Consider the following 144179-nt stretch of genomic DNA (forward strand, 5'->3'; position numbering starts at 1 on the left):
TTTGCTGTTGTATTGGAGAACTTTTGAAGTAAATCGTGGCTTAAAGCTCCCTCTAGTGGTTTCAGAAGCTCTCGTTTTATTTCCAACACACTGCTGTTGGATGATTGGCTCTTTTGAAAGAGTTGAATGCCACAGGAGAAAGAGAGATATCCTGCTTCGTGCCAGTCAGGTGCATTAATTACCTCGTAATGAGAGATTAATTTCAAGCATCTGCTCGTCCTGCGTGGCTGACTGAGCAGCTCAACCACTTTGCGTTGCATTCCTCGTGATCGGGTGCGCTGAAAAGATGAATTTTCATAACAGTGAGGCGGAGAATGGAGAGACGTCCAACTGTCAGTACCCGCTGACCCTTTCTGCTTCATCTATTCACGGTGTGCAGAATTTAAAAACAGACCACTGAGAGGACATTTTAAGTTTTTTCCTTCTCTTCTTTATTTTTATGTGACGTGATAAAGTGTGTCTCTTGGTTTGAATTCAGTGTTTTCTACCGACAAAGCAAAGCCACTTATGTTTTTTTCAATGTGAGTTACAGACACAACACATACTGGATGTAAGGGCTATCTGACTTACTTTGTTTTATATCAACAATATACATCCTCCTCATCCTCGTTGGTGACTTTGAAAGCTGTGTGTTTGTGTAAAAGAGTACAGGAAGTGACATGAGAACATGAACTTTAAATTCCAGTCAATTCAGTATAAATCCAATATTGCCAGAAATATTTAATTAATTATAAAATTAACTAACTAATACATTAAATATATTTTTTTGTGCCGTAGCTTCTTTTTTCAAACCTTCACCTTCGTCAGGTATGAGAGCAGAAGACCAACCTGAACTATTTCGTATATACAGTCAACTGAGTGTGACTTTCAGGTCAGGTGAGCGTCTGTTCACACACACAACCTGGAGTGACGTGAGCGCGTGTGTGTGTGTGTGTGTGTGCGTGTGTGTGTGTGTCGGTGGTCGCGTCCCACACGGCGCACGAGGCCCCTTCGGTTCCAATGTCTTCATCGAGGTGAACCACTAGAGGGAGCGACGCGCTGCGATCGGTCCCCTGGATCCAGAAATCCTCTCAGTACACTCACACGGTGTGATTCTGCACTTACGTCAGCGTGTGATTTCACAGATTTAAAAGCAATAAAGAGCTACGTGGATGTTGCTTCTCGCTGCGTTCAGCTCGAGCCGTGACAGCGGAGGATTCACGCTCTCCAGCTGAATGAGGAATGGTTTCATTTCACGCAGCCTCCCCCTCAAGAGATTAGCACAGGAACAATGTAGGTCTACCCTCCATATTATTATTCTCAACACTCATTTGTCTTCGTAAATGAGAATCCTTCAGGCCAAATCGTGCCACTCGGGGGTTGGAGGGCCGCTCGTGTCGAATATCTGGGGTTTCTCGGCGTAAACACAGAAGCTTTAGCAAAAAAAATTGACAAATAGGCTTCAACTTTATTGCCAAATGTGGTCAAATATTTTTTTTCATGTACTGTATTTTGGTGTTTTGGACTCAACAGTGTCTATAATCTACTGGAGGTACCGCCATCTACCAATATACATTACGGTGTATTATGAATATACATTTTGCTATATTTCTACTAACGCCACTTTTTGTGTCCGATGCCAGATGTGTCACTTTTTCTTTTGCCCAATTCCCCATGACTTTTTTGGAGATATTTGTGTTTTTTTCACACCGCGTGTGTATGTGCAATAAGACGTCACTTAACTCAGTTCATGGGAATGCCACGGGGTAGTTAATAGGATAATACATTATAATTTGAATTACAATCACCTCCTTATTTCTGCATGTTTGCACCGGCGACGTGGAACAAGGACTTCTGGAGTCACGATCGTGGCGGAAACCCTCAACAATGACGCTCGATAGTAGGAGCACGAGTTACAGCAATATTTAGAGGATTGGATAAGCCACACAAAGACAGCAATAATGTAAACAAAAGCAAAGGACACGATATACAGTGTTCACACAACCTTAAATAGCTTCCTGACATAACCCTAAAGCGGCACCAAAGGACTCATCACAATGCTTTTCCATGATGTGAAGGTTTAAGATCAACACTTTAATTAAATTCCACTCACAATCAAACACTGACACTCGAGTTGTGCTAATATTTGAACAACAGTGCCGAGCTTTAAACGCATTGCTTTGCAGGTGATTGCCTGCAACATCGCCTGAAACAAATGGACTTGTGGAAATGAAAACGGTGTGAATATTGTGTACTCTGTATGGATGCCATGTTGAATTTATCTAAAGAGTATACAAACCATGGTACTAACACTGCGTCGTTTCGACTTGATTTCTTTTCATGTCTTCACAGTCGATATGCAGATTTTTCTTTTTATTAACTATTGTTCCATCTATTAGTCATTATCCGATGCACTGTTTTGAAGAAACACAATTAAACATGTTAGACAAATCCTGGCTTCACGTTGTAACTTCATTGTGCGCTGAATTCTCGACACAGGTCGCATGTTGAAGTCCTTCTCTTGTGTTGGTCCGAGCTGGTGATTAGCTAACCGCACAAATACACTGGAGGACATTTAACTTGTGTTCCACGATCTCTTTTGCTCTGATGAGCAAAGCGCGTCACCGGAAAAAGTTGCTTTTGCACGCAGACGCGTAGCAACTTTAGCATTTGTTTGTCAATCTGTCGACTGTGTGTCTACTGTTCCTTCTCACTCCATCTGTCTCTTTCTCCACCGATGCTAACGGTAAATCCGTTATGTCCACAAGCTAGTCGCTAACTTTGACTTTGTTGCTGGACAGCTAGCGAACAGTTAGCTTGTTTACAGCGCTTCAAATTACTGCTAGCATGTACTGGTTTGCTCAACGAATAAGGGTTTGAACAAAATAAAAATTCTTATACTTAAAGTAGCATACTGTTGTTATAAACAGCTGAGGGAAACTGCAGTGTCAGGACGTTTCATTACTTGTTAACTATTGTTTTTAAAGTCTCATTGGTCGGTCTGTTGCGCTATTGTGCCACTTCTGATCGATGGAAAACGTGTGATTTTACCTGGAAATGTTGTTTTGGACTTTCATTAGGGGGGCATAAAGTGGTGCAGTTAGCAGTTAGCATCGCACTGGGTGGGATTTTTTCCATTGGGTTTTTTGGATTAATGCAGAAAATTAGCTCACTGGCAAAGTGGCTCTTTTGTAGCCTCGCGATAGCTTCTTACTTCTGCTGATTGCATACCCGCTTCAAAAATTACATTGAGTGTTTTTTTCTTTGTGAAGATCATCTTGGTGTCACAAACTTAATTTCCAGAGTATATTTTCTGCTAAAATCCAATTTTTTGGTCGAAGCAAACCAGTGTGATGCTAAGTCGACACCAGATTGTATCATGTCATATCAACATATAAATCATCATTAACATGAATTAGCTTGACAGAAATACAGCGCCGTAATATCCGCCGTATAAATCTCCAGCGAGCCTCGGCAGAAAAACGAGCCGCACCGTCTTCAAATGTGCCAGCGATGTCACTGAGACAGCTGGAAGCTCCGCGCCATGATATAGTGATTACATTAAACTGTTTGCTGGCCAAGAACAATCGTCAGATAAGCCGCTTGCTGCGTTTAGCTAAAAGCATTGGGTCTAGAAACTGTCACGGCCCAATCTGATAAGCGTGCATTGGGAAGAACGAGTGCAGATGTTAATAAGAAATGCATTCATTGTCTCACTCAACCTGAACCTGTGAGCGAGAGATATATGCCATCATTAGCGGCCCCTTTCCCTACAGCTGACATGTTTTATTTTTGCCTGTTGCTCAGCATGAGAGATTTCTTCAGGGTGTAAAGATAAAGAGCATGAAATATAGATTTAAAAAAATGTCACTACAAAGCACAAGAGTGGATAACAGGCCCAGCAGACGAGACAGAGCTGAAGGCATCTCCTTCCCCCCTTCTCTTTCCCCGTGAGCATGGAAAACAGCATCTGCTGCGGCGAGCTCGCCAGTTTTGTGTCCCGGCTCATCACGTGTGATGCCGGCGTCTATACTGCTGGCATCCTGCCGGCAAAAAACTGAGAAATAAACGGCATAATGAGTAACCTGGCTTTAATAGTTGTGTCTTGACAAATGGTTATGTTATTTATGGATCCACTTAAAGGGCCAGTACGTGTCGTGGACTCCACAAGCAGATCACGCTTGAGAACTATCACGTGAGCCTGAAGTTCCCCTTCAGCGCTAAAGAGCGATTTAGCGTCTTTCAGTTATTGTTTTGGTTGACTCTGGTTGCTCTGTGTTAACTTTTGCTAGATATTTCTCTCAGGAGGCCTAAAACAAAGCTAAAAGAACGTTTTGAACACACAATGCCATTGTTTTTTTTTCTGTATCTCCAAATGTGCAACTATTTGTCAACACATTATTCATCAATAACAACTTTACAAGGTTAAAATATGTACATTGTTTAAAGCTTATTCAAGAAGCTAAAACAATCGTTATTTCTGCTGTAAGCGTGCGCTTCTCATTGCAGCTGTAATGTTTTAATTTGTCTAAATCAAAAGCCAGTAGTTTGAATTAATTTGGTTTTAATTGATGCACTTTTAAATTGTCTATTTAATGAATAAAAAGTAGAACATTTCAGGTTTTATTTGTATTAAATGGCTATTTTTGTTCATAGTTACTGTTGCATAGTGTCACGTGTGAGCATTTTTGTATTTTTAAATAATAAAGTGATTTTCACAGACGCTCATATGCATAATGAGATACAGATGCAGATGGTTTCTCTTCCAGCGCAGGTGTTTAGAGACTCAACAGGTAGAAACTGTCCTCGCCTGACTGATCGACCTTCACACTGTTTTCTCAACAACAGAATGAATCGACGCAAATAGAAATGTGATTTGTTTTCAAGAGAAATGAATGCAGCTGCTCAAAAAGCAGTAATTACAGTCACATAAATAATAATTAAGCCCCAAAATATGTGATCCTTAAATAACGGAAGTATCACTCGCTGACAAAATCTTGACTAATGCTTTCATTTTGTACCGGTTTGCTTTTATTTATTATATTTCATGATGAGGGAACGAGAAACACAAAGTTATATTTCTCTTTTAATTACATATGAAAGGTCAACAGGTCAACCAGGATAATGTGTCACTGTCAGGTTTTAACCGCTGCTCTATCACTGGAAAAGCATTATAACTGATCTCCCTCAGCAAGTATCAATAGATAGATTGAGAGTAAACTTTATTAATCCCCAGTGGGGAAGCTCATTTGTCACCACAGACAACAACAGACAAGGTTCCTAGTACACAACAGACAAAAAACAAAACAAACACCAGAAAAAAGCCACATGAAACAAGGCAACGAGACATAACCGACACGGAAAGATCTGAAAACTAAAGGTGTTCATTAAAAAAATCAAACTGCTGCCGGGACAAAAGATCCTGATGCCGAGTGAAGTCAGAGATGGACGATGACCACAAAGGAAAAAAGACATTGAAGATGTTCTTCATCAAAACAGACGCTGGAAGCTCAGAACGTGAAGAAAGAGTGTTAAACCTTCTGTGCCATCTGGTGGCTGCATTGAACAGTAAACTGTGAACAGCTATAAATGAGCCAGATTCCCCAAAAATGCCTCCTGGAGCGGTCAATAAGACACCTTTTTGGAAAGATTAGGAACTAAAGAATCATAATATGCAACAAAAATCACAATAAAACAAAGTCTTGGCCAGTTAAGAAGGAGTTTCAGTCCAAAAACTGTGTCGTTCGGTTCATAAATGGAAAAAAATGACTTATTTCATGGCAAAAGATTGTCTGACCGGGGCATGCTGGGACTTAAAATGGGCGCGGGAGGATTTTCGCACACGGTTTCCAAAAGGTTAAAATGCATTAAAGCCTAATAGTGACTTGTAGGGTCCAGTTACGGTTTGTCGTCATTGAATCACACAAAGCAGTGGTCGTTGCAGACACCTGTCTACCTGCTGGTGCTTCTATTCGTATTACGTCACCACAGCCACCATCTTAAGCTTTTTAATCAGCTTATTGAAGTTGGTCTCATGCTTTGGTGTCATAATTTCCCCCATAAAATGACAACATTACCTACAACATGTAAATACTTCTATCACTTTGGTCCATTGAAAGATGTGTTGGCACATTAATAGAATTCAAAAGAAATTCTGGGTCTTTCGGTTCATATACGATGCGAGTATTCCCGCCAAACAATATGAGCTTTGTACTATTTTAATGACACTATATGAAGCCTCCAGGTTCCATTGTCTCTCTCTCTCTCTCTCTCTCTCTCTCTCTCTCTCTCTCTCTCTCTCTCTCTCTCTTCTGCATCGTGATGCTGAGCTGTGGGCTCCAGGTGTGGGAGCCCACGGTTTACCTCTCTGCTGTCTGTGTCCACCGGCTCGCCAGTTAAATTTAGCCGTGGATATATATATATATATATATATATATATATATATATAAAGGGGAATATTACTGTAGAAAACTCCGCAGCCGAAGACGCCACACACAACGCGAGCGGCTAAACGCGGAGGGCCGTCAACTCGCACTGGCTTTAGTTTCCTTGGTAACCTGAAGGGAAATTAGCAACAGCGGGTGCAGAATATACTTCCGCGGCATAAATAGCATCAGCAAGGTCAGGAAAGCGACCTTTTTAATTTTCATGAGCTAAATGTGCCGGTGATTCATCTGTAGAGTTATATAAGATAGAAGAAGGGTAGAGGGAGGTGTGTGTGTGTGTGTGTGTGTGTGTGTGTGTGTGTGTGTGTGTGTGTGTGTGTGTGTGGAGGAGGGGGGGGGGGGGGGGAAGAGACGTGGCCTCAGCATTTTGTAGCGGTGAGATCATCTGGCAGCCGAAGACGTGAACTCTCGGTGAACTTTAATTTGTCTCCGTCTGTGGCTCTCGGGGTGCAGAGCTGAGGCGTTTCTGCTCTGCACCTGTCAATCAGACGCTTTTTGGTATGTAGTCTTTAACAGGACATATATTAACAAGTACTAATATATCATATACTCATATTCAGTGTGCTCGTTCAACTCTCAGGTGTAATTTCCCAAATAGCAAAGGAAGAGGAAATCCAGCCGTTAAGCAGCTCTTACATTTACAAAACTAACTTCATGCTAATTGAGGAAGACTTGAAACTAAACGGAGAGCATAAACTCATGTTTACAATATTTACTGATGGAATAAATCACGAGAGAAGTAGAGTCATTTATATAGACAACCAGAGGAGTCGCCCCCTGCTGACCATTACAGAGAATGCAAGTAAGAAAGAAACACTTGCGAGCACATTGTTTGCAAAGGTGAACACAAAGGCAACGCTGCATGTCAGCTGGTTCAATATAGCTGTTGTGTGTGTGTGTGTGTGTGTGTGTGTGTGTGTGTGTGTGTGTGTGTGTGTGTGTGTGTGTGTGTGTGTGTGTGTGTGTGTGTGTTTGGCTGCGCTGTGTATATTGCAGAAGGATATTTTGCAGGGTGACCTATCACTTTAAGAGTGTCATAGCTTTCTCGACGAGCTCTTCATCATCTTCTTCTCTTTTTTTCTTCTTCTCTCTCTCACAACATCGTTCTTTGGCCATGCATAGCTTGTTGCCGAGGTAACCGGCCTGAGACTGACTGGTTTAGCGTTTCCAGCAGCGCCCGGTGAACCGACTCACGCTGACATGCAGCTGACAACAACACGCCGCATGAGCGGCTCAGGTACTCCACCAATAGACGGAGAATCCATCCAACCAGCGGCGACGGAGACGACTTTGTGAGCCACATCTGTTTCCAGATGAGGAGTTATAGATACTGTGTTAAGTGAGTGTGTGTGTGTGTGTGTGTGTGTGTGTGTGTGTGTGTGTGTGTGTGTGTGTGTGTGTGTGTGTGTGTGTGTGTATTTCTGCGAGTCATATCACCCCACATGGCCGTGAAGCATGTCATTCTATTGTTTTTCATTCTCTAACGAGCAATCGTTTTTTGGGGTGCACAGACAGCTGCCTTTGACTATATTTAGATGCACATGTTTCATAGCTACTCTGCCGAGGAAGAGGATGCAATCAGTGTATTTAAATGCAGCAGCAGCACACTTTTCTGTCACCTGCTTCCTCTCCTCCTCCTTCTTCTTCTTCTTCTTTTTTTTTTTTGATCGACCTGATCGTTATCGAGCGGGTCTCCCCTCCCCACCGGCTGAAAGCACATCAGTCACTTCCTGGCCCGTCTGCATCTGCATTTGTAATCGCTCCCCTGGTATTCTCACCATTTACAGGTAATCCGTCGCTTTTTAAAAGAACAAACAAGCGCTTCTGTGGACGAGTCTGCCGCCGCCGGAGGGACAGATTGGAATCACTCAGCCCTCCATTATTTACGCTCGCCATGAAACACTCTGCACACTTGGACTGCACTATTCATATTTACTGCCATCAAAGTGACATAAATCACAGTAGCGTGAGTACCGCGGTAACTCCAGGAGGACTTTCCCTTCCACACATCATTGCAACACACACAACCAGAGGCGACAGGGATAAAAACATTTTTTTTAAAAAGAAGCGTTCCATTTTTGGTTTTGATGAAATATTCACAGCCACACTGAATCATTCGGTTCCCTTCCTCGAGACGTGGACCTGATCAATATGCATTGTCACTCGTTGTGCCCAGCTGGGGACTCACTCAGGCCCTGCGTGGCCGGGTGTGATGCAACATCTGGCAACAAACAACGTGCTGTAAGAGCGTGCAACGCGGCTCGGCCAGCGGCTGGAACCCGTCCAGTTTTCAATTCAGTTTATTTTGTCGAGCCCAAAATCACAAATACAAGATTTGCATCACATCGGATCAGGAAACCCCCCCTAAATAAAGACAGTAAAAACCCTCTCACAGGGGAAAGAAAAGGGGAGAAACCTTCAGGAGAGCAACAGAGGAGGATCCTCTATCAGGATGGACACAAGCAACAGATGTCATGTGACCAGAAGGAGCAACGTAACAGAGTTACAGCAAATTACATGAACACGACAGAAACTATTCATATAACGAGTAGTATACGTATGGTACACGGTCAAAATAACCACAATCCATGTCCAGGTATAAAATACTATATGTATGTATAAAAAGGAAAGGATTTGTTAGTTGTGTTTTTGTCCTTGGTGCCGTTGTTCATTCCTCAGCCGGCTGTTTCCCGCCTGCCTTGTCGGACTTGACGGCCTGAGGGTCACCGTTATGAGGCCACCTGCCTCATCGATCACCTGTCACAGGTATGGATTAGAGGAGAGATCGATGAGACAAGCCTTCCAGTCTGAAGTGCAGCATGTGGAAAGCATGCGACTGCTTGATAATGGTCCGACCCCCGAGGTCCAGCGCTGTGTTTTGATCTATGTGTGTGTGTGTGTGTGTGTGAGTACTCCCTTCGCTGCCTCTTAAATCTGGGTGTTATCAGTCACCAGGCCTCCCTTAAAGCTCTGTTGTCCTGTTCCCAAACTGTCTGAGCATCTGCTACAGATACTTGCCACACAGCACAACCCTGCTTTATTTATTCAACACGGCAGCAGATTTATAGACTCAGAGAATCGGAGGCTGCAGTGACCTATTGAGAGGCTGCGGGGCAAAGATTGGCTGTCAGGTTCCTACTGATCTCCCATGACAGTAATATGAGCTAGTGCATGATCTGAGCACAATGTAAACTGGGAAATAATGAATGTAATAAAAGCATTGACAACACATGAGCCATATGCAAATTACACAAATGCAAGTCAATTTTTACCAACTTAACTTTCTCAAATCCACAGACCAAATATATTCAGATGCTGCAGGAACACGACGAAATGCATCCGTCATCTGAACGCTTATCCTGTTTAGGGCGATGCCAGCGGTCCTTGGGCGAAGGCAGAGTTCACCCTGGACAAGTCTCCAGTGTATTGCAGGGCACATATAGAGACAGACGACCATTCACCTCAATTTAGAGTCCAATTAACCTGAGCTGCATGTCTTTGGGAGGAAGCCGGAGAACCCGGAGGGAACCCACGCTGACACGGGGAGAACATGCAAACTTGTTATGAACAGAAAAAGTAGTTGGCGCGACGGACGTAGAGTTTTTTACTTCTCCAATGAAAGACTTTTCCCATGTGAGTCCACGTGGAGCTGAAGGAACAGCTCCAAAAGCTCCACATGGGAAAGCAAAGAAAATAGTTTGAATTGCAATGATTTACTTTCAGTTTATTTATTTTGTTTAATGCCACACACACACACACACACACACACACACACACACACACACACACACACACACACACACACACACACACACACACACACACACACACATATTTAAAAGGAGAAAAACAAACAGAAATCAAGGCTCTGGAGAGTATTGACACACACATGCAACCACAAGGCAGGGCTAAAGTTGCACTGACAGCCCATTTGTCAATTTGGTTGCTAAAGTTAGCCCAAATTAAATCTCCATCTTGTCTAAACTTTTATCGCTGGGTTTTTTTTTTGTGAGCTCTGAGCAGCAGCAGCACCTCAAACACATCTGTCTCCCCAAAATGGTTGAACCCATGAAAACCGACGTTTTTCCATCACAGCTAAACGCCACCAAGTCAAACTGTTTTGCATCATCGATACGGATCCAGTGTGTGTGACCAGTGAGTGGAAGTAACACTAATTTCCACCCTCACACACCAAGGAGAGGAGAGGAAGGAAGGAAGGGAGCAAGGGAGGAAGAGAGGGAGGGAGGGAGGGAGGAAGGAAGGAAGGAAGAAAGGGAGGGAGGGAGGATGCTCGGTGTATGAAAAACTGTCTCTAGGACCCAGTGTTCCTGCTGCTCAGCCTTTGTAGTTTTTGTGTGAGTGTGTGTGTGTGTGTGTGTGTGTGTGTGTGTGTGTGTGTGTGTGTGTGTGTGTGTGTGTGTGTGTGTGTGTGTGTGTGTGAGATGAGGGAGACTGAGATGTGCTTCTTGCTTATCACGAATCACATCGAGCTTTTCAGCAGCTGAGGGGGGATTGCTGAACAGGGCAATTTGACGCTGGGATCTGCTGCTTTTCCATTTATTTATTTTTTTTTAAAGAAAAAGAAAGAGAGAGAGAGAGAGAGGAAAAAAAGGAGCATTTACTCCATTTTTTTTTTGTCCATCTCCATTGATATCATTTTTTGGTGTTTCTGTTTTGTTGGTTCATTTCCAGGACACTATGCTAGCCGGTGCATTGGGGCTGCATTCCTGCTGCTGTCCGGGAACATGATCTATCAGCTGGCAGCTTTGTTCTCATGACACATCGCACTCATTCAGTCTCCTCACAGCAGCAGCCAGCGGTGATTCCTCTGCAACTTTCTTGCATCTTCGACGATTCCAGCTGCAGCAGGTACTTTGTGCACTTGAGGTGAGTCTTTTTATTTTGTATGTTGTATATATATATATATATATATATATATATATATATATATATATATATATATATATATATATATATATATATATATATGAAAACCACCTCCTCTCTCCTTAATCAGACACAAAGAAAAACGATTATTGTGTTTATTATTTATCACGCTAGAAATTGTAGGAACGCAGCTTGATCCCACATTTTGTATTATTGCTAATTTTCTGCATTTCATTAAAAAAAAACATGCTTTTTGTATCGTCTAAATTGGTGGACTGACCTGATCCTGTATTTTTTGGAAAAATGTTCCGCGAGTGGAGGCGTGGGACGTGAATACTAATTGCTGCCAGTTGCTTCTTCTTCTCCTTCTTCTTCGTCTATTTTATTTATTTATTTAATATTTCGCTCGCGTGCTGAAGGGAATCCCCATGAAACAAGTGATGATGGATGCAATGGCTGCACGAGTCGACATATGAGTCCCGTGGCCGTGTCACGGCGTGTCTAAAAAGCTGAGTCCTTTTCCTTCCTTCCTTCCTTCCTTCCTTCCTTCCTCCTCCTCCTCCTCCTCCTCTCTCTTGCAGCGGCTGTCCTGCTGCGTGTCGGTGTGGAAGCAGCCATGTGGAGCAGAGAGAGCGCTCCTCCGCTCCTCGTCTGCCTGCTGGCGCTCACAGCTCTCTGGAAAACCAGGTGAGTCCTCCTGAACGGGGGGGAGACGGGACGGCTCGAGGGCGCACGGGAGCGCGCACCGGACACGCTATCAGCGGACACTTAATGCGCACGAGGAGAGGCGGGCATACACAAATAATGACCCGCGGGTGTAGTGCCAATATCTAATATAGGCCATGAGCAATCCATACTGGGTTTGGGTTATTTGATATTACACATTCCATCCACTAAGCTTGAGTTTTCATTATCTGAAACGGGGTATTAATCTGGTTTAATAGCCTATTCTAATTAAGGGTAATAGCCACAGCCGATATATCACCCTGGAAGATTGACCTGTGTTTCAAGGAGAATGCATCCATCAATACACGGTATTGACACACATATATTTAGGAGGTCTAATTATTTTAAATTGACATATATATATATATATATATATATAAATATATATATATATATATATATATATATATATATATATATATATATATATATATATATATATATATATATATAGAAATGTGTCAAACCTGCTTTGCACTGCCCTTTTTTGCTTCACCCACTATTTCATCAGAGGACATCTCACGTTATCGCACGAGGTGTAAAGGTGTCTTTCCAGAGACAATTGGGAGTGACAGTGTCGGTCGCTCCGGAGCTCGGGCTTGATGACAGTTGACAAAAGGAAGGAAACAGCTGATGTCAGAGGCATGAGCGGCAACGCACAAAAAAATATAAAGGCCCACTGAATCCATAAAGCTATCATTTGTACAATGCCCCTCCATTGTTCTGAAACCCCCCCGTCCATCCAGAGGCCCTTCTCTTCCCAGAATACATTTTCACGTGTCACAGTAGTAAAAGCGCAGCTGTAAATAACACAAGTAATTACGTTGGGATTCTGCCTGGCGGCTCGTACTTTACAGTATTACAGACGCACACACACACACATACGGGGGGTTGTGCAGCCATTTTCACCCCGAGTTATTGAAACTTCCGAAGAAGTATAAAAGTATTGTATATGTATGAGCCGAGACAGTTGTGAAATGTCTCCTCTGTGATATTAACATAAAGCAAAGCTGCTCGCTTTTATTTTTGTTAGCTAACGCTGCTTTCCGAGCGAGCCTCGAAGGACGGTTAGCGAGTCGGACGGCTAACGTTAGCATGCTGATGTTAAGACGTAGCGATGATAATTAGCTGGATCGGTGCGTGAACCGATGATATTAGCATTTGCTCACACATGCTAATGCAGGTTGGATGCTAATGCAGGTTGAATGCTAACTGCGCCACAAAAAAAACAGCTAGCCGCTATAGTTCCCTATAACTTCCACTGTGGCATAGCTGTTGCTATATAAGAGAACATAATGTACTACAAAACACATTAAATATTTATATCCTAGTAGGTTATAACCAACGACTCTGCATAAGAAGGTTAAATCATTGTAAGTCGGCTACGTTCATTCAACACTCTGACTAATTGGAAGAATGTGGTCCAAACAGAAAATACCCAGATGTGCGGGAATGATTAATATTATATGGACATTCTCTGCTTCAAGTGAAATATGACCATATAACCTCTGGCTTTTTTTTCACTTTCAACAGTGGCGAAGATGTGGAGCGTTAATGTAGCATCTGATCTGAGCGTATAGTCACCGTGAATCTGTAGCTCTGATTGCATTTGCATATTCAGTTGTGTTTTGGCTCCGAGATCAGATGGCTCACAAACGTTCTGCCTTGAACTGGGTCATCCACGTGGATGAGGAACACTGTGTGTGTGTGTGTGTGTGTGTGTGTGTGTGCGTCTCTGTGTGGGCACGTATGAAGTTCCTGCCAGATAATGACGACCCCCTTTTTTTTGTTTTGTGCCCATAAATCAGGCCTCAGTGGAAAACACAGTCATGAGTCCAAACCCATTTTCACAATTTAATCAAACACATTCCTGTGTGAGTGTTCCCCTTTTGGTGGTCACGGTGCTTTTGTGTGTCCGTCCACCAGGTCAGTGAACGCCGATGCCACATCTGATGCCTTCAAAACCAACATCACCCTGTTCACGCGCATCCTGGACAGCCTGCTGGACGGATACGACAACCGTCTCCGACCGGGCCTTGGGGGTAAGGCCACAACTTCATCGTTTAATATCTGTACTTTTTCACATGACGCTGTCTAAACTTTTGCGCTGCCATTTATTACGAAACAGCTCTTTTTTTGTAAAACGGTTGATTGCTCATGTGGAGGGAGAACACTTCATTTAACATTCATTTTGTAGCCCCGATGACCTTTTGGCAACAATCCCCTAAGAACAAAACTGACAAACACACTCTGTGCACAAAACATTCGGGTTATATGTTATATAACACTCGCTCCACTTCCTGGAAAGTCGCAGCAGCCAAACTGGCCGCGTTTAACCCCGTAAAAGGGCGAGCTTCTCGCTGTGTGGGTGCAGCTTCAGTTGGGTTGAAGCTGCACGGCTGTATTGCTGGTTTGGCTTCGGGGACACGGCTGAAGTGAAACATTGGAAACTTTGGACCATGCGGATCTTCATCTATATTTGTGTTGGCACTTCTTTTGGTTGTGCGGCCTGAAAGCCTCAGATTGTCTGTCGTTATTGACACAACGGCTTTTGTGTTAATTCGATGAGGATCATGTCTCTCCTCTTGTGCTCCCTCCTCTCCGTCCTCACCTCTCACATCATCCTTCCATGTTTGGCATCTCATTTCTTGGCCCTTCCTTCGCCCCCCAAAGCTGAGCTCCTCCCTCAGGATTTGGTGCCATTTGAAATTCAAATTCCCGGGGCCATCGGCCCAGTCCAGGAGCCGCCATATGGGGAGCAGACCTCCTTTGGCTTGGCAGCGCTCAGCCCGTACAGCTGGACCACCAGTCATGGTGCTGCTATGGCGCATCCACCGAGGAGGAGAAGCAGACATGTTTGGCCGATTGCGACACAATCGGACCTTCACGGGATTTTCCATCAAATGGGGCTATTGCACCAACATATATACTGGATGCTTTCCTAGAAAATGTGAACACCAGTAGGTTTTCTTGCCAATTTCAAGTTGGCACCCGGCACTTTCCATAATGAATGCAGTGGATTGTAGATCCATGCGATTTGAATCAATGCGACGACATTAACTAACGACTCCTCCAACAGGCAGCTCTGGAGGAGTGGTCGCGTTAAAGGCTAAGGGAGCTCTGAAATAAAACATGGACATAAAACATTAAATGGAACGCTTTCCTACCAAGTGTCCTACAGTACCACAAGTACATCCTCTTTTTTTTTTACCAGCTTGGGCCCAGCGGGAGCAAAACCTCCCAACACTCAAGCTGTGGCAGCTTTAAAGGCATTAATGTACACGGGGCGACATGGAGGAGCAGGACTCCATCCAGGAAGAGGGAAGTGGCTTCACACATTGTAGACACATTAGATCTTCATGTCTCATCTGTGGGCAACACGTTGACGCTCCACTGAGCCTCAGTCCATCACACGTTCACCACAGCGGCACGAGGGTGTTCACTCACACATACACTGGATTCTGGGACAGAGGGAGGCAGTTTGTATGGTTCAAGTACTGTGTCTCTCAAAATTAAAAAAAATATATATATTAGCTATGTATATATATATTTTTACATATATATATATTTATATATATATATATATATATATATATATATATATGTATATATATATATACATATATATATATATATATGCTTATATATAGAAAGAGAGGTATCAATCAAATCAATGTATACTTTGTAAAAAGAAATTATACATGAAAATATATTTATATATATAAAATATATAGAGAGAGAAATCAATGTAGCATATATATATAAGCTATATATAAGCTATATATGTATATATATACATTTATATATAAATATAAAATATATGTAAAAGAAATATATATATATATATATATTATATATATGCTATGTATATTTTTGAAATATTTATATATATATATATATATATCAGAGAGAGAGAGAGAGAGAGAGAGCGAGAGAGAAAGAGAGAGAGAGAGAGAGAGAGAGAGAGAGAGAGAGAGAGAGAGAGAGAGAGAGCACTATGTATATACTGTATGTAATCTTACTGTATGAATCTATAAATATGTGATCATTTATTTACAGCATCATTACACATTACCTTCATACATACAGAACGTATTAATGTTATTATAAATGTATTTTGCCTCATAGTCCTTTGATTCAGTGTGTTTGTTGTCCTGTGTGTCTGGACAGAATAACAGGAACACCTGTGCGACGTGATGACTCCTCGATAACAAAACCACAAACTTGAGCACCCTGAGAAAAACCCTCACACTCCTCAGAACACCGTTTCAGGCCCAAAGAAACCGTCCCCACAGACTGCGTTATGTTGTCCACAGGAGGCGGCGTTAGCGTTTGGGCGTGTTGTCTCAGACGTGAGACATCTACACCTCTCCCCTCCCCTCTGCCGGCTCTCGTCGCAGCGAGCGGCGGAGAGATGCGAGCGGAAAAAACATTTCACGGCTCCCCGCTGATAATCAAATGATGATGAAGATGGAGAAGAGGAATCTAGGGCAGAGGTTTTCAAGACGAACCCACGTGTCCCCCTGGGGCTCCGGGAGGGTTTCAGGGGAGAGAGAGAGAGAGAGAGAGAGAGAGAGAGAGAGAGACAACAACTGTAATCGTTTCAACAATGAGGGAATCTCTTTGTGGGTTAAGGCCGCACATTTCTCTTGAATGTATTTATAGAAAACACAACACACCCACAGCCAGCTGATGGCTAACCAGGTCTGGTGCCCATAGCGGAGTTACTGTGGACCGCATCCGGTCCGTAACCGGTTTAATCCAGCATTTATTGTTCATACTTGTCGTCTGTTTCACGCGTTGAAGCTCAATACCAAGCTCTTTTAAAATGCGGCAATTTCTGTCACTTTCACTGAAATGGAGCCCGGCTGCAGAGAGCGAACGCAGAAAGCTCGGTTTGCTCCCGCGTCATCGTTAGCGTGACTGCGAGGCCGCTCACTTCTGTTCACGTTCACATTCCTGCTACTAACTTGTTTTGTGTCGTCTAAACATGACTTGACGCTCACAGCGTAAATACGTTATGTCTCGGCTTTTAAAGCAAGATTTCTTTTGTCAAAAACCAACGGACCAAAATGAAATGTGGTTCGGTTGGTTTGCGGTTACGTCTCCAACCGAAGAAAAATACAAACCTCAAAGCACAGATGTCTGCCATGTAAAGCCTCGCAGACTATCTCGGTCGTCTGTTTTAACAGTTGCATTCTTAACAAGGAACATTTGAAGCCGCGCTAATCGATGTTTCCATATACGCATCGGGTCGAATGTGACCATGTCTCTCTGTGTGTTATGGGAACGGTTGTCGCTCGACAAGCCCGCAGATAGTCATCACGCATCTCTGCAGTTCCACCGCGGCATTTTAGCATCTTTCAGGTCAGCGATTTGATTCGAAGGCGCCGGAAACTTTGTGTTTTCAGCTCGATCTCACAGCTCTCTACTAAAAGTAGCTGTCCAACCTCAACATCATTTGTTTAGTGTGTCCTTTGGCTTAGTTGTAAATGAAGAAAATAGCTGTCATGTCTGTTAAGTGTGTATGGATGTGCACTGCGTGGAAGTAGTGATTGCAATAGCATTTAGCACTTAGCTCGATCTCGCAACCTTTTTGTACTGCAAAGAGCTGAAAGAACAGAGAATATCCGGCTAACGTTCCTCAAACTAAGCAAAATGGACGCTCATGTTGCTTCGTGTTGACAAACAGGCAATAGTTTGCCCGTAGCCGTGGATAAAGTCACACATCTCTGATCCTCACTGTGGTCCGAGTTCCTGCTAACTGGCCTTGTTCAGTTGGGTTTGGTGGAACAGCTATGTTGTGGTATTGTGATACCTAATCTGGACTCTACTGATACCAACTCAGCGGTGTATTATTTAGTTTTTTCGCTGATGCTTTCTCTCTGTCCACACTGGCGAGAGTTAAGTTGGCGTTTTGAGGCGGATGCACGGCGGGACGCGCACAGCCAGGGTTTTGCCTGACCCACAAAACATGGTTCAGCAGGTCCGTCTGATTCAGAAGATATTAAAAAAAGCACATGTTTATGACTGTTGTTGCTGAATAAATGAACTTTCGGTATTGTCCTTGTTCCTCTAAATAAGCGGCCCGACGTCCTGCAGCATTAAATGCACTCTGGATGTTTCTAAACAGTAAACAGAGATTGTTCCCCCCAGGGTGGGGGCCTGTGCTTTTAGGAGTTTGCTACCGTGAGGATGCAGCATTTGCACAATCTGCCTCCACTCATGCAACGCAAATGGACTGGAGCTGTCGTGTGTGGTGGTGGATTTGTTTGTTCTCTCCAGACCTCTTTTTATTCTCGTTGGGCTTCTTTGCGTCTCTGCACCGGCCACAGCTGCGGCCCCCGAGGCAGGAAGTGTTCAGGATGTCCCTTCGTACCCGCTCCTCCTGAACTTAATATCTCCGGATGGCTCCAGAGGAATTTTTCTTCAGACGTCCACTCGGTCTCAAGGATGAACATGATTAGAATTTCGGTGGTGGAAGGTCCACCATGACCTCGTAAAACATGACAAAACGCACACGATTGATTTATAGGGTGATTAAATGATGAGTTGGTGACATTTTGGACGATGGACGTTTACTGGAACTTGGCTCGTAGGCGGAGGCATCAAACCAAGGTGACCCGCTGCGATATAACACAAAGAATTAACTATTGAATATACAACAACCCGCCTGCATATAAGCCTGAAATATACTGTACGTAAGCCCATTTACAACGAACAACGACCAATCCAGACCAAGAAACGGCTTTTCAGAGGAAATCCATATAATCCATACAGAACATCATGTAAAGAAAATGTATAAATGATTACGTGGTAATGGCAACAAAACCCCAAACATGAACAAATGAGGCTCAGCAACAAACAATACATGTTTCATAAGAGAAAACCAGCGCTTCATAAAAGTAAAAGAGGTCAGACCTCACTTGGATATGCAGCATAGCTAGAAAACAACATAAATATACAAGAATTACATCAACAACCTCTGGAAGGCACAATGTAGATAAAGGAAACATAACTTCTCAAAATGACACAGGGTGATAATTGGGTGAAATAAGAGAAGAAAAAAAGGAATAAATGTAAATGAAAACGCCCCGGGTGGAACGAAGCAAACCGCAAGACAAAACAAATGATATTATTTATTCAAAAGGCACGATAACTAGACTCCTATTGAATACTAACACGTAATTAATATGAGTATTTTTGCTCCTGTGCACTCAGTCAAGCAACAAATTTGGACTCATGTATATTTAAAAAAAGAAAAAAAAATCTCCGAGATCGAGAGAGATGTTTAAAAAAAACGATGACTGATCACAATTATGGCACTCGGCATCGGCTGAGCCTGTCACTGCTGCCTGAGCTGTTAATCTATATGCTAAACAGCGTGTCAAATGGCCCGCATGTCACTGGAGCTCATATAATGTGGTCTAAATGTACTTTTCTCTTCCTGATTTCTCAGTCGCGGTCTGTCGCATTAGTGACCGGGGGAGGTTCAATGCTTCTTGTGGGACAACTCGAGTCACACAGAAACATGGCCGACACACACACACACGATATGTAAAGCATCGCAACGTTGAACAATCCCACACTGCGGCCACCGAGACCAATAAATAAAAATGCAAACTCCCATCGTTCATGTTTACGAGCGGAAGACGCAGTGCAGCACAACAACCGCCGTTACTGTCCAACCTGGTTTTCACGGAGATGCCGTTTCCACGTGTGTCTCCACACAAAGAGCCTCCCCAAAAAATATAAATCCAACTAATGGAAGCCTACGCGAGCCACAGGAGGAACCCAATCATTTTGAATCAGCCTGACGCACACACAACGGGCTGGTTTACATAAATAAACGCACCCTCCCGCCCGCCCTTACGTCCCGCTAAATGGATCGCACCTATTACCCGGCAACCTGCCTGCTTCCATTTGAATTACATTACCTTATAAATAAGAAAGTATTTTCATAATACGTCCTGTTCGGGCGGCGCGCCTCTACCGCGCACGAGGGCACTTTGCCGGGGGAAGTAATGATCCCTTTAGCTTGTGTGTGAGACTCCGTTAGCCGTGTAGTACGGGGTGTAGAGTGAAAACGTGAAAGCTTTTTTTGAATTGACCGAGCGCGAGAGATGGAGCTTCAGTAATTATTGAAGAGAGCGTGGAGACAGCGAGTGGACCGGCGTTCGCCGCTGGAGTAGGAAGCGTACGAGAGCTCTGCTCGTCCGGTCTGTCGCGTCAACGCCAGCGTTTAGGACACGTTTTGTACGCCGGAAAAAAATCGTAGCTCGGGCCCTGCAGCTCACCACGTCCGATCCCACAAGAGCTGTGATGGGATCCACTGTGACACACCGGTCACATATATACGATAACACACCAATAACATACAACATAGAGCTGAACTGTAACTCTTCTGATGGGTGAACAAAAGGCATTGGAAGAAAGATGCCAGGGATTTAACAAAAACAGATTTTTTTAAAATTGCCATTGATCGTGAAAAGCCAAATTAAATAATGACATCTTTAACTACTGAACTGCAGTAAAATTGAGATATTCACGATGGATTCACTAACATTCATCAATTCTGTCTCCCTTGCACAATGAGTAGTGTTTGTCGGGGTTGTGGTTGGTAAACGACATCCAAAAGGAGTCGGTGCTCATCGGCGGCGAGGGGGTCAAAGAACAAACTCTCCCGATTCTCTCCTGTCCTGCAACAATCTTTGTCCGCAGTGTTTGTCGCTCTATTTCTGGGAGCAGCGATACTGCAGCGGAGGATCAGCGGGTGTCCATGTTGTTCCCAAAGTTCTGCTGTTTTTGATGAAGAATAAAGTCGATAACTTCTGTACATCAGTGACGTCATTGAGGAGTTGGGGATGTGCGGCTTCTTGCTGCAACATCCGTCCCTGAAATGACCGCGAACAATAGCCGCCGGCGCTAATCATGGCAAATATAAATGCATTGTCTTTTCCCTGTGACCTCTTCACCATGAAAAGCCTCTTTGATGTGAAGCAGCAGCATTATGAAATGCAACATACATCATACGTCTCTAATAAGGTTGCAGGAGAGGGAAGTCAGTCGTGCGTTGGTAGCTATGTTAAAAGGAATATCATATTCTCCACTCTAATGCATTTTAACTGTCTTTCATCAGTATTTTAATGTTGTTTTTTAACCCTTTTGGTGTGTTGATGCCTCTCGTTGTTGTCTATTATCCAGACAGGATTACTGAGGTGAAGACAAACATCTACGTCACCAGCTTTGGACCAGTTTCAGACACAGACATGGTGAGAGCAGCTATTGGACATTTATTTATTGTTGTTTAATCATTCACCCACATCTTTGCTGCTGAAAAAAACAAACAAAAAAAACACAACGCAAGACAACAACACGCCTCCAGACGACGGCCTTATACTCCCTGTTCATGCTTTAAAGACGAAAAGAGGCCTCTTTTGCTTTATTTTTAGTACCATTACGGCTTTCCCCTCCTTTCATATTTACATCATCTCCTTCTGCCTCTCTGCACACACACACGCACACACACACACACACACACACACAATGCTGAAGTGGGACGAGTTGTCCACACGACGGCACGATGTCTATTCATCTGACAATTTTCATCTTATAAATTATTGAATGTTATTCAAGTCACTCCTTTGTTTATCCTGGGCTTTCCTGTTTATCATTCGGAAACACGCCCGCCCCTCGCTTCGTATTATCAGCGTCCTTTCTGTTGTCGAAGACACATTTTCCGAGTGATTGATCCATTGATTTAGCAGTTATGACGTTGGAGTTCAATGCTGTGGCCTCTGAAAGATATGCAAACCAGGAGGCACTCGGTTGAACATAAAAACAGCACTTATGCGGAGCAGGTCTCGGACGCAATTTAATACATTATTGAAAAATGTAAATGAGCTCTCGGAGTAAATCCCAGATCCAAGTCACCTGATGTCTTGTTTTAAAACCTCTCGCAAACAAGCAAACGGACAGAAGTCATGAGGGAGTTAGCTACGGGAACAGCAAAACCTGGAAAAGTCATGGATTTTAAAATGGTTATTTCAAGACCCTGGAAAAGTCATTGAAAAGAATGAAACCCCAAAAGTTCAGGAAAAGTGACGCAAATGTGTTTATATTCATACGTTCAAGTCAAATTAATATGCCTTTAAAAGAAAGACGCTCAGAATATAATCAGGCACACGCTCTCATTCCCATTGTTAGTTCTACGTTTTCTCACTTTTTCATGTTTACACCGAGAATGTTTGATTGTGAAAATCACTACACATGTGCCCAGTGAATATGGCAGCACAGCGTCGTGTGTGGGATGGAGTCAAAACAAACGCCATGGCTCATGTTGACCTTTTGATGTTGCGCGGTGCATTGCTGCGGCTGATGAATGAGTGTTTAGCATTTTCTGGACTAAATTAGACGCAGAAAATACACACAGGACACGTGAAATGTTGGTTTTGGTCATTTTATCGAATGTGTTGACAATAATACAACATATAAAACATCACCAAATGTAGCCAAAATTGTGAAAAGACAGTGAGATTATATCCAAACTACACTGAGGGGTTATCTGTGACACTTCAAGTGCATTCATTTTCCATTCAGATGAAATTTACATTTGACTTGTTTAGGCTGGTCTGATCAGCTGACTGCTCATGTTTCCTCTCTTTTTTTTAACAGCAATGTTTCCCACATCTCAAGTTCTTTTAAGGGTACAATGTTATGAGCCCTTTGCACTAAAGATGGCCCCAAAAAATAGACCCAAATAGTAAAAATGCGCCCTAAAAGAAAGGCTTTAGTTTTGGTTCCAGTGTCCCTCGATCTTAACCGTCAGAGGCCTTTCAACTGTGACAAGAAAAACACTCTGGAGGAATTTATCTCCCTCTCAGCGCTCTCTTGCTGCGCGTGAACCACACAAACACACACAAACACACACACATTTCACAGTGCAGCGCTTTCTGCCCGAAACCTTTCTCTTTTCCTTCTCTGTGGCTCCTTTTGACAGCAGAGGATTGTAGGTCAAGGGGGTTGTCTTTGGCCTCGGAGCCAGCTATATATATATATATATATATATATATATATATATATATATATATATATATATATATATATATATATATATATATATAGGAACACAGCGGCTCAGAGAGCTGAGAGGAAACACGACGAGTCCGGACCTCACCTTGATGGAGCGTTGACAAACAGAGGGAGGGAGAGAGAGAGAGAGAGAGAGAGAGAGAGAGAGAGAGAGAGAGAGAGAGAGAGAGAGAGAGAGAGAGAGAGAGAGACATCCGGTGCACAGGTTTTGGAAAAGTGGCAGGTGAAGTCAGTCGTGAAGAGCCGCTGCTTGTCGGCTCCGATGGAACAGGGCAGCAGAAAGTGCCCTGTTTTATTTAGCATTTAGCATTTTCAGCAGGAACAGGACTCATTTTCATACAGTGCAAAGTTGAAGCATGAAAATAAAGTAATAATACAGTTTTGGTTATTATTTATTCATGTCCTCTGCCCTCAGGAGTACACCATAGACGTTTTCTTCCGGCAGAGCTGGAAGGATGAGAGGTTGAAATTTCACGGGCCGATGAATATTCTGCCGCTCAACAACCTGATGGCCAGTAAGATCTGGACTCCGGACACCTTCTTCCACAACGGGAAGAAGTCCGTGGCTCACAACATGACCATGCCCAACAAGCTGCTGAGGATCCAAGATGACGGGACTCTGCTGTACACCATGAGGTAATTCGAGTCCGCGTGGTGCGTGGCCGAAAAAAAGAGTCGCAAAGTCGTACACATAGTTAGATAAGAAGCCAACCTCATGCCTGCACGCTAAATATGGAGCTAACGTTAGCTTAAAAGTCTGGCCCTTAACCCTCTACGTAAAAATCATGTGACCTCTGGTGAGGACATAGCCAGGCTACAGCTGTTTACCCCTGGTTGTGTTAAGCTAAGCTAACAGGCTGCTAGCTGTAGCGTCATATTCATCGTGGAGGCGTGAAGGCGCGGTCGATCCTCGTAGCTAACGACGTCTCGCCTTCCTGAATGCTAACGCTCACACACAAGCGATACACTATGAAATACATTCTTCACACATCACAACTTACCTTTTGGTCAACTTACCTTTTTATTAAGAAAAGTCCATGTGAATGCTAAGCTATCGGAGGTATTTTTTACGGCGGTTGAACGATGTAGCATCGTCGCATCCGATGCAGGTTTCTCATCAATGCGCTAAACTTACATTCCCACCTGGACACACACACACACACACACACACACACACACACACACACACACACACACCTCCCTTTGTTTTCTGCGGGCCTCTGCGGCGCCGTGTTTACTTTGCTCTGCTGATTACAGTCAAGATGAATCCTGTTTTGTCTGACGGCATCGCAGATGGGGAGCGTCTTGAATAGTGCATGAGGCTTGCGAAGGCATTTATTATTTTCCTTTCTTCCTTCTTTCATTTTTTTTTTTCGAGACCGTGCCTAATCTGTGCTGTTTTATTTTCCATGCATTCGCAAAGTCTCCTTAATTTTCTGTGAATTGGATGCAGGTTAACTGTGCATGCAGAGTGCCCAATGCATCTGGAGGATTTCCCCATGGACTTTCATTCCTGTCCACTAAAATTTGGCAGCTGTGAGTAACTCTGATGATGATAGCGCCTGAGGGGCATTTAAGTAAAATGCTATTTTCTTTATTTCTTGTTGTTTTTTTTGCTTACTACGAGAGCCTAAGAACCAACCCGCTGGAGTTCATGGTCACTTTTTTAGCAAGGACGCACTTCAAATTTTAACAAAGTGCAGCAATTAAATAAATGTATATAGATTAACAGACTAATAAAGGACTGATTGGAAATGTCACTGGGAAATATGGGGACTCTAAACTCATCCAAATGTTTTATTTTGTAAATTTTAATCGGTTGTAAATCCTATTTTATTGCTGTGGCTTCTTTACATTTGGATGAAGAATTTTTGCTTCATGCTTCTTTTAAGATCTTGATTTTTTTTTTAAAAACAACAAAGGATAGTTGAGTATCAGAGCCCCCAGTACATGGTGGGTCATGTCTGAAATGCCTTGACTTCTCACATTAATTCAATGTACTGTCAATGCATTTATATGTGGCGGCTTATAGAATTTCCCAAGAAGCTCATTTATTGCGACAATGCAGCAATCTGTAGCATGACATGATTGGCAGGATGTTTTTTTTTTTTTTTTTAATGAGTTTTCTCTGTTTCATCAGACATTCATAGGCTAGCAGACGAGCTTTGAAACGTCCTATTCAGTGGATGCTGTGACTGAAAAGGGCAAATGTCACTGTGCATCAATTGCTTGTTGGCGTTTTATGAATTTCATCGTCAGCCACTGAGAGATTTTTTTTCTCTCCACAGCATTTATTATTTTTTTCTTCTTCTTCTTCTAGAAACCCAGCTTCAAACACAATATAGTCAGGGCTTTTTCATTTGGGTCACTGAAGTAATTTCTTGAAAAAATCATCAATAGCTGCCCCAGATGTATCCCCTATGGGTTTATCCTCTTCTGCTTCTTTTTTATTACTTTTTTTTTTTTTTATAGATGCGTACACAATCTCAGAAGTGACTTATGTTTGGACTCTGAACGCCTCCGACTCTGTGGTGGTGGAAGAAGAAAGCTCCCGCCTGAACCAGTACGACCTGCTGGGACAAACGGTCGGACAGGAAACCATCAAGTCCAGTACAGGTAAGCTACAGAGGAAGTCTTCATGCTCATCACTCACGCCTAAACCGACCGCCGTCCTGTGAGGTAAATGTTCTTTAGACGTCAGAGAACGTGTCAGGGATGGCAAAGAAACTGGATTTGGTCTTTTTGAATACTTAAGAAATGATATATGGATATGTAATAGCTTCTTATCATACACCCGCGTATGGAAGCCCGTTTCCACCACAATTTTTATTTTAAAGTCATAATTAAGACTTTATTATCTCATAATAATGACTTTTTATCTGATGATTTCCACTTCATTATCTCATAATTGGGACATTTTATCTCATAATTATGACATTTAATCTCTTTATATTTTTTTAAGTCATAACAATAAGATAACAAGTCATTAATATGAGATAATAAAGTAGTTATTATGACTTTTTATCTCATAATTTAGATTTATTATCTGATAATTATGACTTTTTGTGGCGGGAACGGGCTTCCATATGCTTTAGCACAAAACTGTGACTTGAAAACTCATAATTATGTCTTTATTACCTCATAATTATGACTTTTCATCTCATGAATTTTAAGTTTATTATCTCATGAATTTTCACTTTATTACCTCCTAATTTTTTAATTAAAAAAAAATAATTGTGGCGGAAACGGGCGTCCATATCCTTTGGCACAAAACTGTGACCTGAAAACCGCGATGACGTCTCTTCTCTCGACGTGCTTCATGTTTGCAGATAAGAACGCAGATATCTACACGACTTCAGTCCGTGTGCAGATCAAACTGAGGATCTGGTGCTTGTTCGGGTAAATGTTGAACTCCTCCGATGTTGCAGGAGGCGGCCCAACGCTGAGAAACGCTTGCCACGTTGTTGTTTTTTTTGTTGCCTTTTTTTTGTTACTCACTTTATTTGGCTTGTAAAAAATGCAGAGAGACATTTGCTGGGGCTTCCTCTGCATGACAGAGCTTCAGCAAAACAGGGATTTGGCAGTCATGCATCTTGAAGTCCCTACTTTGTTCCATATTTTGTTAATCTGCATTTCGCATGGCCTGGAGACCCAAAATAAAAAAAAGCAGCACGACAGGTGAGCTGCTTGTTACAAGCCTTTCCACTTTATAACCCCGGCCCCCTCCCTCCCTTCTGTGGAGAACAAAGACGAGCACACGTTCCAAAGCAACGCAGTTTCTACGGATGGATTTTAAATGAATAATACATTTTTTTTTTAAAAGGACAGATGCTGTTGCAGAATTAGACATGAGGGAGCGCGTCTGTCTGTCAGAGTCGCTAACAGCGGAGAAAAGATAAGTTGCTCTTGTGTTCATCGGTGATTTAAGTGTCTCTTACGTGAATGGCTCACAAAGGTGCAGCGATGCGGGAAACGACAAAAGGAAAATCTACGTCCCGGGCCCGGAAAGTGAATATTACTCGGCAGTGCGTTGGGAAACGTGGCCGTCGTCCACTCAGACGGACCAGACGTTGGCCAGTGGATCCACCAGTGGATCCACCAGTGAGACGCTCATTAGTGGGCCGGGATGACGAACTCCGAGTCCAGAGTTGTGTAACAAATTTTATAACAGCTAGCCGAAAAGAAAAATGACATAATTGACCATTAGCTGAATTCCCCACACGTGGGGCGCTCTAGTAATGCTGCATTCACAGCGAATCAGACAGACGCTGGACGGGAAATCAGATATAAGTTTAGCGGACAAGAGCAGGACGTCAAAATTTGGTGAAGCTGACTGAGAATACTGTCAACAACCGGATGTTGTAAGAAAGTAGTTTACGTTTGCGATGGAATAACAACATCATGCTGCATTTTAGAGCTATGTGCATTACTAGGATAATTACCAAAGGATAGGAGGAAAAGATTCGCAACCGAGGCTGTTCCTGGAACGATAACCACAAGAGTTTATGGGAGATTTAGAGCATGAAAATGCCAGTTTCTATGAACAGTCTTTTTTCATAGATTTTTTACAATAGCTACTACTTGGAGGAGGGTTCCCAATTAATGGGACACAACTTTTCACTTGGAGGAACGGCCCAAGTTGCACGAAAAGTAACCCAAACTATCACAAGCTCTCTGTTTTTAATGGCCAATTTAATTAAAATTTGCCCAATTAGTTGGGAAACCTAACCCTATTGACGCCATTAGACTGTAAATGTATTTTATATATATATATATATATATATATATATATATATATATATATATATATATATATATATATATATTGTATTCTATCTCTAAAGCAACATATGGTCGTGCGTTTTGTCGTCCTGCCGTTCCGTCTGACTATTTGCTTATTTTTTCCCCCGTTGCATCCAGAAGGTGTTGTCCATCTGCCGTCTACCGTCTGCCTGTTTCCCTGTGAAAGCAGCACTAAAGAGAGCGTGGCGTCTTCTTCTTCTTCTTCTTCTTCTTCTTCTTCTTCTTCTTCTTCTTCTTCTTCTTCTTCTTCTTCTTCTTCTTCTTCTTCCTCGTCTTCTTCTTCTTCTCCTTCTTCTCCTTCTTCTTCTTCTTCGCCTTTACAAAAAAAGACAAATGGATTTAACCGTGTGTGTGTCCGCTCCCACGAGAGCCGCGAGCATTAGCACGCACGGCTAACTAGCTTTATTTGACTACTTTTCTTTTTTTTTTTGTGTGAATTTTCCAACGAGGGGAACATTACGAAGGTTTTCTAAAGGTTATTTACAGGTTTTTACATCCTATCTAGGTTAAAAGCTGTATGATAGCGAGGGGCAGAACGCCTGCCAGGCATAGAAACAGTGACTAAAGGGAAAGGGCTTAGCGAAGCGGTCAATTCTTCCTCCTTCAAGTCTCCTTGTTACAGTTCTTCCCAGACGTTGTGTGTAGAAACATGTTCAGACTTGTTTTAATGCACTTAGAAGTATCGCAGTAGACAAACCTCCGGCTCGTGTTGTCTTCACTTCGGCACAGAAATAGATCAAATACAAAACACTTTCAACGAGCATATTGTTCACCGAGTGGATACAGAAAACAACAAACACATTTACATGGAGTAATATGCTGTTGTGTTAGAACAAAAAGAGATGATTAGGGATACAAATAGAAACTAACACATTTCATGCAAACACACTGACACCAAAAGCCAGGAAACGGGGCCAGAACCACGAGTCTCCGGGGAGGACGGGTCCTTCCAAGTCCTCGCGCGTGTTAGCCGAACTCTTGCAGCACTTTGCACGGCCTGGAACAATGGCGCCGTTTAAGTAGAGTAGTGAGACGCTGTTCATGGGCGAGGAGTGAAGGTTAGGAGGAGAAGTACAGTTGTCTGTCACTGAGCAACAGATCTAATATTAGAAATACTACTGATAAGAAAGCGTGATGAAGGAAGCTTCTGAGACAGTTCTTGCAGTGACGGTGATAGCAGTATAATCATAATGATGGTGAGAAATGTGGAGGCGTGCTGTAATTACCAGGAAGGAGACCAGTGCTTTCCTGCATATTTTAGTCCTTCTTTCAAATACACTTTTATGAGCTTGCATGAGCTTAAAAACCTGCTTTGGAAAATGGTCACTGATACACAAACCTACAGGTGTGGGAGGGCGACTGCTCTGTCGAGGGAAACGGGAACACTGAGTATCATGAGGGAGAGCGTAATGAATTTACACCCATTTTAATACTCAGCATGCCCCATTCAGACAACCTTTTGGCATAAAATACGTAATTTTTCAATTTTTGAACCGAACAACACAGTTTTTTTGACTGAACCTCCTTCCTAACAGGCCAAGGCTTTGTTTAATTGTGATTCTTGTTTTATATTCCGATTCTTTAGGTCCTAATCTTTCCAAAAAGGTGTCTTATTGACTGTTTTCGGGGAATCTGGCTCATGTAATGCCGGACGTTCATAGTCAGGAGCAAAATATCTTTTGAAAGTGACTTTTTTTTCACAGATATACGTTTTTTGCTGGACAAAAACATACAATAAACACAAAGTATTGGAATCAATTTGGGGATCCGACAACGACTCAAACACAAAAGAAAAGGAGGTCGAGAGCCAAAATTGGTTCCACAGTTTTCAACATGTTGTACCTTATGTGTGCGTAAAATGCTTCGATCAAAAGGGACGATGGACTTCATCCCATGTGCCACTACCCCCCCAACAGGTTTCAATTACCGGTATGTTGTATTTCCCCGGTGACTGCGTCCCCCATCAGGGGAATCCCTGCTTCACTTTCATTGAGTACGAGTATCCCTCCATGCTCTAAATGCTCCTATCTGGGTTAAGTGGTGTACGCTGCCTTCAGTAAGGAGGCAGAACGCCTGCCAGTGACTCTTTCTCCTGTTTAACGAGTCACTCCACATTATCTGATTGGCTGCCTTTAAATTAATTATTCATCACTAGTGTGTCAGTGTTTGGTGTAGCGTACTTGCAAACTAGGTCATTTGGCACGAACGAATGTGCTCTCGGGCTTTGCAGGGGACGGACATCTTGCGTAAGCCCCTGAACATACCGTACCAGCGCGCCGTTGCAAAAAGTCCTCGGCACTCAGCGGCACGTTCATGTGCCGCACACACAGTCGCTGTACTTTAAAAAGCACTCACTGTTCCAGTTTTCCTCGAGGCTCGCATGTTTTGTTTGAAAACGTCTTTTGTGTGACCGCATACATTATACATGAAAACAAACGAAACACAACTGGAAGTGGGTAATATTTCACTTTGTATGTTGTCGGGGATATCTACTGTAACGAGCATGCTAACCAGTTAGCCCGGCTCATCCTGAAATGTAATACCACTCGTACTCTGACAGGCGACAGTAGTTTTCTGGTTTCAAACCAGTAATCAAAGTGTTATTTTTGATGAGCACAACAGTTTTGCGTATTCTTGCCCTGCCGTCAGTTTGGATCTGTTGTTTTTTTATGACTACAACCTAATTTACAATCATCAAAGTCATACAAAACTAACAAATACTAACTGACGGCACACACTTCAAGTGCTCATACTGAGGTAGTGTACGTCAGTTATTAAAAAAACCCTCAAATCACAGATTTTTCAGCCTCTTGGGGGCAGCAGAAACAAGCTGTAAACACAACACTGTCATATTATAATCTTTTAAGGTGCAATGACAGCCAACAGTTCCTTTTTTTGCCTGATATTCAGCACCATTAGCTCTCGTTTTGCGACGGGTTTTTTGTCCGCCCAGCGAAAAAATCTGACTCTTTAGCAGCTGAATGCGTAATTTAGTTCACCAGCTAATCGCTAGGCTAACTTTCTCTATTTTTTACATTACATTACATGTCATTTTTATAAGTGGGTGCTAACCTCCTGTGCTCGTAAGTGGGTGCTAACTTTCTTTGCTCGTAAGTGGGTGCTAACTTTCTCTGCGTATAAGTGGGTGCTAACTTTCTCTGCTCGTAAGTGGGTGCTAACTTTCTCTGCGTATAAGTGGGTGCTAACCTCCTCTGCTCGTAAGTGGGTGCTAACTTTCTCTGCTCGTAAGTGGGTGCTAACTTTCTCTGCGTATAAGTGGGTGCTAACCTCCTCTGCTCGTAAGTGGGTGCTAACTTTCTCTGCGTATAAGTGGGTGCTGTGCTGCTGCTGAAAACCAGAGAAGCTGAATCAAAAACAGTGAATCTACGAAAGGAAAACCAAAACAAGCGGATAAAGAGATGCTAAAAATCTTGAGACCCCCCACAGCACGGGCGTCATAGCTGGCATGCAAATTAAATTACAGAAGATACTGAGATCAAAACTGCATTCCAGTACCTTGGTGGAGTGTGTGTGTGTGCGTGTGTGTGTGTGTGTGTGTGTGCGTGTGTATGTGCGTGTGTGTCTGTGCGTGCGTGCCTGTGAAAGAGAATTGGTCCTCACGTAACTGCTAGAAAATGCAGGCAGTCCAACTATAGAGCTTCACAATGAAAGAAAGGAATAATAATTCAAATCTTTTGGGATTAATCTTTGTAATTGACGCCCCACCACACACACTCACGCACACACACACCTTCTCTCCACCGCTGAAAGGGGCTTTCCTCCTGCCAGGCGGCAGCGTGTTTGGAGGCCTTCATTTCTGAATCGCAGCAAATGACGTGTCTCTATTCAGTTGCCATGGAGAACACATCTTTCCCTCCTCATGTCTAATCTTGGCCTCTCTTTGAGATATCTCCCGTTTGGAAAGCCCGCCCGCCCGCCCGCCGCCGCTGCACCGGCGCTGTGTTTTTTTTTCTCGCGGCCTTGTCAGCTATTAGGCTTTTCACTCGGCGGCGAGGAGAAAATCTCACCGGCTGCTTTTCTACAGACGGACGGATCGTCTGATCAAACGTGAACCGCCGACAGCGGGAAGTCGGCTGCGTGATCTGCGTCCGCTTCGGTCGTCTTGAAGCCGCCTTCTCACGCGAACATGTGACGTCACCGCCGTCTGACGCACAAAGGGAGCTGGAGGGTCGCGCAGCATTACGTCTGACTGGTCGACAGAAATCATGAAAGACTTCCTGCGCAGCGGGAATTAAAACACTTCCTACCATCCCACCTGTAGTCTGGACCTCAAACTACTGCTTATGTGTTGTGATTAATCACTTTTAAATGATCTGAGCAGTATTCAGGCGTTTTGCCGCGTCTTTGGTTTGAAGAGTTGCAGCTTCTTTACTGACGAATGAGAACTTACGGCTTTCATTTTGAAGAAATTTGCACTTTTGCTCTTCTTGTGATGAAATATTATTTGTGGCAGCAGTGGAGGTAACTATCAGGACTGGGAGTCACCAAAGGTCCCACACTTCAATTTTATCACGATACTTGAGTCCCGATTTGATACTATCGTGATACTGCGATATATTACATATTGCGATTTATGCTGTATTGATTTTTTCCCTCAACCCTAATATATGTGTGTGTGCATCGCTTTATTTTTCTAGTAGTGTTGTTGATGGAGCTTTCTTAGTCAATTGTTGCAAGGGATTTGAAATACTTTACCAAAATGCCAACTGCCATAATATATATATATATATATATATATATATATATATATATATACATATATATATATATATATATATATATATATATATATATATATATATATATGTATATATATATATATATATATATATATATATATATATATATATATATATATATATATATATATATATATATATATATATATATATGTACATGTATATATATATACATATATATATATATATACATATATATATATACATATATATATATATATATATATATTTAGTAGTACATCTATTATGATTATAGTGACGCCTTAATGTTATAGTGACCTTAATATCATCCAAAACAACCAAAAATATGTAATATGTTGATATTTCTTATGTCTTACACAGTAAAAAAAAAAAAGCCTGAGGGTCAAATTGACCCCAAGAACACCGATGTGTAAACATTTAAAAACTTATCATCATGTTAATGTTACGTTTACCCAGTTGTCCCCATGAAATGAGGAAAAGTCATGAAATATGAAGCAAAAAAAAGATGTTAAACATTGAATTACCCCAAAGAATGGAATAGAAGGTTCAAAAAAAGAAAGAAAAGCAGATTTAGAGAAACAGGTTTCGATGACGTCCTCCACAGGAGGACATTAAAACCATGAAGTGATTAAAATGCTCAAATATCATATACAGAAATGGTGGCTGGTGGAGAGCATTAAAGGGGCCCTGATTCTTGTCCCCACAGGTGAATACACGGTGATGACGGCTCATTTCCACCTGAAGAGGAAGATTGGCTACTTTGTCATCCAGACGTACCTCCCCTGCATCATGACAGTCATTCTCTCCCAAGTGTCTTTCTGGTTGAATAGAGAATCAGTGCCGGCGAGGACCGTGTTCGGTAAGTGTCCGCCTTTGTCAGCGACCACACACACACACACACACACAAACACAGGCACATACATACACACACCGAACGGCCAGCAAAACCTCACCAAGCAACCTGGCATCGATGCAATTACAGGGGACTGGAAGTTGCTGACGAATGGGTTTGAGAGTAGGAGAAAACAGGATGAAAAGAGGACAGGGGAGAGCGTTCTGAGAGCGCTTCAGTGTTTTAATATTTCAATCCAGTTGGACAAGCTACTGTTGGACTTGTCCGTAAGCCAAGTGGAACTAATCACAGTGACCTAAGACCGGTTTAGCTCCGAGACAGAAAGATACAGAAGTCCAGGATGAAGTGTGTCCCCCGGCCAAAGAGAGCAAAGCTGCTGAGCAGTTAAAGCATTACTGAAGGTCAGTGGTTTGCAGGCTGACCTTATACTGTAAAGACACAAAGCACTGTGAGGACTTACTCTTATTCTGAAAAGGGCAGAACACGAGACACCGCAGTGTCACCTATATACACACTACCGCTCTAAAGTTTGGGGTCACTTAGAAATGTCCTTATTTTTCAAAGAAAAGCACAGGTTTTTTTCAATGAAGATGACATTAAATGAATCAGAAATACACTCTATACGTTGTTGATGTGGTAAATGGCTATTCCAGGTGGAAATGTCTGGTTTTTAATGAAATATCTACATAGAGGTGTATAGAGGCTCATTTCCAGCAGCTACGTTGTGTTTGCTAATCGCCTTAAAAGATGGATGAGTAGAAAACCCTTGAAAACCATTAAAACATTGAAAATCCTAAAAAATAAACGTAAAGAAAACATAAAACCCATTGAAACACCTTGAAAACCCGTAAAGAAACTTAAAAACCCTTGAAAAAAACTTTTTTTAAAACTTTAAAAACCCTTAAAATCCCTTGAAAACCATTGAAACCCCTTAAAAACCTTGGAAATAATTGAAAACCCTTGTGCAGTGATGTCACACAGCTGAAAACAGCTCTGCTGGTGAGAGAAGCTATGAAACTGTCCTTCCTTTAAGCTCGTTGAGGATCTGGAGCATCACATTTGTGGGTTCATTAAGCTCTCAAAAAAGCTCTTCAGTCTGTTCTTGTTCTTAGAAATGAAGGATAATCTATGAGAGAACTTGCGAAGAAACTGAAAATGTACAAGTACTTTTGAACGGTAGTGTTTGTATATTTTCCGACGGTCGAAGAGGAATGTGATTTTCCTTTCCCGCCCATCTCCAGGTGTGACCACTGTCCTCACCATGACCACGCTGAGCATAAGTGCGAGGAACTCCCTCCCCAAGGTCGCCTACGCCACCGCCATGGACTGGTTCATCGCCGTCTGCTACGCCTTCGTCTTCTCCGCCCTCATCGAGTTCGCCACCGTCAACTACTTCACGAAGCGCGGCTGGGCCTGGGACGGAAAGAGCATCGTGACCGAGAAGGTAATGAGGAGCGCCTGCGTCGACCGGCCACAGGGGGCGCCAGAGAGCTGCAGCTAACTATAAGAGCTCTTTAGCTGAGCAATGGACATAAATACAAGTTTTAATGATGCTTATGAGCTACTTAATGCTGCTGTTAAGAAGTTAAACAGCTCGTAATACTCCTTGAATATCTTTCTAATATTCTAACATTTATAATAAATACACAATATTTAGCATTAGTAAAGCATGAGTCTGGTAACAACCTGAATTAATGAGTTGCAGTGTTAAAACCTGTTAGTGCATCTTCTGTAAGTCCTTAATACTTGGTTTACAATATATTTTACTTAATTTACAAATGGGGAATCCATCATTTGTAAAGTATGAAAACCGAATCCTGAAACGCATAATAGTCAAGAATATTATGAGTTACTGATGAGTGTTCATGTTGGAACAATGCTTTATAAATAATGAACTAAGTGTTTACTTGCGCTTTACTGATGCTAAGTGTGAAGATATAAAGTGCTAAGCTAATATCTATCCATCTATTTTATGTTATTGTGAAAATATCTTTAAACAACTGGATTTAATCAAAACTACATTTTACAAGATTAAATGTGAACGTTATAATTCAACTTTTGCCCGATACAAATGTTCACTAAACGGAGCCTGAACGCATCGTAAACCCAACGGGTTCATTCTCCTCAATTTAACACAAGGATTGGTTGTTTACAGTGTAAAATTGTCAGAGATCAGCGACTAGAAGAGCATAAAAATGCTGAAGTCATTGTCTTTTTTCTAAATATTAGTGGCTCCGAGGGGCCGTTGCACCGCTACTTGGATGTAATGGGGACTGAAAAACACAAAACAGTGCATCCTTATCAAATTGTTGATATATTTGTCCCCGGTGCCGATCCGTTACCACACTGCCACCGCCCTGCTTCATTCACATGTGTTTTTAAAGACACAGCTCGATGGCGGTGCCTTCAGGGTCGCCTCTGTCCTCGAAAGCTTTTTTTTTTTTTTTGCATCTGATCCTTGTTGTGTTTTTCAACAGAAAAAAGAGAGGGCGTCCGTCATGAAGAAGAACAACGCCTACGCCGTAGCGGTGGCCAACTACGCGCCAAACATCAACAAGGACTCCGGCGCACTTCCAACCATCGCCAAAGGGGGCGCTTCGGATCCTAACAAGCCCCGAGCGGACGGCAAAGTCCCCGACAGCAAGAAGACGTTCAACAGCGTGAGCAAAATCGACCGGATGTCGAGGGTTTTGTTCCCAGTTCTCTTTAGCAGCTTCAACCTGGTTTACTGGGCCACGTACCTAAACAGAGAACCCATTATAAAGGACATGGTCCCCTCTAATTAGAGACCGGCTTTTGGCGGGTTCTGGTCTGGAGGACTAGAGAGACGAACCAAATACCTCCAGCAACTGTGTACACATACCTTTGCAGAGTGAAGTCCTGGATTGCAGCGTGATCCTCTATCTCCTGCCTGTTTTCTACACCGTCTGCAGCACTTTTGAAAAGGCCGGCTTTTGTAAATGTGTATGTATATTTATATTCATGGTGACATGTCGTGTGATTTAGAGTTCATATTTCCTCGACAGCGTGTTTTCCAGTTACAGTACGTGGCCACTGTACATACAAATCAAATGAAGAGTAAACACATAAACATGAACACGGACGTTTTGATTTCAGATTACATCTTGATGTGTTGAATTGTTCCGGTAACGCCCACTCTTGATATTACAGTATTTATTTTTCTTTGGCGTGAAAGGGACTGATTTTTTTCATATTTCTTACTTTATTTTGCCACAGAAAGTGGCCCGATGTTTTCTTTTTCTGTCCAAGCCGATGCAAAAAACACACATGTATGATATTGTTGCAGTGTAAACGTTGTTTTTCTTGTCTGTGACTGCAGGCATGGGGCTGCAATCACACTGACCTCGAGAATTATTGACACACTCCAAGCCAAAAAAAACAAGAAACGTAGGAAGCTGCCGGTGTGCTTGTGCATGAAACACCGTTCAGTGCTGATATAAGTTATTAACATCACATTGAGACGGAATTACAGAAGATGCACACAGTGTGTGTCGTAAAAGTCACGAATGCTTCATTTATTTACACATTATTGTTTTTATTCATCAATCATGACATATGGGAAAAGCTGATATTCAGTCAAAAAGGTGCCGTTACTGAATCGGACAAAGCTTGTGTAGTAAAATGGTGTGTTTGTATACGTGTGGGCTGTCAGGTTTTGATGGCACGGGCAGAGTTCAATCTAAACTCAGATACTACGATATATTGTCCATAGAAACGTCATTAACTTAAATTTAACATATTTGAAAAATGGATTTCTCGCGTTTGACCCGTAGAGGAAAACCCCGTACAAAGCTGACAGCCCCACGGCCCGACCAAGTATTGTCTGAAAAGGTTTTTTGGCCAATGTATTAGCAAACAAAGTGCCTATTTACGCATTCCAACCGACAGTAGCAACATTATCATCACCATTGGAGGTTTTTTTTGTTCACCTCCTTAGAAATACTCGCTCTTCCTTCAACTCTGTTTTGGTCTCCACCAACTCCTGAGTTCAGACTTTTAGATGTTTGATTTTCTTCAGCAGCCAGCTCAATTGCTAACTTAGCTTAGACTCAGTCTGCCATTTGGTACAGTACAGCATTGTGCATTACAGTGCAGTACAATACAATGCAGTACAGTACAGTGCAGTATAGTGCAGTACAATACAATGCAGTACAGTATAGTGCATTACAGTGCAGTACAATACAATGCAGTACAGTATAGTGCAGTATAGTGCAGTACAATACAATGCAGTACATTATAGTGCATTACAGTGCAGTACAATACAATGCAGTACAGTATAGTGCATTACAGTGCAGTACAATACAGTACAGTGCAATACAGTACAGTATAGTGCAGTTAAAATACAGTGCAGTACATTATAGTGCATTACAGTGCAGTGCAATACAGTGCAGTATAGTACAGTGCAGTACAATACAGTGCAGTATAGTACAAAACAGTGCAGTACAATACAGAACAGTGCAGTATAGAACAGTACGGTCGGTTTGAGGCATGCAGTCGATGTAGCACTGTACCGCTTAAAACCAAAACAATGAGCCACGAGCATTCGCACATAAGGATTTGGGATTTTTTTTTTTTTAAATGATCTACGGCGTATCAATAATAACAGCACAGTAAACTGAATATATCGTTCACGGTACAAAATTCAGACTTGAACATTTTGTTGCACAAGCACACTGATACGCATTCTTTTTAAAAATTATTTTGTATGTTCCTTTTGTATATTTATTCATCACAGCAAGATTAAACAGTGCACAAAGAATTCATCATATGCCAATTACTGGTTTAAATGTCTTCAGATACACACACACAGCTTTCTATTGGCTTGCCCATGACGGTGGGGGTAACTCTAGAGGACAGTGTGGATTTGCTGGTGCATGCTGGAGCAGGACTAATCAGCATGTCTGCCACTACACATTTTAGGTGATTATTCATGTGTGTCTGGCTCCTCACAACACATTTCATGATCCCACAAGCTATTGTGAAGTAATTACAGATATTAGAGGGATGGGCCTGTAAACACAAGGCTGCTCTGCGCTAGCAGTGAATCATGTTGTGGATGATATTGTCACATTTCTCTGCCAGCAATTCTTCTGTGAAACGGAGCCTAAAAGTGAGCCGGCACCGCCAGGATTTGGGACGAAATTATTGTTTGTTTTTTTATGATGATGACATTTTTGTCTGCAGATTGATTGCTGTTTACACTAAAACTTTGGACCAGCTCAGAAGCCATACACAGTCGTCATGTAATCCACGTCCATCAGCGTCAGTATAACAGGGACAACTAATGATTGTACTTCATGAGCATAAGTAGTATTTTGTACACCTATTTTGAAGTTGCTCCATCAGTCTCATGTTCAGCCCCATATGAGTAGCCAATCACAGTGCTGCACTCTGCCGTGTCACCTTTTTATTCATAGAGTGATTTGAGTTTGCTTCACATTCATATTTGGACTTAATTTCACTGTTGAATCAAACTCTGCATGAAAATGAATCATTTCTTTTTCCTTTTTTTCTCCACAAATTATAGGTTGTCTGGTATAAATGAGTTTTCAATTCAAATTTTCTCCAACATCCTGATAGAAATCTTAAACATTCCAGATAAAAAATGATTGTTCACCAGGTGGATGCTTGATTCAGTGCACAGTTTCTAATAAAAAAAACACATATCATTTCAATTATTTAGATCTAGTTTGTGCCATGATTTTCAATCAGAGCCTGACTGACCCCGACGTTCCTCAAGGTGATTCTGACGTTTGAGACTTTTTCAGTACGCAATATCGACCAAAATCTGTTTATGTTCAAAAAGTTCTGTATTCTCCCTTGAAGTAAAGTACCTCTGTCATCACAAGCGCGTTGATCAAACTCCACGGGAAGCCCCGCGGCGGCCCTGCGCCGTGATGCGAGGCGCGCTGAAGTCTCTCCGGCTCTTCGGGCCCCGGCGCCAGGGCCCCTCGTCTCTGCGCTCCAGCTCGCCCCGAGGGGCCGCTGCTTCCTGGCAGAAATCAATACTGATGGATGGGAGGTGTCTGGCAGCGCCGCTTACATGCATGTCTGGAAATCTTCGTAATTGAAGACCCTTTTTTTTTTTTTTATCTTCTTCTCTTCACAAGTTTCTCAACGCGTCGGGATCAGAGAAGTTAAATCAAATGAGCCAGACGCAGAGTCAAAGATCGTAGAGGTCAACTCCTCCCGGGTCTGAATTTGCAGAGGGAACACGACGTGACGGTCCCAAGCGACCGCTTCAATTGGACGGTGACTAAAGGTCTGACTTCTAAATTACATTCACCGATCAATACCCATGATCTGGACCGCACAACCTCTGTCAGGGACGCTTCATCTAATGCTGTTGTTTGGCAAATAGTTCACAGCGCAAAGGACAGGTGAGAAAAACCTTCCATAAACCCATGGACGGCACAACAGGGTATGTGTGTATGTAAGTGTGTGAGTGTGAAAGAAGACAGGCTGATTGGAAAATCAGGCGCTCGTTAATATTATTGGATTTGTCGAAACGTCTGATGTGAAAGGAAGTCGCGTGTCCTGTGGTGGATCTATGAAGCCGGATTGATTGATCGTGTGGATTCCACTTAGAAAAGGCCCACGGACCTCAAAGTCTGTGTTTTTCATCTCAACATAATGATGATCAGATGAACAATCCCCTGGTCAGCTGGTTGATGATGCTCCAGTGTGACTCGTATGTCTTTGCATTGGAGTTGTCTCCTGGATACTAAGTCACTGGACTGTAAGAAGTCAAAGTAACCAGAATAATATTGTTCAATACATTATACATTATTATAGTATTATGCACTAAGTACACACATTCATTGCAAGTTCACACTTTGTAAAGTGTGCACAGCCTTCAGTCTGTCTTGATGAGTGATATGATGAAGCTGTGTTTTCTACTGATGCCATGACATGAAGACAGATGATCAACTGTCATACAGCTGAATACAAACAGAGAAGACACAGGAGCCATCAAGATGTCTTTATGATGCTGAATATTTATTGAAGTACATGTGAAAGCTTGAAGTGGTCACAGTTGAAGAAGACTCGTCCAACTGCAGCTCTTCATGTTCACTCTGAACTACTAGAGTCTCACTTGACACACAAAGGGTCTCTTCAGGCCACACTTTGCATCGTTCCAGCGTCCCCAGCCTGTAAAACAGAAAACAGTCATGTGATGAACAGGATTTCAGGGTTGGTGGTACTGAAGTGTCTTATTGTCATGTTGTCTTTACACAGTGTGAACGTGCTATGAATGTGTGTACTTAGTGCATTATACTATAATAATGTATGCTCCTGATAGGCCTCGTCCTTCATGTAAACCCTCTCTTCACGTTGAGGAAACCCAGGACTCTGAATATATTCATGTATTGTGTGAAACAGTTGTGTTAACGTCTGTATGAAGTCAACAACTGACTGTCAAATCAAATGAAGTTCAATTGAAGGTCTCAACAATATTTAATGTCACTTTTCTAATCATAAAATCAATTACAAAATAAAATATGGGATGTATTCATGAAAATAGTGAAAGAGCAGAATGCTTTTCAAGAACGTGACTCTTAAAATAAAGTAATTCATTTTAGAAATATGAATTGAAACGTGTAATATTGATCTCATCTTCTAAAAAGTGACTTCATCTGAGGTTATTAAAGCACTTGTTTCAGCTCTATTCCTCTCCGTTTACATCATTAGTGGACAGTAAATGAAGGCGTTAGCATTCTGATCATATTGAGCTCTCAGGTTTATTCTCTGGTTTATTCATCTCAGATGTGAGTGGGTACGTTTGCTCAAAGGTTCAGTGCTTTGTCTCGTAGTGGAGCTTCACATTGCTGCTTTAAATAATCATCTCGGTCTCTGAACATATCAGTCTTTATGGTTTTGAACTGTCCATTGGAAGAATGAAGACATGAGAGTCCATTCTTGGTTCAAGTCTCTGGTCTCTCTGACCACTTTTCTCTTTCACGAGAACGACATGTGAAATAACTTCTGACTCACGTTTTATTCTCAGACTACTCTCCTGGGTTCAGATACAACAGATCTAGGACCGGATCCAGACCTCCTATTAGTGAGTCCTGCTTTGTTGCAGACATACAGACATTAAATACTCTGGTATCAGAGATACAGGATGGACTTCCCAATCTGACTCAGTATTTTAAATCAGTGTGACATGAAGAGGTTCAGTGAGGTTTAAATGCAGCACCTTCCTTCATACTCATCTGGACTGTTTTCTTGAGCTACTTTAATCATCATCCACCAGGGGTCATGAAAGTGTCTTTCCTTGAGGTTCAGAAGTCTACATTCATCTCTGTTAAGTTATAACCTCTCCTCCTGAGTCTGTAGTTTACTTACCCCCATAGTTCATCTCAGTGCAGTGCTCTACTTTGAAAAACCAGCTGTCGGGTTGGCCACGAGCCCAATAGGAGTAGTTATGTTTACTCCCATCGGTCCAAACTCGTCTTTTACCATTCTGAAAAAACAAACAAGAAACAATGATCACCTGAGGATGACTACTGCACTAACATTCATAAGGTCTGTGTTTTTCATCTCAACATAATGATGATCAGATTAACAATCCCCTGGTCAGCTGGTTGATGATGCTCCAGTGTGACTCGTATGTCTTTGCATTGGAGTTGTCTCCTGGATACTAAGTCACTGGACTTTAAGAAGTCAAAGTAACCAGAATAATATTGTTCAATAGTATATTTACTGTATCAGTACTACACTAGTGCAACAGCACAGCTATGTTACTATTACAGTATTACATTTTGTTTTTGCATTTCACACCATGTGATTAAAAAAAGTTATCAGACATAAATATTGTTCTTTGTACTTCATTTTCACTTTTCACTTTTGGTCATCACTGTTGTAAGTTAGTATATTAGTTATTATAAAATGAATATACATTATAATAATACAACAGTGCAGTGAAATATATTCATAACCCTGCAGAAAACTATTAATAGTAGTTATTAGGCATCAAATATAATTATTACATTGAGTCAAATGTGAATCAGCAACATAACAGTAACATGTGTCAGCCAGGTTAATGCAGTACTACAACATGTTACTCTGAGGTAGAAGTACACAGTAAGTAGTAAACAGCTCAGTAGGATGTTTCCATGTGCTTCAGGGGCCTTTTGGTGGATTTCTTTGGTGGGCGATTTGTGTGAGTAGTAACATAATTTATTAATTCAATAACATGTTTTCCTCTGTGATTTCATTGTAAACACATGAGAGGCACAAACTGAACAGAAACATTAATTTCTTACCCAATGCAGTCCGATCCAGTATTGATGTTTTGTAGTCGTAGTCCTGTACATGGCACATTCCACTAGTTCCAGCTCTTTAAGGTTGTGGATTGATACCAGATCTCCATTTCTGACGCTGCTACATTTACCCTGTAAACAAAATAGATAATAAGGATTATTCTTCATCCAAACTCCCTGATGTGAACTTTCTTCTCTTGACCCTGAAGTCATGAAGAACGTTTAAGTTTCCTTCTGCTCTGAGCAGAATAAACCCTCAACCCTAGAACACTAACGTGACAAATGGGAACACCATCACTAACATTGGGTACATTTCACCCGATATAATGTATATGATGAAAATATTTCTCATCAAAATATATTATGATACAACAATTTAAGATAAACTGAAGTACTCTTCTTGTATTTTACCCTGTAGAACTTTTCAAACCAAAAACAGGTATGATTGGGGGACCATGAAAAAAGATTTAACATCTCGTGAAAAATTAGGGAATTGTCACTATAATATGATTAAAATATATATAAATATAAATAAATGAACTTCTTCTTTGGTCCACTTGTTCCTGGAACATATGAATCTTGTTTTGTGAAGGAAAAGTCTCCTTCAATGTTAAACCCGTTCTTTTAGTATCGTCTGGTGAAAAGCACCTAAACACGTGAAGGTTGAAAATAAACAGGAATTGGAGCAGAGAGACACGCCCACCTTCAATAAGATACACCTACCTTTAATAAGACACTTCTACCTTTAATAAGAGATGCCTACCTTTGATAAGACACGCCTACCTTCAAACAATGTGTCCACCTTCAATAAGACACGCCCATCTTCAAAAGACATGCCCACCTTCATTAAGACATGCATACCTTCAATAAGACACAAGTACCTTTAGTAAGACACGCCCTCCTTCAATAAGACACGCCCACTACCAATAAGGTCAGTGAGCAGCATGTAGCTCCACAAGGACCAACACAACTCGGAAAAAGGCAACACAATAAAAAATATGTAACCACAATCTCTCGGGTGAAAATCACACAACGCTATTGTTCGAGGGTTAAGATGATAAAGATGAAAATTCTTTATGATTCATTTTGTCTTCAAAGTTTTTCTTCAAATTAAATTTTCTTTTTCAGTTTTACATTTGAATTTAAATGTTTGAATTCAAGTTTTTAATGTAAAAAATTACCAATAAGATCATTCATTATGTTCAAAAATGCCAAAGTTACAAGAATGTATCTGTCATTTCTTCCCTGGGTAATTGACCCTCAATAGCTGTACCTGCTTCATCAAAACACTGGATTATACTAGAGAGTAACTGGACTTCTCCTTTACATAAATTCCGCTTCCTCCTCTTTCTCACTTCTTCTAATGAAGTGATGAGACTGTTTGAACAGGATGAGGTCAAATGTGCTGTCTGTAGTCTGATGTGTGTTTGTTTTTATTACCTTTGCATAACGAAATCCCCTTTTACCGTTAATCAACACCTTCACACAGCGGTCATTACCGAACTGGTACCAGCCTGGACCCAAATTTCTCCTACAATATTTGACCGGATATTTGGTTCGACACATTTCTTCAGGATTCCCTGTTTCACAGAAAAAAAGACGTGCTGTTAGTTTAGTGTTCCTGGTGTCTGTGTAGAAAGATATTTAGTGATAGTTTGGTTCTTACATGCTGCAGAGACCGACATGGATATCAGCACCACCAGAAGAAGGACAGCAGTCACCACAACAGGACGCATGGTTCAGGACTCACTGACTCTCAGAACTCTACAACTGGAATATCACCTGGAAATGCCACACCGTTCAACCCCATCACAACAACCACTTCAGTTCATATCAGTTTTTAAAGCCACAGATCAGATTAAAGTTATTTCTGTTCTCTAAAACCTCCACCAAGAGACCAAAAGGACTCCCCACAAGTGTCTTCTCCCTCATTGCATCTCAGTCTAGAGGTCTGTTTAAATACCTTTCACAGCCATGCCTGTGGACTTGAATATTAAAACATTTAACTACTTCAACAACACGCCTGTTTATCTTCCACGTCATCCCAGAAGTAGGATCCACCTCTATTCAGTTACAACATTAGAATATCAAGCATCTGTGCACAAACAAAGCATTTCTTCAATACTAGGTTGAGTAGTGACCAGTTCATGAGTTGCAGCTCTATGAATGTTTTCGAAATGTTGATATTTTAGTCGTGTGCATTAGTGGGACAATAATTCATTACAGGTGGAAAATGCGGTGAGAGGCGATCAGGGTTGAGGAATGAAGACGTTAAGTGGGGTCAAGGGATGTAGGATAAGAGATGGAGTTGAGGGATGAAGGGTATATGAGCAGTGATGGACCACTGACGTCCAGTCGGGACTGTGAGAGTGGTGACTCTACTAAACTAAACTCATGTTTCATGAAGTCGGGTGTGAGTGGACATTTCCCAATATTGTCAGGGATAAAATGCATGTACATGAGGTATGCAGGGGAAGACCAAGAAACCCTGATGAGAAGATCAGGCTTTACTGAAGGCCGTGGACCTTGTGTGACAGGGGTCGGAGGCTGGTGCCACAGGGCTTAAATCTCTTACACGGTGGTCATGTTTTGTAAACTGGGATGAGAGGCTGGAATGCTGAACTGGTGCTCAGCTGAAACCCAATTGGGCCTTCAGGTGAACTGTGTTATGTCGAGGCGATGGGACCGTCCTGTGTTCAGGAAGTCTGCGACGAAGCTGTTTTCTTCACAGATTGCGAAGATCTTGGAGCGTTTGTGCCCCGTGAAGAATGGTGGAGGGGTTGCGTCTGCGATAGTGTTTTTAATGCATTTCATTGCTTGTTTATTTATTCATTTGATGGAGGAACGCCGGCTTCTTGCAGTGCAGAATTCAGAGTGTGTGATTTGAGTGCTGTGTTGAGGAAGGCCGCGTTGACGGTAAGGAAGTCATCTGAGAGATGGATGACGTACCAGAGTTTATGGATGTTTGTCAGGGTCCGGCTTTGGATAAGTGACCAAAAATGTTCCTAAACATAATCAAATTCAAGTATTGCTGGTAGGTTGGTTCAAGGTTGCTCAAGGTTGGACTGAATGGGGAGACGACCCATCAGCTGTGGGTTTGTTTTAATTAATCAACAAATAATGTTAAACTAAAACCTCAAAAGGGGAAAGTCATATGACAGAAAGACCAGAGTCAGTACAGGTGAGCTGACATGCTGACTCCACCCTCCACCCACCTGCAAGGAGAGGGCAGTTCAGGTATTATTATTCATTTCTCCCTCAGGGGTGTTTAAGACCTGCTAAAGACAAACACAGTTTGAAAAGGTGTCTTTCTGTTTGCTGTGAAAGCCCTTCAGGGTGAGGAGTAAACCTTCAGTAAACTTATTAATGATGAGAGCCTAAAGAGAGATCAACAATGAAGACGACGCCGCCAACTCCACGTATCTAAGCAAACTCAAGGAAACAGTTTTCTCATCCTTATTGGCCCACTTGGCTTATGAAACACAGCATCTCCAGTGCCCTGAGCATAACTCCTTCATGGAGTTATACTTAGGGCATGGTTATACCCCCCAACCCCCCCCCCCCCCCCCACACACACACACACACATTCAAGTAAAAAGACCCGAAGTTCTTTGTCACTGGCTAACATTTTTTTTTTCTTCAACTTATCGCAATACAACTCATATAATATCTTACACAAGTTATTACCCAAATTGTATGTATTATATTTTCCACTTATTATGACTACAGAATGACTGCTGTTTTTCAAGACTTTCTGTTTCCTCAGAGTCTAAATCGTCTTCTATTTTTTTAAGAAAAAAACAATTATTGTCAGGTTTATTGACCTAATATTAGGTTATTATCTAATCCTATTTGATATGTATGTTAGAACACATTCATTTTCTCATGCACCAGCAAGAAACAGTGTTTTAATGGCTGCCATCTTTGTTTGGTTTAAGACAAAGACGGGAGAGATGGGGGGCATAATAACAAATCTTCTCGATCGTGCAGGAAAAACTATTGAGCAATCTGGAGACGTATCGGGAACAAGGGGGGCTCGTGTGTAGGTGGTGTTGTTGTGCAGTGATCTGTGATGTTATTCATCATCTTTGCAATCTTTATAATCTTTTAAGAGAAACAGAATGCAATCCTCAGTGTAAAGATCTCAAATGGGAAAGAAGGAGAAAAAAAGCTAGGAAAGATGATTACATGACAGGCAGAAACTGAAGGGTAATACAAGCTTATTATCATCTCTGGCTGCACAGAGAGGAGAGAAGGAGTAATCTATTCCTGTGCGAGAGGTAGCTTCGTTGTCACGGCAACTGATATCCATTTTTATCCTTCATCTGACAGGTTCGAGTGGGCGGGACTTCCGAATGTCTCAGCGCGTTCAAAGAGTACAGTGCGTCGAGATGCTCATCCTCTTTCAAGCGTCGTTTCCAGGGGGACGTTCCGGACGACGTCGCTTCGTCTAATAACTCCTAAAAAAGCCTACTCCACTGTAAGCAGACACAGTATTAAAAACACGTTTATTTAGGATATATTTTGGAAGAAAAGCTATTTATTTGCTTTCTCTCAACACAAAGGAAGTATTGGCATGACTCATCTTGTTTTGTTCTACCATCTCTGGTGAGAAAAATCAACAACATTTCCCAGACGTCTTTGCGCGGGTGAACCGTCACCTAATATGTCAGCGCCCTAAGAACTCATGGACCGGGGTTACAATCCTGTTTGCTTTAAGAACAGGTTCGCTTTTATCGTCGTGACAGTCCACTAACGGTCCAGCAATGTACCAACAGCCTGCGTTTTATTGAGGCCAATGCAGAAGTATTCCACACACCGCTGCTAGCTAGCTAACCGCTAGCTAACGAGCTATGTCTCCTTCATACTCGGCTTAGATAAAACATGTCGTTTTCTCTCGCGAAGCGGTGGTGTGACGCGCCGCTGCTGAGGCGCGTGTTGCAGTTTAAGGGGTACAGGAGGAAGATACAGAGTTACAACAACATGACCTACACGCTGTTCAGACACCGCTGGATGAAAAGGATGCCCGTGTTCTCCAGCGGCTTGAAGATGGCCAGCACACAGGCGGACAAGGTGACAAACGTCACCAGCTAACAATGAACTGTACTGATGGTTTCCTTCACAGGAAACAGATATATAAGATATGTAATATATACAGTGTTTCAATGCTTTCTGCAGAAACAGTTTTGATACCTTTTAACTAGAATTTGCTGAAAGTACTTAAGAACTATTAATTACTTACATCAGATTTTAAATGCAGGCTTTTGCTTGCATTTAATTGAAGTAAAGGATCTTAACACTTCTTCTAACTCTAAAGTAAAGGCTGAAGAAGTGCTGAGAAACTCAAATTTAATAAGCTGGTGCTTCTTCATGTGGCCCATTCAGAAATAGATATGATTGATCCGTCTGAATATTGCTATTTCTACTCAGCAGCTGTTTTGTGACTGTCTCAGTAATCTGCAGGCTTCTCTCCTTGTGCCTTAAGGATACGATTGACCTGTCCAAGTTCCCTGTGGACAGAATCAGGAACTTTTGCATCATTGCTCATGTTGACCATGGAAAGAGCACTTTGGCTGATAGATTGTTGGAGATGACCGGTATGTTTCCTTATCACATTGCATATCAGCCTTTTACCCTTTTACTTCTTCGAAAACAGACAATTTCTAGTTTGTGCAAGATAATATGTATGGGTTTAGGTCTGAAGACATATTGATAGCATGAAAATGTAATTGACTGTGTGCTCCCATCATAAATCAGCATGATCATCATTGTGATTTCTCTCTCTCTTAAATTAATTCCTGTTCAGACAGCGCGTCACTAATGGGTGTCATTGACAAACAGGTGCCATCGCGAAGACGGAGAAGAACAAACAGGTGTTGGACAAGCTTCAGGTGGAGCGGGAGAGAGGCATAACGGTGAAGGCCCAGACGGCCTCGCTGATTTACAGCCACCAGGGACAGCAGTACCTCCTGAACCTCATCGACACGCCGGTGAGTGAAGAAGCGGCGCTGCTTTTCCTCATCCTACATGGAGAATTTCCACATAAAAACAAAAACATGGATTTTAGCTATAAGATTTAAAATGTTAAATATCATTTGTCAATATTTCATGGATCGGTTGCCCATGAAGTAGAGATTTTAAAATAGCTTCACGCCTCGTTTGCAGGGTCACGTTGACTTCAGTTATGAAGTGTCTCGCTCCATTTCCGCGTGCCAAGGTGTCCTGTTGATCGTCGACGCCAATCAGGTAGGAAACCAGACCCATCTCAACCCCAGTTTTCTCCATGAATCATTCTGGGCGTTACCGCCGCCTGTAACGCATGTTTTTGCTGTCACGCCAAAAGGGGATCCAAGCGCAGACGATGGCCAACTTCTACCTGGCCTTCGAAGCTCAGCTGGCGATCATCCCCGTCATCAACAAGGTACACCGAGGCCAACTTGTGGTTTGGTTTAATCGCGTTCTCTTTCTACTCGGCTGCTGTTCAGCACGCCGCTCGAGTTTGACATTTCTCTCTCTTCAGATTGATTTGAAAAACGCTGAACCAGAGAGGGTGGAGTCACAGATGGAAAAGGTGTTTGATATCCCCTGTAACGAATGCATTAGGGTGAGTCGGCGCACATTGTTTAGTTTTCTCTATTGCTTATCTGACAAAAAAACGTCTCTTAGGTTATTTATTTCCTCTTTTTCAGATTTCAGCTAAGCTAGGAACAAACGTTGAGGCAGTTCTTGAAGCCATTGTGGAGCGAGTCCCACCGTAAGAAGCTTAATGTGGTTTCTTTCTCTCGCATGAAGCATGTTCTGACACGTCAACGTGAAGCCTTTTTTCTTCTTCTCCTTTTTTTTCCTCCTACCTTGTATTTTCAGGCCGGCGGCGAGCACCGGTGACCCGTTTAAAGCCCTCGTGTTTGACTCCAATTTCGACCACTACAGAGGAGTGGTGGCCAACATCGCCGTGCTGGGAGGTCGGGTCAGGAAGGGCGACAGGATCGTGTCAGCTCATCTCGGCAAAAGCTACGAGGTCAACGAGCTGGGGCTCCTCCGGCCAGATGAGCACCCGACACAGCAGCTGTAGGCGGCATCCTCCCCCCTCTCGCCGGTTGTCTCATCCATCACAGCGGATGTAGTAGTTGTGCAGGAAAAACAAGCTGCAGCTGTTTTAATCGTTAAGTTTAGTTATTGAAGTAATTTTGCAAAAACATGGTCTTTTTTTTGCTGTTTTTGTTAGTATTATTTAATAAAAGACTAGATTAATTAAGGCTCCAGAAAATTGTGATTGGCATTCGGACATCTTCTAAAATGGGAGGCTATTGCTTGCTGACTTAATTACCGGGCGTTTTATTTGATTCGGTGGTCCTCTGATTGGATCATCTTCGTAGCATCTATGTCGAGTAAAGGAATCGGCTGATGCTCGTTCGTTTGTCTGCCAAACGCCGTTCAGAACAAAAGACACCGCATGAGCTGAACCAACAGTGATCTAGTCCTTTTAGCTTGATCTAAATTCTGTCTTTTGCAATAGACGTTTACAAACTTTGTATTTGTTTGTGTAACTCTCCTCGACTGCTGTGTAGGTTTGCGGGCCAAGTGGGCTACATGGTATCCGGGATGAAGGATGTGAAGGAGGCCCAGATTGGTGACACACTCTACCTCCAGTCGCAGCCGGTGGAAGCTCTTCCAGGCTTTAAACCAGCCAAAGCCATGGTCTTTGCTGGTAAGATGTTAGATAAATACAGCATCTCAGTGAAACTGTGGAATAATTCTTTTAAACTTTAAACACGCATACCGATAACAAGTCGGTACATGACGCAACACTCGCCTTGAATGTCCCAGTGTCGTTGGGCATGCAGTCAAATGTAAAAGCCCCTTCGGCGCACAATGTGTCTCGGCAGCCGGTACAGTAAGTGCACTCAGTGCTTTTCCACGTAAATAAGTCCTTTTTTTTGCTGATGATGTGCACTCTTTCTGTTTCGCGTCCCTCAGGCATGTTTCCGATGGACCAGTCGGACTACCAGGGCCTTCGCAGCGCCATTGAGAGGCTGACCCTGAACGACTCGAGTGTCACAGTGCAGAGAGACAGCAGTCTGGCCCTGGGAGCCGGCTGGAGGTGAGGATTCAAAATGGAGGAACGAAAGAAGGAGAGGGGTCACTACGTGTTTTGAGACTTGCAGCGAAAAAGGAAAGTTGAGGACGTTGAGCAGCGCAAACGCCAAAGTTTTGTTCTTCCGTCTTATTCTATTGTTTGGACGTTCTTTTTCTCGGGCATCATGTGATGTAATTGATTGGGGAATGAACAACTCTCCTTGAGCCATACCTCATGTTGCCAAGAGAGAGTTTGTTAATCATCACGGATCGTAAAAGTCCAGACGATGAAACTGAATTTGACTCCTTTATAGCAGTGATTCTGATTATTCAGAAGTACGAAGCTGCGCTGGAACTGCGTTGAGCTCTTTCCAAACAGGCTCTTTGTAATTCAAAGCTGTAATATCCACAATCAAACCTCAGTAAACCTGTGAATCCTCCTGTGCCCCCCTGGCAGACTGGGTTTCCTGGGCCTCCTCCACATGGAGGTGTTCAATCAGCGACTGGAGCAGGAGTACAACGCCTCCGTTATCGTGACGGCGCCCACCGTGCCCTACAAGGCCGTCCTCTCTTCCCCCAAACTCATCAAGGTGAGAGCCGCTTCCTGCTCCCGTGCTTCCTGGTCTGACAGTAGAGGCGTGCTGGCGGCAAGGAGAAAGTTTGAACTCGTTAAATGACGTATGGGAGACACTATTTTCTTGAGTGAACTATCGCTTAATTTTGGACGCTTGAATCTCGCTGGTTGTCCTGGCAGGAACACGGCAGTGAGGAGATCACCATCGTGAACCCCGCTCAGTTCCCAGACAGAACGGTTGTGTCCGAGTATTTGGAGCCGATGGTGCTCGGGACCATCCTCACTCCAGACAGTTACACCGGCAAGATCATGAGCCTCTGCTTGGTAAATGACTCGATTTCACGAGTAAAAATAATGAATTGGAGCCCTTCTTGTATTGTTGACGGTGTGAATTGTGTTCCTAAAGAATCGCAGAGGGATCCAGAAGAACATGCTGTACATAGACGACCATCGCGTCATGATGAAGTACCTCTTCCCTCTGAATGAAATCGTTGTGGATTTCTATGACCTCCTCAAGTCTCTTTCTTCTGGATATGCCAGGTAAAAATAAAGTGCTCCGTATGGAAATATACACAGTGCTCAGTCGGTCATAATCGCTGCACAAGCCCGTAGTTTCACCTCTTCTCTGTACGGCAGCGGATGAGAATTACATCGTAACATGGAACGAATGCAACGGTGCAGTCTGTGAATTCAAGCTCACCATCCTCCTGATTTTTGGTTTCTCCTCTCCCACAGCTTCGACTATGAGAATGCCGGCTACCAGGCGGCTGATCTGATCAAGATGAATATCCTGCTGAACGGGCTGCCTGTGGAGGAGCTCATCACCATTGTACACAGGTGCAGCGTGTTGGAGGTCACAGCCGGGTTCAGACGCTGTCGACCAGTTTCACTTTTTCCACACACTGGTCTCCAGAGGTGTAACTCTGACGCTGCTTGAGGGGAATCTTAAGTGCTGCACTCTCCCATAGCTTCATTATGTTTGCTAGAGTTCATTTCAATGGTATACGGTCCTTTAAATATTACAGAAATTCTTCTGAGCCCATGAATGTACGAGCCCACATGTTTTTAACACGCAGGATAAGATTACATTTTTTTTTAAAAAGGCCGGCGTTGACATTATCTTTATTACAATGACTGTTCCATTTGTGACGAGGACAGTAAAGTAACCAGATGTAACCAGAAGTAACCTTCTGGTGGGCGTGTTGTCATCACAGGGACCGTGCGTACGGCGCAGGAAAAGCCATGTGCGAGCGACTCCAGGACTCCATACCACGACAGATGTTTGAGATCGCTGTGCAGGCGGCCATCGGAAGTAAAGTCATCGCAAGGGAGACGTGAGTGCGGCGTCGTGGCTGAGCTCAGGGCTGAACTGTGTGTCTTTGTTGTGTACTATTCATAGTATTTGGGTGCGAAACTCTACAATGTTTTCCTCTTTCAGAATTAAAGCGTTCAGAAAGAATGTGCTCGCTAAATGTGTGAGTAAAGCTTTTTCTCGTCTCCTCGATAGTTGCCAAATCTGCCGACGCGGCGAAAGTACTCTGAACTCTGTTTTTATATGTTTGTTTTTGTCCCGGCAGTACGGGGGTGACATCACACGGAAGATGAAGCTGCTGAAGAAGCAGGCCGAGGGTAAAAAGAAGATGCGGCGTATCGGCAACGTGGAGGTCCCCAAAGACGCCTTCATTAGCGTCCTGAAGAGGAAAGACAAATAGACTGCAATAATGTTATCATAGAGAAATGCCGTTATCATAGGCAAGCGGGCTTCATGATGAGAAAAGGCTCTGCTAGATTGGCTCTGAATAAAGTGCTCATCAATCTGCTGATTTCCACTCGGCGTCATTTCTTCCTCTCTCTCTTTCTCTCAGACCTGTAACTGATCATTTGTCAGGAGAGATCGTTCAAGCTTGTGTTGTTATTCTAATGCTTTATTAATAACAGTGTATGAAGCTAATCATCTGACAGTGATATGATGACACATTTGTTTTTGTTTGTTTTGCTGAAGTATGCAGTAGGATTGCAGTTCGGGAGGCTCGTCAGTCAGTCAACAAATTAATTGATAAAGGAGATAATTGTTTAATCATTTTGGACAAAATGAGCAGGTTTCAGTCATAACTTTGAACATTTTAAAGACAGACTTAAGCAGCTAGAGCCAATTGGTGGATTCATTCATAAAAAAAATACATTAAAAAGATGCATATCTGACCGCTTTTTGGGGGGATGTTGGTCTTTAAAAGGTGTTTAAACGCTTCCTCTGGTCTTATTTTGTTTTTTATATATCTGGTCTCCATGAGAGACGATTTTGAATTTTACCATAACGAGGGTGGTTAAAGTCAAATTCCAAAGTGTGTGTGCGTGTGTGTGTGTGCGTGCGTGCGTGCGTGTGTGTGTGTGTGTGTGTGTGTGTGCGTGCTGCCCCCAGCAGATGGCAGCATCAGCTCAAATCCACAAAAGAACTGAAGGGAACTTCATTCCCCCCTTATCGGCCTCAAGAGTCAATACACAAAATATAAACAAATTAAATAAAATCGTAAAATGTCCACTTACCTTATCTTATCAGTTGTATTAGCTCTATGAACACATATCATTGTCCCTTCACAAAGGCAACAGAAAGACAATCTGATTCAAATGACTAATTGCTATTTTACTTAGAGTGAGCATTTGGCAAATGTTACATTTCAGAGTACAAATTCAAGTATTCAAGGAAACACACTTGACATGAGTCAACTAACTCGGAATTATAATTTGTCCCATTGCAGACACTAGCCGTTCTTTAAGTGAGACAGCAGCTGAGCCGTATACCGTGGGGGGGGGGGGGGGGGGGGAAAGGCGTATCGGGCTCATTTGATTCTACGTACTACCCGTAGTTCCATGCTATCAATGCGGAAGCTGCTATGAATGGCTTCAGCGCTAACTGGTATTAGTGTTTTTATTCGCAATTACAGACACAAGTGTATAATATAGACGCGTTTTATTTAATGCCGAGAACGTGTCTTTTATAATACGTCGTTTGACAGTGCTTTCATGTGGAATATGATGTTATGGCTTTCTACCTCCTCCTATATGTCTTATAAAATAAGTAGCAAGCGTCATATCGTTTGCTAGCTAGCGAGTTATCTTACAAACACACAAACAAGTGTCCCGTCAACGAGCAAGAATGAAAGTCCGCTCGTCTGTGTTCGCCTCGTTCATTTTAATATGCGAGGTAATTGGCGTTGCCCTCTTCCTGAGGGGATTTTTCCCAGTCCCACTAAAGTCCTCCTTCTCGTCCAAGAGCAAGCTGTCAGACCTGCCGGCGGAGCCGCAGACAGGTGAGCCCGCAGACCTCCACCTGAGTATCTGTCCAAAAAAAAACGTATACACATAGTAAAACTACAACCTTTGATTACAGGAAGCTCTCGCAACTCCTCTCGCCTCCCCGAGCCCCTCTTTAAGCGGGTGGTGATCATGCTCGTGGATGCCCTGCGGGAGGACTTCGTGTTCGGACCCAATGGCCGCAGCAACATGCCGTACACCCGGCACCTGGTGGAGCGCGGCTCCTCGCACAGCTTCGTGGCCAAGGCGAGGCCCCCGACCGTCACCATGCCCCGGATCAAGGTACGAGGAGGGTCACACGAGAGAGGGTTGTTGTTCAAAAGTATATCTGTACACACTGCTGGTCAGACGTTTTAAAACACCCCCATTTGTTTTCATTTTTTTCATTGAAATTTAAGCAGTTCAAGTCCAGTGAATAACCTGAGAGGGTACAAACTGCCAGAGTTTTTTTTTTTTTTTTTTTAAACATTAGCAAAGGAAGACAGACAGATCATTATAACCTTTAAAAGTGTCTTTCCTATAGAGAAATTACAAAGAAGGTGAAAGCAAAATCAGCTGTTATGTCTGCGAAAGGTGGCTACTATGATGAGTCAAAAATGTAGAAAAAGATTACATTTTGTGAAACAAAACGATTCCATGATTTATTTATTTATTTTTTAATCTCCAATTGTTTATTTGTTCTATGCTTGAATTTCAGAGTACTTTGAGACATTAAACTGTGGACATTTCAATAAAAATTAGAGAAATTGAGGTGTTCTAAAACTTTCCAAAAAGTCTTAAGATAAGAATAAAGTGCAAATCCAAAATATGTACAATATACAGGATGCCAAACTCGTCCTTCATGTTCGTCCTCTATGCATCGTCCCACTCATGTCATGGGTCTGTTAGGAAGACATTCAATGGTGTATTTTGACTCAACGTGTGTCTTTAAATCTGACGTTAATTCACAACTAAATAGATTTAATATTCTTCACCGGCTCTTCACAGCCTGTAGAAAACGGTTAAAGTATTCTGCAGCCACTGATGCTGATACAACGTGATGGCTCCCACATCTGCACTCATTTTGCTTTGCAGTTTGAACGCTATTATCTTAAAACGGTATTTAGTGCAAAACAGGTTATTTGCAGCCACAATAGCTACTTTTTGTGTTCCAAATATTTGTTAATTTTTGCACAGATAGAACTTTATTTGCATTGTTCTAACAAAGTGACTGCACATGTTATTAGTTTTTGTCTGATGGAGCATTCTGGTTTATTCGAAATGGATTTCAATTTTCTTTATTGTATTATTTGAAAAAGCATTGATGGATGATTCACTAAAAGTTCAAACATTTTGTTATAATAAGCTCTGGGAAAACGTGACTCATAATCAGTAAGACTGCAAAAAAAAGACCTCATCACCAATATTTCATCCAGCCCATCAAAAGGGCTTTAAAAAAAATAAAAAATAAAAAAATCCTTATTAATTAATTGGGCTGCGTCATTGATTCAATTATCTTTTCCAAGAGAGAGCTGAGGTTCAAGTGTCGGAGCCAAAAAAAGCCAGAAAAAAAAGCCACAGTATTCTTGACGAGCGCTAACCGACAACTGCAAATGGCGCACAAAAAAAGAGGTGAAAACACGGCGCGTTGTCACATTGAGAGTATTTTTGGGAGCGGAGCCGCGAGGGTTGTGTCATGTTCGCCACATGACGGTTGGTTGTGCTGATGCACACGAAGTTTGTGGGCAGACTGAGAGAGAGAGAAGGAGAGGGAGAGAGCTAGCGGGTTGTGTGTCAATGGCGATTTTGCAAACAGGAGTAATTTTCAAGGAGGGCAAAAAAGAAAAAAAAAAGCAGCTCGGTGTTGTTGTCAGCGTGGGTGCCGGGCAGCACAGAGGCAACTAACTCGAGTTGTCAGGTGAAGCAGAATCTTCTGCCGAGTGTTAGAGGGCATTCAGGTTTTAGCTCTAAGAGAGGAGCACGAGGAGAGGAAACTGGGATGTTGCTGACAGCGTCAAGCTGTTTTTAAAGATGGAAGAAGTTTGGAGCCAAAAACTCAGTCCGGGGAAAGAATCTTTGCAGCTTCAGATCCACAATGTGGACAGAGTGCCCTCCTCAGTTGGTGTCTTCGAGATTTGGTCGGACAGGTGAGGCTGAGGACCTCGACAGTGCAGACTCGGCAAAGTTCACCTGCCGGCCGACAGCCAGCGTGGACACTGTCAGACACGGTGGACAGGATGCGTTGCTGGAAAAGTCTGGAGGAGCAAAACAACCCGAGGGCACAGCCGTCTCAGAGCAGAGCACGGCGCTGTGTGGCAGGGCCGCTTACTGTGATGTCACTACCCATTTTCTATTCATTCAGAGCTGCTAATTTACATTATTACTTCATGAATAGAAGCCAGAACAAAAGCTCTAAAATGTGCAAAAACGTCCGACTAAGGCTTCAACTGTCGTCCTTCAATTAATCTGGCGGATTTTATTTTTATTTTTTTCTCCATAAATTGCTACTCGTAATTTTCGAAAGCTCTGCCATCAAATTGTCCTTTTTGGCCTCAGCAAAACCTCTCCTGGAGATGTTTAGTCAACCATCACGTGATGAAACAAAGACGGTGGAAGATAAGTTGAAACTCTGGTGCCTTCTGCATCTCATGAATACATCAAAATAAGTGACAGCTTACTTCATTATTCATTATTAGGTGATGAATTAGATTGCTGTCCCAAAAACAAAGGCATTCAGTTTATTATCTTATATGACAAATAAAAGCTTTGAATCCTCATGTAGAGAGTTGAACTTTTTGACTGGAAAATATACGACAACCAACAATCCATCATAGTTAACCGTCTGCAGATTGAGTGGTCGAGTAGCAGACGGCACTAAATCCCACTAATCTATAACATATTATATATTCTGTTGATCAGCGAGGTGTTTCTACTTGCAGCTCCTGCGGCGTTTCAATGCACTTTGGGTGGAGTCGTCCGCCTGACGAATGTAACGTTAAGCTGTTCACACACACATTGATTTAAGAGCTCGATGTGCGGACGGGAATGCAAAAGACACGAGTCAGCGGTCTGTGAGAAGGATGGAAATGATGGAGCGCTTTGTGGAGTTAAGTCCTGTGTTCGGGGCGGAGCTGGAAGTCTGTTGTCGTGGCGGAGGAAGGAGGGGTGGGTAACTCGCTGGAGAGAGACAGCTGATCCACCACGATGCGAAGGGTTTAGAGGAGTGATGATGAGGGTTGTGGGCGGGAGAAGGGCCCTCGGGCAGCTCGGAGAAACGACCCCCCGAGTGTGAACCTTCCTCCAAAAAAGATTTGTCGACGGTAAAAGAGCATGTGGCGGGAAATCGATGAAGAGAGGGAAGCTCGAAATATGATCTCTCTCTGATTTAGAAGGACAGCCTTGAAGGTTTTATGTTGCAGCTGATGTGTACAGTATGTGTGTACGTGTGTGTGTTTGTGTGTGTGTATTTTTGAAGCGGAGATGCATATCTGAACAAACACAGACGAGAGTCCGCTGTCATGAAATCCCAAGATCTCCTGATTTTAGTCCACAGAGCGTTTTCTACTTCATCAGAGGAGTCGAGCTTCATCTGATCCAGCTCAGCGTTCAGATCTGGTGATGCTCCAGTAGGGGGCAGTAGAGGCCAGCTGCCGTTCAGCAGGCCACCATCACTGCATTGCACCCAATTAACTGGTACACCTGAACACAGCCGACTAACCTGGATCCTAATCCACTCGCGCGCACACTGGATCTCACACTGGATCTCACACTGGACCCTAAACGCTAAGTGGACTCGCACGCCGACCCCCTTCTAGTCCTCCCGACCTCTCCAAGCGCTCGAACATGTCCTCATTCACCCGTTCACACCCGGATGTCTGGGTGCCACCTGTCCATCAGGACTGCAGCTCATCATTCATACCTATTTCATACATTTGTATGCAAGGACGCACCGACATTGAGCTGAGCCGCGGATCGAAACCTCCGATTTGAAGGACGACACAGTTGCCCTGTGTGTAATAAAGTTACAAGCTTCACGCTCATTATGCAGCTCATCTGATGTGAAGTCAGGGACACAGTTTTAGTGTCTTGTGTCTTGTCTGCGTGGTATTTTATATTTGTGTTCTTTTAAATATGGGTCAGTTAGTCGTGTTACCAGGATCTCTTCACAGAGGTCTTCCCTCTAAATGTAAGAGTTCCTGTTGCTCTTTCTAACCGTGACGGGAAGTGAAAAGAAGTGGGTTTTTCTTGCTTTAACCCTCAGTAGACAGCAGCAGCAGCAGCAATGTGGTTGTTTTAAAAGGCTGGTATCTGCCTGGTCTTTGTGCATTATTTGGCAAAACCTCCTGAGAAGAGAGTCTTTAAGTTAAAAGTAGACATTTACATTAAAAGGAATCTGAACATAATCTTTTGCCACCCCTTTTACCTCTTTTTAATGGTATCTTATGTGGCGTTTAAGCAGAAGCACAGCAAAGTGTTTTTCCCAGTTTGGCAAAAAAAATGCTATTTCTATTAATAGACGAGGGACCTTGATGCGACTGAAGAGAGAGAGAAGACGACTTTTGATGCAAAACACTCCGTCTCTTCCTTGAAACGAGCATCTGCACCGACGAGAGGAAAAACAATCGTAAGGAAGAGACGAAGGAAGGAAGTGGTAAATAATTGAGTTTGTGAACAAAGCTCAGAAGACGAGGCGCCAAACTTCAGCTTTGGTTTGACAGTCGGCGCTTTAAGCGCGGCTCCGTCGGCCGTGACCTCGACATGAAGTACGTTTATTAGTTCGTCGTTAAGTAGGAGAACCTTTACTCCTCGTACATCCGGGCGCGCATGATGAAACTTTATTGTCCCCCGGTGGCGTTTGGTGTATTGAAAGTGTGAAGTATGAAAAACGGTTGAAGACCCGCGATGGTTCCTGAGGTCTGTGCCCGTGCGACGCCTTTTTTTTTGTTAAGTTTATTGCTTATTGCCATTTGTCTCTCGCGCTTCTGAAGTAGCCACAGAGCGGCACTCGCCACGAAGTCTTTTGCGAGCAATCAAATATGCGTCATAAGATATTGCTCGACGATGCGCCGCGCTCTCGCCTCGAGCAGCGCTGTGTTTCTCCTTGTCAGTCAACTGGAGGCCGGTTGTGTTGTTCTATTTCAGGTGCCGTGATGAAATCCGTAGAAACTTCATAAAAATCCTCCATCTGACCTGATTCAGCTTTCACTTCCCGTTCGTGGCTGCAGGAGCGGAGCAGTGCGGTGTTATGGTGCTGGTGTTATGGTGTTATGGTGCTGGTGTTATGGTGCTGGTGTTGTGGTGGTATGGTGCTGGTGTTGTGGTGTTATGGTGCTGGTGCGGTGTTATGGTGCTGGTGCGGTGTTATGGTGCTGGTGTTGTGGTGTTATGGTGCTGGTGTTGTGGTGTTATGGTGCTGGTGTTGTGGTGTTATGGTGCTGGTGTTGTGGTGTTATGGTGCTGGTGTGGTGTTATGGTGCTGGTGTTGTGTTATGGTGCTGGTGTAATGGTGGTGTTGTGGTGTTATGGTGCTGGTGCGGTGTTATGGTGCTGGTGTTGTGTTATGGTGCTGGTGTAATGGTGGTGTTGTGGTGTTATGGTGCTGGTGTGGTGTAATGGTGGTGTTGTGGTGTTATGGTGCTGGTGTGGGACGCAGTTTTGGGTTTCGCATCAAAAGCAGTGACCAAACCCCCGATTGAAGGGGAATCGAGTCATTTCATGTGTTTAGTTTTTTAGAGATCCTTGAAGTTTTTTTTGCAGCACAAATCTTAATCAGCTGGATTATTTAGGTGACTTTGTTTCCCAGCTTTAAAACGTAATTATTGTTCAAAGGACAATAACAACAACATATTCCCCCCCCCAACCTCCCCTCTAGGCTCTTACCACCGGCACCATCCCGGGCTTCATCGACGTGGTGATGAACCTGAATTCTCCGGCGCTGCTGGAGGACAACCTGGTCTGGCAGGCCAAAGCGGCCGGGAAGAGGATGGTCTTCTACGGAGACGACACCTGGGTGCGCCTCTTCCCCAAGCACTTCATGGAGCACGACGGCACCACCTCCTTCTTCGTGTCCGACTACACCGAGGTACGCACGCGCAAGTCGATATCAACCGAAGGGTTCAAGCGCCCGGTGGCAGACGAGGTTTCATAAACCATAATCATGAAGCATTTCTAACCGGTGCCATAACGCCAACGCCGTGATGTATAAATGATGACTTGAGCGGTGGTTAATGTATGTATTGTGTGTACGAGGCAACGTGATCCGCATCAGAGAGCTGCTGAGATCACACACAAAGCTCTTGGCGCCGCACGCCACAGCGACAAATGTCGCGGAATATTTGCCTCGCGATGATCAGATAATCATCAGACTGCATCTCGGCTCCGGGTTAAGCTGCTCTCAGATCCCGCTGTGTTTGCTCAAGGGGGAGCGACTCTGAGTAACGCCGGCCGACTTTAATTGGTTATCGGTGGAAAAATCGCCGCAGATCGGTGAGTGTGTGTGTGTGTTTTACGCACCGTTGTAGGTCGACAACAATGTGACCCGGCACCTGGACAGCACCCTGAAGAGGGACGACTGGGACATCTTGATCCTGCACTACCTGGGCCTGGACCACATCGGCCACATCAGCGGACCCCACAGCTCCCTCGTGCAGCCCAAGCTGCTGGAGATGGACGACGTCCTGAAGAAGATCCACAGCGCCCTGGTTTCAAAGGTGCGTTCTGTTTCTACATCATGTTGCTTCTGCATCTTGTTTGTTGCACAGTTTGTGTGATGGAGGATCTTTAAAAGAGGGTTTTAAAGCTGCGATGATCAAACATTTTATATAATCTACGGGTCAAATGGTATCCTCACCGGAGAGGCAGCTGCTGTTTCCACTAAAGACGCTGTAATAACACATATGACATAACTTTATTATACACTAAATGTATATAATAAGAGCCCTTGTGGTTGCAAAGATTACTTTTTTTTGCGATTAATTCTCATGTCACACAGTGAATATCAAATATCAATCCCGCTGTGTGGAACGAACGTATTCAAAACACGCCATAGTTTGCGACGTAGGGGAGGAACTGCGCTCCTTTCAACCTCGACAAAGGAGCCCTCCTTTTTGTTCTTACCTTTCACAATAAAAGCCTGTACAGAATGTACATCGGGCACTCAAATTCACTCAATTAGCTAAAAGGAAACCCAGTGGAATAGCTCCCGGTCGCTCCGGCTGCACAACAATTGACCCGCCAGACGCCGCTGAAGGCCTTTACATGCAGCACTTTGCATCAAGTTAATGAAGCCGTAATCGGGTCAGACGCATGTGTAAAGCTCGTCCCCGAGTGGACAAAGAAAAGCCACTTTCATTTCATTTACTGAAATGATATGTACACAAGACATCCAGCGGATGTGCTGAATGGAATATAATTAAAATGTCTGAAATAAATACATTAAAACTGATATTACAGCCACTATTGTTTCCTTTGGATGAAGGCAAGTTGAGTAACAATGAAAACAGTTTCATGGAGAGATAATTACACATGGCTGATGCTGGTTTCATTTTATAAACATCTTTTATTCGTCGAGTTATTTACTCCTGTGGAGGTACCGGCTTGGCTTCTACTTTTTAAATTCGACTTTTATAGTTCGACTGATTGCTGCGTAATTTACTTGTTGCTTGTTTCTCTCTATTAAAAACTCAGCATTGTCTTTACATTTTAAGAAGCAATGTTATAATTTTTAAGTATTAAGGGGTTTTATCATAGCAGCGGTCAATGTCATTAAATAGCCCAAAAAAATGCAAACATGAAGTAATGATTAATAGTTGAGTGTATTAATGTGATGCTATTTTTAGCACGATCGTTGTCTGGATGGTCATTTAATTACGCAGATCATTTGTACTGTTTCCAGCTGTTATTATATTATCTGTTGCAGCAACCGCGGAGATTTAATAAACTGTTAAGCCTTTTCCGTTATCTTTTAATTTTGTCGTTCATAAGCGTGCAGGTCCCGCGGCTTTGTTTTTCCTCCGTGTGTGTGTGTGTGTGTGTGTGTGTGTGTGAATAGGTATAGTTTCATTGTCATTCATCTCTGGAGCTTGTACACTTTGATTGTCAAGTCGTGTCAACGCGAGCCGGCAATCTCCCCGCTCTCCTCTCTCGTCCTCCTGCGGCCCCGAGGCGCAGAAAGAACAAAGGCCAACTGCGGATGCAAACGTTTCCTCTTCCTGAGGTGCGCAGCAAGGGGCTACGTATGGATGCAGCGTTTGTGTGTGTGTGTGTGTGTTTCTTTTGTATGGAGGGCAGCAGCTGCCTTGCCTGTTCTCAGTGAGGAAGGTGTTTTGAACGCCTGACTTCAGTCACTTCAGTGAGACCTGTTCTCCTCCACAGCAGCACCCGTGACCTAAATATAGACCCGGCCCAGTGGGGGGTCCTGCGATGGGGTCCCAGTGGGCTCCAGCAGGATACCTTCAGAAGCTTTTACCCCTTAAAAAAAGCCACATCTTTAGTTTTTCTGTCATCGGCACGCGCTGACGTCGTCGACCGGCTGCTCTTCTCTCACGTCGGTTCTCCCAAGAAGTTTTCCCGCCGTCGACTATTTCAGCGAGTTCCCATCAGGAGCGGAGACATGCTCCACCTGCAGAGTGGACGCACACAGAAAAAGCTCTCCATTAAAACGTGATTGCAAAGCCGGACCCCCCCCATCAGACCTTTGTGTTAATGGAGATCGCATGGCCTCAATCTCCTCCTCTGGATGTGTTTTTCAGATTTTTTTTTTTTTTTTTTTTTGAAGGCTCTCGCCGCCGCGTTTGAAGTACAGAACGTCTTCAAGCCGACCTGCGGAGCAGCGAGTAATCCCAGCTATTCCTCAAGAGAGATTAAAGCCAATGTTGAATTGTGTAAATGTTTTTTTTTCCCTCCACTCCTTTCTTATTAATAATATAATATTACTTCCAGACAGAAGACCTGTTATTGAGCCGTAACTCTGCAGCCTTTCATCCTGCAAATGCACAATTTGTCAAAGGAGATTTATAATTAGCGTTCATTGGTCGCCAGCAGTTATTTAAATACGTTCTCATGGATATTTAACGCTATTGATAGTATAAAAGTCTTTATTATGGCAATACATTTTTCATGCGAATTAAATCTCCGTATTTAGGTTTCATTAATATTCAGATTTTTCATCACTCATTATTATTCATTGAACCTTTTCTTCTTACGATGTAACACCGCGTTGCATAACAACAATAAATAATTAATTTTATCTGTTAATTTAATGAGTTTTAGTTCACTTATTTGACTCCTTTCGACACGTGTGACAGTGAGTTTACTAGTCATCACATCGGCATCACGCCGACCTGTCGGTCTCTTTGTGGACGTCGTCCTTTTTACTCGAGTCTCGAGCTGCGTTTCATGAGCTGAACTTTCCCGGCACCCTGTGGAGACGAAGTACATCACAGATTGAGTCACATGGAGTACAAACGAGAGGAAAAAACAACACATTTAGCTAGTTCTTTTACATGAGTACATGAGTTACTATCTGACTCATAGTGGTACCTCGTGTATTGGTAAAAGAAAAAAGAAGCCTGGTGTTTTCATCCTGGAGATGAACTCTGACCTCTCCTAAACAGAGAGGAGACTCGGTGGCCGTATTTATTTATTTATTTATTTATCTATCTGTGGCATTCCTTGTGTCCAAAGCCATTTACAACGAGCGGCCCGAGAGGTGAAGTCTTTTGCTTCTTCTCTGCCGAGCGAGCAGCATCACAACGGGGTCGGCTCGGCGTGTTCATCATGTTTTAATGTCACGTTCTGACATCGTCAAAAAGAAAGAGAAAGCGGAGGATCGATGCACGGCTAAATAAACACTTGTGCTGACTTTGGCCTTTTCTTTTTGGATGAAGTCGTCCCCAATGAAACAAACCTTTTATCTAACTTGGCTTCCAAGCATTAAAAAAAAAAAAGAAGCAGAATTGATCTCGGCCTTTTCAGCAATCATTGCGTTTTCTGTCTTTCAGGTTGTCTATTAATGCGAAGGGGAGGAAGGAGGGGGGGTGAAAGGAGGCAATTTCCAATCTTCAATAATAAATGAAGTCTCTTGGTCTTTTGAGTTCGCTCCGTGTTGTGCGACACCAGAGCAGACGAGTCTTGTTGAGAGCATTGTGTAACGTGTGGTGAGATTTGGCTTTTTGTTTTGTTAACATCTGCTGTCGTGCTCCTCGTAACGCGGCCCCCGCTGCCGTGACTCACGCGGCGTCCTCCTCGTCCTCGTCCTCGTCGGTGGAAAGCTCTCGTGACTCTAGTTGAAAGGGAATCGCTGAGGGAGGAACCGCGCGTGATCAAAGCCGGTCATCCCCGCGCCTGTTTGCTGCCGACGCCGAATTTAGTTTTCCAGCCGGGAGAGATGCCGTGAAAGTGTGCCAGGAAGCGTTTGTCAAGACGTCTTCCGTCTCCGAAGTAATAATTTACTGACTTCAACGTGAAAAAATAAATAAATAACATCAAAGCGATGGCGGTGAAGCATCTTCTGCCCCGGCAGCTGTCGTTTAAAGCCACTGCTCTGTGTTTTCCAAACGGCGTGTATTGTTTGTATTCCTTTTTATTTATTCCCCTTTTTGAATTATTCACGTCTCGACTCCTCGGATCGGTCGCGTGCAGTCGGAGTCCGTTAACCTTCTGTGTGTTTGCGTCTCCCTCAGGAGGCGGAGGGGTCCTTGCCCTACCTGCTGGTGCTGTGCGGAGACCACGGCATGTCGGAGACCGGCAGCCACGGCGGCTCCTCGGAGCCGGAGGTCAACACGCCGCTGGTGCTCATCAGCCCGGCCTTCAAGAGGAAAGGTGAACCGACTCTGGGATTTTTTTTCTTTTTTTCAGGCCGAGAGATGAACAGGTGTGCCGCGGGAAAATGTCCAATTTCACTTAATCGGTTGATAAAAAAATTCGGTGAAATCGTTGAACCAAGTACATTTTATGCTTCGAAGAAGGAGTAGAGTCAGAAGAACAACCTGACGGGCAGATTGCATCCTCCAGACTGCTCGAAGAATCAACCAAACGCCGTCGTCTTAAACACACGTTCATCTACACACACGACGGCTTCATGGCTTCAACAGGAGCTCTTACCAGTCCTCTGACAATCAGGCCGTCAGGGACAAAATAAGGCGACAGAGAGAGACAGTGGCACAAAGAGACAAAGACACAGAGAGAGACAAAGACACAGAGAGAGACAAAGACACAGAGAGAGACAAAGACACGTTAGAGAGAGACAAAGACACGTTAGAGAGAGACAAAGACACAGAGAGAGACAAAGACACGTTAGAGAGAGACAAAGACACGTTAGAGAGAGACAAAGACACGTTAGAGAGAGACAAAGACACGTTAGAGAGAGACAAAGACACAGAGAGAGACAAAGACACAGAGAGAGACAAAGACACAGAGAGAGACAAAGACACAGAGAGAGACAGTGGCACGAAGAGACAAAGACACAGAGACAAAGACACGTTAGAGAGACAAAGACACGTTAGAGAGACAAAGACACGTTAGAGAGACAAAGACACGTTAGAGAGACAAAGACACGTTAGAGAGACAAAGACACAGAGAGAGACAGTGGCACGAAGAGACAAAGACACAGAGAGACAAAGACACAGAGAGACAAAGACACAGAGAGACAAAGACACAGAGAGAGACAAAGACACCAAGAGACAGACAGAAAGAGAGAGACAAAGAGAGACAAAGACACACATAGAGACAAAGACACATAGAAACAAAGACACAGAGAGACAAAGACACATAGAGACAAAGACACAGAGAGACAAAGACACAGAGAGACAAAGACACAGAGAGACAAAGACACAGAGAGACAAAAACAAAGAGAGAGACAAAGACACCAAGAGACAGACAGAAAGAGAGAGACAAAGAGAGACAAAGACACACATAGAGACAAAGACACACAGAGAGACAAAGACAAAGAGAGACAAAGACACAGAGAGACAAAGACACAGAGAGACAAAGACACAGAGAGACAAAGACACACATAGAGACAAAGACACATAGAAACAAAGACACAGAGAGACAAAGACACATAGAGACAAAGACACAGAGAGACAAAGACACAGAGAGACAAAAACAAAGAGAGAGACAAAGACACCAAGAGACAGACAGAAAGAGAGAGACAAAGAGAGACAAAGACACACATAGAGACAAAGACACACAGAGAGACAAAGACAAAGAGAGACAAAGACACACATAGAGACAAAGACACATAGAAACAAAGACGCAGAGAGACAAGGACACATAGAGACACAGAGACAAAGACACACAGAGACAAAGACACATGTTCCGACACACAGATGTATTGGCACTCGCTGCCTCGTGACTTATGAGACACACAAAGTTTGTGTGTAGATATTAACGCGCGAGAGAGAGTTCAATGAAAAGTCACCGGGATGTAAAACTATGTTATAATGAATGAAACTAAAATATGATGATGATGAATTTAACAACACTCAATCAGGAGAACAAAAGAGTAAATAACACACAAATATTAGTATTTAGTTGCCGCAAATCATTTTAGTTGCGCGTCTGCGCCTGCGATCCAGCTGCTGGCCTCGTGATGAAACACTCCTCCGTGCCGGTAGGTAGCGTAATAATGACCATACAAGCTGTATTATGCTACACTGCGACATTTTGTAACCTTTTTTAGTTGTTGGTGGTTTTTTTTCCTGTAGAAAATATTCATTTTTAGGCGGAGAGAACGTGTTTTGATCCAAATTGTGAATTAAACTGAGCGTGTAAACGGGGTTTCTTGTGGCATCGTTTGCTTTTCATTCATTTCAGGGCGAGTTCAAACAGAAAAACTCCCGAGCGTAACTTTTTTTTTTTCTCGCGGCGTGACGGCGGCGGCTGCGAGTGTGTGAACGCGATAATTGCCTCGCGCTCCGCCAAATCTATTTCGGATCCTCCGTCGCGCATCATTATTCTTTATTTTATTTATATATTTGTATTTATTTTGAGATCATTTACGTTAATTAATTATTTACGGTTCACTTGAGTCGTTGCTCCGGGATTGGTGGGTTTTTGCTCGTCGCCTCCCGCGGTGCCGACAGATTGAATCACGTTGTGCTTTTCGACTTCTCAAATTCAACCAATCACAGAAGGAGAGGGAGGAGGGAGTAGATGCCAAAATCTGTGTACTCCTCTGTGTGAAACACGTCTCGACTCCGTTAGTCATTGACGAGGTGGGTTTCTGTGTCTCACTGACACAGAAATGACGCTGTTTCTTTGGGATATTGAAACACGATTTTATTGTCGGCACCTCTCTGGAGCTGATTCACAAGTTGTTTTTTTTAACCAAAAACACACAAAAAAAGCAACATATTCATCATCACGGTGCTTGACCGTGTTGCTTAACCCTGTCTGGTCCTTGGATCTGCATGACATCACTTTAAAAAATATATTTTATACACTTTAAACCAATGAGAAGTGCAATTAAAAAGAGAGATCCCATCCGAAGCTGCTTCAGTAAATTAGTTTTCTAGCTCTCTTGTCGTCATCGTGGTCTTCATTCTGTGCGCTTCCTGTCGAGGGGACATCCTGAAGCGCCTAATAAAATAATTAGAAAGGATCATTTAGGTCTTGAATCCATTGAGCCCCTTTAAGTGCTTTGTAACGACAAGCTACAGTTGTGTGAAAAAGCTTCCTGATTTCTTCTCTTTTGCATGTTTCAGATTATCAAACACATTTAAATGTTAGACAAATATAACACAAGTGAACACAAAATGCAGTTTTTACTTATCATTACTATACATATTATTACTTTCCAAAGATGTGATGAACCACAGTTAATTTATGTTTTAACAACCTTCATTTAAAAACTGCATTTTGTGTTTGTCTATTATTTAAATGTGTTTGTGTGACAAACGTGCAAAAAGAGAAGAAATCAGGAAGGGAGCAAACACTTTTTCACTCAACTGCATATGGAATAGACTTTATTTAAATGGCGCCTGAGGTGTGTACATATGTGGACATGAAACGCGTCCCATTTAATGCATCGCTTGGTTCAATCAGCGGCCTCATCAGGAAGCCACCGGCTGCTTTCAACGCGGCGAGATGGCGACGTCGTTAGCAGGAAGCGGTTGTTCTTCATCAGAGCGGCTGCCCGCGGATCAGAGGTCATTACTGAACTCGGTACCTGAGCGTCACCGTTATAATCTGAGCGCATCGTTGGGAACGCGGCTCCCTCTCACGGACGCTACAGTCGACGGCGCCGGGAGGATCCCGAGAGGCGAGGCCACTTCAATCAGGCGGTGTGTGTAAATAAGGAAAAAGCCCTGCAGCCGTTGTTTACCTCGGTGTCCGTGCATCCTCGCCGTGATGCAATGAGCTGCAGTCGAAAACCAAGAAGAGCCAATGACACAGAAGGCAGGAGGACGAGGCCGGATGGCACAACGTAGCGGAGGAGGAAAGGTTTTCACACATTGATGGACGAACTTTCAGAGATATATTAATGAAGTGAGGTTTAGTTCACTGTGTAACAGTCAGGCTTCTTACGGGTTTAGTTACGTTAGCTGTTGGCTGCTAGCTGTTAGCTGTATTAACCCCATTACCTGCTTACTAAATGGGTAATGACTGCTAACTAGCTGCTAACTAGCTGCTACTAGTGACAAGAAGACACACAAATGTTCAAAGTTCATAAGGAATATGTTTATAGATGTATTTCAGAGTGTAAGAAACACTTTGATTCTGAGCGCTAAATATAACATTTTATTTTCAGTCAGTTACATAATGTAATACATAATTTGCATTTATACCTCAAACAGTCTTATATAGGTTTGCATATAATAATAATTACAGCAATATAATAGCCACAGTTTATTTGTATTTATCGATAATTTTAGACATTGTAAAAAATCTGAAACGTAGTCATAAAACACAAACACCACCATCTATTAGAGTTAGTATAATTCATCTATGAGAGTTAGTGTTATTAATTTATTAGAGTTATTTACAGAAATAGTGCACACTGAAAAAGATCAAATAAATAATGTGGGTTAAAAACATGCGGTTATCATAATGGCCCCTGAGCCTAGTATTGTAAATGATGGATTGGACTCAGTTTACCTCTTTAACCTGTTGAGAAAACCGAGTTCTGGTGCCGTCTCTGGTACAAAACCGTCTCCTAGCGGAGCGACGGCGCGGCTCCGCTCGATGAGGGCTCCTGGGAGCCGGCGTTGGCGAGCCGCACGCTCGCCTGCATATGGCTCGCTCGTCAGCTGCAGCTCTCTCATCTATGAATCAGCATTCTGTGCGTGCAACCTTTCGCTGAGTTACGACACATCTGCTCCAACAGCATGCGAGTCGCTCCGTCCCCGTGGAAGCCGAGCGGAGCGGCCGTCGCTCTGGAGACGCTTTGGATGTAACCGATAAAGCATGTGGTCACCGATCTGGCGAGCAGAGCTCTCCTTTCTTTTTTCCCGCGGAGAACAAATCCCAAAACGACAATGTATGAAAATACTTCACTTTAAGCTCTTTGGAAACCGTGTGAAAATCCTCCCGCGCCAATTTTAAGTCCCAGCATGCCCCATTCAGACAATCTTTTGGCATAAAATACGTTATTTTTTTCCATTTTTGAACTGAGCGACAGTTTTTTTGACTGGAACTCCTTCGTAACAGACAAAGTCTTTGTTTTATTGTGATTTGTGTTTTATTTTTAGGTCATAGTCTTTCCAAAAAGCTGTCTTATTGACCGCTGGAGGAGGCAATTTTTGGGGAATCTGCCTCATATCATGCTGGATGTTCATATTTATTTATAAAATATTTGATAAAAGTGATTTTTTTTTTTTTGCAGATAGACATTTTTTCCCCAAAACTTTGCTGAACAAATACATACAATAACCACAAGTATTGGAATTAATTTGGGGTTCCTACACCGACTTAAACACAGGGGGAAAAGGAGGTCTGGAACCAGTTTTTGAGTTAAAAAACGACTGCTCCATGAACTTCTGCTCATCGGCGTAACTCCCGCGACTGAACGCACGACTTCGACATGTGTAGTCGTTCATCGCTAAGTAGCAGATTTTAAAAAAATTAAATAAATAAAAGCCTTGTGTACTCGGTAGATTTAATAGCTGTGGGCTCAACACAGCAAAGTCCTTGTCTTGTTCCAAATCCGTCTGTCTGATAGTTCGCAGGCTGATTTTCATTGTGTCCAAATACCGAAGTAGCTCACGAGCGCTGGAGGGGGGGGGGGGGGGGTCCCATCCTTTGGTCCCACGCGTCTGGATGCATTTAAACCGGTTACAGTTCGTCTTTGCAACCTGAAAACTTCACTCAGGCGATTCGGGGAGCCCTCTTTGTGTTCCTGGAAGCCGAGCGTCAACGAGTCTTAACAACCGTCTGTTGTGACAGCTGACGAGCTTTGAAAAATGATAATGACTCTGTTCTCTCTCTCTCGCTCGGCGGGTTTTGCTCTTGTTTGGGTTGTTTTTGTGTGTCGCGACAGCACCCTCTTGCCGCACGGTCACACCCACGGGGCATTAATACAAGAGTAATTATGAGGATTGATTGTCGTGCTTTTCCCGTTTCGGGGGTTCAAGCTTCTCTGTGTTGGAATTCAAACTGGAATATCGCATTGATGCTAATCGGCAAAGACGCCGCTAATGGGTTTTGCTTTAATGGATGAAATGAGTCAACTGTGGAGAAAGGCTTCAGTTGTTCACACACACACACACACACACACACACACACACGGAGTAAAATGTGATATCCATAATCGCTTCCAAATAACACAAAGGCGTGGGATTTTGTTTGTGCAAGCCTCATGACTTCAGGAGAAGGACTTCCTTCTCTTTTTTTTTCTAAATGAATCTCTGAGTGTTGTGAAATTCTTTCAGACAGGCTCTCATTGTGCAGACAGTATGAAAATTGAGCCATTTCCACCCGTCCATCATGCAAGGAGTTTTTGTCTGAGGATAGCTTACAGTTTGAAGTGATTAAATGTGACTTTTCTTCGGAAGGTAAATCCATTTCGGCCTCACTGTGGTTAGGTTTTGAAGGAGTTTCTATTTTTCTGTGTCCGTTTTTTAAAGGGGAAGTCCACTGGGGGGAGAAGGTTTTATTTTACCTTGAAATCTGCTTCTTGGATTGAATCAAGGAAGAAGTTAGTTGTTAACATTCAGGTTGAACAGTTTCCTTGGTGTGTATGTGTGTGTGTGTATGTATGTATGTATGTATGTATATATATATATGTGTGTGTGTGTATTTATTTATTTATTTATTTGTGTGTTTTCCCTCCGTGGCGTCAGTGGGAATGGAGAAGCCCGGCGCGGTGGAGCAGGTCGACTTGACTCCGACGCTCGCCCTGGGCCTCGGCCTGCCCATCTCTCAGAACAGCGTGGGCCGCGTCATCCCGGGCGTCCTGGAGGAGACCTCGCTGCGAGACCAGCTGCGCTTCCTGCATCTCAACGGCCACCAGCTCAGCTGCCTGCTCCGAGACAGCACGCCCGACTACGAGAAAGGTGAGGAACCAATTCAGCCGAGTCCGAACCTCTGTGACTCGTTAAAGCCTCATCGCGGGAAAAATCTCCTTCCAAAAGGCAGATGTGTTTGAACTCTGTGACCTGCTGCTCGTGTTCAACTGCATCGCGATTAAAGTAGATTTTTATGGAAAATAAACTGTCGACTGAACATGTGAGGACGCTCAGAGAGACAAACCCAAATTAAATCATCACCTCTCGTCTCAGCTGCGTTTTAGCCTCTTTCAGCTCAGTGTTTCCTGCTTTTTAAAGTCCACAACTTTACTCTCTTTATTCACACTCACATCTCCCAACAACTTCACACTGCTTTAAAGAAGTACAATGCGTGCGTATACGAGTCGACACTTGTTAAGATATCACACGTGAGCTCGGAGCAGGCGGCTCATCGTCTCATTCAGGCGGTTGCTTTATTCGCATCCCGGTTCTGTGCCTGTCGTCGTCGTCGTCGTCGTCGTTGTCTTTTTTTTTTCTCCGCTGGAGACGCACAGATGGCGCAGACTTCTAAGTTGACTCAGAAGTGTGGCTCGCTGCAAGTAGAAGTCCATCTCCTCATTATTCACCGCGTGTTGTCGGCTGCATGAACGCGGTGTTTAACCTGCAGCGCTCTGATTAAGACGAGGGGGGAATCATCTCACGCGCTCAAACTGAAAAGCCCGTCAACGCCGGAGTCTTATGAAAGGAGACGCATTTTGGTTTTTTGATTTTCCAATGGTCTCTTACTGGCGGTTACCAGATTGAGAATATTCATCCTGCATTCAGATAATCCTCCAAAGGTTTCATTTTACGGTGTTTTTTTTTGGATAAATCTTGCATTTACAGGAAGTAGGATACAAAAAGCACTGACCACATCACACACGAGCCGGGCTTTTGGAGAAGAAAGACTGAAGCTGAGCGTCTGAGTGAGAAACAGACTTGTTTCCTGTCATGTCAGGTTGTAGGTTTCAACCCTCTGGATATTGATTTCTTTAAGTCTGGATGTATGTATGACCTTACAGCTGCGGGGGGAAAAATACAAACATGGACACGGAGAGACTCACAAACAGGCCGCGGTCTGTTCCTTGAAACATTAATGCCGTCCGCTCTGTGCAAATGCATGCGCATATCCTCGCAGAGCTCTGCTCCCTGCGTTCCTCTCGGGGTCACCCTGTTTGTCAGAGTTATCCATCGCTCTGCCTCTCCCCCACCTCGTCCTCTCTCTCTTTCTCTCCGTCGAGGCAACATTTCAGACCCCGACGGCAGCAGTTGCCGTCGCAGACGTTCGGTTCGGTCAGACGCGATTCATCTCATCGTTTCAAGTGAGATTGGAGGGGAAAGCAGGAAGGGAGGCGGACTCTTTGATGACCGGCTTGTTTGGCAAACAATCGGGACATGTGGCATTTTATTTGAAAAATCATAATCTTCTAAAAAAAAAAAGCGTGTTTTTACTGAATCAATCACAGTTAACGTGAAACGACCGCGTAGATTCTACGTGTTGCAAGTGTTCGATGACTGATTTCAAACCAACACCCTGGATTATGTAAGATTAGCGTCTCACGATGCCTAAATGTCAATATTGAAATGACTCCACTGCTTTGGTTTATTAATAAACACCTGCAAAATAGATAAAGCAGAGCTTTGTGTTTAGTGCGATTAAGCGTGCTGACACACTGAACTAAACTGGTGGCCGTGGTCAACATTTGACGTGCTTAGCATTAGCACGTGGTTAGCGTTAGACCCGTTCGAGATGAGCCAGTTCTGCGCAGAATCGATCGGCGCGCAGTGCACGCCGGTTAGATTTGTGTCCGACTCGCTCTGACGTCGTGGACATGCGGTCAACGATAATCTCACGAGAGCGAGGCGGCCGGCGAGCTTAGAGCCAGCATGTTAGCACGCTGACATTAGCATTTAGCTCGTAGCGCCACGATGCCTCAGTGCAGCGTCATAGATCTGCTAGCATGGCTTTATATTCTTAGTTTCATTGAGATGTACAGTAGCTTCTGGGTTTTCTTTTGCCTTCATAATAATCCCGTTATATTTCAGTATCAAATAATTTTTGTAAGCACATCGCTGCGTTGTCTTTGGAGCTAAACTCATTGTTTGGTGCATCACGTTGTCCGACCCGACATTGAATCGTGAGACGTGCAGCATGCTGTAACTCTATAATAACAATAACTTTATTTATAGAGCACTTTTAAAAACAGGGTTTACAAAGTGCTTCCACAGACGAGCAAAGCATGAACACAAACCAAATGACGGCAAACAAAAAAAGACCAGACCATAAAAATCATTTAACACAACCAAACCAAAAAAAAAAATAGCCGAAAAGAACAAGAGAAAAATATAAAACATACAAACAAAACCATGGGAACAAAAGTATAATAGATCATAAAAGAACATAAGAAAGTGTGTTGCGCTGCCACAAACCTGCGGGTGTGGCAAACAGCAAACATGGCTTCTTCTGAACTTAAAACAAACTACCTCTTTTCACATTAAAAAGCTTTTCCTCACTGGCAGCACATTTTCTCTCTATTTTGGTCCCCGGTTTCCATAGTGATGGGATGAAATGGAAATTATTTCAGCAGACCTACATTTGGATGTGTTGATTTTTTTTTCTTGAAAAACTGAATCTGTCCACTTGGGTAATCACGAGGCTTGTTATGCAGGAACAAATGTAGAAGTTGTCACTTGTGGAGGATATTTTAAGCAGGTTTTTTTTTTGGCCGGCGAGACACCTGTCGGGGGTCAAAGGTCACCGCGTCTGAACGCAGTCGCCTCCTCGTCTGGAAAGAAACGCGGCTGATTTCAGCTTTCAAAGTCGTTTCATCAGTGAGACAAAAAAAACACTTTAAAAACAGATTTACAATGCCCAGAAACCGAGGTGTGACGCAACTGTATATATTAAGAGTTTGTCGTTGTTGTGCAATCTTTTGCAATCACTTTTCTTTTGTCTTAAAGTAACAATAACTTGCAAAACATGAAAGGAACATTTTCAAAGTTCAACTCAGTACGAGGTTTAAAACAACAACATCTTGTTGTGCCTCCACATCTCTCTGTCTGCCTAGTTTCTTTCTTTCTTTTTTTAATACTGTTTATTTCATGGTTTTAATCCGCTCCAGTAATCACGCTGAAATCAAGATTGCAATAACTTCATCCAACGTAAAAGTAATTAAAGTCAGCTCGCCCTCCCAAATGGTAGCTCTCCCAGATTCCTCTTCCACAAGCTGGTAAATGTGACCCTATACATGGTTTTACCCACCCGAAAGGATTTTATTCCTATTAGATATTAGTCTGTTTATAAGTGCATCTCCTTTATATCATCCCATTTCTTTTCATTTTGTATTCTCTTTAACCCAGGCTGGTGTTGTGTTCTCTACAAGTATGTTTTATTTATTTTTTTCCCAGTGTCTTTAGTTGTTTTGTTCCAATATTGCTCCGTTTGTTGGATTCCTTTCCTCTTTGTAACTGAATCCTAACACAGACACACAGACACGCGTTGGATTAAAGCAGCGTAAGAGTCATAACTCATTAAATTTGGAGGAGACAAATTCCCCGAGCGCTTTGGTTGTTTTGCTTGTCGCCAGTTTGATACAAGACTCCCGTTCCTCTCCAAACAAACGGACTGAAGATGGTAGTTTTAGTTTTTAACCACAAAAAGAAGAATCATCTGATTCGTTAGGTCCTAATCTTTCCAAAAAGGTGTCTTATTAGTGTGTGGGATGTTGTTACGGCACCGAACAACACTGTTTTAAAAACTACACGCATGCTGGATGTTTATAGTTATGACACATATATACATTCTTTTTCCAAACAACACAGTTTTTTGACTGAAACTCCTTCCTAACAGGCCAAAGCTTTGTTTTATTGTGACTTTTGTTGATTTTTAGGTCCTAATCTTTCCAAAAAGGTGTCTTATTGACCGCTCCAGGAGGCATTTTTTGGGGAATCTGGCTTATATCATGCTGAATGTTCATAGTTATGATCAAAATATCTATTTTGCAGATATACATTTGTTTCCCCAAGAGAAATACATAAAATAAACACAAGTATTGGAATTAACTTGGGGTTCCTACGAGAACAAAATTGTCTCCACAGTTTTCAATGGGTTAAATAAATTATGCTTCTTGTTAAAAATATTATTTCTAATAATGTAAAGCCCCCTAGATGTTATTAAAGTGATCAATGCCCATTTTAGTGAATCTTAACGCCCCCAGAATTGCATTGATGAAGTGCGTTCTCGTCTTGTTAACAAACAGTTACACCGACGTGTTTTTGATTGGTTTCTGGTCTCCGACGACATCAGACTCAATAAAATATATTTCCTGTTGCCCGAAGCTGGACGCAGAGCCCTCACGGCGTCCTTCCAGAGCTCGCTTGTGAATCCATCAACGTCCGCTCTGTTTCAATCTTCATACTGTTGTTTTTTCCTCGTGTGCCTCTAACCTCAGGCGTCTTGGAGGGCCATTAACCAACACGTGTTGTTTTGGACAGATGAAACACGGCCAGGGACGTCGATACCGTGTGATTCATGCCTCCGGCTTCAGGTTCTAATATTCCTACCGGCACCGCGTGTCTGGCAAAGCCACGCTCACTATTTATCACCCGTATGTCACCGAGCTACTGTGTGTGTGTCTGTGTGTGTGTGTGTGTGTCACACATCAAACCTCCGCATTAGTTTGCCCTTGGACATGTTCCTAAAGCCCGGAAGTGAAATGAAAAGCGGGCGTCCCTTCGTCTAGTGAACGTGTGAGTGCGTCACGGCTCTCTTCATAGTTAAGAGTCCTGATGAAATTATGAATAGTTGTTTGTTTTTCACCACGGGCATTTTTATTATCTTTTCAATTTTAGGAACATTATCGACACGGGAAACTGAAACAAGCGGCGGCTGAAATGTAATAGATTTCCCGTTTGTAACATCCAACGGGCATCCGAGTGATTGATGAAGTGGTGAATGGGATTACTGAACGCTCATTCACGAGGAAACGAAGCGGTGAGAACAACGTTAGTGCGGCAGGACGGGCAGACGCCCGTCGACGAGGCTGAAGGGAGACGAAGCGCTCCGGACCGACGGCCATTTATCTTCACTGTTTTTGAATAAACTAATAATAACGGTTTGATCTCATACAGCGCTTTTCTGAGTCCTCAAAGACGCTTTACACAGGAATCATTCGCAGCTACGGGAGCGATTTTAGGGTTAAGTGTCTTGCTCATGGACACATCGACCCCGGCTAGCAGGGGCCGGGATCGAACCGCCGATCCTCTGCTTGAAGGACGACCACACATGAGGATCTCTTTGAGGTCATTTTCAGTCTCTACATCGTCGTACTGAGTCTTTTTTAGGTAATTGTGTGTCTCTTACAGGTTGTTCAATGTCTCTTCAATGTCATTTTGTGAGTCGACATCGTCTTTCTAAGTCTCTTTGAGGGCATTGTGTGTCTCTTTCAGGTCGTTCTGTCTCAGTGTCATTTTGTGTCTCTTCAAAGTCGTTTTGTGTCTCAAGGTCATTCTGTTTCTCTTCGTGGTCATTTTGTGTCTCTTCAAGCATTTTCATGCTCCATATCTCCATCCAGTCGTAGCCGAGCATCCAACCCTGGTTGTGACATTGCTAATGTGTAAAAAAACAAACGCCACCGATTGACAAACAGTGCTCCCTTTTTATAACACTGAAACTGTTGCATTTAGTTTGGAGGAAGCAAACAGAGGTGGCCGTTGCATAACAGGGAAAAAAAAAAGCACAGATTGTTTCGTTTGGGAGATAAGTGGAAATGTCCTGATGCCTCAGAAGGTATTTGGTGATAAATAAACAGTTTCAAAAATAAATACGACGCCGCATCAGGAAACCCACAGAGGTTTTTTTTTTTTTTTAATGAGATGCCGCAAATGTCCTCATATTGACAAATCTATACGAACGCGATGGCGGCTAAAGTCTTCGCTGCGTATCAAAGGTAATGCCGAGTATTTGAGTACCTGACGGCGCGCGTCAATGTCAGCGTAATCCCCCGGTTAACGCTGGCACCAGAAGCCACGCTTTGTAAACATGCCAGCTGTTGATGGCGCCCCCTTGTCTCCTTCCCCCCCGTTGCAGAGGCGGGCTTTGAGCAGTTCCGCGTGGCAGAGCGGGCTCACGGGAGCTGGATGAAGCTCTTCCTGGAGGGCAACACCTCGGAGGTGCTCACCAACATGGGCAAGAAGGTCCTGAAGCAGTACCTGGAGGCCCTGGCCGCCATGAGCTCGGCCCTCAGCAAGCAGCTGGGCAAGTACGACATGTACTCCATGGTGGCCGGCACCGTGTTCGTGTTCCAGGTGAGTGCAGGGAGCGGGGTGTTCATCCAGTCGGTGTTTTGTTAGTAAAACTAACCTCTTACAAAGAAAGGGATCCACATTTAAAAGCTTTAACAAGATGCAGTGGCCGTGATTATCAATACTCCAACACGTGTGCTCTCTTCAGATGACATCGCTCTTAAAACCTTTTGCACTCCGCCTCTTTTTCGAAAGAAAAGTAACTTAAACTTAATTATCTTCGCAACCACAAGGTTTATTAACTTCATTTAAATTGCTACAATGCTGTAACCGCTGTGAGAAGATGCATATGTTTAAACATTAAAGTAACTGTTAAGTTTAAGTACTTGTGTAACTCCTACTTGTGATTTCACTAACAAACACATCCACGTAACCGTAAGGCTTGTGGGAGTCTGACAAAAAAAAAAGATAAGCCTGAAAACCCCCTATTTTTACCTGAAAATTCACAAAAAAAAAGAGTGTTACAAGTAATTTGGGGTTCATATGATTACTTAAACACGAGGAACAAGCGCTACAGGAAGGAAAAACAACCCCAATTTGGGCCTTTGGTGTACCAAAACAAGTTCTACTACTATACTTATTGCTTCGAAGGTTTCTGGAAGAATTTGGTGTATGTTCACCTGTTTTATTCTGTTTCATTATTCTTCGTTAATCAAAACAAAGGGTCCATTTGCTAACGTAATATCTCTCATTAAATTCTTCTTAAAAGCTTTAACTCCGCAGCGGCTTGTTGAACCATATTATGACCAAACTGTGTTGTTTTTCTTCTCCTCCCTTCAGCTCCTGCTGGTCCTGCTGCTGGCGATGCCCGAGGCCCTCAGCGGCGAGGCGTCCGTGGACCTCCCCGTCCTCTCGGCGCTGCTCTCCCTTCCTTTCTACCTGCTGTGCCTGCTGCTGGCCTCGGTGCACGTCCTGGTGTGCACCTCGGCCGAGAGCTCCTGCTACTTCTGCAGCCTCTCCTGGGGCCTCGTGTTCGCCGCCGTCGCCTTCTCCTCGGCTATGTTCTGCATCCTGGTCTCCTTGGTCACGCGGCGACTCCCATCGGGACCGACGATTCACGGGAAGGTGAGTCTGTGTGCGCCAGAAATGTATGTATATCGGAACAGGTGTTCGCCCTCACAGGTGTGCGCACGCTTGTGCGAGAGCTCAACGCGGAAGCTAACCCGTTCAGCTGCTCTGTGATTGTTTTGTAACAAAGGAGATCAAAGGGGCAAGAGAGTCGTCTGAAGTTGGTTTTCCATCCAGAGACGGCTGCTTTCGGTAGCTCGCGGCTGTTTAAAGGTGCAGTGCGTAATACCACGTGCTCCAGCAGGGTCCATACGATTCGACATTTACAGTCATCAGTTTGGAAAAGATTCTGACAGCCGGTTTAAAATATCACGCCGTCTTATGATATTCATGAGTGGCGTCTGCCTTTTTAGTTTACGGCGGCCATCTTCGGGTTTTTCCCCGGTGAAAATACAAGGAGGAGTTCTCGTTTCTGCCACTTTTAATCCCCCAAAACGACCCATCAAAACCCACGCCGTACCTTCAGCGTGATTGACGAGCCTAGGCCTTCTGGGCCGACTGATATCAGACGCATCAATACACGGGGATATGACGGGATGCTGCGTCATTAACGCACGATGCATGTAGTCCACATCAACAAGAACCAGGCACATTTAGTTATGGAGCCGGTTTATCTTGCGCCTGTACTTCACTTTATTAATAAAACAACACGATGCAGCGTAGTTTGCACAATGCGGCGACCGCTTATATTCTCGTTCGACACTTCACTAGAACATTTCTTCTCCTTTTTTTTTTTTCCTTCACAATAAAAGCCCCAGAAACTCACATCAAAACACTGCTTCCTAGAGAGCAATATAATAGTTATATCACAACATGACAAAACAATCCAACAAAACTGCGGCACTAAAACACAGCGCGCACAAGAGCACGATCATAACGAATGATATTATTCACTTTACGGCTTTATGAAGTCAACACTGTAACCTCTGACACATCGCACCGCTCTTCTGATGTCGTTGTGTGAAACAAAAGGCTGAGCAAAAGTTGTCATCGATTATGTGTGATCTGTTATCTTGGAAAAATCGCTGCACCAAAAGTTTGGAAGTGTTTCAGCGAGTCCCTCTTTGTGGATTTTAGCCTTTGGGCTGTTATGAGTCAAATAGTACTCGACAGTATTCATAGCTTATGTGTTTTTTTCATGGATGATTGCAGGTAATGAATTACTCTACAGTATTGCACAGCGAAATGTATTGACCAAAAATATATATATTGTTTTATGACAAAAGTACGAGAGTCTTTTTGTCATTCAATGCACTGACGGTGAGAGTTAGAGAGCAGGAACGCCGACTCAGCATTTCTAAAACTCCTGCGGTTGAACTGTTAATGCCAACAGCACAACAAAGGGAACAGGAATTTATCACAGATGCTGCCGCCGTCTGCTCTGCTGCAGGTTTACTCCGCGTCCCAGAAGTCATGGGCCTCGCATTGTTTTCCACATCCAGCTCACATTTCTGAAACTCTCTGCCGCATCGATGAACATAATCCGGCATTTCAAACGGCACATGTTTTGTATTGTAACGCAGGTCTGTTAGCACGCTATCATACTGTATGCTCTCCATATTAAAAAAAAGGTTGCAGGCCACCAGCATTGAATCTGTTGTGATCGGCGCGTCTCTGCAGCTCGTTGATGCTCTGCATAAAAGAGAGTTTTGTTTTGTTTAAGCGTCGTTACACCAGTGAAGCCTGATGGGGAAGATAAAATACAAACCTTCACTAATATGGATTATCAAGGGAGAGGGAAAAAATAAGCACTGTGTCAGTCAGTGCAGCAGTAGCTTATAGATATTTTAAAAGAACTGGATGAGAGGATGTATCGTTGCATTAGACGCATACATTTTTGCAAGGTGTGCCTAATAAAGTGGTGAAGTGGAGTGTAGTTCTTCGACTTCCTGTTGGTTCATAAATGGCATGAGAATGACTCTGAGCCTTTTCTTGGACTGTGATAGTACAAACAGTCATGTTTTGTTTTGTTTTTCACTTAAATTTTTAATACTTTCAATATATTGACATTAAACAAGAACACAAATACAAAAATTAGGATTTTCATACAATAGTAAGGTACGGAAAGAAAAAGAAGAAAACAACAACAACAGCAGACAGACACACATAACAATACAAAAACAAAATACAATCACCCGACACCCTTTTTTTCACAGCCCTGCATTCATTCCTGCAATTTCTTGAACACACACATCAGAGTACCGTTCTAATTTGTTCAAAAAAACATTAGATTTTCCCCTACAAACAGTGATGTTGAAGTTTACAGCCGTTTCTGTTGTAACGATGCAATTATGGCCACAAACCATCGAGGTGTCGGCTGTTTTAAGTCTTTCCAATACAGCGGGACTTTCTGACCTCTGTGGATGAAACTTTAGTGGTACCCAGAAGGGTCTGCCTTTTTGTTTATGGTAAAATAATACATTATGTATATGATAGATAAATATATATATGACATGTATAAATATATACGTGTGTATATATTCAACCGGCTATGTTGAAATGTACTTCAACAAATGAAAGTCGTTGTGAGACCGCTCCTCTAAATGGGCCATCAATCAGATGCACTGGGACTCGTTGTTCGTGAGGTGGAAGCACTCAGTCTTTAGTGTTTGTTTGAATTGGCCTAAAAGATGAGTCGTCTTTACGGCTGCACCTCTTTGCTCATTATAATTTATCTGCAAAGGTTACATCTCATTTCCCTCTTCTGGAAACTTTGCAAAAGTGCTGAGAGGGCAAAAATACAAAAAAGTCTGAAGGAATCCACTCGGGCCATTTTGGGTTGTTGGGTGAAGAAATAAACTCCCAAATCTAGACACTGGAGCGTGAGTAGGAGATATACTGAGTGGATTATTCTGTGACTCCGGTTTCCTTGACTCTGGAATATTTTTTCTTTGAGTTAAAAAAAAAGAAGAGGAAAAGTGCCCATAGCTCAGCTGGCAGGTAATGACTGGACTTGTAAAGAGAAGAGTGCTTCCTCATCGAGCAGCAGACTTTTTATAGAGGCGAGACAGTCGGGACAGAAACTTAACCAATGAATGCGTCCAATTTGTGCAATTAACTGCACTTTTTTTTTGAAATAATTCAACGACTCCCGTACGTACAACAGCATGAAAGGGAACGAATGGTTTGACTGTTTGGCTGCAACTTTAAAAGTGTCAGAGAAGGCAAAAAAAATAATTAAAACTCCAAAAAATAGAACACATAACACATGGCGAACTTCACATCGAAGCTGGGCGCAGAGGATGTTTGTGACTTGATAATGATTGATTATGAAATTAGTGGTGATTCAGCAGTAATGTCTGTGGGATTCATGGTTTATGTGAAGAAAGTAATGCAATTAACACACAATTATATGTATCTTCAATGCATCTGACAGAGAAAACGCCTGCATCGTGACCGGCAGACCGTCCCGGCCATGATGAAGGCTATAAAAGCTCATTACGGTTCATATTTAAGCAATAAGGTACGACAGGGTGCTGTATCGTCAATAATGTACTGTGCAAGGGCACAATTTCCAATATTCAAAGGGCTATAAAAACAGATCCTTAAACTTGTAAAGTGAAATTACAACGCAGCCTTGTTCATGCCGACCTCTGCCATGCACATGTTTATGGCCAAGAGATTTTACTGTACATTTTTGGAGAAAGGTGACTTCAAAGTCAGCTTCAATGACATAACGATATTCATAAAGTCACAATTTCCAATATTCAAACTGCTATAAAAACAGATCCTTACATTTGTAAAGTGAAATTACAACGCAGCCTTGTTCATGCCGACCTCTGCCATGCACGTGTTCATGGCTTTAAGGTTTTACTGTGCAGTTTTGGAGAAAAGTGACTTCAAAGTCAGCTTCAATGACATAAAGATATTCATAATATCACAAATTCAAAGGGCTATAATAACAGATCCTTAAACTTGTAAAGTGAAATTACAACGCAGATTGCGCATCGGCACCGACTACTGAATTTTTGGTATTGTGACGCCCCTACGACAGACGTTGACTCGCAGTTGACGTTGGAATCAATTTTCAAATATTATCGATGACTTTGAAAGCAGTTATATGGATCAGTTCCATGTTCTGCTAATATATCTTTGTTCCAAAAAAACAAAACGGTGATTAAAACCTTTTACAGTCATGTCCCATCTTTACGGCCAAGATCTTTATCTGCGTAATAACCTGTGTGAGGAAGTATAATTAGCAGACTCTGTGTCCTCTAAGTCATGACTGACAAACTCATTTTGATATTAAGATTGGACACAAATAAGACTTTATTTTAATATTGGTGATGAATTCTGCTGGAAGTCCTTAAATCTGCTTTCTGCTTCTTCTTTTTTAACACTTTTCAGCAACCTTTTAAACGTACTTAAATACTTTAAAAACACGCTTGAGTTACCATCCAGGAAGGGTAATATATTCTGCAACAGAGTTCCAAAATGAGGACGGAAAGGGCAAGAAATGATGTAAAGCCAGACCAGGTCTCGTTGTATTACCGTATACACAATCACTTGAATCAGTGTGGATCAGAGTGCAAAGCGCTGAGCCCGCTTTGACGTGACAAATGACGGCGTCATGGGCGGCATCCAAACCTTTTATAAGAGGCATCCTGATTAGTTTCTCTGCAACTGGAAGATTAAGCACACTCACTAACCCATCGCCCCCAACAGAAATGTGATTAGAATTCTAGTTGAATGAATTTTAATAACTGAAAGGTGAAGGTACCTCCATTAAAAAAAAGTGGAGTCTGTTAAAAAAAAAAAAGAAGAAAACTCGACAAACGGGCCGGTTTTTAACCCCTAAAATATAAATGGATTCTTGTTTCGTTTGTGCAAAGGACCCGTTTTTATTTTTTGGGGTTTATAATCATAGCAATGTGATTTTGACTGGCATGCTTGCAGAGATAGTGCTCGGAGGCCGCCGATATTTTTAATGCAAAATGTTACATTTTTCGACAGAAAGGTCATCGTCTTGTCCTTTCACGGTGCTTTGACATGATGTAGAAGAGGGCCAGCGAAAGGGCAGAGGATGGAATATCCTTTATTCATACATTAGGCTGCAGTTCAGGTTTTGATTGATGAATGATCTCCTGTGTTTGTTGACCTCGAGGAAATAGTTCTCCCTCTTTGTGCTCTTTAACCCTGGACTGAGGTCAGTTTCTCAATTTTACATAATTTCTTAAATTCACCTTTTTAAAGGCACTTGCATATGAGATATATATAAATGTGTTACATCAAAAATTGCAGAACAATCTCAGCTCTCTGTAGAATGAGGCGCTGTGTCCTGAGGTGCAAGTGTAAAGAGATAATTTGGCCCTAAAGCTGAACAATTTTGGAAATTCTTCCTCTCTCTTGTGAAAACATAACTTTTCTCATGTGGACGAACTGTTTTGGTGCTTGAAATTGGTTTACCAAAAGGTCTTAGCTTCACAAACGCAGTGAAATATATGAATACAATGGTATATACATGTAAATAAATGTCTAAAACCAACAAAAAAGCCAAACTAAAGTTTTCTTGAAGGTCCGTACGGAGAAAGGCATCGTTGCCTCGCAGCCTGTTGAGAGTCGATTTGAGAGAAGTCTTTCAAAATAGTCCAACCAGCGTGAAATGGATGCATGGACAAACCTTTTGAGATGTCATTTAAGATCAAAATACTAAACAATACTTGACTCACATATTTTTTAAAGAAAAAACACAAAAAATCTCCTGCGTTTCTAGATCAAACAAAGGGGCCCGAGTACTGATCCCTGCGGTACTCCACGGGCCATGCCGACCTGCTTGGATGTAAACTTGCCACTGGAGACTGAAGAGGATAAAATAATCCTTTATTAGTCCCTCAGTGGGGAAATTACAGAGTTATAATAAATAATAGTTCTATATAAATGACGATGCTACACAATTTGTTCTGTTATACTTATAGTTTGTGTATCTTCCCTCTACAGATTTAATCAGAGAAGGAAAACACGAGCAAATGTTGTTTTTTGAGATTTCGCAACTTCCCGACCACTGGAGGGGAGAGAGGCTCCAACAGGGAGCAGCGGAGCTGGAGAAACATATCACGGCTCCCTTTGGGCTGTGACGCGTTGTATTTCAACACAGGACATTAATCATCTTCCCTTTAATGCAACGGTAACTCTGTAACTGTGAAAAACGAACGGGCGGTCGACCCTGCTTAAGCAGAGGCTCTGCCCCGAAATATATGCAGGGTAAAGAACTATACTTCTTGATAAATAAGCTAACATAAAGGTTATTCAATCTGTCAGACATTCATTAAAAAAAAACTAACTCTGAAAACCCAAAACATTCTGGTGAAAAGAGTTTCGGAGGAAAAAAAACAACCCGGATGCTTATAATGTATGAAAATGTATGCGACCTCGAAGCCGCGGTTGAGTGATGCTGTTTTTGGAACACAACCACCGGAGCTAAATATTTAATATCACAGTATGTAGTGTAAAGCAAACGGGCATATATTTATGTATGTGTGTGTGTGAAAGCTCCAGTCCCGAGGTGATCTGGTGCTGCAGCCTGCAGACTGTGACAGCTCAGCCTCAGGTGAGCGCGGTGAGGTGCGTGTCTGTCTGTGTGTGATCGATGTTCAGTTTGGTGCTGACTCGTTACTGCTGCTGACCTCCCGGGCCGGCTGAACTGGAGTCGAACTTGCTTTTTCTTTTTTCTTTTTACGCGGCGATGTGCCGTCGCCACTGACCAATCAACCAAATGATTTGCATTTAAGTATGCGATTGGATGAACTCCAATTATATGAAAATGTGATGACCGGCCAGAATTTATGAACGACAGCTCACGGTCTCTGTCTGCTGCACTGAAAGTCTATAACCATTTCTCACACTCTTATTTCTGGAAGCTCCCTTTTTAAAAAAAAATCATCATCATGACCCAATTCACCACAGACCTAATCTATGAATTGAGAGAAAAGTGAGTTTGTGCATGAAATGAAACTTTCCTCATTCTTATTGCTGCTCTTTCCCCGTCAACTCGTGTTTTCTCGACGCGGTGAACCAGCTTAAGACACGATACGATCTCCTCTAACCCTGAATGAGTGACCTGCACTGTACGTATCCAGGAAACAGAAGTCTGGATATCTGATCTGACACGTGAGAAGTATGCAGCATGCATCAATGGACGCACTTCCTCGTCCTGAGTTAGAAGCGGCGGGTGTTGAGATAGTACAGCGCCGGGTCTAAGTGGTTGCAAATTGAACTGTTTTAATATGAAGCACACGGGTCATTTAATGAGTGTCACTAGATGAAGGATTTTTTTTCCCATATTGAAGTATATTGGTTGAAATCGCCCGAGCAGCAGTTTGGTCCAAATGATTATCCCACCGAGTTGAACAATTAAAATAAACTGCCGGTGGATCCGCAGCAGTGGAGGGGGTTGAGTGGTAAATGGTAAATAGACTTGTATTTGTACCGCACCTTTTCTAGTCTTCCAACCACTCAAAGTGCTTTAAACACACGTCATCATTCCCCATTCGCTCACATTCACACACATATGGCAGGCCACCGTGCACAGGCTCTGGTAGTGGCTGCATGTCATGCACAAGCTTTAAAGGGTATCCAGTTAAAGATTTATATATCATTGTTTTACTCATGAGACACAAATGAGAAACAGATAAAAAAAAACAAAGGAAAAAGAATGATTTCTTTGTCAGAAGTCAACTATAAATGTTGTAGCGCTTCATCCTAACCACACAAAACACATTTTAGGTCTTTTTTTTATTTGCTTTTGTTTTTAAATCTCTTTATGTTTTGTCGTTTGTAGTCTCCGTCGAGGAGCGGCGGCGGCGGCGAGTGGTCCCTGTCGGACCTGGACGTGCTGCTGCTGGCCGGCACGGTCGGACACACCCTCAGCTTGGCGGCGAGCAGCTTCGTGGAGGAGGAGCACCAAATATGGTACTTCCTGCTCAGCACCCTGTGCCTCGCCGTCTTCCAGGACGTGTGCCGCAAGTACTTCCGGGAGCAGAGGGCCCACGGGGATGAGGACGAGCCCATCCTGCCTTCCAAAGACTGGCACCGCCCCAAGGCCGAGGTGTGCTCGGAGAAGTGGCTGGCGTTAGCCACGCCCCCTTTCGTCCTGGTCTGCTGCCGCCTGCTGCGCTCGCTCAACCAGACCGGCGTGCAGTGGGCTCATCTTCCCGACATGGGACACTGGCTCAACAGGTTGGTTTATGTTGGAAACATTTCCCCCGACACCGTGTGGTGAAATCATTCAGGACGTTTATTTGTTGCACATCCGGGTCGTAGAGCACCAGCAGAAGCTCAAGAAGATTTAAAGCTGTAGCGCGCACAACTCCAACAATGTTTTTCCCCATAGTACAAGTAACTTTTCTATTTTTAAAACTGAACGACACGTTTTTTTTTGGTTTTTTTTACTAAAACACCTTCCCAATATGTCAAAGCTTTGTTTTGCAGTGATTTTAGTTGTCGGATACGGATTCCTCAGGTCCTAACCTTTCCAAAAAAGGTGTGCTATTAGTATGTGGGATGTTGTTAAGGCGCTGAACTGTGGAGTTAGAAACATTCAGGGACCGCTCGAGGACGGATTTTTGCAAATCTTGTCTGGATGTTGTAAAAAAAAATAAAACATTCGGAAAAAATTTATATAAAAATAACACAAGTATTAATCCTCATTTGGGGTTCATCCGACCACATGAACACAGGAAACAAGAGGTACTGCTTTTTTATTTCCTACGTTTAATAATGGCATTATTCATTTTAAAATGCTATTTTTCAAAAGGCTGTTTTTTCTCACTCCAGTATTTTTTTTTTTTCGCAGGTGACTCATCATCTCACTTTTCATGACACTTGTCTTTTTTTTTTTCCAAAGCAGAGTGTTAACATGCAGCAGATATGATGTATAATTATTCTCGGCAGCGTTATGACTCCTGAGAGCTTCCTCTGGGAGACGACGCACCGCTCAGCGAATAGCAAAGACACGGAGCGGTCCGTCTTTCTCTTTAGCTTCGGAGTTCCCTATTTAACAACACAAAAGAGCTGAATACACAAAGTGGTGATCCATAATGAAGTTGTATTGATATAATGAAGTTATACTGATATAAGGTCTGGTAAATGCGTTTATAAATCCCTTCCTGTATCTTTTGCTCGAGACGAACTCCTCTGCTGCTGCGGCTCGAAGAACGTTAAGAACCTTCAGCGGGTTGTTTGTTTTGTCCGACACTTGAAGTAAAGACTTCATTGGACTGAGGATTATGAGCACTTCTTTTTTTAATGCCTTTGATATGTGTGAACGTGACGTGAGGAGAACGTGTTTACAACACAGCTGGAGTTTTAGGTTGTTGTGCAAGTCCTGCAGGATAAAAGTAAAAAGGGTTCCAGTCGCACACATTCATTGAGAGAAAAGGCAGTGATGCCAAATGTGTCCAAAGACAACAAACTGGAACATGCAAGACGGCCATTATGTCACATTTAGGACATATAGAAGAGGCCAGTTGAGTGAATGATTTGTTCATCAGAGATGTTTAATAACGGGGTGTCTTATACGAGTCTTTCCTCCTGACACTGAAACAGTTTTAGGTGTTTTTTTTCCTTTCTGGCTGACAGGATCCTCCACTTATTTCTTTCAAATTCATCACTGGTAAAACAGATCCTGTGACGGCTCAGTCTGCAGGAAAAACGGCGATTTCTCAGTAAAAAACTTGAGCCATTAATATTCTGTCAACAGCACGGAGGGGGCAGGGGATTATGGTTTGTTCTTTTTAACATGCATCACATTGTGGAGTAGAGATGTGGATTCTGACCTTTTTTCCCCTGTCCGGCGTTGGCCTTTTCGCCCTCCCTGCACTCGCCTGTTGCTTGGATAATGAGATCTCGGTCGTGTTACGCCTCATCTCGTCTCCAAAGTACCCAACTTTCAACTGCTCTCTGCTCCGGCAAACGGCGAAGAAAACCCGGCTTCTATTCAATTTTGATACGTCCTTTGTGGTCTTATTACTCGTCTGTGCTCAGCGGCGGTGTAAATCCAGACTATATAGCCTTAAATCCAGTGAACAGTTGAAGATTCGCCTCTTTAAAGTTTAAACTACTGCTTTCATTTCATCCAAATGCTCAGTAAATAGTCTACTTCAAGGTTTGATTAGTCTGTTTTTGATTGGTTAAATTCTCTTTTTGCTCCTTATGTTTCGTAGCAAAATAGGGAAACTGTTGAAATGCATATCCTATGTTCTGTAAAGGTGTTCAGTCCTACTTTTCCTCGGTGTTAAGGAGCGTCTTCGTGACCTCGTGTCTCTCTGCTTCGCCGTCTCTAGCTCCGAACACAGGACGGTGCTCTCCCTGCTGGCCGCCTTCTGCCTGGTCCTCATCTACCTCCTGGTTCAAAGACGCTGCTCGTGGGTCTCCAAGGTCGCGCTCGCCCTCGGGCTGCTGGGCGTCTACAGCTACCGGGCAGCTGTCGGCAATGTGTGGTTTCCCTGGCAACGCGCCGATCGAACTACGTCCAAGTAAGTTTTTTTTTTTCGGGACCTCTTTGATGAACTTGCATTCGCCACAAGACTTTGCAAATTGCTCGCCCCCTCCCCTCGTTAGCGAGGCGACTCTCGGTGCAGGCGTGCCGGGTCGCTCTGATTGAGCGCGCACTCAGGACCAACGTGCACACCAGCACCTCTTAACCAGGAGACCTTAAAGCTCATATGACCACGATAGGAATACCAGACTCCTCACCTTTTACATTTAAAAAAAAAAAAAGTATTTTCAGCATAAATATGATCAAAAGTCAAGAGTCTGCGCAAGATGCTCCAAAAACGGCTCCTCGATTGCTCTTTAATTGTATTGTTCGGTGCCTTCCCATCATCCCACAGAGTAATATTGCACATCTCTAGAAAGATTATGACCTAAAGCATCTAAATCTGCACTAAGAATAACAATAAACACAAGCATTGACATGCTGGGATGCATTTTCAGTCCAGAAAAAAAACATGTTTTTCGGTTCAGAAATTGAAAAATACCCCGTCCTTTGGCCTGAATCTTGCTCGCACCGTGACAAACAGCACACGTATGACACCCTGCTTCCACATGTGCCGCCTGACTTGCTTTCAGAAGAGTCTCATGTCTAAATTTCTGGTCTCGCTTTGCAATTTGGAGACACTTACACTGGTCAGAAAATGATCCAGATGTCTTTATTAGACAGGCTTTTATGAATGTTTTAGTGAGACTTTATAATCGCTTGAGGAGGTTACGGCATTATTCAAACTAACAATCTATTTTTTTGAGCAGACTCTGTATTGAAGCTGGTGAACATACTGGTATCCTATGAAACTAGATAACCACGAGTACCAACCAAGTCTTGCCTGTCAGGAAGGAGGCTAAAATAAACAGTCAGGCTCAATTTTGGCAAAAACTAACGTGGCCACTTTCAAAGGTCTCCCTTGACCTTTTACCTCAAAGTATCTGAATACCCACAAGTCTCCTCTTTACTCTGCAGGTTTTTTTGCGGGCAGTGTAAGTGCAAGTGTCTTATATTGCATACGTTGTGTTTGACTGAAAACTTGTGGATCCAGTGAGCCCGATCGTGTTGATGTGTTTGTGTGTTATAGCCACTTCATTGCGGTGAGACCATCGTCTGAAACTTGAGGTCCCTGTCATAAATAAATAAATAAATGACCTGTCGTGACCTCGTGAAACGTTACAAACACAAACTAGAGACGCAGGGCATCAGGGGAAATATTGCTTTCCTCGGTATATTGAAAATAAGGGGAAGAAGTGCAGGTCTTGCAGAAGTGTCGAAGGCTTTTGATAACAAATTACAGCATGGATTTTTTTTGTTTTTCCTCAAGGTCTTGATGTGGTTTTTATGCATGATTTAGATTATTTTTAGAGAGTAATTCTTAATTCTCAAGAGGTCAAAATTGCTTAAATGTTGCATCAAATCTGTGTAACACATCTGAACACCCCCAAAAATTGCTGCAACATCTTGTGAGACGTAAGTGAGCAAGATGGGAATGTGTATCGTACGTTTCCATCTTCATGTCGTTCCAACGTTTCCATAGGCGGCTCGCCGAAACACAATGTTTATTACTGTTTCATCACTGGAAGAAAAAAAAACCACCAGACACGCTGAGCTGAGCTGCAGCTCAATATATCTTCAGGTTCACAGCGTTCAGATGATTTATACTGAGTTCATAATTATGTGGCACATACTGTTCACATACCCTAAAGAAATGAGTCTATGTTTGAGTCTGTGGGGACAAACTGCAGTTTTTTACATTTGTTTTTCTTTACATTTTCATCTACCTACAGTAAATTCCGGGTTCAAAAAAAGAGTCTGACAGCCTCTCAAATTAATTAAATTACACGGAGAGGCGAGTCGCACAATCTCTGACTGATTTTAATTGACAGTATCGACGGTTGTTTTCTCCGACACAAGTCTCTGACACAGCCACAGCACCCCCTCCTCCTCTTCCTCCTCTTCCTCCTCCCCTTCCCGTCCTCCTTGTCCTCCCTAACGGATGAAAACAAAGTCACATTTTCACAACACAGAGGAGTTTGCTGGATAATTGGAGTTCAGATTGAACAGGGAGAGTGAAGAGGCAATATATCAACATGCAGAATATTGGAATAGTAGTTTTGTAAATTTGCTTTTCATTTGGCTTGAAAATGAGTTGGTTTTCTTTTAGCTCCCATGACTCAAATACAAAAGCACGCACTGCTCATTGTTGGAAACATGGAGGCGCTCCTCAGGGAGCTTCAAGATGTGCAAAATTGTGAGAAACCTGAACCTTTGAAACGTGATTTTTGGAGGTCTTTCATAAACTAAATGTGGTTTTATCCACATAACAGTTTGAATAGACATCCATGATCCCCAGAGGATGGGTTTATGTACATCTGCAAAGCGAATGACATTCCCATCAGCTATATACCATTGTCGTGTTAGCACCCCAACGTTAGCATTTAGCCCCACTGGGCCAAAGTACCGCCTCACAGAGCCACCAGCGTGGTGTGTTCATGTAACGACAGGAAAGCAAGCAACAGATCTGAAGACCAGAATTCGCCCCCATCATTTTACCGATGATTTTCGACATTTGAGGAATTCGACTTAGCTACTGTTCTGCTTAATAATTAGGGACGGTGCTTTTCCCGCTTTTTTGGGTGGAAATAGCTCTTGAGTTCCTCCTGCTATGATTGAAAGATAAATCTTGAGAAGAGTCCCGCTGCTGCCCTGAATCCCTTGTAGTACACCTGAGGATACGCATCTCCTCTCCCAGAGCCTCACACCTTAATAACGCAGACTCCTGGCACATTAAACAATCTTTGTCCTTGACCTCAAACCCCAAGTAATGAAAAATCGCGGCTAATGTGTGCCTTTAGGAAAAAGAAGACGTCATTATCCCTGAAGACCGACGCCTCTTTGCAATGTACACACTGAATCCTTTCGCACTATCTATATGTAAGACTCTGCACCACGGTGATAGCCCCCATCTCCCACACACACACACACACATGCTGTTTATATTATTACATATATATATAATATATACACTGCATTCATATCCACTGTCCATACCGTTTATACCGTCTTAATTTGTATTTATCCACCACATTGCGCTGCACCTTTACTGCTTCTTTGCACTCTGATCAGATGCTAAACTACCTGTCGTGGTTCTCTGTGCAAAGACAATACAGTTGACTCTGAATCTGATCTAATAGATGTTGTTAGCATCGTCTGAAAGGAGAGGACATGCACCGTCTTGCAGCTGCTAAGTGCGGTAATTCTTCATCCTGCAGACTGTGGCTCGGCACAGAGTTATCTCCTACTAACCCCCGTCAGAAAATAATGAGTGTGCAGGGCTGCACACAGCTCTCCTGTCTCGTTTCCCTGACCTCCCTTCATCTACCAGCAGTACCTGGCCTCCCCTAACCTTTCCTGTTCTCCTTGGCGGTCTCCCCTATACTTGCTCGTCTAATTAAAAGCTCAACCTCTCACCCTCACCCGCACAAAGACACCTGACTGGAGCCACGCAGAGGGACCCCGACTGCTTTTGACGGACCGTGTGATTGACAAGGTTGACGTTGGCTCAGTCCTCCAGCTTCTTCCTTCAGACCTCAACAACTTCATCATTACGGCGCTCCTCGGCCTCTTGGATGTATTTTAGACTTCAGTCCACACAGTGTGGATCACCTGCCAACCCTTTTTTTCATTGGTAGCTTCAGACGAGCCGTCGTCTCATCTTGTGAGATCTCAGGTGCTGTGCTTTTTGTTTGACCCGGCGAGGAGATGTTGTGTTTGTGTAATCACGCCAGAATGTGTTTTTTTTTTGTTTTTAGCTTTCATCTGCCGAGTTGTTGGTCAATATTTCCCCACGGGTCTGTTTTCGTTTTGGTTTGGTATCATTGAACAACCATATTGTTGAATTTATGGTGTTTTTAGAGAGATTATCAGGGTACTTTATGTTTCTGTGGAGTGAAAAAGGCAAACATTGTTTTTTTTTACTCCAGAACACCATAATGTATGGAAGCCCCTACATTTTTTTTTGGTCATAAAAAATATGACCAAAAATATATATATATATTTTTTTTTTGTTGGGGGGGGGGGGGTCATATTTTTTTGGGTGGGGGGGGGGTCATTTTATATATATTTTTATATATATTATATTTTTTTGTCATCTTTTTTTTGTGGCGGAAATGGGCTTCCATAATGTAATAAAAACGAATGACTTTTTGACAGTGACCTTTTTTTTTTAAAAGTCTGGCCTTCCTGGGTGACTCTCTCTGGGTGTTTTCTCAGGATAAAGCCCCTCCGGCTGCTCCCCGGATGCCTCCTCGCCTTCGCTTTGTGCCAACTGCCTAATTGCACTGTTGCATCTTTCAGAATGGCTAATGGGGTTGAGAACCGCCAACGCTGCTCACTTTAAACGGTTCAGAGTGTTGGATTAATGTCACTGTGGATACAGTCTGTCTCCCTCATTCTGTTTCTCTCTCTCTCTCTCTCTCTCTCTCTCTCTCTCTCTCTCTCTCTCTCTCTCTCTCTCTCTCTCTCTCTCTCTCTCAAACACACCCTTCCTTCTGGAAATAAACCTTTGGAACCCCTACGAAAATCTTCCCGCGCCCATTTTAATACCCAGCATGCCCCATTCAGACGATCTTTTGGCATAAAATACGTAATTTTTCCATTTTTGACACGATTGACACAGTTTTTTGACTGAAACTCCTTCCTAACAGGCCGAGGCTTTGTTTGTTGTTGCAGATTCTGATTCTTTAGGTCCTAATCTTTCCAAAAAGGTGTCTTATTGACCGCTCCAGAAGGCCTTTTTGGGTAATCTGCCTCATATCATGCTGGATGTTCATAGTTACAATCAAAATATCTTTTAAAAGTGAATTTTTGCAGATATACATTTTTTTCCCCAAGACTTTGCTGAACAAATATACAATAAAAACAAGTATTGGAATCAATTTGCGGTTCCTACAAGGTCTCAAACACAGGGAAAAAGAGGTCTGGAGACAAAATTCCACAGTTTTTAACGGGTTAAACCTAAAAGGAGACAACTGACGGTGCAAAAGCACTTTTTTTAAATTTTTGCTTGATATTGAGAGATCACCAATTACGAACCAGAGCACTACAATAATAAGATGATCGATAAAGAAAGGAACAATAAATGTCGGGATGAAGCCAATCAGAGTTTTAATGTTCTAATGGAGTCGCTGAGCATCGACGCGTCCGGCTGAGGGCCAACCTGTCGCTGTGCATCACTGCCAAAGTTTCTTTCAGTCTCCGTCCTCCTCTTTTACATCGATGACGCATTTTCTCCCAAATATGACGCGACAAGAAGCATTTACAATGTTTGTTTTCATCCCTGTGTGTGTGTGTGTGTGTGTGTGTGTGTGTGTGTTTCTGGGCTTCACACCTGCACAAAACATGACCCATTTTATCATGTACTGCTTTATCTAGAAAGACTGTTTCCCAATTTAAAAATATTCATGCATACCGATCCCGCTTAAAAATGGAAATGTATTCAAACTCGTCTCAAAACACCTGTGAACCCCTGCCACAGACACACACACACACACACACACACACACACACATAGACAGACACATACTCACACACAGAATTCAGTTTTATTACCCGAGAGGTAAACATTTTATGACGCTGTTTCAAAGGCAGTTCTGTGCTGGCTGACATAAATGCTGCAGCACATCAGTGGTAACGTTTAACGAATCGTTATTCCCCTTTAAGTGTTCATAAAAGTGCTCTTGTGTGTGCTTAATCTTTCTAAATCTTACCACTGTTAAAAAAAAGAAGCAGATTTCATTATAAAACATAAAGTTGAATAAAAATAAAGACGGCAACACACACATTGATCTACGGAAGCGTCGACTAAATTTAATTGAAAAAGCAATAGTGTTTTCATTTCCCACGGCCATTCGCTGACCACGTTAAATTGAAAATGGAAAAGCCAACTCCTCTCTATGGTTGACAATGTTCAAAAATGAATTTTAATCGTAATTTCCACAGACCTTTATGCACATTCTCCCACAATTTTTAAATCGAAAATTGCAAAAGCCAATGGACGTTTTCATTTTCAAAAAAACCTGCTTTCGTGGTTCACATTGTTCAAATGTTAATTAAAATGGGGGAAATAGAAAAGCATTGTGCCCAATTGAAATTGTATCTCAGAGCTGTTTCCTGAATAAATAAAATGAGCGCCTTTTCAAGTTTGCCCAGGCGAGAAAAAAACATACTAAGTATATTTAATCTTACTTGAGTATACTTTAGTATATTTAAAGTCCTACTAATCATAAGTATACTTAAAGTGTGCAATATTGGAACAACTTATTTAAAACTAAATATATTTAAGTTGTACTTAAATAGTATTTCAGTGTCCTCTGGCTGGTAGGTGACTTGTTTGGGCTGATGTTCTGTACCTGTTCCCCGGTGATCGATGAATGGGACACCGGACACGTTGAGGCGACGTAGCCTCACCTGCTTTTTTCCTATTTCACTTGCTGGGGAACCGGCGCTTGTTTCCAAGGTAACACGAGATCCCGGCCGCCGCTCTGTACCACAGCTCGTCAGGCTACAGTTTCCTGTCTGCCGCTGCTGTTAACGGTACAAAATGCAGCAAACTCGATCAGATTGAGTCGGCCGGTCAAGTTTTCTCACCAAGCGAATGAGGATTCCCCCAAAGATGAAAAGACCATTTTTTTATTAGACATTGCACCTTAATAACGTCGCATGTCAAAGGGTTTGAGCAAACATCCTGTAGTTATATATATATATATTTGTGGAGTTTGATACTTGAGATAATCTGCTCCTCCAACACTGTGTTTGTGTGTGTGGTTTGATCAGGAATGAAGGAATTTCAGGAACGCGACGTTCCCTGTTTTTCCGCCCACCTCAAACTAGTGAGAAGATCACACTTAAACTGTGTTAACTTCACAGACCTTCATGTGTTCACGTCGGACTCGTCAATCATAGGAAGAAGAGAGGATTTTGTTTTTAGGGTGTCTAGAAATGTTGATCATTCCCATGGTTGCAAAAATTCTGGGAATATTCAAGATGGACATTTCCATGGCGGGAAATAACAAGAAAAAAAATGGAAATATAGAGACAAACTTTAAAGTGGACAATCAATTATATTAAATATGTCCTTGACAGTACAGAAAGAGATTAAATGGATGAATAAAAATTCCTCAGTTAGCATGTTCAATCAAGCTGCATCCCACATGGAAACAGCTAGCTAGTTCTTGCTAGCTAGCTAAAACTAGCTAGTTCTTGCTAGCTAGCTAAAACTAGCTAGCTAGCTAGTTCTTGCTAGCTAGCTAAAACTAGCTAGCTAGCTAGTTCTTGCTAGCTAGCTAAAACTAGCTAGCTAGCTAGTTCTTGCTAGCTAGCTAAAACTAGCTAGCTAGCAAGAACCAGCAGAAGGTGTTATAAACTGCTTTCAGCTAGAAATATCATGAAAGAATATATACTTCAGTCACTCAGTCATGCTATAGTGTTGCCAATAATGTGAACTGCTCAAATATGAGCTTAAGTAACTATTAAAAAGTTCACAATTCAAAAGGTACGATTTCTATATTAAAAATTGTGTAAAATGTCTTTAACCCTTGGAAATGTTCCATAAATTGCTCTTCCTCATGAGGATAATCTTCTCAGTATGGAAGTTAATAGCAGAGAGAATCGATGCGTTTGAGTGATGCTGCGTTGGCTATATTTTTAGGCAGAGTCATTTCCATACACCTGACGAGATATGCTTTGATCCATTGATTAATGAATGCTTTGGGGATACGGTATCACTGCTGTAATGAATGTTTAATGACCTGCCTCGTCTTCTTCCCACTGGCCGTCACTCTGATGAACAATTAATCAGTCACCTCCATCTGCACCTTTTTGATATGGATCTTGTTTATTGTGTATAAATACGTAGAGTGAAGTGAAACCGGAATCAAATTCCACGTACTTGTAAACACACACGATTCTGATCAATCTGATAGTGGCACTCTTCAGAAATACTTTCATGTTTCAGGGCTGCAGTTCTTTTGCATCCACAAAGGAGACAAAAGCACTCTTAGCACAGTCCCTTTAGTATAAATGTGCTCGGCTGCAAGACGCCATTATCACAACGGGAATGGCCTTTTCTTTGTTGTTGTCCTGGAACGAGACCGAGCGCGCTGCGACCTTGTGTGTTTGTTCGCTGGTGTGAACAGCAGCGAGCTAAAGGGCAAGTCCAAAGACTTTCACTCCTCCTCAGTGCAACATGACAACGTATCCGATGAGGACTGTTGTTCAATGACTCAACTTAAACACACACATCATTTTAACTTAAACACACACACGTCACTTTAACTTAAACACACACACTTGTCACTTTAACTTAAACACACACACGTCACTTTAACTTAAACACACACATGTCACTTAACACGTTGAAACTGTGGAACCAATTTTGTCTCCAGACTTCCTTTTCTCTGTGTTTAACTCGTCGTATGAACCACAAATTGATTCAAATACTTGTGTTTATTGTATGTATTTGTTCAGCAAAGTCTTGGGGAAAAATGTTTATCTGCAAGAAAAATCACTTTTAAAAGATATTTTGATTATAACTATGAACATCCAGCATGATATGAGGCAGATTACCCAAAAATGCCTTCTAGAGCGGTCAATAAGACACCTTTTTTTGGAAAGATTAGGACCTAAAGAATCAGAATCTGAAACAAAAATCCCAATAAAACAAAGTCTTGTCCTGTTAGGAAGGAGTTTCAGTCAAAAAAACTGTCGTTCGTTTGGAAAAATTACATATTTTATGCCAAAAGATGGTCTGAATGGGGCATGCTGGGACTTAAAATTGGCGTGTGGTTTCCAAAAGGTTAAACATACACTTTAACACCCTAACATTATTTGTTGTCTTTGCCTCATATTTAATTTAACACATGTTGCACTGCGTTGTCGTTGCACTGCGTTGCTCCTTTGTGAAAACACTCCTGGAAAATAACCGGATTACTCTCCGTAATCCGGAAATACAAGTGTACAAGTACGGGTCCATTTACCATTTACCTCACATACAAATACTAACGCAGCATCCTTAACCCTCGGCACGCCATCGCCGCACGCCGCTCCTTCTAACTGCTCCTATTGGCTCGCTTGCATCTCCCATCTTGGAAAACCTTTTGGCGTTAATCTGTCCTCCAAAAAGGCGGGACCGGATGACACGGGGGTGTTGCAGGAGCCTGGTTTTCGAAGCCGTTGCTGCCCCCCCCCGCCCCCCCCCCCCCCCCCCCCTCCCACACTGTTTGTCTGGAGATGGAAAACAGATTGCGTAATCCGCCTTTAGCTAAATGATTAAATAAAGGCTGGAAATGTTTGAGGAATCTGATTGGTGCAGAAGCCGTGCTGTGTGATGTACTGTAATCAGGAGGCACTTGAGGAGAGACTGCAGCCACTTTGCGGCTATTGGGGAAATGACGCGAACCACAAATCGCCTTTATGACGAGGAAGAGGAGGACGAGGAGGAGGAGGAAGAGGAGGAGGAGGGCTTCTTCTGCATCAGAACGTCTGAGCAAACAAGATTCCTTATTAACACAAACGTGACACAAAGATTAGTTCGTCATTCTCTATTTTTTTTTCCACCCTCGTTAACAAATAAGCCCGGCGGCTCAAATCCGTCACTCTCCCCTCGTATTGAATCGGGACCACGGCGGGATTTTCCACTTTTCTTTCCCTTTTCCCCCCATTAAATAATGATGAATACAATCCCTGCCACATATTTAGGGGAGTGGTGAATAATAAAGGATTGTGCCGTGTGGAGCATATTACTCTGCTGCTTTCCCTCCGTGGAAACAGGTTTTCCACAAAACTCACGGATTAATAATACATGTCCAATACTTGCGCAACTCCTTCAGGGTCAGCTATTATCCTGTCGCACTTTTTCTTCTTTCTTTTTTTTAGCTTCGACTGCATCCTGCTGCAAAAGAAATGTCCCTTATTGCTCTGCGTGAGCCTCCTCTCTCAAGGAGAAGCATGTTTGTAACGTCAAAACGTGTCAATAGATTATATATATATATATATATATATATATATATATATATATATATATATATATATATATATATATCCAGAAGCTACTTTAACCCGTTAAACTGTGGAACCAGTGTTGTCTCCAGACCTTTTTTCTCCTGTGTTTGAGTCGTTGTAGGAACCCCAAATTAATTCCAATACTTGTGTTTATTGTATTTATTTGTTCAGCAAAGTCTTGGGGGAAAAATGTACATCTGCAAAAAAAAACACTTTTAAAAAGATATTTTGATGGTGACTATGAACATCCAGCTTGATATGAGCCAGATCCCCCAAAAATGCCTCCTGGAGCGGTCAATAAGACACCTTTTTGGAAAGATTAGGACATAAAGAATCAGAATCTGCAACAAAAATCACAATAAATCAAAGACCTAGTCTGTTAGGACGGAGTTTCAGTTAAAAAACTGTGTCGTTCGGTTAAAAAATTAAAAAAAAACTATGTTTTTTATGTCTGAATGGGGCATGCTGGGACTTAAAATGGGCGGGGGACGATTTTCGCAAAAGGTTAAATGAATGTTACTCATTATGTGATGCGATCAATAGGTAAAGCTCTAAATAAACATGGTCGTAATGACGGGGTTAAGCGCTTCATGTTAACAGCCTCGGCGTCCTCAAACTCAGTGAAACTTCATGAGCTCTTATTCTCTTTATTTCCTTCCGTTCGTGCTGAAATAGAATAAAACAACTTATCACCCGGAGCTGGAACGTCTCTTTTGTTGTCTGCTTTCTTTCTTTCTTTCTTTCCTTGAGGGCTAATTTACTCATTCCTCCTTTTTTCTTGGGACAAATATTAATAAATGTAATTAAAGGGCAGATTTTAAGGAGGAATAAAAACCCCTCTTTCCATTTGGTTGCAGTGGATAAGAGCGCACGCTGAACGCCTGAAATGGAAATTAGACTCAACGTAATTGCCTTCATAATCGAAAGCACTTTTCCTTTTTAAAGCTTCAATTTGGGACTTTTTTGAGCATATAAATTATTGATAGTTGGGAAGTGATTTTTGTGGAGTAAGCTCTTTAGAAGGAGACGAGCCTCTTTACAGAAACTTCCTCTTAACCTTGTAGCCGCTTCCGGCTTTACATCCGTAGTAAATCTTACTCGCCATGAATCTGAAGCTCACATCCGTCTCAACCACGACGGATGGAGGCTCCCTGACGTCTGAGCATGTTGTGCTGATTGTTTGGGACACACACACACGTCAAACAAACACACAAACGCTACGAACGACCATGAGAACACCACACATATTATCTGTGGTTATTACCTGTTGATGACCTTGAAGAAGAGCTTTTGGTTTGACTTTTCTCCCCTTTTTGTTTACGTCTTGGCTCGGCCTTTTTTTTTTATTTTAAGAAACGGCATTTAAAAACCGACAGGAAGTGATCTTGAACCAACGCTGTTGCCCGAGCAACGGAAAGGTCTCCACTCCGTTCATCCCTGTGAGTTTTAGTGAAAAGTGTAAATGTGTCCAACGATGGCACCTGCTGCGCGCTGCGCCTCCGAAAACACACCGATTAGTCACCGAAGTATACGCACAATGCAGCGACGCGTGCGCCCTCATCCTCGAGACATGCGGCCTTCTGCACACGGCCTTTTAAAACGGTTATTTCCAGTCGTTTAAAAAAATATAATCCCAAAAGGGAAGTAAAAGTTGTGTAAATGTGTCATATTCACGTGTTCATGACGTTCATTCATGCTGAGTTTGAAATAATTAACATGCTTTTAAAAAGAAAGAGGCTCAAAATATGAGCAGCATACATACAGGCGTCTATATAAATGTTTTCATTTTAATCAAACTATTGTCTCTCATTCATTTGAGTCATTTAAGGTTTACTGTATGCTTTGAATCCTCATTGTTAGTTTAAATACTACATTTTATCACTTTTTACTGTTCACACAGATTTCACACAATATTTGCTCTTGGACATTTGGATAAAAGTCATGGAAATTTAGTTTGAAGTCATGGAAAATTGGATAAATGTCATGGAAAATTGGTTTTAAGTCATCGAAATGTGGTTTAAAGTCATGGAAATCAGTCGGTCACAATGTGTATGAACCCTGCAGCTACCAAGGTGATGCAAACAAATGAATACGAATAAATTGGAATTTTGATTAAATTATTTTCCCCCGTTTTCCAGCTGAGCAGGAAAACAAAGTCATAAAAATCCAGAATGAACATGTGTCGGTCAGACTCCATTGTTGTGTGTATCCCCTCTGTTTACAACTTGTGATATTACATTAAAAAAACAAGCTTTAGCTCTCAATCAGCTGAATAAAAAGTCCCTAAAATGCGATGAAGAATTCCTCAAATCACAGCGATGCAGAAAGTACAACCGACAGTGTGACGGGTGTGAAAGTCTGTTTTCCTCGAGGCGATTCGCTCCGTCTTCCAGTCTTAAATTATGAATGTAACATCGACACACTGCACACTGAATAAAAGAAGGTTATGACTCACGGAAACATACGGAAACCCGTCTAACAAGAGACAGGAAATTAATTAGAGCGGTGAACTTTGAAAAAACCTTTTTTTTTTACAACAAAGGGTCTGACTGAAGTGTGTTGGACCGGAGAGTGTCGGATTGTTTTCAGTCGTATAGAATAAACGTTTTTTTCTCGTCAGATTAAGATTGGCAGGTGAACCGTGTTGTTTTTGAGCGTTTACGCTCCGTTTCCTCAGATCTGCTGTTGCTGTTGCGGATCCATTTATCCGTGAAGCAATGACCGTATCGCCTTCACAGGAACGCTGTGTAGACTTTCTGATCAAGACTGTTCTTTTTGAGTCTGTTCGTTCGTTAAGATTGTTAGAAAACAGTCTTTTGTTGTCACATCTTTTATTTGATAAGAAGCGTGTTTCGCTCTGCAAAGTCTGAATTCAATTATTTCCCCTCGCGCCTCAAAACCGCAGCCTGTGGATGTTTAATAGCTGAACGCACGGACGGGTCCAGCGGCGCCGCGACGATCCGCAGCCCAGAGTCACTTAACCCAATTACTTGAATATTGAACGAGGAGTTTTTGTGGAGAGAAATCGATGCTTGCTGACTTGCGAAAGCACAAAAAAAACAAACACTGTCATTTTTTTCTCCTCTTTTCTGAAGGGGGACCGTGGAGGCGCGCTTCGTCTACGTCTTCATCCTCGGCATCCTCTTCACCGGCACCAAGGACCTGCTGCGGTCCCAGATCGTCACGGCGGACGCCAAGCTGAAGAGCCGGGGCTTGTGGGAGATCTACAGCGGCCTGGTCCTGTTGGTGTCGCTGCTGTTTCGCGCTCACAACCTGCCGGTGCTGTGCTGCTGCCTGCTGGTCCAGACGCTCATGGCCCAGTTCATCTGGAAGAAGCTCCACTACGACGCGGCGCAAACCACCATCATGCACTACTGGTTCGGCCAGGCCTTCTTTTACTTTCAGGTGAGCCGAGCCGCGGCGACGTCGGAGAACCGCCAAGATGCAACTGTGTTAGTGTGTGTCGCACGGTGGAAGGTGTATTTGAAATGAGAGAAAATCTTGCTCTTTAGTTTGGAAAGTCATTATTTTCTTGTAAATGTTGTTGATTTTTGAGTGACCGGACACCAGAATTTAAAGTGAAATCTCCATTCGTATATATTATCTGTAATATAACACAAATATTTTTATTGTTGTCTTTTCTCTTTTACACAAACAAACACAGGACAGAACAAAACAAGGCACATAACAAACCCAAAGAATAAAAACAAAAAAAGGCACATGTAGGCCACTCGGGTAGATTTATCAAAAACGACCCCCAAAAAAAAGAAGAATAAGAGGAAACTACAGGATTGTAACAAGATCTTCCCCCTCTAGAAACTCCATAAATGAGCCCCAAATGTGTTATAGGCAACGAAATGTTAAATTCAGACAAGCTTCTTCGAGTCCTTTTACCTCAAATGCTGCGTTCACACCAGAAGAGTTGTGATTTTTTGTTTACTCGCTCGACTCGTGGTAAATTCTCTTCATTTGCTTTTTCGCCAGCGGAAAGGGGGCGCGGCTTTTCCATGGCTTTACTCGGTGAAAACAGTTGCTGTTTCCACCATCCACCGTTTGAAATAGCCGCTGGTTCTGCTTCATACTTGTTGTGGCTTTGGAAAAAAGCGAAAATTGAATCTACTCGCGCCAATAGTTCGCAACTCTTTCGGTGTGAACGCACCATAACACCTTTACCGAATGACTCCACCCTTGAGCAAATCCAGAAATAAAGTCTTGAATAAAAAAACATTCCCAGTGTACAATTTACAACCGTTTTCCCAAACCTGCCGACACTGAGGTGTGAGGAGTGTAAACCACCTCCTCCCACAGCTACTGAAGTTCAGGGAACAACAAATCAGTGAGCTGGTTGTCTGATCGCAGGAGACGTCGAACGTAACGACCTGACAGAGCGGAGCAACATTTAGGGAAGCCATCAGCGCTGATGGAGCGTTTGATCCTGTACCGGCGGGGCGGCTCTGGGCAGGAGGAGTGTTTGTGTGTAAATTGTATTAAACCATCCGGGCGCCGCGGCACGAAGGCCAGCTGGACGAGCTGCTTCCTGTGTGTGTGTGTTCCTCAGACGCCGGGTTGTGTGTGTGTGTCGATACCCGCCTTTTGATTCAACCTCCACCCAGGATAGATATTTTGGTTAGCAGATGTTTACCTCTGTCAACACCGAACACTCGCGCGTCGCTAACAATTTAGTCAGCGCCGCCGCCCCTCGGGTCATTAGCGGCGTGATGGGCTCGGGATTAGACCGCCGCCAGACAATTTTCAGCCTCGGCGCACAGGCGTGTAATCACAGACCCCTTTTTTGAGTAATAACGTCCTCGCCGTAATGGATCTGTAAAGCGGAGACGTGTGATGTAAATCTGCCTCCTGAAACGCCAAAGAACTTAATGCAGAGTCGTCGCAATTATGTTGAATTAGCATCCAATCGGCGAGCGCGGCTACAGGTGATCGGTGACCTCCGGGCCGCGATTAGATCCGAGTTGTGCGGCGTCCTTTTTAAAGTCCCGAGACGTGAGCGGCAGTGTTTTCAGAGGCTTTACGGTAGGTATTGGTAGAAAGCTGTTTTTTAAAGACTCCTTGTGGGTTTGGCAGACACAAACACAAGAGGATTATGGGAAATCTTTCAGGTGACTCCCCCTAGACGCCGACATCGAGCTAGCTAAACCGCGCCACGTGGTGAATCCGCTGGAGTTGTCTGCGTTTCGCGGCCTCCATCAATCCTAAATCCGACAGATCCGACTCTCTTTCTTTTTGTGGATTCATCGGCCCCGAAAAACCAGATGGTCGGCGAAGCAGAAGAGGTGTTTATTCATCACAAATGAGCCAGTTTGTGTGGCCACACGAGGGGAGACGAGTCACCCCGCTGGTGTGAATTCAGATGCGACCGTCTGTATCAAGATATGAATCATCACACGGGTGTGTTGTTTTATTTTTTTTTTACAGCGCACAGCAAACACAAAGTGACAATAAATAGTCCGGATTTTATTCCTTTTTTTTCAAGCGGACGAGTTGATTGAGTCTGAACTTCAATCACAAATCATGTCTGGGCCTCTTTTCTGTTTTTTTTTTCTCCCACAGCTCTTTCCATCGTAAAGATCACAGCGAGCCAGAACGCGTCCATACGCAGCCTCCAACCCGCTCTCTGATATTTCCACCGCGTGTTTGTTTAAGTCGGAGCCAGCTGTTAACGTTCCCTCTGCGATCAGAGACGCTTGATGTGTCGCCGCTTGTCGTCGTTTTTTTTGTTTTTTTTGCAACTCAAAATGAAACACGAAAGACGTCCTTGATCTCTGCTCATCTTCCATCTTCACGCGGTTGAATGTTAAACTTAACGCGTTGGAATTTTTGCGAAACGAGAAACTTTTAAACGAGCCGCTTTTTTTTTTTTTTTTTTTTTTAAAGGCAAACCCGGTGCCGGCGGCGTTCCTCGGAGGCGCTGATCGGCGTCTCGGGGTCGATTGATTCGTCTGAAGGCTCCGAGGCTTGAACGGGACTCACAGGACGGGAGGGGGGGGGGTTCAACAACCCGAGTGTGCCGACCAGAAATCAGATGAAGCACCTGAGCGGCACGGATGTGAACATGGATTACTTTGCTGGGGCGCAATCGTGCTCGGGCTCAGTAATGTGTTTAGTCGCCCCTCGATTACTTCTCTCAGTGGAGCTTGGGATGAAACAACAAGCGCTTAAAATACATTTATATTTCATATCATGTTAATATATCCAACGTTTACTCAACAGAAGGAATACCCTTCATTCTGAGGCTGTAAATCGTCTTCTAAAGCCGAAGAGGTTAGAAAAGATGGATGTTTTCGGCTCACTGTCGACATATTTGACCCGTGGGGAGTGTCTCTAACAAGAGTGCACCTGCAGACGTCAGCTGTGGTCGGCGACTAGAAAACACAAACAACAACAGGGCTGCTGGGCGGTCGCCAGACGCTCAGAGTAATGATGATAAAGCGGCCGGTTGGTTCTTCTTGGAGCTCTGAAACGCTCACAAAGCTCCTCCTTTCTTTCCCTGCCCGTGCGTGCAGGTCGTTGGTTGTTCCCGTAACCGTCTGCGACGCTAAAAACGGGATTCATTTTGTGCTTCCCCGCAGGGCAATTCCAACAACATCGCCACCGTGGACATTTCCGTCGGCTTCGTCGGGCTGGAGAGCTACGTGGAGGCGCCGGCCGTCCTCTTGACGGCGCTCAGCACCTACGCCGGGCCGCTGCTGTGGGCGTGTCACCTCGTCTGCTTCCTCAGCTCCCAGAGGGACCGGTGAGTTTGGGCGGCGTGCACCCGGGGGAGCGTTTGTAAACAGCCTAACCTGCGTCAGACCTGAGCTGGAGCGAGGCCAGCGGGCGGGTCGCCGGGCAGCCAAGAACCACAGCGAGCCCCCGGCATCAGGCCCCCGGCATCAGGCCCCCGGCATCAGGCCCCCGGCATCAGGCCCCCGGCATCAGGCCCCCGGCATCAGGCCGAGTCATGAGCTCTGTGTCTGGGCGGCAGCTGCTCCGCCGATGGAGCCAAAAGTCCAACGCTCTTTTTACGACAATGTGCGGCGTTTGAATAAAAGGTGTTAACCCGCCTCTGTTGTTTAAATCTGAAGTTAAATAAGTGCACGGGTGCGTCTATCTGAAGCTGCAGCCTCGTGATAAAAATAAGAAGAAGAGAGCTTTGTTAGCTCAAATGAGAAATGAGAGGGGGGGAGGGGGTATGACTTGTATTCCTAATAATCTTTGAGCCTACGTTTTGAATATGAAGCGTTTTACATTTCAGTGTAGTTCGGCCAGTCTCAGATTAAAAGAAGAACTTTTCCCCGTCTTAAACTGTTGCTGCTGCTGCCAGCAGCAGAGCCTGAAGACGACGGAGATGACTTTGATTGGACCGGAGCGTCTCCCGGACACGAAACGTCTTCAGAGGATGTCTCCGTGACGGCGGTGACCTCTCACCCTTTCATCTAAGAAAGAAAGAAAGAAAGAAATGGTCCTTTATCCGGATCCGTTGGGGAAATCGGCCTCTGCATTGAACGGCTGCCTTGTGGTTTGTTCAGAAAAATCTTAGGACATTTGTTTTATGTCTGCCAAAAAAATCACTTTTAAAAGATATTTTGATTGTAACTATGAACATCCAGCTTGATATGAGCCACATTTTCCAGAAATGCCTCCTGGAGCGGTCAATAAGACACCTTTTTGGAAAGATTAGGACCTAAAGAATCAGAATCTGCAACAAAAATCACAATAAAACTAAAGTCTTGTTCTGTTAGGAAGAAGATTCAGTCAAAAAACTGCGTCGTTCGGGTAAAAAATGGAACAATATTACGTATTTTATGCCAAAAGATTGTCTGAATGGGGCATGCTGGGACTTAAAATGGGAGCGAGAGGATTTTCGCGCACGGTTTCCAAACGGTAAATGTCTACAGGTTCAAAGGACTCACCAGAAATGTTAGCGTGTGGTCACGTGTGGCCTCTAGAGGGCGCTACGGGAGCCGACGCCTCTCCAGCCGGCCGTCACGTTCACATTCGCCAACTTCCTGTGTTTGTTGTTTTTCATGGCGCTTCCTGAGCAGGAAAAGCCTCACCTGCGAGATGCTCTCTGAGTCGCGGAGCGTTCAAAACATCTGGTCGCTCTGCGCCGTCAGCGGAGCCACGAGGAGACAGCTGCAGGAACGGACTTTGATGGATGGCTCTTGAGCGGGAACTCCCTCCACGCGGCCAGCGAGCGATTAAAGCCCAGAGAATGTTTTCATTGTGTTTCGGTGACGCTTAAGAACCGTAGATCTTTCAAACTGGACGATCAACACCACTTTACTTAATGAACATCATTAAACTCGTCTCTGAGCGAGCCGAGCTGACAGACATGAATGAAACACAAAGCGGTGAACGGCGGCGGCGCTTTTCCATCAGACTCGTACTCGTGTAGATTCCAGCGGCGAGTTTTTCTTCCTGAGTCTCAGGGATTCACTTCTCTTTCATTTTGCTCAATTTACACTTCTTCTTCTCCTTCTTCTTTTCCTTCTCCTTCTTCTTCTTCTTCTTGTTTTTCTTGTTTTTCTTCTTGTTTTTCTTTTTTTTCTTCTTCTCCTTCTTCTTCTCCTTCTCATTCTTCTTTTCCTTCTTCTTTTTCTCATTATCCTTCTTTTTCTTGTTTTTCTTCTTCTTCTTTTCCTTCTTCTTCTCCTTCTTCTTCTTTTTCTTCTTCTCCTTCTTTTTCTTCTTTTTCTCCTTTTTATTCTTCTTTTTCTCCTTCTTCTTTTCCTTCTTCTTTTTCTCATTATTCTTGTTTTTCTTTTCCTCCTTCTTCTCCTTCTTTTTCTTCTTCTTTTTCTCCTTTTTCTCCTTCTCCTTTTTCTTTTCCTCCTTTTTCTTCTTCTTCTTTTCCTTCTTTTTCTCATTCTTCTTTTTCTTCTTTTTGTCATTATCCTTCTTTTCCTTCTTGTTTTCCTTTTTCTTTTGCTCCTCCTTCTTTTTCTTCTTCTCCTTCTTTTTCTCCTTCTTTTTCTTCTTCTTCTCCTTCTTTTTCTCCTTTTTCTCCTTCTTTTTCTCCTTCTATTTATCCTTCTCCTCCTTCTCCTTCTTCTTTTTCTCCTTCTTCTTGTTCTCCTTCTTCTTCTTCTCCTTTTTCTTCTCCTCATTCTTCTTCTCCTTCTTTTTCTTGTCCTCCTCCTCCTCCTCCTCTTCCTTTAGTTCATTTTGTTCTACGTTTTTCTCTTTTCCAGCCTCACCGCTCGACGAGCGTCTCCTTCATTTACGTAACTGTGGATTAGAGACGATGTCAAAGAGAGAATCGTCTCCTCTGAGATGAGCGTGAATGTTTCAGCAGCTCTTCGAGCTGCCGCACACAAACACACTCGAGCGGTCTTCAACACTTCTGCCCTGCGTGTCTCCGCCACCGGTTGAAGAGCTTTAACCGCTGATTCATGGTGGGAGCATCGCGGTGGGTTTCATTATTCAGCTCAAACTATTTTGTACTCTGCAGCTTCATCCGTCTCCGTCTGGGCGAACGCTGACTTTGCTGACCGAAGATTTACAAAAAGCATCACGAGGGCAACGCGCTATCTTTATGATGCAGTGTTTTCACAGCTCGGTCCAACAATTTCACTCCATCTCACCCCCCAAAAAATGACGTAATCACCGCTTGTACATTTCTCTCTGATGATCATCTGGCCAGCTGTGTTCACTCAACCTGATGATGGCTGCAATGTGAGATGCCACACACAACTAGTTTCGCAAGCCGGTGACCAAATGTGACAAGTTCTTGCCTCCCAGATTGAGGCTCTCATGAGCTCACTATTGGTTGTTGGTCAGCGTTTGTCGTGTGTGTGTTTTCAACTGTCCAAACTGGACATCGTCCATTGTCTCCTACTTCTTGTCTTGGGAACCGGCTTGAGGTTCCTCCCCCTCACCTGGTCCTCTGCCTGTTTTTCTGCTGAACCAGATCCCTGTGCTTGTGTTTCAACTGTGTGTGTGTGTGTGTGTGTGTGTGGTTTTACATCATCATCTCCTAATCTCCTCACTGCTCCCCTCCCTTCGTCCCATCGTGCAGATTTTCTTTTTTTTTTTAAAGTCATTAACTTCTTTATCGGAACTTGCCAGCAATCCGTATTATTGTGAGAAGGTAATTGGATCAGACTCTTCTCCTGGGTCCATGCAAGAGGTAAAAACTCACACAAAACATGTGAGAATGTGGCCTTTTTTAGCTGGTTATGAATCATCGAACAATCTGCAGCCTCACTGATCGCCGTTTAGAAGAAGAAGAAAAAACACAACGCAGTTCAGGATGACCTTGACTCGCTTGGAAACTTTCTTCCCGGGTCGCTCGGCAGAGAGTTGGTCACCTGCAGTCCTCTCCTCCCCTCTGAGGAGTCCTCTCCTCTAATGAGTCCTCTCCTCTTATTAGTCCTCTCCTCTGATGAGTCTTCTCCTCTCCTCTGATGAGTCCTCTTCTCCCCTCCTATGAGTCCTTTCCTCTAATGAGTCCTCTCCTCTTATTAGTCCTCTCCTCTGATGAGTCCTCTCCTCTGAGTCCTCTCCTCTTATTAGTCCTCTTCTCTCCTCGGAGTCCTCTCCTCTAATGAGTCCTCTCCTCTGATGAGTCCTCTCCTCTTATTAGTCCTCTTCTCTCCTCGGGGTCCTCTCCTCCCCTCTGATGAGTCCTCTCTTCTCCCCTCTGACGAGTCCTCTCCTCTAATGAGTCCTCTTCTCTCCTCCTATGAGTCCTTTCCTCCCCTTTGAGTCCTCTCCTCTACTCTTATGAGTCCTCTCCCTCTCTGCAGGAGTCCCGTCGACTCCTCTGAGTCCTCTCTTCCCTTCTGATGAGTCCTCTCCTCCCCTCTGAGTCCTCTCTTCCCCTCTTATGAGTCCTCTCCTCTAATGAGTCCTCTCCCTCTCTGCAGGAGTCCCGTCGCGGTCGGACACGGCTGCTACTGTTTGGCGCTGCTGCGCTCGGTGCCAGCGGCCGCCTACATCGTGCTGGTGACGGCTCTGCGCTACCATCTCTTCATATGGAGCGTCTTCTCGCCCAAATTGCTGTACGAGTCCATGCACCTGCTGCTGACCGCGGGAGTCTGCCTCTTCTTCAACACCATGGAGCAAAGCCACAGTCCCAGTAAGTCTTAGAGGAGAGAGGGAGGGAGGGAGGAGGCCGAGCAGACGCAGATCGTCCCCGAGGGGGGAGTCAAAGCGTCGGCCATTGTCTCTTCTAACTGTGTGTGAGACTCTCAGACTGATGCACACTGCCATGTGTCTCCCCTCCCTCTGTAGTACACACTGTGCTTCACACAGGACCCTCTCCCCCCCCCCTCCTCCTTTGCACTCTGTAGGTTTGGTTTGCAGAAAGTACTTTGAGATGCACTGACAATGTGTTTTTCAGCCGTCTATTTGAATATGTAATTATTTCCCAGGGGTGAAAAAAAAAATGTTTGTGGATGAATAAACCTGAAAAGACACAAAGAAGCTTGTTTGAAAGAGGAAAAAAACTTTTATATACATATATATACATACAGTATATTACCTCAGGGATGTTTTGGCTACATGTGTAATTAAATATGTGAGAGAACGTCACGTGTTCATGTTGAGCACGGTGTGAACACGCGGCGTGTAAACATTGCTTATTAACGGCTCAGTGAAGACCTGCAGCCTCGCAGGTGTTTGCAATTATTTCCGGCTGATTGGAAGCCGTTAGCTGCCGGTGGAAGTGACGCGGGAGACGCTTGCGTGGCCGCTAACAGTTTAGCGTCGCTAGCGTGCCGGTAACGCAATGCAGGAAATGTGAATCCATAATGAGAGAGGTTTTTTTTGTGTTTTTTTTTCCTCTAATGAGGCTTCGATGAATGTCAACGCTTCCCTCAGACGTCCTGTAAAATGAAGGAAAAAGTCAAAACGAACGTATTTTGTGCTACCTTTGAACACGGTAGCACAGGCGCTAACAGTACAATGCATCACGGTGGCGTCCTGGCGTGGTGCCGCTCTGTCACGACGTCGTTAATCGTTGCTCGTCTCACTCGTGCTGCGCGTCGTCGGGTCAGCGGTGACGTGAGGCCCGTGGACGCGTTGGATCAAAGTCGTCCAGGTACAACAAAGCTAACGGATCCCAAATCAAGCAGCACGTGTCGCTGCCCACGCCGTCCTGAGCGGACGCCTAATCAGGCAACACGAGGGAGAGCGCTCGTGTGGGTGTCACATGGAGGTGGACGAGGGTTTGTTTCTCTTCACAACAGCTTAATCAAGCTGGTGAAAATAGTATGGTTTTGTTATTTATTCGTTTTTCCTTTTCTTTTCTTGTATTTTCATTATCCGTGGGGCCGGTGTTGTTTTCACCTTGTGTGTCTGTGTGTGTGTGTCTGTGTGTCTGTCTGTAGGCGTTGCGGCATCGCCGTGACGTGGCACAGCTTTACAGGTGTGCAGTCGAGATCAAATGAAAAGTAACGGCTGAAGTTTGGAGCCGGGTCCGTCGTTCGTTTCTTTGGTCCCTCGCGCTCTGCTTCATTTTCTCCATCTCCAACTGAGATTTTACTTATTCAGTAGCAATTTCAGTGTCTTTGCGAGCGTTTTTTCTCGAGCCGTGCGATGTCATCTCGAGGTCTTGGAACACCAGACGCACATTTTTTTGTTCTTTCTACATTCCACGTGATTATCCCCGTTGGATCTCAATAATAATGTATCTGTCGCTCTGTTATAAATCCATGCAAGGTCGCATGTAGGAAACACTTGAAACCGGCTGCTGGTGTTAAATTCCTCCCATAAATACATTTTTCATTCGTCTGCTGCGGTTCAGAGAAGAACAACTCCAGCACACTTAGCTTCCCACATTGCTCAGTGGAAAACACTTTGCCTCGCAGCAGCACAACACGCTTCAGTCTCTGCTGCAGGAGCGCACGGCGACTGCCTGCGTTTGCTCGCCCTCATATCCAGCGTGAACTTTCTGATTATGCATCGCAATTTGGATGTACAGGTCATATAATTCTCCGAAGTCTGGCAGCACACTGCAGACTTATAAACTTCTATCACCTAAGTAAAGCTCGCGGGCTGGCTGCCGTCCAAACCCAGAGTTTGGAGCCAAAGAGAGCGAGCTGTGTGTGTGTGTGTGTGTGTGTGTGTGTGTGTTCCTGCTCCACGCTGTACTCCCGCATAGTGCCCTCCATCTTGAAAGTCAAACAAGAACAGGGATTTAAGCAGCAGTTTCCTGTGGAAGTCTCTCCCGTACGTCCTCAACTCCAACTGCTTCTGTTACGTCGTTTGTTCGTGTGCTTTGTGTCATGAATCATGGCTGCCGCCTCCAGTACGCGGCGGCGGCACCGCCGAGCTTTATTGCAGTGGTGCATTACGAAATAAAAGCAAAGATCTCCATTCGAGCAGTTGTTCTGCTGAGTTATGCGGCGGCTGGGATGTCGATGAACAGCTGCGGCCGCTACCGAGCGGCCTGCTGATTATAACCTGGCCGTTCTTACGTCATTACCCTTAAAATAAATACAAAATCGACATGAAATAAACACGTTGAACGATTTAACGTTGGAACCACAGTGTGCAACGTTTCACCTCAAGGCAGCTGGGAAAAAAAGAGGGGGCGATTGTAGGATCCCGCCCCCCCAACACTTGTCACTCACCTTGATGAGCTGTCTACCTTGAAACAGCATCCCACCCGGGGCTAAGATCACTGACATCCTCCCCAAGGTGCCACGGGCGTCTGGGAAGCAGATGCCGAACCGAGGAAGGAGGAAAGTATTTTTTTTTTAAAGCGATGTGCTGGTGTTCAGTGTCGTTTCTGTCTGACGCAAGACGAGCTTCACGCTTTTTGTTTTTTCGCTGCAAATCGCCTCGACGGAGGTGGGGAGGGGGGGGGGGGGGCTGAGCGCCAGACAGGAAGCAGAATGTAAACGTCCCGAACATCATTGAACAGTCAGACGGGGAGCATATACATTTGAATACGCAGGGTCACTTTGAGCTTTGAGGGGCTGAAGATGGAACTGAAGGCTTTTTCTGAATTGACCGAATGTCGTTGTCAAGTGCCTCTTCAGATGAATAAGGACTTTAAACGAAGAAATAGTGTATGAAGCAGGTTGCACTAGCACTAAAACTGATATCTTGAACCAACAAAATGGCGTCATGAAAGGGTTAGTTAGTGTGTAGTCACTAAACACCAACTAACCCTTCCTTGCCGCCATTTTGTTGGTTCAAGATATCCCACTGTAGTGGGTTACGTGTGGGCACGATGGCGTAAGAGACACAACACACGGCATGAAGGTACGCTGTGCGTTTTCATTTTGTGACTCCTACAACGCGTCAGATCGAGACATGTGCTTCGTCCTGAGAGGTCGATATGAGCGATGTCGCGTTGCGGAGCACTCGGTGTGTTTTCTAGCGCAGGAGATGAAGTGTTCGACAGCTTCTGCATCAATTCCATATAAACCTGTGACACCACTTTGGTTCTGTGGAGTTTGAGAACCTCCTGAAGTACTTTGGGACTCTTTGGGAGGTGATGTCATCGTCACAGGGATCATTCGTCTCGGAGGCGCTGGCAGCAGACTTGCCGACGGCAGCCAGCGATGTAATGTGTTGTTTTTTTTTCGGGCTTTCTTCTGATTAAGTTGGTGTTTATGAGGAGCGCTTTATCTTTGTCCATTCATAATTATGGTCTATTCATTCTAAACAAACCAGAAACTTTATGAAAAACCTTTCAGACACGACCTTTATATTCGGCGTGGGCAGACGACCCAATCTCTTCTCAGCGTTTACCGATAGCTCCGAGAAAAACATTCTCCTTTTCATAATTAACAAATTACAAGGAGCTGACTTGAAATGTCCGTTAGCTTGCGGTCGGGTCAAAGCAGAGAAGCAAACAAAAGTTGGTTTTTTATCGAAACGAAAGCCACAGATTATCACTTAAAAAAACCAAAGCTGAACACAGCGGCGTCTGGGTCGAAGTCACAGTGACACACGCCGACGGAAAGGCTCAACTCGCGGTGACAAAACAATAATGGCGGTAATAACCGCGGATCCTCTGAGTCGCCGCACGTCCTCCTCGCCGTGTGCAGAACACGGCTGCAGCAGTGCAGGAAGACGCCTCCAAGCAGCTCCGACTCAAATCTGATGGGACGACGCTCTGCGTGTGAAATCGTTCCTCTGAATCCAAATACCTACCGGCCCGTGAGATGTGTCAGATTAATTGAAGCGTCCGCATGGTTGGAAGCGTTTTAGCGTGAGCGAGCAATGCTGTGGGGATTTCAGTCCGAGTCTTGTTTTTGGAAACCGTCTTTGTGGAAATTAGTTCAGTCCACAGGAGTTTTTTTTTTTTTTTGTGTGTGTGTTGTTTTTACAGGATTCTTTTCCGACTGTTAAACTGTTATTCTGGTAACATCCCACTTGTTTTGATGTAGTTCATGGGAACTGTGAAATCCATCCTGTTCATACTGTGTGTGTGTGTGTGTGTGTGTTTTCTACCGCTCTGTTTGTCTCCTCCTAAGCTGAATTGTGTCTATGTTTTACCTGCTTCTTTATTTCCATATCTTCTCACTTCTTTTGTTCGTTGCAGATTTGCGCAACAAATATGAAATCATGACAAGTGACAGATGAGTGGGAATAATTGTTTTATAATGACTTGTTCTTGCATTATTTATGCCCTTAATAATGAAATAAATGATTTACAACACTACAATTTTAGTTTCCGTGTGATTTCGTGTGAAAGAAGAAACTTTCACGTCCTGATTGAGGTTGAACATTTGCATTCTTGAAGCAGCCGTTTTAAATGTGAACGTGTGCACAGTCCTGATATGCTGTCGACGTGATTAGCTGTCCGCTACGTCCGAGAGGAGGCCCTTTGTCGGCTCTGGAGGACGTTTCACTGAAGTTTCCCACTGACTTATTAAAACTGGACACCAAGCCGTCTGTGAAAGGGCTCCTAGCGTAGCTTCACGTGCCGTGTAATAGCAGGGGGTTGATAATTTAGCATCATCTGTCTGCTATCCACACACTAAATAATCATCTCGTGCCTCCAGGAGCTGGACTTCAATGCCGTCGTTAAAGGGGATACACATTTCATGCTGCGCTCACTTCTGAGTGAAAGTCTCTCTTAAAAGAAAGTAATGATGCACTTCAGATCTATTTTTGCCCCCGAAAAACAGAACTGTTTTACCGTTTTCACGTCAGTTCATTGTAATGTCGAGCTCACAAAAGCAACTGCCTGATGGCATGTATACATTTTTTATTCTGCACAAACCAAACAGAAGTGAACTTTTCGTTTTGTTTCGTACTTTGTCATCTCTTCTAACACGTGTGCTCCGTGAGGCCACGGTCATGGAGGCTACACCTTCCCATTTCCTCGTCTGCCGTCATGTCCTCTGGCTCCTCTGGGAGATCCTGAAGCTTCCAAAAAAGGGCCATGCAACCCCCCTCACAGTCTGACGTGTCCTGATCAGGTGCCCAGACCTCTGGTTCTTGTCACTGCAGAGGTGCAGCCGTGTGTCACCAAACAGGACACACTTCACTCTCCACGGACAAGTCCGAAGCGAACCGCTGCTTCCTGACGGGTCTGCCAGAACTGCTTTCCAATGCCACTCACAGCCAAGAGTTTATTGGACTAACTGAGCCCAAAAGGCCCCTCCTCCAGAGGGTTTTTTTTTTTAGTTGCCATCACAACTGGCACAGATGACCTTTAGACCCTTACTGCAGGTTTTCTGGTATCGGGGACACCTATCGGGAGCACCTCAGGGTCCGTTGCCCAAGTGCTCACTTAAGTCCCCCCTAGACAGAGCCCTGTGAAGGCCCCCCCGACGTCTACGTCACGCAGAGAGTTATTAATGGGCCTTTAGGGGCGTGAACACATGAGCCCTCTCTGACACCTGCTGTCACATTTAGAGGACTCGCTTTTCTGGATGAACTCCAACCGTCATGAGAATCCCCACATCTGGATAGTCTGGCATCGTGACATGAAACTGCGGTTTCTCGATTTTTAAAAAGTAAACGACGAAGTGGGTTTAGCGGCCGGACGAACAATGAGCCAGTCAGGAACAGGGGTATGAAAAAGAAATGTGGGAAATGACCCCGACATCTCTAAAAGGTTCACTCAACGGCCTCTCTTCCATGGTTTGAATGATCGTTCTGACTTTGATATGATCCCCCTTGATTAACAATATAATTTACATCAAGTCCACTTAAAATTACATTATTTTTAAGTTGGTCGCAGGTGATTTGGTTCGTGAAAATAGCTGAACATGGAAATAAAGAGGTGAGGATTCTGTCTATTGTTTCACTTTGTTGGAATTTCTTTAAATAATCGTGTTTGCTCTCTTTGGTCTTTGAACAAATCCTTTATTTTTGTTGTAGGCATCCCAGCAGAGCTGATGTGAGACATCCCCATATTCTTGTTGATGTTTCGGTTGGTTTTATAACAGCTTTCTTCAAGTCATCCATTAAATCCAGTCGCCCCTACTGAATTGTAAATCTTTTTCAAAGCTCCACTGTTTCGCAACCGACTCTGCAGTTCTCTTTGCCGTCTTTTAACTCTCAACGTTCCCTCTTAGATAGCCCCATTACAGATAAAACATTGTAAAACGCCCTCTGGTGCCCCCAACCTAGATGAAACATGATAAAAGGTCCTCTAGGGTTCCCCAACTTAGATAAAACGTTTTAAAATACCCTCTAGGGTGCCCCCAACTTCAATAAAACATGATGAAATGCCATCTAGGGTGCCTTTCCAGTGGAGAAAACAAGATAAAGTTCCCTTTTAGATACTCCGACTCAAGATAAAACATGATGAAGTTCCCTTTTAGATACTCCGACTCAAGATAAAACATGATGAAGTTCATTTTTAGATACTCCCACTCAAGATAAAACATGATGAAGTTCCCTTTTAGATGCTACCACTGGACATAAAACAATATAATGTTACTTCTAGGGTGCCCTTCCAGTGGAAGGACCATGATGAAGTGCCCTCTTATGTCCCCACTGAAAACTAACTGTGGTGCCCTAACTAAGATGAAACATGATGAAATGCCCTCCAGGGTGCCTTCAGTGGAGAAAACACACGATCCAATTCTTAAACATCTTTTAACTCTTTGTCTTGGATGCCCTTACAGAAGAGAAAACATGTTAAAGTACCTTTCTAGTGGCGAAAACAAGGTGCTGTGCCCTAATTTGTGCACTTCTAGTGGCGAAAACAAGGTGCTGTGCCTTAATTTGTGCACTTCTAGTGGAGAAAACAAGGTGCTGTGCCCTAATCGGTGCCCTTCCAGTGGAGAAAACAAGGTGCTGTGCATTAATCGGTGCCCTTCCAGTGGAGAAAACAAGGTGCAGTGCACTAATTTGTGCACTTCTAGTGGAGAAAACAAGGTGCAGTGCAGTAATCGGTGCCCTTCTAGTGGCAAAAACAAGGTGCAGTGCACTAATTTGTGCCCTTCTGGTAAAGAAAACAAGGTGCAGTGCACTAATCTGTGCCCTTCCAGTGGAGAAAACAAGGTGCAGTGCACTAATTTGTGCCCTTCTAGTAGAGAAAACAAGGTGCAGTGCACTAATCGGTGCCCTTCTAGTGGAGAAAACAAGGTGCAGTGTGAGTACATGCTGGACAACTTGCCTTAGTTTTTGGCCTCTGCCCCTAAAACAGTCCAGAGACTCCGCCTCCTCATGCTGTTGGGCAACATACATGAAGCATGACGACTTGTTTGTGCTCCTCATTTTCCGTCCGTGTGAAGTAAGGACGAACTGTGGCCGGCCGTCCAGCAGAAAACCGAACTAATTACCGGAGTGGAGCAGCTGGAGGAGTAAATGCGTTCGCCTCCGAGTCGGAGCTTTCCCTGTGAAAGCGACCTCACCTCGGCTCCACTCGCTTGATGCTCCAGGAGTTGTCTGCTAAGTGGCAGATGGCGGCGAGCCAAAGAGGTTACTGCAAGTTTAGAGCTGGCTCCCTCCTGAAAACACAGCCACTGCAGGAGCTATTGATTGACACCCGACTCACTGTGTGGCTGCAGACGCTGCCAGGGTTCCCCTCCTCCACCCTCACTGCATCTCCACCACACTTTGTGTTCCAGGCTACTGGATCCAGCTCGCTAAAGCTCTCTGTTGCTCATCAGCCCGGAGGGGAACACTCGCTGTTTGCATAAAATTACAACTGGCTTGACATACACGGCAGTGAAGCTGCGCGTTAACCCGTCGTCAACCACGTTTTTACACTTTTATTGGTATGTTGGGTTAGATTGCGTGTTCGAGTTACAGCAAAACATGGAGGAGGATCTGACCTGAGTTTGTTTTTATATTTTACTCCACTTAAAATGTCGAGATGTGTTGCGAACACTTTCACTTTACTCATAATGACTCAGCACTCAGAGAGTGTGTCTCTCTTGAGAAGTTTTAGGAGAGAAATGTGACAGTCGGCAATCGCATTAACATTTAAGCCGTTGGTATAGAAGGAGTGTACAGGATGAAGGGGGATTTATTGGCAGAAATAGAATATAATTATAATAATATATGTTTTCATGAGTGTATAATCACATCAGACGAAGAATCGTTGTGTTTTTGTGAGCTTCTAATGAGCCTTTTTGTATCCACATTAAGGAGCAAGTCCTCTTCAAGATGGCCGCCATGTTTCTACGGTAGCCCAGAACGGACAAACCAAACACACTGCTCCTTTTAAGAAGTGGAGGTACAAAGTTAGCATTAGTTAGCTTCCATAGAAAATGCCTTTTCGGTGTTTGTTTACTTGCAGACTTACAGACATCTGCTGCAGAAGGTTTGCTTCATACCGAGCAGCGATGATTAAATATCAAGGCAAAGCATTCATTAGTTATTACTCCGGCAGGTTGCCATGTGAGAGAAAAGTCGATTGTAATCCAGAGATGCAGTTGGAGGTCGGTCACGGTGGAGTCGCTCCGTCATTAAAGGACTGCTGCTTCATCCGTGACCCAGCAGGAAGTCAATAGAACTGTTTCTCAAAGTTTTTTTCGGTCCTTTTGAGTCACAAGAGCCTGAAACCCTTAAACACCGAGGCGGCACATTTTGAATCCGAGAGGTTTCTTTCCCAGATAAACTACCTGATGGAAAATACCCAGAGAGCTCAGCACCTGGCTGTGATCGATCAAACTACTGATCGACAACCATGTCGACCTCCTGCAGAGTCAACTTGTGCCCTCAAGTTTTATAACTTTTTACACTTATTAGTCTAAATATAACGGACTATCTTTGCACATCTCTGCAGTTCTGAGGTCTTTGCGTTGGCTGTGAAACACAGAATTGACTTTAAAATCCTGCTGCTGGTTCATAAAACACTGAATGGTTTCAGGGTTTAAATATGTTTGTGATCTGCTGCTTAATTATGAGCCATAAGGCCGTCTGCTTTCACACATCTGGAACAAGCTCCCTGAAAGCTGCCGGTCTGCTGAGAGCCTCGAGCTGCTTTACATCCAGATTACAGACTTTTCTGTTCGCTCTTGTCTTTAATTGAACCAGATTCAATTTCTGCATCTCACAACTGCATTTTATGTCTTGCTTCTTGACTGTTTTTGATGTTGATGAATGTTCTTAATTGTTCTTTGCATCTAGTTTTCTTCTGCATGATGTTTAGATGGTTTCATGTGAAGCATTTTGAATCGCCTCGTCGTTTACACAAATCAACTCGTCTTGCCTTATCAATTAAACATCCTGATTGGAAAAGCGAGACGTTAGACTGTATCATCCGAGCTGTATTTTTCAGAGTTTTCTAACATTTTCATAAACAAAATTATTGATTTCATCTCTTATTATTTAAAGAAAATATGAATTGACGCCTTAGAAATCGTGAAAACTGAACAAATTCCTTCCTGTGACGAACAAACCTCTGAAGCAACCTGAGAAGTTCTTGGTCCTGATAAAAAGACTGTGTGTGTGTGTGTGTGTGTGTGTGTGTGTGTGTGTGTGTGTGTGTGTGTGTGTGTGTGTGTGCACACTGGGTTTCAGCACTAAGGTGATTTAAGGGCTTTGGATTGTGATTCCAAGCACATTAAGCTACAAATGTCTGTAAATAATGTGAAACCCCAGCACACACACACACACACACGCACACACACACACACACACACACACACACACACACACACACACAGTTCTGCTGCTCAACAGGCGATGGAGCCTTTTTGTAGTTTTTGGTCTCTTTTCTTTTCCCCGTGTTGCTCATTGTGCATTCGGTCGTAACGACGGCTCTCAGGCTGTTGCTCCTGCAGAGCAAAAAAAAAGAAAATCAGAATCTTTCAAACTCTTCAAAGAAAGTACAAAGGAGAGAATCAAGCTCTTCAGAAGTTGGCACGAGTGGGTTTTAATGGCTTGGACGCTCATACGTAGGTAATGAACCGCGTTTTTGTCAGGAAAGGCCCAGCGTTGGCTTTTTAAAGCCACTGGAGCTTTTCCAGACACAACTTTCTCTGGCAGCTGCACACCGACAAATGGAAATGTGTCTAATGAAAGGCTTTTAGAGGTTATTGATTTTTTTCTTTCTTTTTCTTTTTTTCCCTCCATAAGTTCGGCTCCACAACTTTGTCCTTGACATACATTCGGTCAAGTATGCAGATGGAGAAAAACAATGTGAGGCCAGGTGTGTGTCTGGCTTCCTCTCTGCAGCGCGACTGTGTTTTTCTTCCGTCTACACGATACGGCATTTTAAAAGTTATTATGCTTGTTCCTGAGCCAACCGACTCGAGTCTCAAGGAGCGCCAAAGACACTTTTGAACGTCCTTCCTCGCCTCGGGGCTCCCGTCAGCTCATCCCCGGCCGTACGCTCCTGTCCATGCACATCACTCATCCCGATATCTGCAGTGTAATCACTTTTGCAGAATCCCTTGCTTTAGATTCCTCAGAGTGAGGATCATAAAGATGCAAGTCAGCAATTTTTCTTTATTTTTTTACTTTGTGTGACCAGAGCTGGAGGCTGTCATTACACTAATGCAGCACTGCCATCCAACAAAGGATCAGCCGCCACGGGGGGAAAAAAAACACTCCTGAACCGCAGACACAAAGATCTTAAGATAATCGACTGCCCTACATAACAACATGACATGGATTCTCTTTTTTATTTTTTTTAAACGTGTCGTTACTGATCAGCGTTCCTCTGGAGCAGCGGGAGTTTTTTATATCGCACAAAGCAGCTGAGCCGCCGTCAAAGGCACCGCTCATACACGAGAGCAGTGGTTCTCAAACTGTGGGGTGCGACCCTCTAGTGGGGCGCGGAGGTATTGCAGGTGGGGCGCGGGGGAGATGCAGATTTTTATTTTTAAGAATCCTTTATTAATCCCACAGTGAGGGAGTTATTCCATCCATCATCCTTAGTAATGAAGGAGCTTTGTGCTGCTGTGAAGCTCTGGGGCTTCAGTGCCTTGCTCAAGGACACTTCAACAAGAAACTATGGGGGAGAAAACAGGGATCCATCCGGATTCCTTGGTAATCTTTTTTGCCAAATATGAGTCATTTTTTGCACATATAAAACTTTATTTGCATTGTTTTAACAACGTGATTGCACATGTTATTAGTTTTTGTCAGATGGAGCAATCTGGTTTACTTGAAAGGGATTTACTTTTCTTTTTTTTAAATCTTTTTTTTTTTAAAGCACGGGTGGAGGAATCTCAAAAAGTTGCTCTAGAGGAATCAACCTGGTGACCTTTGATTTCCATGAAAAGCCCCTTGAGCTGTTTTTCCCCTACATCTCCTCCTCATAGCGCCAGAAGACGCCGTGTGGACTCAAACCAGTCTGTCATGTAATAGTAAAACATGGTGTTGTAATGTTGAAGATGGAGTCTAAACTGATGGAGATGGTTGAACCAGATGGCGGAGGGGGAAGGAGATCAGAGGCCTGTTTTCCTTACTTGTGTGTATGCAACATACATACAAAAGGAACATGTCACTTCTTTGATCTTAAGGACTGAGGGACGAGAGGTCGAGCACATGCCATGACTCAGCGTTTTCCTCTGTCACTATGGCTTAGAGGCGTAACACTCGTCATGTATAAAGTAAGGTCGTGACTGTTGTTTCATTGACTCTTGTGTCACAGACACTGAGTCGCGGCTGCAAACTTTTCCGTCTTGCAAGATTAAACAAAAGACAACTCTGATTCAGAGACTCCATTTTACTTTTACTTGAATGGACTTTGTCGTCTCATAACCGGTGCCTGGTGGAGCAGATATTCACACACAGCAACACAGTAAACGTGAGCACGAGAGTCTTTTAGTGAGATATATATATATATATATATATATATATATATATATATATATATATATATATCTTTTGGGGTGTTGCTGTGATGTGAAAACAATTAGATTTGTGGCTCGGCACTTGAGGGAGCAATGGAACGTTCTGAGCAGATAAATTATATTTTGTGCTGAACTTTCCGTGGCGAGAAGAACAGTTTAAAACGCCGCAATTTTAAAACGATGAATAAAAAGACGAGGTGATTAGTTTGTTTTGTCTCAATCTTCTCGTGGGATTATTGGATTTCTAGGGAAGCAGCGAAGCACTGAGACGAACGCCGCAGCCGCATAATAATTGTTTCTTTTTACAATTTCGGGTTACAAACCGAGTGTACGTTTTATAAAAGTCAGTTTTTAACTCTCATAGCGACCTTAGCTTCCTCTGGCGTCCCGTGAGAGGTCGTCTCCACATTCCTACAGGGTCCTCATTGTGAGGGACGGCTGTATTTAATCCATAGAAAACTGTAGAACCAATTTTTATCTCCAGACCTCCTTTTCTCCTGTTTGAGTCGTCGTAGGAACCCAAAATTAATTCCAATACTTGTGTTTATTGTATGTATTTGTTCAGCAATGTCTTGGGGGAAAAAAATGTATATCTGCAAAAAAAAAAAAAACACTTTTAAAAGATATTTTGATCGTAACTATGAACATCCAGCATATGAGCCAGATTCCCCAAAAATGCCTCCTGGAGCGTCAATAAGACATATTTTTGGAAAGATTAGGACATAAAGAATAAGAATCTGCAACAAAAATCACAATAAAACAAAGTCTTGGCCTGTTAGGAAGGAGTTTTAGTCAAAAAACTGTGTCGTTCGGTTAAGAAATGGAAATATCATGTATTTTATGCCAAAAGATTCTCTGAATGGGGCATGCTGGGACTTAAAATTGGCGCTGGAGGATTTCCACACGGTTTCCAAAAAGTTCATTAACTAGTAAATAGTTACTAAGACATGTTATTCAAATTATTTTGTAGCATTAGTGCCCAATAAAAGCATATCAAGTGTGGAGCTCTAAGTTGCGTTAGCTAGCTGTTGCGTTAGCTAGCTGTTGCGTGAGCTAGCTGTTGCGTTAGCTAGCTGACTAACAGGCTAAAGGCCAATAAACATGACCAGTGAAACTTTTACTGAAGTAAAATAGCAACATCACAATGTAAAATACTCCTTTATAAAATAAATACACAAGTATTATGAGTAAAAGTAATTTTAAAAAACTAATTGAAAATAACTCGGTGCCAGACCAATTACCCCGCGAGTGCTTCTCCATTATGTGATTGGGTTATTATTACTAATGCGTTCATATACTGACATAATTTGACTGTAATAGTTTGTCATGGTGAAAGTGGTTATTATTTTTGCTTCATTATAAAGTATTTGAGGAGTTTCATTGACACACAATGAATCATATTTCACAAGCTTCGAAATTGCTTTGAAAGTGATTAAATCTAAACGAGTCAAATAACTAAAAGAAATAAATGTAGTGGAATAAAAAAACTATGGTTCCTTCTGAATTGTAGTAGAAGTATTAAAAGGGAAGAAATGGACTTTCTCAAGTGAACGACTTCAGTAATTGTACTCATTCGGTGTAATCACCATCGATTCTGCTGAAATGAGCTGTAACACGGATCCTATCTGATGATGAGCAGACGAGTGTTTGTTGAAATTGAACCATTCTTCACGCGATGAGAACTCCAACATGTGACCGATGTTCTCGCAAACGACCTTTTAACTCGAAACGTCCCGAAGAAATGAAATGCCCCTGAAAGCCACGAGTCTGCTGCGAAGGCAGTGAAGACCGCGTGAAGGGGAAAGTGGCATAATTAACCGATATAGTGCCGCGAGATGAAACGTTGCAGTGCTGTGAACGCTGATCCACAGAGGAGCCTGAACGCCTCTTCCTGCTTCACGAAATCGCTCCATTTCTGTGGAGTAAAATCCGCCAAAGACACAGTCGGTTTCCGCAGGAAATGTCTCAGGAAATGTCCGCCGGGAGTCTCTTGAAGACGTAATCAGCGATGCGTCTCCATCATCGGTGTTTGTGCACGATTTGTCTTCAATTCTGGAAATCTTTTCAATTATTCCACGTGCAAGCAGACCTCGTGCGTCCTGAAACAACAACATGAAGTCCCTCGCTGTGCGTCGCTTTAGCCAGAAAACCAAAATGTCAGACACGCCAACAACTTTCCAGTGCAAACAAAGCCCGTGCTGAAGTTCCAGTGGTTCAATGAAGACGAGCTCAGCACCAATCAGACTGAAGCCTCATACCACTGTGTAAATTCTAGGTTTATTAATACCACATTAACTCACCTGAAGATAACATTGACAGGCAGCCGACTCAAACCAAACTATGCCTCACAATCCTTTTTGCGACGCTAGATATTAAATGTCAGGCCGATATTGGTGAGTAGCGAGCAGCGTGCAGGGTTAAAATAAATATGTACCGGGAAGCAGAATTGCCTTCTTCACTGCTCCCGCTTCCCTGGAGGGTGATCTTTACCAAACATGACATTTAACTTTACTCCACCGGTGTTCAGAGCAAAGAAAGAAGGCCGGAAAAAAAACAATTTTTTTCGGATGCTTTCTGTAAAGGTTGAGGCCAATGTGTCTGTCCCCGCTGACAGATGTGGTTCTTCAAGTGGATTAAAAAGCAACGTCCCGCCCCAACGAAGCCCTTACAGCCTGGTGGGATTCTGCTGAGCGGGCGTCTGTCTGCAGGTCGACGCGCCGCCGCTGGCAGAGACGCGAAGGGTCTGAACCCAAACTCTTGTTCCCTTGTTCTGGTTTCCTGTCGGTGGGCGGAGCTCTTCCTCCAGACACTCCTCCTTCTAAACTTTCAGGACACCATCTCCCTGAAGACTTCTTATAGCTCCTCTTGCCGGTTGCTTCATCGTAGGTTATAGCTGTACTTTTTTTTTTTTTTTTTTTTACTGGCATGAAATCTTTTAGATGAAAGAGGTGAGCAGGTTTTTTTTTTCTTATTCTGTCCTTTATTCATCTCTGGCACTCAAAGCCCAACTTAAGTAGCGAGAGAGCGAGGAAAGCATCATCTCGCGGTTTGAAAAGGATAAGAGGGGGATTATTACACTCAGCCAGTGCAGCGCTGCTTAAAAGTGTCCTTCGCAAAGTGCTCCTGAACAGACATTTGGCCATGGATGCTCATTTGAGGGCTGTAATTTGACTGAAAATGGACCATTTCAATTTGATTTACCACTGAGCGGTGTTGTCTGAAGCCGGGCTCGTAATCACGACAGACAAATCTACCTTTTGATTCTTCTTCTGTCACTCTTCTAGCTGTTAAGTTAAATTATAAACAGTGAGCTGGGGGATGTTGTGAAGGATCCGTGCCGTGAGCTGACGGGCTTATTTGTGTGCGGTGGAGTTATTACATCAATTCAAGTCACATCAAATGAGGCAATAAGGGAAGCAGTGCTGCGCAGTTCACATTTTTTAAATTAGGCCCAGCTTCAGCCGGTCTCATATCAGGATACATCTAATGGTGCATTCAAATACCCTTCAAAAATAAGGTTTTTTTTTCTATCATCACTCCTCCTGCTACTTTAAAACAAATTATCCGCGGTGCATTCAGGCTCACGCTGTCCCTCCGCTCCCTCCCACACACATTATCATCAGTAGCAGTCGTATCAATCTCACGGACGGACATTCAACAGTTTCCACGTCATCTGATGAGCGCAGAAGACAATGCAGATTGTTGCCAGTTGTCTTGGTGACCACACACACGTCAGCGAGGCCTCAGAGACGCTGCTCGCCGGGGAGGAGAGAGAGAGGACGGCTGGCTAGTCGGCTTGGTCGCTCGCCCGCCGCTTGGTTTATTCTCTGGAGTCAGAGTAGCATTAAAGCAACGCTCCAACGGTTCAGTGCTGCAGAAAATGAGCTAACAAAGTTGTCTCTAGACTGGAGATAGCGGTGTGTTTTCCTCTGCTGTGACAAGAGTGAGTGGATGGAGCACTAAGTTGTTATTTTAATAATTTACTTTCTATGCTTCGTAACGCTGCTGTAAACTTCAAACCTCGGTGAGGTTTAGTTTCTTACGGCTAACTTACGTTAGCGGCAAAGATGCTCATAAAAATGGCCGCTGCTCTGTATACTTTATTTCTCTGTATGTGCATATCTTTGATCTGTAGAATCATTATGACAAAGCTGGACCTGTAAGTCACACTTCATCAATGTCACACTTACAAAAGGTTTTTTCTTTACTGGTCATGAGAAGCGATGACGACAGTGAGGCCTTCATCATGTCCTCTGAAGCAGGAACGCTGCAAAGTCTGAATACAATGAACGTTTTGTGGAAAATTGTATTAACTTCAATTTTGAATGCTCCTTTTTAATTGCATAATGAAAACAAAATAATAAACGCAGTGTTCCTTTTAAAAGTGCTCTTTAAAGTGTTAATGCTAATATTATAGCACAAAAGATGTGTTGCAGGTGTTTTCCTCTATGACGACGATCACACAACAAGTTGCTCCAGAAAGGTTAAATCCATTAACTCCACAGCTCGCTAGACATTTGGAAGAAGTCTGTTGAAACCTTGAAAATCAAGTTTCAGCGACAGGATTTCCACAAAGCTCTGGCTGCGGCTTCATGACGTCAGATGAGGTTAAATACACGTTTTATTCACACAAGTAGAAATGTCAACAGCAAACATTCAAAACACAAACTCTGCTCTTTTTTTGTTGTTGTTATATAGCAAGCTGTTGCGTTCAGGGGCCTGGATTTGCCTGCACTGTCTGGGGCCATGATCCCTCATCTGTGCGCCTGGAGCCTCCACGAGGATGTAAGAAAACACCAGAATGAGAAGAAAAGCCGAGTGAATCCACTGCTGCTGCACTTATGTGTAACTTACTGCTCTTGTCTGAGGGGGAAGAAGAAGAATGAGGAGAAGAAGAAGTGTTCAAGCACAAAGTCATTGATTGTCCCAGCGGAGGAGAGACGCTATGTGTTGCATGCCTCAGCGGGGAAAATGTCCTCGTACGCGGGGGGCAGCTCGCTGGGCAGCGGGAAGGAGAACGGGAAGCAGTGATTGAGCTCCGGGTCCGTGGGCGAGTAGCCCGGCAGCTCGATGGACGGGTGTCCCCCGCACTGCACCTCTGCCCCTGTCTCGTCCAGCACGTTAAAAACACCCAGGTTGATGTAAGACACCGGCTGGAAGTCCCCGGAGCAGTCCCGCTCCTCGCTGAAGAGGATGCCCGCGGCGCGCTGCCTCTGCGCCCGCCGGCTCCTGGAGAACTGCGCGGCTTTGTACCGCTTGATGACCACCAGGTTGAGCAGCCCGAGGAGGCACTCCAAGGTGCTGAGCACCGTGGACACCACCAGACTCCGCTGGTACTCCCTCAGCTGCTCGCAGGCGAGGCTCGCCACCCCCGCCGAGTGGAAGCAGTAGTGCGTGTACTTCCTCTCCACCAGGGAAGCCGTGTCCCCGTCCACCACCGCGCCGGAGAAGGCGGTGAGGACCCCGAGCAGGAACACCACGACCCCGAGGAGGAAGAAATTCCTGCAGCCGGGCTTCTCCATGCAGAAGAGCAGCGCGGAGCCCAGCAGCGCCTGCCCGATGCCCAGGAGCAAGCCCGAGTAGAAAGCCCCGGCCGCGCCGCCGAGGTGGAAATGCGCTCTCACGGTGGATCCCAGCGAGACGCATCGTAATCCAACGACAACTTCGCTGAGGGCGCACACGAAGAGGAGGGTGCTGGAGAAGACGGTGCACAGTCCTTTCCCACTCCACTTCATTATATTCCACCTCTGCCGCGCTCGGTCCCTCTCCGCCCTTCTTCTTCATCCTCCTTCGTCTCCTCTGGATGCGCTCTCGCGTTGGGACATCGTCTGCTGCCCCGGCGACTCCTCCGGTTCAGAGCGGGCGCTCCTCGCCGCTGTGGCGTCTCTCTCTCATCCCCGCCGCTTTACGGGAATATATAAATAACTAATGGCGCGAGCGCGCTGCTATCGTGCACTTATCGGTAATCCATACGCGATGGCAATGATCACTTTACCTCCCAGATCACCTAACCGCCCATCAGACTCTCGAGGCACTCTCCTGACCAAAAGTTTTTTCCTCCACCCCCCCTCTTCCTCCTTCTCCTCCTCCTCCTCCATCCTCCATCCTTCCTCCCCACACATCCCCGTACCCTCCTCCCGGAGAGAGAGAGAGAGCCTCATCCGCAGTCCGCCGAGTCGTCACATTGAATGCTGTGTGGCGTAAAGAGAGGAGGAGGCGGCGGCTCGAGGCTGGAGGATGCTCGAGGGTCCCGTGGACCAATGACCGATGACCCCTCCGGGCCCCTCCAATCACCTCAACGCCCCCCACAGTGTGTCCGAGGGGCCCCGTGGTGGAGGCTTCACGGCGGAGGAGGTGTTTAAATGTTAAAATGTAAACAACCTTTTTTTTTTGGTCAGTTATGGAGAAAACAACAGACATCACTGGCTTTCAGGAACATTAATTTCTCTACAACCCCTTTCAAAGCCCCACAGCAATGTGAAGTGGGTTTGGTAGCAGTAGCTGCGAGTCAATGAACTTAATTAGCACTGCTGCTAAACTGTTTTCCTGCCAGTAAAAGCTGGACATACTGAGTTTTTTTTGTCTTGAAACTCATTTTTTTATTGACAATATATGCCACCGTGATGTGTCAGCGTCATCCCGGGCCGATAATGTTCTCATGGATTGTTGCTTGTCCGGTGAACCTTTCTGGAAATCAGAAACAAAAAGCATAAATAATAGAGCAGCGCGCTGTCCGTGGTGCTGAAATATAAAGCCAGATGGCAGCTGCATGGACTCCTCTACATCTTTCTGCTCTCAGACAACCTCCCCGGAAAAACACACCGTACAGAACAACGAAAGACATCGCTCACGGATTGAATTACCTGCGTTGTGCATGTGGGGATGTAACTATATAAGTAAATGACCTTGGTGTTTGCGGCGGGGGTCATGTGACACAGACAATCAGAGAGAAACGTGGAGAGGAGAAGAGGCGAAAGAGAGAAGATTACTGTGAGATCTCTGTCACAAAAACAAGTGAAGGACACGTGGTGTGAAGTGCAGTGATGCCTCCGACACGCTGGCTGAAGGAAGTCCATGCTTGTGTTGTGCTTATGTTCATCTTTTGTATTAACTTCATGCTGGATGAGGAGCACAGAGATGAAAGCTTAAGCAGCGCTCTGAGCTAAATGCTAACATCAGGAGGCTCACAATGCTAATGGTTACCATGCGGACATCAATACAACATGGATGTAATGAAGTAATTACATGTTGAAAAGGTAAAAGGAATGAAGTGCACATTAACTAGTAAGCAAAGTCATTTATTAATCCTCCTCTAGAGACCATGTCCGTCCAAAAATGCGCTTTGGCAATCCCTCCAACATTAATACAAATTACAAAATGAGTTTTCCGAAAGCGAGACGCCTCAGAAGGCAGACGACCACCTGAGAAAAGTTCAAGGGTGTTTATGTCCAGTGATCGCTTTGGTGTGACCGCGTTGTTGCAGCTCGTTGTTTGTTTTTTTTAAATTTGTTTCCAATGAATTGACTCTGGACACGGAAAAACTTTCAGAGGACAAGCGGCACTTTCTGACTTGATTAAACAAATGTTGGACGGGCAGCAGGTGAGAGAATAACACCGGGGAGAGTCCTCGGCCATTCATCACAATGAGCCACCTCATTGATTGTACCAGTACAGCTGCCAGTAAGTGTGTGTGCGTGTGCGTGTGTGTGTGTGTGTGTGTGAGAGAGAGCAGGACTCTAATTAGGTCATTGCTACTTTGCATAGGTTTGCAGTTAGAGAAGGTGCTTTGAACGATGTGTTGATGATCTGCTGAGTGGTTGATGGATTGGCAGTGCTGCTTGTTGGCTGTGTGTGTGTGTGTGTGTGTGTGTGTGTGTGTGTGTGTGTGTGTGTGTGTGAGAGAGAGAGTCTGGCAGCACTGAGGATGTCGACGCCATCAAACAGCAACGGTGAGGCGGCCTGGACCCTCGGCCTCACATCTTTTGATCCAGACGCACCAAGAAAACAGGAGCAGAGCTCCCGGTCCCGGCCTTCTGTTACAGTATTGTATAACGTCCACACACTTGTGCTGATCAGCAGATTCAACCCGATCCTCACATTTGTTGTTCCATATTGTGGGCGTTTGCGAAGCCTTCTGAGACTGTAACTGTGATTAAGAGCTATACAAATAAACCTGCACCGGGCCAGCTCGCGGAAAGGTTTCAGCTAACACGCCGTGGGAGCAGGCGGGAGGCACCAAGGCATTTGGATCTCGTATCGAGGGGAAAAACTACTGAATTCAGTTGTGCGGCAGATATTTGATGAAGCAGAAGTTGTCAGCGGCGTTTCTTCAGGGCACAAGGAGAGACCTGCTCACCTCCATGACACCCACACTTCACCTGTCGTGCTCACAGACCTGGCAGCTGCTGCAAACTGAAGAGCAACGTAATTCCCATCCTAATAGGTGAGATATCACACACACACACACACACACACACACACACACACACACACACACACACACACACACACACACACACACACACACACACACACAATGTGCTCTGCTCTGAATGCTAACCTATTCAGAGCTCTCCCATTCAGGTGAAATCACCCTTTCTTCTTCAAGAGCAGCTTTAAAAAAAAGAAAGGATTAAATCATTGTGTGTGTGTGTGTGTGTGTGTGTGTGTGTGTGTGTGTGTGTGTGTGTGTGTGTGTGTGTGTGTGTGTGTGTGTGTGTGTGTGTGTGTGTGTGTGTGTGTTTAGGACCTACTGCCTTCATCTGTGCCAAGCATCAGCTGGGAGGGGACCGCTTCGGCATCGGAGATGCAGTTTTACGGCAGCAGCAGCTACGACAGCGGTGACAGGTCGGCCTGTAAAACTCTGTGTTAGCCCGTAAATATTAATGAACCTTAAGCAGCCTCCACTGTTGTTGGCTGGAACCGGGAGGCACTCACACTTTGTTTATCTCAAAGAGAAACGGACTGTGAACTGTGCGATCCATACGGAGGCGGAGGACCTGTCCAGTAGGAAAAGACGAGCAACGGGACTGTCAACCGAGCAGGAAAATAAGGAGCAAGGTGGTGAAAGGGCCACAGAGTATTATTTAAAACTACAGTCAATGTTTAGTTGTGACAAACTTCTCCACAAAAAAAAAATCACTTCTCTTTGCAGTTCCCCTTCAGTGCTGCAAAGGTTTTTTTCAGTCTCTTTTTAGCGAACAGGTTGCTGCTTTCAGCGAAGATGCTCCAAAAGATGAAGGAAGTGCAAACAGAAACATGAAGAAAGCCAGCGACAGTGAGGTGTTTCTTTCTGAGCAGCAGGAGACCAAACCAGAACCACAAGGAGTGCAAAATGGACGTGAATGTGTCAGATGTGCCAAAAACAGAACTGGATGTGAATGTTTCTCTGTCTGCTGAAGGAGAGCAGCTGTTTCCTAGCAGTGTTATTATATATTGCTAGCATTGTATTTGATGTTTTTGTTGTGTTTTGAGCTCACTCTGCTGCCCCCAAGTGGCCGAGTGGCTTCATTGGAGCTAAATGTAAAGATTTTAGAGCAGTAATGTAAACGCAAACAGCTGTTTGACGTGTAAAGACACAGTGGAGCGACGTCTACCTGAGCAGAGGATGATGTTGCATTCCCGACTGAGAGATTTAAAGGTTTTGTTAGTCAGTTAATTCCCTTCTCTGGAGTTTTGAAGCCTTTAAGTGTCTTCATGAAGGAAGTTGCTAACAAGTGGTTAAACGGCATCACGACTTGTTCGACGCTCGTGCGATTTTAAGGTCATTCGTTGTTAGTGTTTGATTTAAACTTCTGTCAATTCTCTGCAATAATCCCAAGATGTCCTTCAATAATCCCATTGTGTTTTTGTTGAGGGAATTAGTGCGATGCTAACTAAGTCTTCTCTGCACTACACTTCATATATCTGGAGGTTTCCCTTGAACAGCTACTGTTTGACTAATTATGAAAAATAAATTGTCCTGCTCTTTGAACAATGAAGGAATTACAGTTTGTAGGAAATAAATCAATCTTTGTAGATTTGTTTTAACAGAAAAAAACACTTTAATACTGAAGCAAAGTATTGGACTCAGTCTGAAACTGAACACCTTCACTGTTGACGCTGTCGCCTCGTGACCTCAATCAAAAGGTCAACGTGACTTTAAACTCTTTCCCCGGTCATTTTAATTTCCACTATATCTAAAAATGGACTTAATCGCTCAACTATGAATATTTTCAATTGGTTTCCACGGAGCGACTTTTAATCAAAGAACTTCTGGTCGACCATATTTTTTTAAAGAGTAAAAGGGCACAAAGATTAACAACAGGAAAAGTGGGAGCGAGGTCTGATGTTTCTGTTCCTTCAACATCCCACTCGGTCCACGTTGTTATTTAAAAACCAAACTGAAGTCGGTTATTAATCATCCTTCAGGCTTTGAGTACAAACCTCTCACATTCAGCGTCACTGGGATGCTTCTACATCACCGTAAAGGTCGAGTTACAAGCCGCTACTATCTTTTTTGCTAGCTCCCCCGCTCTAGCCAGCGAGCCCTGCTGCTAGCTCTCCTGCTAGCTCTCCTGCTAGCTCTCCTGCTAGCTCTCTGATAGCTCTCAGCTAGCTCCCCGAAAACCACCGAAGGTTAGCAGGACCAGCCCCAACTCGACGCCCGACGCGGGCAGTAGCAGCAGCAGAGCTAGCAGCAGAGCTAGCAACAGAGCTAGCAACAGAGCTAGCAACAGAGCTAGCTTGCTACAGTGGGGACACACACCTAAGCTAGCAGCGGCTTGTAACCCGACTTTTACGCTACATTACGTTTCACTTAGCTGACGCTTTCAGCCGTGAGTACAAACTCAGAACAACAAGAATCAAACTAGAAAATTTCGCAAGAAATTTTGAAAGTGTGGCTACTACTGCCGTAAGACGTCGCAATATATAGCTTTTGTTTCTGACGCCCGTCTCTCCTCCAAAGCACTTGAGTTGGTTTGTGTGTTAAACTGATTGGCTGATATGAAGCACCTGTGTGCTGCCGTCGTCATGGTGACCAAGTGAGCGCCAGCAGACTGATTAGAGGCAGACTGGACTGTGGACTTAAGGAAATAAACTACTGAACGTCCTGAACACACACAAACGTATATGAAATATCATATGACCTTATTAATGATCACAGTGTTGACAACTACACAATATAAAACACACGTAAACGTCTTTGTGTGTGTGTGTTTGTGTGTGTGTTTGTGTGTGTGTGTTTGTGTGTCTGTTTGTGTGTGTTTGTGTATGTGTTTGTTTGTTTGTGTGTGTGTATGTGTGTCTGTGTGTGTGAGACAAACAGACAGAGAGACAGAAGTCATCTGTGTTGTGTGTGCGTGTGTAAGTGTCTGTGTGTCTGTTAAACTGCCCTAACGAGAACACCTGTGGGTCGTTAGATCAAAGGTTGCCATGGTGATGACTTCAAAGGGACTTCCTTACGCTGAGCTTAATAGACCTAAATACTGTGGAACTCCTTTCAAACTATTTAAAAAAATGGTACTTTAAAAGCCACTATTGCTTCGATATCGCATATTGAGCGTTAGGAAGACCTGATGAACAGATACTGTGACTGGCGAGTCTGTACGATAAAACATGTGTCTGTACGGGCGATTTACAAATCAGGTACGAGCTTCAGGGGAGACGTGGCTTTGGAGGGAGATTTAACATGGTGGCGGATGGCAGAGCGAGGTGGACTTTCTCTCACATTCAGTCCGATTTCAAGACGTCTGAGTCCGTTGGATTCCTATCGACCGCAGTTTATGACAGAAGACAAGATTTCCAACGTTTCTATCCAACAATGGTGTATGAAGAGTGAACATTGTGGGAGTAAAGACAAAATACGTTTTATTTTTTTAACAGTTTCTGTCGCTTCTTCTCACTCTGTTAATTGGTGCGCCACCCTCTACGAACATTTCGTGAATTTTTTTTAATGTTTTTTGCATTTTTCGGGAAAACGTACGGGCGAATCTCTTAGAAAAGTCATACCTCACGATTCCCGCGCAAACCGCACGTTTCGATGTAATTTTTGCGCATGTGCTGGCAACGCTCTGGGAGGAGTAGTGGTTTGACTATAAGAAGAATAATAATAATAATAAGCCCGCAGGAGAACATGAAGTGTGCTTCCAGCATGGGGTCTCTGACCCCATGCGGCTGAAGCCACACTTAAAAAGTACAACTTCTTCTATGAAGCTAAACGACAAAGTGTTAAAGGAAGTGATATTTAAGTGATACTAAAGTGCTACTGAGGCGCCACTTTCTTTATTCAAGGTGTAGTCGTAAAAAAAGATGTGTTTTTAGTTTTGCAACGGAAGATGTAGAGACTTTCTGTCTTTCTGCCATGACGGCAAACAGTCGTGACTTTGTTGAGAGTTTAACTCGCACAAGCTGATTGGTGGAAGCCGGAAAGAAGAGCGCTACGAAGCCTTTCAGAAGATTAATACAGGTATTTGGTTTTATTGATATCCATGCATTTCCCCCTTCTCTTTTTAAGAGCAGCGCTGAAATAATAATGATGATGATGATGCTCCCACTATGACTGCAACACAGATGTAATTGTATATTTATTTGTCTTATGCTCAGATAATCTTGCATGAATTCTCCAACCGACAATGTTTTAGTCTCATTAACGTCCCTTCATGCTCTGTCTGTGGCCCTCAGACTCAAGCACAGAGGTTCTTCCTCACAAAATGGGCACAGAAATGAAAAGAATACATTTATGTATTTTCCCAAAGCAGTTGGGCACTGTGTTTTTTTTTTTACAATTATTACTCAAACAGGACTAAATTAGGCAAAAGGTATTATTTTCAGCCACAGTTTTATTCTCTTCATCCTGCTGGGATGGAGCGACGCGTCCGCCGGGGCAACAGTTCACACGTCGATGTGTTTTGTATCAACAATGGAGCTCAACGGTGCAGAGGACTATGAGGATGAAGATGCTCACACACACTTCTTGTTTGCACAATCAATTCATTGTTTGCTTTTTAATATATACTAACAGACGTCTCCTTCAAGCACATGCAGTTCCTTTTATCTCGTGTTCAAACAAACCGGAGCCGAGCTGCTTTACATACAAACGCTGCTTTCTGTTACTTGGGGATTTCATTTAGTTTGTAATTTGATATGACGCATTTTTTTAAATTATGATTTACTTGTTAGGCTGAAAGGTTTGCATTCGCTTCCAGTGAAACTGATTGTAAATAAAAAATGTGAATTTCTAATCGTTTTTAGTCGTCTGCGGCCCTAGTGTACTCTGGGTATTTTTGTTAACAATGTAAAAACCCTTTCACACATCGGATGTTATTTTTATCGATGTTTGAATCGTCACAGTCGGGCATTGTGTTCTGTCGTCTTTTCCAAATGTGAAGGCTCCTTTTAACTGAGGTCTTCTCTGTTTTCTGTATTAAATTACATTACAAATACAGTATTTATGCAAAAATATTCCCCCTCAAAAACAACATGCTGTTTTCTTCCCGTACCAACGTGTCTCAGAGTAACAAATGAAATGTGTGGCTGCTGCTGTGATAAGCGAAGAGGCTGCAGAGTCCCACACGGGATTAGCTTCCTCTTCTTTTTTTTCCCCCCATTTAGAAGAGACAGATGTCTCAGAACCGAGCTGGATCCGGTCCAGGACGCTACGCCGATACGCCGGTCTCCTGTTAATCAACCGTGTCCTCGCATGCATCTTAAAACATGATAACTCTGACAAATCACATACGGACAGCGCCACAGAAGACAGATTACTGCCTCATTCATCTGTATTTAATAACTTCCCTTCCAGCCTGCAAGAGAACCTGCGTGGTTTGTTTGGACTTGTGCTGGGTTTAATTAGTATTTTAATTACAAAGTGTCTGGGACTCCTTTTGTTTTTTTCCTCGGTGTGGGTTTACCCACCGGGGAGCCCTGTCCTCCTCCGAGCGCCGCTTGAAGTGATGCAGCAGGTACCGGATCTGCTTTGTTTAATAACTTGAGTGTGTGGCCAACATTCATATTCTCCTGGCAGCTGTCACGTTGCCTGATTTGTTGTTGAATCTCATATCCAACAAAAGTAGCCGAGTCACATATAAACTGCGACATTAAAAAGAGCCGCGCCGGCCAGCGCATGAGCCTGAATTCATCCTCTCCTTTGCCTTTTTTGGCCTCGGTGTCGTCAGCGTCACGCTTCTCAGTCGTGTCGCTGACGTGCTAATTTGTGTGTAACACTGAGGAGGAAAAAGCAGAGAAAAGCGAGCGGCCCTACTCCAACGTCGAGTATGAAGAGAAGCTGTAATTACACACTGCTGGCAGACCCGACTGCTCGGTTGGAAAACTGGAGGGATGGATTGTGCTGTAGTGTCGGCAGAAGTAGAAACAGCTGCATCTAGTGGAGTAAATCCATTTTCCTGGCTCCGAGGGAGTCCAGGACGTGACGCGGCCTCGCCCGGCATCTCAGCTCAGAGGACCAACCAGGACGAACTCGGCCCGATAGCAAACAAAGTGGCTCATTCAGAGCGACCGATATAGAATGAGGAGAACGGGGACGCGGCGATGTTGTGACTCATTGATCGGAGTGCGACCGCAAACCGCTGCAGCTCATCTCTCGTCCGCTATATTATCGACGGATAGTTTCACAAACCACTCCGAGTATTACAAGAAAGTTTTATTTTTCACGCTTCAGGGTGCTTTCTGCCGCCTTCCATTGCACGTTCACAACACATACGCTATAACATACACGTCCTATTTGGGGTTAAGTCGCCAATGAGTTTCATTAAAAAATGTTATATGGAAAACAAAGAGTCGAACTCAAAATTCGATGTCAGAAAACTCCTGTTAATATGGATTTTCTTTCTCTAAACAGATATAAACATAAGATGTGTATCTACCATCCATGAAATGTAATTCAGTGGGCATGAAAAAGCACCAACAGTTTATCAGGAGGCTCTATGGAGCCTGCTGTCAAACACAGATTTATAGGCTCAAAACAAAAAAGATGTATTCACATGCCACTTTCATGAATGTAAACGTCGATAAACTAGCTCAATTATTTCTAAATCCACAGTTTAATTGTGTAGTTATTTAGTCCCATTTTAAGAAACCTCCTCAGAGCTGCATGGGCGGGGGCTCGGCTGTCGGAGTGCACAAGGTGCGAGCCTCTCGGTGGTTTAACTCAGGTTAGAAGGTTCAGGATCGTCCGCCTTGGGGTCAGAGGGGCCGCTGCATTTGTTCTTTAAGGATCGTCCCAAAAACCGCCAGTACTCCTTACGGATGGTGTCCTTCTCCTGGGCCAATAGTTGACAAATCTACACAGAGAGAGGGGAGAGACACGAGCACGTCAGCAAAACCATGATAATGGCGCAATTTCTTTGTTTATTTAAAATAATCCTGATCTCTCACAGACGAGCAAGAGTCGGAACTATTTCTTCGGTTGCCTTCTCCTTCCGACAAAAGCACTTACTTCTAGAGCCTTTCTTAACGTTTCCTTTCGGTCCCCTTCTGACATGTTCTCTTTTTTGTTGCTGTTCTCCAAGATGTCCTCGTAGCAATCAAACAGAAAGGCCAGAAGATAAGATGAACAGTGCGTCTCCTTCAGCTCAAGGACCCTCTCCAGCAGGCCGGGCGGAGACGACAGACCTTGGTCTTGCAGCATCCTTGGGATCAAAAAAAGAAAAGTGACACAGAGTCTCCACAGGCTTTTTTACTTTTGTAGCAGGTTCTATATTGCGAATGTCTGAACCTTATGAACAAATACAAGAATATACAAACATTTGCTCCTTGAAGATTCACTGGGATTAGATTTGTGACAACTTACCCTTTCAAATAGTTCCATGCACTCTCGTTGTGGGGCGCCTTCTTGATTTGAATCAGACAATACCTTATACAGGAGAGAGGAGGGTCAGTCTAATGCGTGCAACAGAAAACGAGCTGAAGCAGGAACAATGCCCGGATTATAAAAAGAAACCTTTTCTTATTCGTACAGCTTGTTTATAGGACATCGAAAGTGAAGGCAGGAGGTTATTCCCAACACTCAAGAAAGCAGACTGACTTTAAATGGAAGTTATTTATGGCAGGAAGTCCAAAAATGTGAAGATGCAAATGAACTTTCTGTCCAGACTTTTAGGGAACTACTCACTGAATCTCTCTCTCCACGATGGCTGGATCAGAGAAGCCTGTAGTGTGAGAAATTACAAAATGCCTCTGGTTCCATGCAGAGTTATTCCTCACATCTTCTTCCAGAAGAGTCTCCACGAACTCCAGCTCGTCGTCCCACAGTTTGTACTCCTGCGATGCATGACACAAATACTGACCACAGAGGAACTCAAACTAAGCATCCTGAAAATAAAATGAATGAGTAAAGGAGTTGTTCTGGCTCAATGTGGGCTCTTCAAACTCTGCAGAGAGCTCAAACACGCACCTGGATGACCCACTGTCTCTGCTGCCAGGCATGGTAGTTCTTTGCATCTTGGCTGAGGATGTCCGCAATGAACTCCAACTCCTCCGACGGGTCATTCAACCACTCGACCACCATACGTCTGTGATGCCTGCCAGGAGAGTAGAGGATAGTCTAATGCTTTCATCAAACTTAAAATAACTTTTTAATTCCTGGTGTCACCCTTCTTTCTCCACAGGCTAAGAATCCTTTGCTCAATTGTTCACCATACATAGAAATTGACAACGCCCCTTTCAACTGCTACATACACATGCTCCCTGACAGGGATTTGTCAGCGCTCACCAGACTTGATAGTTTTTGGGTTGCTCCTCGATGATGGCAGTAATGTACCGCATCTCCTCCCTCAGGTCTTTCGACAGGGCTTGCAGCAACACTCGCCTGTAGTGCCTGCACACAGCCGAAGAACTGTCATTAAACAGATGAACTGAAAAGGTAAACAAAAAGTGTACTTTTTTTTGTGTGTGTATTTGACAGCTCGTGGGAGTGGGACCTCTTTGTTCATTAAACGACAGCTCTGTCCAAACATAACCTGTATAATATTTATGTCATATATGGAGGTGGTGCAGGTTTTACGATCCACCGCGCAGCATCAGTAAGATTATACCTTTTTTCTACTTTGAAATCAACTCTAAACATGAGTTTTCCATATCCCAGACATGCATCATCCTCACCAAACTGTGTAATTAGCAGCATTTAGCTCAATGGCTTCCGCTGTCAAGGCAAACGCCCGATCGCTTCTTTCATCGTTCTTCAGGAGTGCACGAAAATAGTCGTACACGTCCGAGACTGTTGGGAAGAAATACAAATAAACGTTAAAAATGTGCATGTTATACACGTGCTTCAGAAATATCAACAACGTTCTGACTACAACTACTTTTGGCTCAATACTTTTACATGGTGTCCCATGTCGCTCACTAATAATCCCCACAATCTTACACTTGTCAGAATAGGCGATCTTCACAACAGGAGTCGGTCCATCGTCCTGAGGAACTGGCTCCAGATCAGCCCACTCCTTCCTGTCTCTGGAGGACACACACACACACACACACACACACACACACACACACACACACACACACACACACACACACACACGGGGGGTTTCTTGGCTGCTAATCCAATATTGTGCCTGAAGGTAGATGATGACGAAGCGAGCATTTCTTATGCAGCCTACTTTACAACAAACATGTCAATTCACGTGAAACGCTAAGTTATCGTCTTTGCTGCTTGAGCACAGTTTATTTGTACTTTTCTTAGTTTAATAAATGTTCCTACTAGGCACTGCAGACCGGTGTGAATGTACAGAAACAACTATGCTAACAGTTAGCATATTTAGCACAACACTGTTTTAATAAAGATATTGTTACATATTTGAAGTTGAATCCAGTTAAACAGCTAGTAACATAATTATGGCACGCGATTGAGGAAACGTTCAGACATTAAATTAATAAGTTATCAAACGTTACACATTGAAACTAAAGGCAGAAGGTGTTACCATGAGAGTAGCTGCTAAGCTAGCCACTCGAACTTTTATGCAAAAATAATAACCGGAACTTACCTGTAAAATATATATCGAGTCGGGTCGAGGAAGTAATCATCCCCGAGGTGGTCCTCAGCCTCCACATCAAACTCTTTCCCTTCTTTCACTTCTACAGACTCATTTGTAATTTCCTCGACACCTGACATCGCTAATTTGGTAGCTTAATCCTTGAAGGAAGGAGGGAAACGTAATATCCGGTGTAGCGGAAAGATGCGTTTTCGTGCTGTGGGAAATACGAGACTCGTTCCAGATGAGCCGCGCCTCTGTCCTTGTACGTTGTTAAACTTTGTTTCAGTTTGGTTGAAAACACGAAAATATATTTTATTTTATTTGTCTGAATCCAAAAACGAAAATATAAGAGAATCAAACTCAAATGACGAGCTGATTTATTTTTTTTGCTAATTGTTCTGTTTTTGTTCTTTTGAGACGTAAAGCAGGGCAGGTAACCGGAACTACGAGTCTGTCAAAATAAAAGCCAAGGCAATAAAATGATTCTATGCAAGTAATATTGTTTTCAAAGTCATTTTTGCACAGTTGGTGTTAGCACTCATATTTGGTTTGTCTTACATTTGAAAGTAAATGCAGCCATGCACTACAAAATATAAATGAATATGACAGTAGTCATGCAATGTAGAAAATGTAAATTTAAAAAAATACGTGACGTAATATTCCCCCCAGCCTGTGGACACTCAACCAAAACAACATCAGTGACACATTTCTTAAGGTCAAGCTGAACTTTATTTTCATCGACGACTCTGGACATTATAAAAATAAATAGATGATTCACAGTCAGTGGATCGTAATACAAATTGTTATCAAAATTATGCATCAGCCAGAATGAAGAATTAAACACATGCATGATCACCCTGCCAGCGACGTGTACATGTTCTGAACACTCCTCTCCGCCATCTGCAATGAACTAAATCTGTTCTGCAACAGAACCCGTTGACGTTATAGAAAAATCACCATTCAAATTAGACAGCTATGCAAGTTGAATATGCTTCTCTCTGATGTTTCCAGCGGTTGCTTGACCCAAAAAGTGTGTTCAGTGACTGTCTTCTTGATCCAATCCGTGTTTTTCAATGTAGCGTCTAGAAGAGGAAGAAAAGAGCATACGGTCAAAGTGGAGCAGTCAGTGCTTTTCTGGACCAAAATGTAAATGCATTATGGTCAATCTCAAATTCTTTTTTACAGTTTGTCCCCCTATTTGAACATGAATACTGAACATATCAATAAAGCGCCAACAGAATGCTCTGCAGCTGCAGAGTTGGATAATGACTTGACCTCTGTACATGATGTTCTGCTTCACAGTCTGGATTTGAGAACAAGTCTGCCGGGTCTAAGTTAGTGAAGACAGGAGCATTTTTACAGAAGATTTCCATCTGGAGCGGCTTTAACCTGATGTATAATCACTATGGAGCGACAGAAAGGAACTTTAAAGTAAATCTCGAAGCAAATTAATATTGCAAAACTGTCCGGGTCAGCTGCAAGATGTTGTGCATAATGAAGCAGGTTTGGCTTTTCTACGAGGTGTCTTTATTAGCATGACCTGAACGAACATCAGGTACTTTTAAGGAGTACAGAGATTATTTGACTAAAACAATAGTTGAAGATTTCATTCCACCCGGTAAGGCTGGCTCTGTTTGCCATATCTGCTGCAATATCAGCAAAGACGATGCTCTTCTAGCAAATACAATAATCTATTTTATGATGTAATGACATCACATTGCTTGTGGCAGAAAGAAAAACTCACCTTCTTGCAAAATTATAGAGGGCTTCTTTTCTCTCTTGGAGAGACAAATGTCTGTCGACTGGTGATCTCCCAAAAGATTTGGCAGCAGGCTGTGAATAAAAATGTATTTATCAATTTACTGGAAAAAAGGAGGAAAAAAACAAGCAAGATGGATTGCATTTGAGAACAAACTTAATCAATCTTGAACAAGATGAAGTAGCCAAACTAAAATGTCCAGGATTTATCCATTTCAAATTCCACAGTGAATCTGAACTTGATATGTTTATTGATGACTCAAAGGGATCCTAAATGATAAACGGTCCGGTTGTAGAGCAGCAGCGTCGAACCTTTATGGTGGGAGTCGGACCAGAGGAATAGGAGCTGTTCATAGAAGACCCGAAAGCAGACGTCCCGGTCGCCTCCATTGGACTTTCGTCCTTGTTCTCCAACAGATTTGTTATGGTAGTGTCCACACAGTTGGTTTTCGCTGCACACAATCAAGAGACAACCATAAAAGGCATGACCATTCAAACCATCTCCAAGTATTGGAAGCATGTGTAAACAATAATGCCTTGCACTGAGGATAGGGCTCTACCTAAGTCCTTCGCGATGACATTCAGGGGGACATGAGGCAGCACGTCCTTCACCTGTTGGGCCATCCTCGCAATCCTGTGATCGTCGGTGCCCAAACTCTGGACCATGAAACCGAGGCCGATAGAGCCAGGTCTGACACCTCGGGTGAGGGAGAACAGCGGACATTAGACCCACGAAAAACCTGCAGAACCACCGGCCGGAGCCGTACGTGCAGGGAACCTGGTGCTCGTTTATGAAATGCACTTACTTGTCGATGTTTGTGGTACAATGTGCCGTTTACGTTTGATGTGCTCCGCTTTATCCGCTTTAGTGATCTTGGTGGAGACCAAGCCAAGTTCACCGCCTAACAGCTGAAATTAAAAGACACACATAAGACACATCTTTAGTATACAAATGTTGCACAAAAAGTAAATAAAAAAAAGAAGAACAACAAGAGGCATCTTTGGAGACAAAACATTCGTGGCGTTAATTGGACACATTGTTTTTACCTCCTGGGCTTTGTTTGCAAAGTCCTGCATGGACTCGCCCTCTTGTCTGGACACTGGTGGGAGCCAACTGG

At 43.5% G+C, this 144179-nt stretch overlaps 6 protein-coding genes across 8 annotated transcripts in view; 3 read left to right on the forward strand and 3 right to left on the reverse strand.

The window, feature by feature from the left end:
* The first annotated feature begins 9111 nt into the window (after positions 1-9111).
* LOC137789273 (gamma-aminobutyric acid receptor subunit alpha-2) lies at positions 9112-37757 on the forward strand. Of its 2 annotated transcripts, XM_068582686.1 has the most exons (11): positions 9112-9191; positions 11118-11312; positions 11894-11999; positions 13965-14080; positions 21243-21310; positions 23545-23765; positions 24583-24665; positions 25602-25745; positions 33381-33533; positions 34769-34971; positions 36005-37757. In XM_068582686.1, the coding sequence occupies exons 3-11, from the start codon at positions 11929-11931 to the stop codon at positions 36311-36313; spliced, it is 1368 nt and encodes a 455-aa protein (XP_068438787.1). In that variant the 5' UTR covers positions 9112-9191; positions 11118-11312; positions 11894-11928; the 3' UTR covers positions 36314-37757. The 2 variants fall into 2 exon arrangements, with proteins under 2 accessions (XP_068438787.1, XP_068438778.1); XM_068582677.1 differs by lacking the exon at positions 9112-9191 and having other exon boundaries at positions 10878-11312.
* A 9537-nt stretch (positions 37758-47294) lies between these two features.
* guf1 (GTP binding elongation factor GUF1) lies at positions 47295-53250 on the forward strand. Its single transcript, XM_068585394.1, has 17 exons — positions 47295-47887; positions 48300-48411; positions 48656-48804; positions 48980-49060; positions 49158-49235; positions 49335-49418; positions 49504-49568; positions 49679-49882; positions 50383-50522; positions 50792-50915; positions 51348-51480; positions 51645-51788; positions 51871-52004; positions 52200-52301; positions 52679-52798; positions 52903-52939; positions 53042-53250. Exons 1-17 carry the CDS (start codon positions 47699-47701, stop codon positions 53174-53176), a joined length of 2031 nt encoding a protein of 676 aa, XP_068441495.1. The 5' UTR covers positions 47295-47698; the 3' UTR covers positions 53177-53250.
* Positions 53251-54347: 1097 nt separating this feature from the next.
* On the forward strand, positions 54348-112415 carry pigg (phosphatidylinositol glycan anchor biosynthesis class G (EMM blood group)). The gene is made up of 13 exons (XM_068595444.1): positions 54348-54772; positions 54853-55058; positions 60628-60837; positions 61277-61465; positions 65438-65576; positions 72038-72250; positions 78330-78547; positions 79325-79609; positions 87390-87787; positions 89893-90084; positions 103247-103556; positions 106739-106902; positions 111020-112415. The coding sequence occupies exons 1-13, from the start codon at positions 54619-54621 to the stop codon at positions 111240-111242; spliced, it is 2901 nt and encodes a 966-aa protein (XP_068451545.1). The 5' UTR covers positions 54348-54618; the 3' UTR covers positions 111243-112415.
* A 15262-nt stretch (positions 112416-127677) lies between these two features.
* Positions 127678-129341, reverse strand: LOC137795914 (transmembrane protein 271). Its single transcript, XM_068593486.1, has one exon. The coding sequence runs from the start codon at positions 129058-129060 to the stop codon at positions 128269-128271; it is 792 nt and encodes a 263-aa protein (XP_068449587.1). The 5' UTR covers positions 129061-129341; the 3' UTR covers positions 127678-128268.
* Positions 129342-137965: 8624 nt separating this feature from the next.
* On the reverse strand, positions 137966-141484 carry fnta (farnesyltransferase, CAAX box, subunit alpha). Its single transcript, XM_068588264.1, has 9 exons — positions 141313-141484; positions 140691-140776; positions 140426-140540; positions 140037-140141; positions 139719-139845; positions 139437-139585; positions 139116-139178; positions 138762-138954; positions 137966-138606 (listed from the first exon to the last, which is right to left on the reverse strand). The coding sequence occupies exons 1-9, from the start codon at positions 141438-141440 to the stop codon at positions 138469-138471; spliced, it is 1104 nt and encodes a 367-aa protein (XP_068444365.1). The 5' UTR covers positions 141441-141484; the 3' UTR covers positions 137966-138468.
* Positions 141485-142009: 525 nt separating this feature from the next.
* aup1 (AUP1 lipid droplet regulating VLDL assembly factor) overlaps positions 142010-144179 on the reverse strand; it is a 6793-nt gene continuing 4623 nt past the window's right edge. For both annotated transcript variants that reach the window (XM_068581070.1, XM_068581062.1), the window contains exons 7-12: positions 144109-144175; positions 143868-143970; positions 143622-143759; positions 143374-143513; positions 143048-143136; positions 142010-142385 (exon numbers count right to left, since the gene is read on the reverse strand). In XM_068581070.1, coding sequence (XP_068437171.1) covers positions 142340-142385; positions 143048-143136; positions 143374-143513; positions 143622-143759; positions 143868-143970; positions 144109-144175 — 583 coding nt within the window. In that variant the 3' untranslated portion in view covers positions 142010-142339. The remainder of the gene's footprint in view (positions 142386-143047; positions 143137-143373; positions 143514-143621; positions 143760-143867; positions 143971-144108; positions 144176-144179) is intronic.

This window comes from Clinocottus analis, unplaced genomic scaffold, assembly GCF_023055335.1.
Source record: "Clinocottus analis isolate CAN_PGR_092001 unplaced genomic scaffold, fCliAna1.0.p SCAF_10, whole genome shotgun sequence".
Taxonomy (NCBI): Eukaryota; Metazoa; Chordata; class Actinopteri; order Perciformes; family Cottidae; genus Clinocottus; species Clinocottus analis.

Coding starts and splice junctions, on each gene's coding strand:
- LOC137795914 (XM_068593486.1), bottom strand. CDS start 129,060: ATGAAGTGGAGTGGGAAAGGACTGTGCACCGTCTTCTCCAGCACCCTC.
- guf1 (XM_068585394.1), top strand. CDS start 47,699: ATGTCGTTTTCTCTCGCGAAGCGGTGGTGTGACGCGCCGCTGCTGAGG. Junction 48,805..48,979: donor TGAACCTCATCGACACGCCG/GTGAGTGAAGAA, acceptor CCTCGTTTGCAG/GGTCACGTTGACTTCAGTTA. Junction 49,061..49,157: donor TGATCGTCGACGCCAATCAG/GTAGGAAACCAG, acceptor TCACGCCAAAAG/GGGATCCAAGCGCAGACGAT.
- fnta (XM_068588264.1), bottom strand. CDS start 141,440: ATGTCAGGTGTCGAGGAAATTACAAATGAGTCTGTAGAAGTGAAAGAA. Junction 139,179..139,436: donor ATCGTGGAGAGAGAGATTCA/GTGAGTAGTTCC, acceptor CTCCTGTATAAG/GTATTGTCTGATTCAAATCA. Junction 138,955..139,115: donor GCATGGAACTATTTGAAAGG/GTAAGTTGTCAC, acceptor TTTGATCCCAAG/GATGCTGCAAGACCAAGGTC.
- pigg (XM_068595444.1), top strand. CDS start 54,619: ATGAAAGTCCGCTCGTCTGTGTTCGCCTCGTTCATTTTAATATGCGAG. Junction 61,466..65,437: donor ACAGCGCCCTGGTTTCAAAG/GTGCGTTCTGTT, acceptor CGTCTCCCTCAG/GAGGCGGAGGGGTCCTTGCC. Junction 90,085..103,246: donor GCCGATCGAACTACGTCCAA/GTAAGTTTTTTT, acceptor TCTTTTCTGAAG/GGGGACCGTGGAGGCGCGCT.
- LOC137789273 (XM_068582686.1), top strand. CDS start 11,929: ATGTGGAGCAGAGAGAGCGCTCCTCCGCTCCTCGTCTGCCTGCTGGCG. Junction 12,000..13,964: donor ACAGCTCTCTGGAAAACCAG/GTGAGTCCTCCT, acceptor TCCGTCCACCAG/GTCAGTGAACGCCGATGCCA. Junction 34,972..36,004: donor AGAGCATCGTGACCGAGAAG/GTAATGAGGAGC, acceptor GTTTTTCAACAG/AAAAAAGAGAGGGCGTCCGT.